The 144179-nt window shown below is 41.6% G+C and overlaps 1 protein-coding gene across 5 annotated transcripts; it reads left to right on the forward strand.

Moving 5' to 3' along the window:
- The first annotated feature begins 11349 nt into the window (after positions 1-11349).
- On the forward strand, positions 11350-72718 carry Sptlc1 (serine palmitoyltransferase long chain base subunit 1). Of its 5 annotated transcripts, XM_040271527.2 has the most exons (16): positions 11406-11505; positions 12192-12401; positions 12992-13099; positions 13961-14055; positions 29674-29767; positions 30731-30803; positions 37403-37535; positions 43853-43982; positions 47316-47405; positions 53864-53971; positions 55392-55487; positions 55779-55875; positions 57324-57378; positions 65981-66098; positions 69278-69351; positions 71358-72718. In XM_040271527.2, exons 2-16 carry the CDS (start codon positions 12381-12383, stop codon positions 71449-71451), a joined length of 1386 nt encoding a protein of 461 aa, XP_040127461.2. In that variant the 5' UTR covers positions 11406-11505; positions 12192-12380; the 3' UTR covers positions 71452-72718. The 5 variants fall into 5 exon arrangements, 4 of the variants coding, with proteins under 4 accessions (XP_005340482.1, XP_077886803.1, XP_077886802.1 ...); XM_005340425.5 differs by lacking the exon at positions 12192-12401 and having other exon boundaries at positions 11350-11505; XM_078030677.1 differs by lacking the exon at positions 12192-12401 and having other exon boundaries at positions 11350-11505; positions 71390-72718.
- The last annotated feature ends 71461 nt before the right edge of the window (positions 72719-144179 follow it).

Below are 144179 nucleotides of genomic sequence, written 5' to 3' on the forward strand. Positions count from 1 at the left end.
TGAACAACCAACGAGGAGGAAAGACTTATTTTGGCTCCTGGTTTCAGAAGTTTCAGCCATGGTCAGTTGGTCTCACTGCCATGGACCTGTGGTGAGGCAGAACGTCGTGGTGGGCAGAATCTGGGAGAGAAGAGTTGTTCTGCTCATGGTGGCCAGGAAGCAAAAGAGACGGGGGAGGGAGGGCCAGGGACAAGGTGTCCCCTTCGAGGACACACCCCCAGTAACCTACTTCCTCCAACGAGGTTCCCCTGCTGAAGTTGCCCTCAGTTCCTTAGCACCAGCAGCCGGGAGCCAAGCCTTCCACCTGGGAAGTCTGGGGGGTTCTGGATCCAAACCAGAACACACAGCAGGTCCATCGTGTTAGACATAAATGACTGGAGATGATCTAATGCGTGGGGAGGATTGCATAGCTTAAATGCAAAGACTACTCAGTTTTATATACAGATTCGAGCCTCTATGGGGGACCTGGAACTCATGTCCCCGTGAGACCAAGGGACAATGTATGACTGTCTCCTCAAAGGAACAGTGAAGTTGTTCAGAATTCCCAATCAACTCTCATCAACTTGTGGCCCGTCCACTGCACTGGTCAAGGTCACCAGCGGCAGCTGTGTTGGACAAGCCACAGTCACCTTGGGCCTGTCGGCAGCATCCACCCAGACAGGCGCTCTGACATTGGAAGCACTCTGGTTTTCCTCCGACCTCCCTGAGGTTCCAGTTTGGTCCCTTTGGCCGGCCTTGCCCTGGGTCTTGGGCCTCTAGCTCCCTCCCTCCCTCCCTCCTTCCTTCCTTCCTTCCTTCCTTCCTTCCCTCCCTCCCTCCCTCCGTCCCTCCCTCCCTCCCTCCCTTCCTCCCTCCCTCCCTCCCTCCCTCCCCTCCCTCCCTCCCTCCCCTCCCTCCCTCCCTCCCTCCCTCCCCTCTCCCTCCCTCCCTCCCTCCCTCCCTCCTTCCTTCCTTCCTTCCTCCCGCCCTCCCTCCCTCCCTCCCTTCCCTCCCTCCCTCCCTCCCTCTCCCTCTCCCTCCCTCCCTCCCTCCCTCCCTCCCTCCTTCCTTCCTTCCTTCCTCCCTCCCTCCCTCCCTTCCTCCCTCCCTCCCTCCCTCCCTCCCTCCCTCCTCCCTCCCTCCCTCCCTCCCTCCCTCCCCTCTCCCTCCCTCCCTCCCTCCCTCCCTCCCTCCTTCCTTCCTTCCTTCCTCCCTCCCTCCCTCCCTTCCTCCCTCCCTCCGTCCCTCCTCCCTCCCTCCTCCCTCCCTCCCCTCCCTCCCTCCCTCCCTCCCTAGGTGATGTCAGGAACCTGTTCACCCAGCTGGTCCTCAACATCTCCCCTGGCAGTCTGTGTGTGGCAAGTTAACCTTCAACACTCAGCACCTGCTGCGTCCCCCAGGCCTCCTCCTCCTGCTACCTTCTTCCTCGGGTCATTGGCAGAACTGTTCTTCGAGTTCTCAGGACACCACCTCGACTCCTCTGTCTTCCTCTTCATACGGTTCAGAGAATTCATCAGAAAATCAACGCAAGGGCTTCAGGGTGCCACCAGTTCTCCATCGTCCCCTCTGCCTGGGCCCTGACTCAAAACTCTCAGGTACTCACACGGCATGAGTGGGTGCGTCAGGGTCTGCGGGCCATGAAGACAGCCCTCTGTCTCATTTCTCCTCCTCCCTCCTCTCTTGGCTGGCTCTCGGGCACCCACCCACAGGAGCCTGAAAAGAGGCAGAGGGTCACCTGGGCAGCTCACACTCCCCACTGCGTTAAGCAAGACGGCCAGCGCAGTCCACTCAGTTCAGGGCTGCTTTCCCTCCAGACGGGCCACCATCTGCAAGGCACTTCAGGAAGATCCCTCCGCTCTGTGTCCTTCAGGTGGAACACCAGCAAAGGCCTCCTGTTGACGTCAGGTGGCCACATCATTCCTGTATCCCCTGTGGCTTCTGCCATGGCCTTTACTAAAATCTCTCTGCCACCAGTTCTCTCTAGTGCCCACCAATGGATGAACGGATTAAAGGAAATAGAGCACATATGCCAACTGGAATATTATTCAGCCCCAAAGAAGAACAAAATCCTACCATTTGCGGCAACATGAGCGAACCTGGAAAACATCAGGTTAAGTGAAATCAGCCAGATGCATTAAGACAAGTACTGCATGATCTCCTGGGTATGTGCAATTTATAATAACTGATCTCATGGATGTTGAGAGTAAAATAATGGTTACCATAGGCTGGAGTTGAGGGGAGAAGGGATCTGGGAGGGGTGGGATAATGGGTACAAAGTTAGAGTTAGGAGGAATAAGTTCTCTATACCATAGAGGTGTGATTACTTAACACCAACATATGGTATATTTCATAATAACTAGAAGAGAGGATTTTGAAACTTCTCACCACAAAGAAAGGACAAATGGTAGAGGTGATGGATGTGTTAATTTCCCTGATGTGTTCACTATATAACACTTATGGGAAAGAAAATGTCACATTGCACCATCCCCCAGAAAAGACTACTCTGAGATACCATTAGTAAAAATGCTGTGATTGCTACAGTGTGGAGTCCAGCACTGGCTCTCGCTCCCACCTTATCTCTGTTCCCTCCCTCTGTCCACTCCCACCCAGCACGGCTGAGCCTTCTCACTCTCATTTCCCCAACTTCAGGGGAATGCACCAAGTTCAGGATCTTTGCCTCACTCTTTCTTCTACCTGGTAAAGCCCACAGCAGATGAGAAATTCTTGTAGAAGGCAATATAAAAAGGACAAAGATACTCACGAGGTTTCTGCAGAGCTAAGGCAACCATTGCTGCCCGGTCTTCAAGTAAAGACTCAGCTTCTCAGAAATCCTCCCCTGGTTGGTCCATGCAGAGTACCACACCCCTGCAATCCCACCTCACTGCCTTATATTCTCTGTTCTCTAGCATTTGTCAGGATCTAGGATACCCTATATTTTACTTCTTTGTCTTGCTTCTATCCAGTTCCTCTAGTAGATCCATGGAGAAATATGTTCTGGATGGTTTTGTTCATTTCTTTGTCCTGTAGACGGACTCATTCAGGAAATATCGGTTGGATGATTGAAAAGAGAAGTGGTCTATGAAAGAAGCGGCTCTTATAAATAAGCAACACCAAGACATTCCAATAACAAAAATACTGTTCTCCAATTTAAAAAAAAAACCACTAAATGGTTGAATAACAGATTAAACGTGACTAAAAAGTAAACTATGGACATTCTTGGAGAATCATGAATCATGTTGTCATGAATATTCTTGCAAGGTGTGGCGCAGAACAAAAACAGGGAGATGAGAACTGTGTAAGAGAGACTTGGAAGATCCGAAATCCACTGAGTAACAGCTTCGAGACAGTAACAGAAAGAAGCTGTGAGAGGGAAGATTCCAAGACAGCACTCGGAGTGCTCCAATGGAGCTGAAGGAAGTCACCTAACTACTCACACTGAAAGTACAACTCAGACCTATCACAACAAAAAAGTAAATAACATGATTCAAAACTGAGGAAAGGAGCTGAAGACATGTTTCTTCAGAGAGAATACACAATGGCCCACAATCACATGAAAAGATGCTCGATATCATCAGTCATTAGGGAAATGCAAATAACAACCACAAGATGCCACCTCACACTCCCCAGGATGGCTAGAACTGATGACAGACAATGAAAGATGTTGAGAGAGGTACCTGTGGACACATGTGGGTGCATGCTGCACACATTTACTGCAAAGATTATTCTAGGAATTTACTCAAGAGTTTGTTAACTGTGATAACCGGATAAAGATAAATGTTTAACAAACTCCCAACTATTTATTGAAGCATTTAACTGATTGTTCGAGATGTTTCATGCCATGGGGGTTGAAGGCTTATTGGTGAACAGCATGATTTCAGCGAATGGCCCTAACGTATTCACGGAGGTGAACACACGGACATGTCCAACATGTGTCCACCTCAAATATGCTGGTGGGGATGTAAAATGGTCCAGCAGCTTTGAAAAATAGTTTGGCATTCCTCAGAATGCTAAATATAGAGTCACCATACAACCCAGAAATTCCACACTTAGGTATAAATATCCAAGAGAAATAAAAACAGATGTCCACACAAAAACTTGTACGTGAATGTTCATAACAACATTATTCATAATACTCTGAAAGTGGAAAAACAGCCCAGTGTTTCAATAAATCGCGGCTATAATTACTTCTGGAAGGTGGCCAACAGGTCTAAATATTCAGCTTTCCTTCTTTTGCCGTAAAGGAACTTGACAAAGGGGATGGTGATTGAGAATGTGCTGGATGAGCCAAATGGATTGCTGAACGGTTGTATCCACAAAGTTAAGATGTATTAAAACAAGATGGTCCATCACAGCCCAGGGGGGAGGCGACCTCCATGTCCACCAGGACATAAATGATAAAGAAACGCAGCATAGGCATCTCATGGAATTCAGCCTTAAAAAAAGAAGGAAATCCTGGCATCTGCTGTGACATATTTGAGACTGGAGAACATTCTGGTAAATGAAATAAGCCAATCGCACAAGATAGATAAACGTGATTCCACTTCTATGTGGTGTCTAGAATGACCAAACTCCTAAAGTCATAAAGTAGGAAGGTGGTTGCCAGAGACTGAAGGAGGCAGAAAAGGGGATGTGTTCGATGGTTCGAGAGTTTAGTTTTGCAAGATCAAAACATTCTAGAGATCTGTGGCATGATAAATGAGTCTACAGTTAATATTTCTGAACTTTTCACTCAAAAAATGATTAAGATGCTGAATATGATCTCATGCATTTTTTAACCATTGTGGTAAAAAAATATATATAACCATAAGCCAGTATGTTGAAAACTACTATCTTAGTTTGCTCAAGAAAATATCATATACTGGGCTGGGGTTGTGGCTCAGTGACAGAGCGCTTGCCTCGCACATGTGAGGCACGGGGTTCAATCCTCAGCACCACATAAGAATAAATAAGCCAGGGGCTGGGGTTGTGGCCCAGTGGTTGAGCACTTGCCTTGCATGCATGAGGCACTGGGTTCTATCCTCAGCACCACATAACCAACCAATCAAACCAGCAAACAAATAAAATAAAGATATTGTGTCCATCTACAACTAAGAAATGTTTTTTTAAAAAAATAATTAAATAAATAAATAAGCAAAATAATGATTTTTTTAAAATACCATGTACTGGTAGCTTATAAACAATAAAAATATATTTCTCATAGTTCTGGAGACCGGGCAGTCCAACATCAAAGCACCAGCAGATCTGGTGCCTGGTGAGAGTCCACCTCCAGCTGCACAGCACCTTCTCCCTGTGTCACTGCGTGGTGGACGAGGTGTGGGAGAGCACTGGGACTTCTTTAATCCGTTCCTAAGGGCTCCATTCTCGGGATCTCATGATCCGCCAAGGAGTCTGCCTGCTAATTACACCTGCCAGTCCATTCTATGCTGATACAGCCGAATACCACGAAGTGGGTAGTTTATGAAAGAAAGGAAGGAAGGAAGAAATGAACGAATGAATTTATTTCTCATAGTTCTGAAGGATGGGAAGTCCAGTAACCAGGTGCTAGGAAAGGTGACGGCTCTCTTAGAGCATCTTCACCTGGTGAGAGAGTGCACAGGAGAGAGCTGGCCCCTCCCAGGATAACTAGCCCACTCCCAGCTAATCCATCCCTGAGGCGAAGCCCTCATGGCCTCATTGTCTCTCAGTACTATCACAATAGCCATTAAACCTCAGCACGAGCTTTGGAGGGGATGCTCAAACCAGAGTGCCATCCCATTCAGACCAAAGCAGATCATGTTTTTAACACATGGATTTTGAAGGACACAAACATTTAATCCATGGCACCTTTTATCCCACAAAGGAAGCGTATCTAGGATGTGGAAGAAAATTCCAAAGTGAAAAGTAAAACACAAATAATCCAATTGGAAAGTGGGAAAAAAGCCACACATAGACAACTTACCAAAGGGGATACATGGATATGTATCATGTTTATTTGGTGACAAATAAGCATATGGAAAGGCGTTAGCATTCCTAACCCCCCAAAAAATTAAGATAAGAATTCCAATGAGATAAAATTACACACCTATCAGAATAGTCAAAGTGAAAAAAAAGAAAAACCTTGATAAATCCTGGTGAGGATGCAGAGAAACTAGGGTGAGGATGCAGAGAAACTAGATCACTTCTGTTGCTGGTGTGGATAAAAAATGGTACAGCCACTCCGGAAAACAGTTCGGTCATTTTTTAGTAAAACTGCCACAAGACCATGGACAAGAATCTCAAATAAATGAAAATTCATGGCCACACAAAAATCTGTACACAAATGTTCATTGCAGCTTTATTCATAATAGCTTAAAAATGGAAATACACAAGTGTCCCTCGATAAGTGAATAGCTGAATAAACTGTGGTATATCCATGCTACAGAACACCACTCTGTCAGTAAAAAGGCACAAACTACTGACACATGCAACCTCCTGATGAATCTCCAGGGAGTTCATCTGAACTGAAAAGTCAATCCCCAAATGTATGATTCCATTTTTAATATTCTAGAAACACAACATTATGGAAACGAGTAACATATTAATAGGTGTCTGGGAAAAGACTAGGGAGTGGGAAGGAAGACAAGTGAGTATAACTATTTTAAAAAGCAATATGAGAGGTCACTGAGGGAATAGACCTGTGTCTTGACTATATCTCTATCCTCATTTTGATATTGTCTGTAGTTTTCCAAGATGTTAACAGTGAGGGAAACCGGATACTGATGATATTGATGGCAAAAGGTATATGTGGTATTTCTTTATTCTTTTATTGGTATAGGTAGAAACGAATGGGTTAATGGAATCACACAGCAACTCCAGATATAAACCCTAAGGTTTGTTTTCCCAGAAGCAGACCATGAAATGAGAATTTCTATGAAAGGGATTTATTAGTGAACACTGTCAGAAAACTAATAGAAGAGCGAGGAAGTGGAATCAGGAAAGGAAGCAGATTATAGGGGGCTGAGTGATAGACTCCATGTGTGCATCCTAACTCCTGTGTGGTGATTGATTTTCTATGTAAACTTGATTGGGAAAAGTGATGTCCAGACAGCTGGTAAGATATGAGATGTAAGTGTGTCTGTGAGGATGTTTCCAGAAGAAATTAGTATGTGAATTGACAGACTGAATAAAGCAGATAATCCTCAACAATGTAGGTGGGTGTCTTCTAATCTGTTGAAGGATTTTCAAGTTCTCCATCTTCCTGATGGTAGTCATGGGATTTCTTGGCCTATGTAAGCCAAATGTGAGACAAATCTGGCCATGATTTTTCTATGTCTCAACTATGTACCCTCTATCTATCTATCAATTCCTCCATCCTGCTGATTCTGTTTCTCTGAAGAACCCTGACCAACACACCCTAGAAACTGTGAAAGTAACCTTATTTAGAAAAAAGGTTATAACCCATGTCATTAATGATGTCAAGATGAAATAATTCTGCATTATCAAGGCGAGCCCTAAATCCAATGAGAAATGTCCTTATAAGAGACATAGAAGACACAAAGAAAGAAAAGACCACGTCAAGATTAAGGTGGATGTTGGCATAATGTAGCCAAAATCTCAGGAAAGCGTGGAGCCTCCAATACGTGAAAGGGCCCAGGAAAGTTCTCCCCTAGCGCCTTCACGGGGAGTACGACCTTGCCCACACTGTAAAGGTAGACTTCTGGTCACCAGGGCTATGAGAAAATACATTTTGCTTACTCTAAGCTACCCAATTTGTGATCCTTCGGTACAGCATCTCTAGAAAGCCATCTAAGGAAGCAGCTTTGGAATTGGGTAATGGGTAGAGATTGGGAAGAGTTCTGAAGGGCTGGGGAGAAAATTGGTAGACTTTTGTGAAGACATTGTGAGTACAAGTATGGATTTTAAAGGTGATTCTGGGAGCTGAGCATGTGGTTCAGTGGTACAGCTCATGCCTAGCATGTGCAAGGCCCTGGTTCAACCCTGGGTTCACCCCCCTAAACCATACGCACCAAATAAAAGTGGTGATTCTGGTGAGAACACAGAAGGAAGTGTAGGTGACGGCAGAGAAAGTTTCTTTCATCTTACAGAATGTATATCACATTGTAGGTAAAATGTTAAAAGAAACAGGGAGACTACAGTGTTCATGTTGAAAATTCAGAAGTAAGTGTGGAGCATGTTATGGGAAGAAGATTCTTGAGATACAGTGGCAAAGAATATGTGACCTGTAGCTAAGTGGAAGCAGAACTTTGAAGCAGTGGACTTGATACTTGGCTGAGGAGATTTCTAAGCAAAGTATTGAAGGTATGGCCTGGTTTCTTCTCACTGCAAAGAGACCAGCACTTGATGATCTGGGAATTGCGTGGCCTCGCCAGACTTTAAAGAGTGCTAACAATGGTAAAACTGCTGCTGGACAAGTGTGGTGAGGAGAAACAGCCAAGGTGTCCTTAGTCCATTTTTATTGCTGCTATGTGACAGATGGATCCACTAAACCTTCTTAGAAGAGTCAGAAAAATATATATGATTATCAGGAAAATATGTGTCAGGAACTCTTTCACCTAATAACATGGGTTTTCTGACATACATGGAGAACCTACAAGGTTTGGGGGATGGTTGAATCAGTAGAAACTGTTGGCTTGACCTGAAGGGACAGAGAAGGACAAAGTGAAAGAGGGGGCCGTCAGATCCCTAAAATTCTATAAGCAGGAATGCACTAATAGAGCTACTCAGTTACAAATATTTGCTGCTCTTCAGAAGAAAGGAAGAATGACTCTCGGTGAAGTCATGAGCACAACGGTAAATGCTGGAGGCGGAGGAGCAGAGATCTACTGAACTGCCCTGGGTACACTGGCCAGCTGAACCCTTGGCCCATGTGCTGCTTTAAGACACAGAGGATTGTTCTCAGGCTTTGAACACAAAAGAAATTTGCCTTGCTGTATTTCTAACTTGCTTGGCACCAATAACCTATTCTTTCCATCTTCTCCCTTTTGGAATTGGAATGTCTGTCATAGACCTATCCCATCTTTGTATTTGGGAAACAGATAAATTGTTCTCTAGTTTCACAGGTTAAAAGATGGAGAAAAATTTTGCCCTGTAGGGATCGTACCCAGAAATTCACCTATATCTGATTTAGATTATGGGATCTGGGATTTTTTTAACTGGTTATATAGGTGAGAGTTGAGATTTGGGGGAGGGTTAGGATAATATATATATATATATATATTATCCTAATATATATATATATATATATATATATATATATATATATATATATATATATGGTAGACATGAATTTGGAAGGCCATGGTTGCATGGTGGCCTCCCAAAAGACATGTCTATGTCCTGGTCCTAGGAACCTGCAATAGTGGCTCTGTTGAGAAAAAGGTTTGCAGAGGTAATTAACGTTCTGACTAGAAGAGTCTAATAAAATTCTTCCCCAGAACTTTGGCAGAACGGCAGCCTTGTTAATACCTTGATTTTGGATATCTGGCCTCCAGAAATGTAATAGAATAAAGGCTCGAATAAAGGCTCCCAGTTTATGATCATTTGTTATGGAAATGCTAAGAAAACTAATACAGAGACCAAGAAAGCGCAAAACAATCAAGCAAAGTCCTGGGGTATCTGTTCCAGGTATTTACTGTAGCAAAACAACCCCAAAACAATGGCTGAAGACCACAGCAATGATCACAGATTTGGGTGACTTAGCCAGACAGACTTCTCTCAGGCTCTCTCTTGTAGTTGTGATCAGGTACCTGCTGGCACCAGGACTGGTAAGACCCCGCAGCTAAGGACGGGAACAGCTGGACCCCTTGGTCATATTTCTCCCTCTCTGTGTACCCACATAATCTCCTTACATGGCCGGTGAATTCTGTTTTAGAAATCTTAACAAAAGAGGCCCAGCCACAAGGGATGGGCAGCACAGAGATTCCACCTCTTAACAGCAAGTACGAATGAACTTGAAGACAGTATCATTGTCTCAGAACTTCAGGGAGATGATAACGTTTGCCCTAGATCATGACGTATCACAGAAACCCTCTGTCCTCCTTATTGTCAAGTACTGCCCAAAGAAGATAAGCTCTCAGATACTTTCAGTTCTTCAAGGAAACTTGGGTATGGCGGCCTGAATATAGGCTTTTGAGAAATGCAAGCGAGGCCTGTTCGAATAAAAAGAAAAAAAACCTTGGGGGGCGGGCAGGAATGGATATCCAGGGGATGTGGGCAGAGCATTCACATTATGGGCTGCATGGTGTCAAGTCTGTGTGGAAGTGTAATTCACAGTACTGGTGCTACTTCAATGTATTGGGGAAAGTCGGGATTACACAAGTAAGTGGCACTGGGAAAATCTATTATTACTTAGGGGGGTAACTAAGACCCATACCTCTCATCACACAAAAATATAATTTTCAGAATAAAGAGCTAACTTTAAAAAACATCAAACTGGGACAAGCACAGCTGTGATAATTAAGTCCTTTCCAAGCAAAACCCAGAGGCAATAAGGGAACAAACTGGCACATTAATAAGGATTTAAATGTAGGTGTAACAAAGGACAAGAAGAACAACTAGATAGAAATAAGGCAGGGCTGGGGTTGTAGCTCAAGAGCTCTTGCCTAGCACAGTTTGAGACTGGGTTCAATTCTCCGTACCAAGTAAACAATAAATAAATAGAATAAATGTATTGTGTCCATCTACAACAACAAAAAAAACCCAAAAAAATAGAGCAAAAATAATTTTTATAGGAAACTGAAAAATATAAGATACTAAGGACTTTTGTTCCTTCAAACCCACAAGAAAATGAAAAATAACCAAATAGAAAAATGCACAAAGAATATGAAATATTGGTTTACAGAAGGTCTACCAATTCCATTGAATATACCTTAAGGAAGGCAGTCAGAAACACTCTGCAAGGCACAGAAGGGTAAGTGCACCTGGAACACTGGTATTTAGGGCAGCACTGTGTGCAGTAGGGGAAACGAGAAATATCTGAAAGCTCCGCCTCAAACGTCTCTGCGAATCAATGCCGCAAACCTTGGACCAGGCCTGAAACCGAGTGAGCGCGATCGTGCACGAGTCGAGTGCTTTTGCAGAGGTCTCTGGGGTTTTCAAAAATGAGGGTGCATTCCCGGAAGACCTATGTAGCTGAGGAGTAACGAATTAGGCTGCGATCTCTGTGTGTGCTCAAGGGTGATTCATGACGGCACTCTCTGCAGCAAACGCACCGCGGCACCCACTCCAGGCTCAAACTGGAGCAGGAACCGGTCCGCCGCGCCGCCCGCCCACGCCCGGGCAAGCCCCTCCCCCTCCAGGCCCCGCCCCTCCAGCCCGAGGCCCTTCTCCCTCCGCCCCCGCCCCACCCCTCCCTTTCCGCTCCCGCCGGCCTCCTGCGGCTCAGTGCGCATGCGCCTGGAGGTGCTGGGCACGAAGACGTCACTAGGCCGCGCCGCGCGCTCTTTGACGTCCTGGGGACCCGCCTTCCGGAAGGAAGCTCAGCGGCCGACCATGGCGACCGCCGCCGAGCAGTGGGTCCTGGTGGAGATGGTGCAGGCTCTCTACGAGGTGGGCTCCGAGGGCCCGGGGGAGGGTGGCACGGCGCGTGCGGACTTGCGGTCGGAGGCCCCGGCTGGGCCGACCGGGTCCCGCCCGACTCGGCGTTCCTGGCTGAGAGGACTCGAGCTCCCGGTCCCGGCGGCCGAGCGTGGGCTGCGGGCAGGGACCGCCGGGCCCCGACGGAAGGTTTGATTTGAGCCGCAGTTTTCCGGCTCCTCGGGGCGCGGGAAAGGAGAAGGGGCCGAGGGAAAGGGCGGGCCCGGGAAAACCCGAGGGCGCGGAGGGGTGGCCGGAGTGGGCGCGAGTGCCGCGGGCCAGGCGGTCGGGGCCCGGGAAGGAGGCGCCGGAGAACGCGGCCCGCGCGGAAGAGCCCGGGGACACCGGAGCCTGTCTTCACGGGGACGGGCGGGGGAGACCAGAGGCTGCTGACGGGGGCCGCGGGCCGGTCGGGTGGCCGTCATCCCGTGGTCTGTCTCTGGTAGAGAGTGAGCTTAGGTAGAGGGCGGGCTGCAGGCGACGCGCAGGTCACACGGGACACGAGAGGACCCGTTCCAGAGGGTGTTCCTCCGACGACTGCACGCTCCGCCGCGTCCCTGGGTCACGCAGCACGGGCAGCTGTGGACGTTCCTTGAGGAGGAAAGGAAGGGGCATTTGTGGATTTTGTTAATTCACTAGACTCATCGTTTCTCATTTAGAGTGATTTCCTTGCGGGATGGAGGCTCCACCTGCTGAATCCTAGTCCTTGAGAAAACTAAAAGCATCTTTAGACCTGCCACTGGATGAATGACGTTTAAGGGAGGGTCAGCAGTTTTTAAAACTGTCTTGAAGAGACCAGTTCTTGTGGCCAGTTGCTCTGTCCTTTGTACATATCCCGGGAGGCTTGTATGGTATATCTAAAAGAGAGTGTGAGTGTGTATATGGAGTGTATGTAGCTCTAAAATCATTTGTGCCTTGACTTCAAAGTTTATATGCGAATTTGCCAGCAGTTTTCCAGTCTCCGATTTCTGGTGTATTCATTTTTAAAATTGTATCAAATCATTGCCACTCAGTCTGATGCTTGAAAGTAATTTAGCTTACGATTCTAAATGCCTTTTTTGAAATGATTTTTCCAATAACAACGTGTTGGAGTGCAGAACCCCATAACTAACTGATTGAGGATGTAATTGATATCTGGAATCTTCCACAGGAAAGTCAGCCTGGACTGAAAACATACAGTTAAGCAGAAGAACAGAGAGAGATTGTGGCAACTGGTTTCCACATCACTCTGTTAGCTTCTCTTGGAGTAGATCGATGGAGGTGATAGAAGGGTTATTAAACTGAAATATTTTGTTAGTCATTTCCTACCAGTAAAAATTGAAATTAACATGAAGGATCTGATAGTTTATACTGTTGTAAATATTGGGATTCTGTGTCAGATTTTTAAAATTTCATTTTCATTTCTAAAGAGATTTGAAAAGCTGAAGCTTTCTATTTCACGTTTATGTTTTTATTCTAGGCCCCTGCTTATCATCTTATTTTGGAAGGAATTCTGATACTCTGGATAATCAGACTTCTTTTCTCTAAAACTTACAAATTACAAGAACGATCTGATCTTACAGTCAAGGTAAGAAATTAAACATGTTTTGTTTTGTTATGATTGTAATTGCCACATCTCTCTCAAAAGGAATTGTGGTGCCTCGGCTCTACAGGATATGTTAAAATATCTTCTGAAATGTAAGGAAATTAAGACCAATGAAATGTCACCATAGGCAAAATATTGGGAAAGTTTGGGATAAAGTCAGTATCCAAAGTTATATTCCTGTATTTGCTGGGAGAAAGCAGTAGTCTGAAAAACTATTGTATTTTATAATAGTTTATATAAAGATTATGAGTTCCTTGAAAAAAGCTAAACTATTTCTGAACCCTGGGAAATCCTACCTACCCCCATCTAAAATGGAACCTTGATATGTTGTATATGGTAAGGGAGAAAAAAAAAAATCCTGATCATAGAAATGAAATTTTCTTAAATATCAGTCATCCATAGAACCTTTAGCTTGTGATAAGGAAGGAGTTAAGGACAAAGTACATAAAATTCAGAAATGATTCTGTTTTCATTCTAGCTACAATAGCTATGTAGGTTATCTCTAATAGTGAATTCATTATGAATTTCCATTACAGCCTATAGTTTGGTAGGGGAGAGTTTGTTTGTTTTTTTGATATTGGTGATTGTACCCAGGGGTATTTAACCATTGAGCCACATCCCTAGCCCTTTTCACTGTTTTATTTGAGGCAGAATCTCACTAAGTTACTAAGGGCCTCTCTAAGTTGCTAAGGCTGGTCTTGGACTTACAGTCCTTCTGCCTCAGCCTCCAGAGTCACTAGGATTACAGGTGTGCACCACTGTGCCTGGCTACACCTGTAGCTTAGAGATTGCTGAAGACTGTGTGAAATGACAGTGCTGAGTTGTAACCCTTTTCTCCTGTAGGAAAAGGAAGAATTGATTGAAGAATGGCAACCGGAACCTCTTGTTTCTCCTGTTTCAAAAGACCATCCTGCTCTCAACTATAACATTGTTTCAGGGTAAATTGGTTTTGCTATTTGAAGAACTTGAACTTGGTTTTCTCTGGTTATGTTTGCCAAAGCGTGTACTTTTTCAATAGATTCGTCTCTAGGTACCCATAGTTTTCCTTTGTATCATGAGTAGCATCTTTTTCCTATTCCTTTTCTTTTTTTTTTTAATTATTTTTTGTTCTGATTTGTTATATATGACAGCAGAATCCATTTCAATTTATATTATACATATAGAGCACAAATTTTCATATCTCTGGTTGTATACAAACTGTATTCACACCATTCATGTCTTCATACATGTACTTAGGGTAATGATGTCCATCTCATTCCACCATCTTTTCTACTCCCATGCCCCCCGCCCTTGCTCTATCTAGAATTTGTCTGATCCTCCCATGTTCCCTTGCCTCCAACCCCATTGTGAATCAGCATCTTTATATCAGAGAAAACATTCAGCATTTGGTTTTTGGGGATTAGCTAACCCCACTTAGCATTGTATTCTCTAGTTCTATCCATTTACCTGCAAATGCTGTGATTTTATTTTCTATTAATACTTAGTAGTACTCCATTGTGTGTGTGTGTGTATATATATATATATATATATATATATATATATCACATTTTCTTTATCCATTCATCTACTGAAGGGCATCTAGGTTTCACAGTTTAGCTATTGTAAATTGTGCTGCTATAAACATTGATATGGCTATGTCCCTATAGTATGCTGTTTTTAATATTCAGTGCCATTCTGACTGGAGTGAGATGAAATCTTAAGATAGTTTTGATTTTCTTAATGCATTAGCTAATACTTAATATTCAGAGCTGAAAGAGTGCCTTTGTGTCCTGTACCTCTATTCAAATAAGCATGACTTCTCATAACTAGTCATTCATGTCCATAATTTAAGTTTTTTTTAACGAGGAAAACTGCAATCTACCATCCTACCTCACTCCAGATTTCTACTTTCTAGAAGGAATCACTTTCTATTTAGCTTTTTCCCTTGTATTTACCTCTTTTTCCAAGGAACTTGCTTATGCTGTTATTTCATGTTTTGTTTTTTCTTTCATTCCCATGTTGTTATAGCCTCTAATTGTGAGAGAGAGAGAGAGAATGGCTTTATAAAAACAGATTGCTCCCCAAGCCTGTAGGAGCTCTTTTCCAGCCTTTGTGTGGATGAGAAAAGGGCAACTTTCCTCTAGCAGGTGTGATAGTCGGCTGTGGGCCTTGGCTGTGGTGCGGCTCTCTGGGCGCCCTTAGCAGGACATCTGCTGCTCAGCTAACAGCAGCCACACGCCCCACCTCTCCCTGGCAGAGTTCAGTTATAAGGTGTCCTTCAATTTTTTAATGTCTATAATCGTATGACTACAGTAATATCATTCATTAGGCCAGTGTTATGTGACTGCATTTTCTCTTCCTACACTTCTGTTTTCCCTGGTGTCAGTCATTTTTCTTTGCTCATTTGTTTGGTTCTTTGTATTGTCTCTTCAGTTTCTTCTAGGTGTATAAATCTCCGTTCGGGATTTTCACACACATTAGTTATCTCTTGGGTTTATTTCCTTTTTTTCTTCCCAGAGTACTCTTACTCTGCTCCAGTCCTGATTGGTTGTTAAATGCAGCTGTTGCACACAGTGGCCTGGAATCTCAGGTCACCATTTTCTCAGGACTTACTTTCTTTCTCCTGCATTGTCTATTTGCTCTGTCTTGGTTTTCTCTCTTATATTAGTAGAATATACATAGATTCCTGGGAAAGATCGATGTAGTATGAACTTTATATATTTTTAAGTTGCTTTTTATTTTGACTTTTCACATTGTACTGATTATTTTATCATTTTTTAGTGATTTGTTAAAACACCTCAATTTTTGTGATCCTTAGTATCCATTCTTTTTTAGTATGCAGAATATTATGTAAATTGTTTGCAAAAACTACAAGAAAAAAAATTGAAGGATTTTTTTGTTGTTTATTGGTAAATTGTGTATTGCTTTTCAATTTTTTCAGTAACTATATTCAGTACTGACTTGACACAAAAATAAATAAATATTTTATCTTGATTTTATTCCTTTAAATAACAGCTTTATTTTGAAATAACTATGTAACATAAAATTTTTTATTTTGAAATTTACATAATTAAGTGGTTTGGGAGGATAGTTGGTCTCTTTTATTTGTTGGTTGTTTGTTTTGGTACTGGGAATTGAACCCAGGGGTACTCTGCCATTGAGCTGTATCCTCAGTCCTTCTTATTTTTTTTTTTGCTTTGAGACAGAATCTTTCTAAGTTGCCCATGCTGACCTCAAACTTGTGATCCACCTACCTCAGCCTCCTGGGAGTAGCAGGGATTACCTGGCTCAATTAGGTGGTTTTTGTTTGTTTGTTTGTTTTTTTAACTTCATTCTTATTTATCTATGTGTGGTGATGAGGATGGGATCCAGGGCCTTGCACATGCAAGGCAAGCACTCTACTGCTGAGCCATAACTCCAACCCCTGAATTAGGTGTTTTTTAATATATTAAAAGTTGTATAACCTTTGATTATATAATTAATATATTAAGAGTTATATAACTCTCACCACTTTCTAATTCCAGAACATTTTCATCACTTCCAAAAAAATATCCCAAACCTATTAGCAGTCATGCTCCATTCCTTCTTATTCCTCCCCATATACCCAGTCCTGGCAATCATTAATCCACTTGTATTATTTACCTATTCTGGATATTTCATATAAAATAAATCATACAATATGTAACATTTGGTGTCTTGCTCATTTTACTTGTGATCATCCTATTGTAGCATATATTAGTCATTTTTATGACTAATTACTGTTCCTTCATATGAATATATCACTTTGTATATTCATCAGTATTGTGCTTTTAGTAGTGTGGCATTTTGACAATGTTAATTCCGCCTATCCAAGAACATGAGATATCTTTCCATCTTTTAAGGTCTTCAATTTCTTTAGTGGTTTGTAGCTTTCGTTGTAGAGGTCTTTCACCTCTTTTGTTCGAATAATGAGGCTATTGTGAATAAGATTGTTTATTCCTAATTTCCCTTTCAGTTGATTCATCACTGGTGTATAGGAACGCAACTGATTTATGGGTGTTAATTTTGTATCATGTTGTTTTGCTGAATTTGTTTAGGAGTTGTCAAAAGTTTTCTGGTGGGGTTTTTTTGGGTCTTCTAAATATAGGATCTTCTTGTCAGCAAGTAAGAATAGTTTGAGCTCTTGTTTTCATACTCATATCCCTTTTATTTCATTCTTTTACCTTATTGCTCTGACTAGAGATTTGAAGACTGTTGAATAGAAGTGGTGAAAGAGAACATCCTGGTTTTGTTCCTGTTTTAGAGGGAATGCTTTCCGTTTTCTCTATTTAGAATGATGTTGGCCTTGAGTTTGTCATATATAGTTCTTGCAGTGTTGAGGTATGATCCTTTCATTCCTATTTTTTCTAGTGTTTTAATCATGAATAGAAGCTGTGTTTTCTTAAATACTTTTTCTGCATCTATTGAGATAATTATGTGACTCCTGACTTTGAGTCTGTTGATGTGATGAATTATATTTATTGATTTCTGTATGTTGAACCAACCTTGCATCCAAGAGATAAACCCCACCTGGTCATGGTGCATTATTGTTTTAGTATACTTTTGTATGTGATTTGCAGCTTTTTATTAAGAACTTTTGTGTCTGCATTTATCAGGAATATTGGTCTGAAGTTTTCTTTCCATGATGTGTCTTTGTCTGATTTTGGTATCAAGAGTAATACATCTTCATAGAATGAGTTTGGAAGGATTCCCTCTTTTTATATTTCATGGAGTAATTTGTTGGATTGGTGTTAGTTCTTTTAAAGGTCTGGTAGAACTTGGCTGAGAATATTTTTGGTCCTGGTCCTTTCTTTGTTTGTAGGCTTTTGATGGTGTCTTCAGTTTCATTACTTGAAATTGATCTGTTTATATGTTCTGTGTCCTCCTGATTTAATTTGGGTAGGACATATATCTCTAGGAGTTTATTGATGTCTTCAAGATTTTCTATTTATTGGAATGTAAATTTTCGAAGTAGTTTTGAATTGTTTGTATTTCAGTAGTGTCTGTTGTGATATTTCTTTTTCATCATGAATTTTAGTAATTTGAGTTTTTTCTCTCTTTCTCTTCATTAGCTTGGCTAAGGGTTTATCAATTTTATTTATTTTTTTCAAAGAACGAACTTTTTGTTTCATTGGTTATTTAAATTGTTTTTTTGTTTATTTCTAGTTCATTGATTTCTGCTCTGATTTTAATTATTTCCTGTCTTTCACTGCTTTTGGTGTTGATTTGTTCTTCTTCTAGGGCTTCGGGGTGTAATATTAGATTATTTATTTGATGACTTTCTGTTCTTTTAATAAATAAGCTCAATGCAATGAACTTTCCTCTTAGAACTAATTTTATAGTATCTTAGAGATTTTGATGTTATGTCGCTATTCTTATTTACTTCTAAGAATTTTTTTTATTTAATCCTTGATCTTATCTCCAGGTGTTGAAGTAGCTTCTATTTTTTATTATATTATTGATTTCTAATTTCTTTCTATTATGATCTGATAGAATGCAAGGTATTAAGAGTTTCTTTGTGGCCTAAGATATGGTCTGTTTTAGAGAAGGATATTTGTTGCTGTTGAGAAGAAAGTATATTCAGGCATGATGGATGAAATATTCTGTGTCTTTTAAGTCTAAATGATTAATTGTATTTTTTAGTTCCTCACCTTCTTTATTTAGTTTTTGTATGGAGATTCTATCTGGTGATGAGAGAAGCATGTTAAAATCACCCAGTATTATTCTGTTGTGATCTGTTTGATTCTTGAAATTGAGGAGGGTTTGTTTGATATATGTAGGTGCTCCACTGTTTGGGGCAAAAATATGTACAGTTGTTATGTCTTGATATATAATTCCTTAAACAGTATGAAATGACGTTCTTGGTCCATTCTGATTAACTTCTGTTTAAAGATCACTTTCCTGATAATTAGGATAAAAAGCCTTGCTTATTTACATGATGCATGTGCATAATGTTTATCTTAAATTTGTGGATGTCTTTGCCTATGAGCTGAGTCTCTTTGAGACAGCATGTGGTTAGGTCTTGTTTTTAATTCAGTCTGCCAGTCTATCTTTTGATTGATGAGTTTAGACCATTTACAGTCAACATTATTAAGAAGTGATTTTTACACCTGTCATTTTTGTTTATTATCTGTTTTTTTTTTTTTATTTTGTGGTTCCTCCCTTTGCTGGTTTTCACTTTTATTTTTTCATTTCTTCTACATGAACTGTTGTATTGAATATATTTTGTGCAGGCTTCTAGTTGTGAATTCTTTTGTTTATCATGGAAGGTTTTTATTTCTTTTTTTTTTATTGGTTGTTCACAACATTACAAAGCTCTTGACATATCATATTTCATACATTAGAATCAAGTGGGTTATGAACTCCCATTTTTATTTACCCCAAATACAGATTGCAGAATCACATCGGTTACACATCCACATTTTTACATACTGCCATATTAGTGACTTATGTATTCTGCTACCTTTCCTATCCTCTACTATCCCCCCTCCCCTCCCATTTGGAAGATTTTTATTTCATCGTCAATTTTGAAACAATTTTGCTGGGTATAGTTTTCTTGGTTGACATTCATTTTCTTTTAGAGCTTGGTGTATATTATTCCAAAGCTCCTAACTTTGAAGGTCCTGGTGGAGAAATCAACTAAGATCTGGATTGCTTTTCCTCCAAATTTGTCCTGTCATTTTTCTCAGGACCCTTTACAATTCTATCCTTGTTCTATGCTAGGTATTTTCATAATGTGTGCATTGGTGAGGGTCTATTGTAATTTTGTGTATTTGTAGTTCTGTTAGTCCTGTAAGTATTTGATTTTCCATTTCATTCTTAAGGTTTGGGAAATTTTCTGATATTATTTCAGTGAAAAGATTGTGCATTCCTTTAGTTTGTATCTCTGAGCCTTCATCTATCCTGATAAATCTGAAATTTGGTCTCTTTATGTTTTTCCATAATTTTTGAAAGTTCTGTTCATAGTTTCTTAACATAATTTTCCAGTCAACTTTGTTTTCAAGATTACGTATTTTGTCTTAATTGCCTGAAATTCTTGTCTTCCAAGTGGTCTAGTTTGCTTGTGATGCTTTCTACTGAATTTTTAATTTGGTTTATTGATTCCTGTATTTCAAGAATTTCTGATTGATTTTTTCTTTAGAATTTCTATTTCGTTATTGAAATGATCTTTCACTTCTTGTTTTTTTGCTAATTTCACTCCTTTCATTGTCCTTTACCTGGAGGACCAGTTGGATTGTGTACATTCTAAACTCCTCTCTGACATTTTTTTTTTTTTTTTACTGTGGTGTTGATAGATTCTATTATTGAAGTATCTTGGTTTGTTTGGAGTGATTTGTTCCCTTGCTTTTTCATGTTGTTTATGTGTCTACCCATCTAACAGTATGAGTCTGAGGCTGTAGAGTTTCTACCCTTTGGACTTATAGTGTCCTTGAAGGTTTCCAGTATTTCACCATTTAGAGGGAGACAAATAATAACAACAACCAATGCAAACAATATACAGTATTAAACCAAATAATTCCTGCTAGACATCTACAATGCTAATTGTCACAATTAACAAAAGTGATGTGATCAGTTATTGCAGACAATAGTGATAATAAGTTTGCAAAAGGGTTTACAATTTTGAATGGTAGACAAGGAGAGAACAGAAGTGATGTAGGATGTGATGATTATGAGGGAGAAAGAAAAAAATATAAGTAAAAAACTAAAGAATGAGTGAAAGAGAACAATAGAGATTTGCTGTTAGACAGAGAGAGAAAGAGAATTGAGAGAATCAGGTGAGAGAAATATAAAGTAAAAATTTTTTTAAATTAAAAATAAAAATATTAAAAATAAAACTGAAATATACTGATCAAACATCTTAATACTGATCAGTGAAAAATAACTGGCTTCCAAAATGCTAGAAGTGAGGAGAAAAAAATGAAAATGTATAGGTCTCCATGAGCCATTCAGGTCACAATTGAACAGAAAAGAAAAAAAGAAAAATTTTTAAAAATCTTGATCAAAAGTTAAAGAATTGCTTCCTTTGGAGTACATATATTTCTCACCTTCCCTTCTCAGCAGTGTTAGTGTCTGGAGTGTGATGCCTGCTTCACCCTCAGGGTGGGGTTGCTAGTGTATAAGAGGAAATCCCATAGATAGAATCCTGGAGCGGGAGTTTAGGCTTAGGAAGTCTCTAGGTTCTTGTTGAGTGGTGACTGATATGAAGATTTTAAATCTGTGTACCATTAGGGCCCTGCAGTTGCTGGTCCACACTGGAAGACTAGACCTGGGGAATCTCCCCTGGGTTCTCCTGGTGCAGTGGAGAAGCTAATTCTTAAGTCCACTCCGTCACCTGCAGACTCCACATTTCCTGGTGTCTTCAGTCCCCAAACTCAGTCTCTCACATCCCACCCCTACCTTTTCGAATTCCTGGCCAGGTGCTAGTTTCCACGATCAGTATTCTCCACTGTAAACCCCTCTCCACATTTGATTTTCTTCTGGTCAGTTAGGCACACTCTGAGTTGTGCAGTGGGTTTACCAGGCTTGTATTTCAGGCTAAACTCAGGTTTGCCAGGAATCAGCTTTCCCAGCTGCTAAGCTCCGCAACTTCAAAATGATTCCTTTCCTATCTTCCACAGGTTGCTGGGAGAGAGGTGGTTTCTTTACTGTACAGTGATGTTGTCCAGCAGCCTTTTGGTTTAGTCAGGCAGTGTATTTGATCTCTGATCTCTCCATACTCAGACACACCTCAGGCATCCTAAAAACGTGGCTTCCTTTATTCCCTTTTCTTTCCATGTTGCTTATGGAGGTGTCTCCAGCTGTTGCAGCTGTGGTAGCACTGGGGATTTCTTCCTTATTTTATTATATCCAACCTCCTGGATCCCCAGTCTACTTTCCCCAGTGTCCAGAATTAAAGCCCAGTGTAGTCTCCCTTTTTAAAATTCTTTGTCGCCCATCTTTCTAAGAAGTTGCCTGTTTTCCTGGTTTCACACCATGGAGCAGCCAGGAAAGTGTCCTAGCAACTCTGTCTCTTCTGCCATCTTGAAAAATGGATTAGCCTCATCATATGTTTTTTTTTTTTTTTTTTTTAAGAGAGAGTGAGAGAGAGGAGAGAGAGAGAGAGAGAGAGAGAATTTTTAATATTTATTTTTCAGTTCTCGGCGGACACAACATCTTTGTTGGTATGTGGTGCTGAGGATCCAACCCGGGCGGCACGCATGCCAGGCGAGCGCGCTATCGCTTGAGCCACGTCCCCAGCCCTCATCATATCTTTTACCTATTTTTTTCTGCTGGATTCCCAGTCTTCTTTTAGGTAGCAGAAGTTATACATGCATTTTAGATTTTAATCATTAGTTTTTGATGTAGTACTCTATTGCATTGATTCTAAGACATTTTGGGTTTTTTCCCCTACTTTGAGATCTCTGAAGTAGGAATGAATTATCAGTTGCTGAGAGTCATTGATGAGTCATTGTTGGCTAGAGACATTGTGGTTGTCATTGCCTATGTACTGATGAACTTGGTCTTGGCTCTCCCTACTGTCAGTGCTACTATAAAGTCACATGCACTGCTGGTCAGTAAGGCAACGGATGGCTGGAGAAATAGCCTGACCACACTGAGCAGATGAAGAGAGGATGCTGTGACTAAAACATGGCTTGAATATCAGTTTGTCAGACTACCTGTTGCCTTTGGATAGTGACAACTTACTTTATAGAAACATCTGATTTGATTGGGGGAAAGATGAAACTGTGAGATTGTTCCAGAAGGAAATTTTTAGCATCAAAACTTGAGAATGAAAGACAATAACAATAATAGGTAGTCTAGGGGTGCTTTAAAAATGCTAAAATACACCTGACAGCACAAGGAGGATATTGCGTGAATACCCAGCATACTGATGATTCCGCAGAAGAGAAAGACAACTGGATAAAGAGGTTTAGGTATATTTTGATGTATCTATTATATTTTCCTTTCCATAAGTATAAAAGCAGTATGACAAAGATCTGTGTCTAAGAATGACTAATAAACCTTTTTGTTAAATATAAACTAAATAGGTCTACATGACAAAAATACATTCTTTCATTTTAATCGACATTGTTTTCTTCCATAGTGATAGATAAAATATAATTGATGACCTCTTAGATTCAGTGTAATATAATAAATCTCTGTCACCTGTTACTTTGGTATCACGAAAACAAATTCCTTAATTTTGACTTGGTCAAATGCATCCAGTGTGGCATTGTTTTGTTGTTTGGAGGCTTTTATGTACTTAAAGAAGTCAATTCCAAAGTCACAAGGTATTTTTAAAAAGCTAACAGGATCTTTTTAAAAATATTTTTCACGTTCTTGTACTGGTAGTTTAACTTTGCCCACATAGAGAAATTTATGTGTAACCTAGTAATTTGTGGGGCACCTGCTCTCATTTTCAGGTATTTTTATGTATACAATTTCCTGCATTCCATGTTCTTACCTCTCTTTGCCTATCTGCACCAGTGCCAAATCTAGCACTACCAGGGTCTGAAATATTTACTGCTTCTTTGTGTAAAGTACTTTCTTCCCCTTTTCTTTTTGGGCATTACTGGGTATTCTACCCAGGGCATTGTACATGCTAGATAAGTACTCTACCACTGAGCTACACTCTCGGCTGTTTTTAAATTTTATTTTGAGACAGAATTTCAGTAAGGATCTTATGTTTTATTATAAGACAGCATCCTTCCTGGCCTCAAACTTGAAATCCTCCTGCCTCTAGTGGGATTACTGATATGTGCCACCTTCTTCCTTCTGAGTTTAGTTTACTTATCTTATCCTTCCATGTAATTTTGAAGTTTGTAGAGATAATAGTTTTTGCCTCATAATACAGTGTGGCCTTTATTAATATGATGAGCAATTAAAAAAATCAAGCATTCTTGTTTTGTTCCTGTTGTTGCAGAATATTTCTCCATTAATTTCCACTTAATATTTATAGATTTGGGGTATATATTATCTTCTCAGTTTGAGAACATACTTTTCTGATCTTAGTTTTCTAAGAATTTTAATTTTTAAATAAATATTGGATTTTATCAAATATCATTTCTGTCTCTATTAAGAGCATTCATAATTTTCTTTATTTCATTATATATCATGTATTTTTTTCAAATTGAATGATGCTTCCTGATATTTAACTTTCTTCTACATCTTTTAGATTCATACTGTTCTTTTTCTGATGCAGTTGAACTCACAAAATACACATTTTTAACGTTTTCTAGTACTAATTCACAGTCAGTTTTCCAAAACCTTTAGAGTGGAGAATTCAGAATTATTTAGGTTTTGAAATATAATGAAGTACTTTTTCCTTATTAGAGAACCACTTTTTCATGAAGCCTGGGGCAGCATCCCATGTGAATATTTGCACTCAGTGGAATAAGTAAAAGCAATAAATAGTTCATCATCAGTTTAGGGCAGGTATTAGTGCCAAATGAATTTGTGGCAAACTTTAAAAACTCCTGTATCTGTGTTGAGGGCTGTAAATTCCCTTACAAATACTATTAACCTATACTTTTAAAATATGTGTTATTCAAATCTAAGTATTTTCTAATTTTCATTCTGATATTTTCCTTTAACCAAAGCATAAGTGTTTTCCCTGAACTTTGTTCTTCTCAATGATTTATAATTTATTGACTATGATCATAACATGTTGTGGATGATATCCTTTCTGAATGAGACTAGTGCTCTTGTTGAGATTCACTTTTGTCTTTATTGAGAGTTTGTGCAAATGTTAAAGTTATATTGTGTGTTACATATGTAGATCTTTATCTTGTGGGTTTGAAAGTATGTTGCTAGGTGTCTTAGGGCTCCGTATTTTTTAGTGGTTTTGAATGTTCCTTTTGTCATCTTGTAGCAGCTTTCCTCATTTTTCTAATAATACTTTTTATCTTAAAGTCTATCTGATAGCACTGTAGCTATACCAGCTTAGTTTTAACAAGTAATTAATAATTTAGTTAAGTAATTAATAATTATCATTCTCTCTTCTGTTTTCAACTTTACCCTTGTTTATTTTGTACATAATTGGGTTTTAAAAGCCCAATCAGTATCTTCGTCTTTTTTTCAACAATTTAGTTATAGATGGACACAATAACTTTATTTTGTTAATTTTTATGTGGTGCCAAGAATCAAACCCACTGCCTTACTTGTGCTAGGCAAGTGCTCTACCACTGAGATACAACCCCAGTCCAGTATCTTCATCTGAGGGGTTTGAGTACATTTATTGTGACTACTAAGTTATTTGTATAATAAATACTAATACTGCTGAAAGATGAGATAATTCATAATTTTTCTAGTAAAATTTAAGGTATTTTGGCCACTTTGATATGTAAAATTAAATGGATATATAAGAAATAGCCAAAAATAATCTATCTAATTTAATCATACATATATTAAATCTCTTCGTACAAATAGTATTATTTGAAAATATTGCAGTTCCCCTTACTTCATGCAGTAATCTTATTCTGATTCTTTACAGACACCTTGGATACCATATTTATCATTTTAATCACTTCAAAAATTAATTTTCAAGATGTCATTTTCACATCTTCATTAATACTTGAGATCCATAATTTCTTAAATCTGTGTATTTTGCAGTATTTTACCCAAGTCTCAAATATTTATTCACTGTCACTCCTATACTTGACCCCTGTGGTAAAGTTTTTTGTTGTCTTTTTGTTTTAAAGGTTTATTTACTTGGTTGTGTAATACTTTCATTATGAAGTCTTATTCCAAGGAATATATAATTTGGGTGGGAATTTATGCTATATTTATGTCAAATTATTTTACCTCTATCTAAGAGAGAGGCAGAGAGAAGGAAAGAGGGAGGTAGAAAGAAGAAATTTGTTTCTTTTGACTACCTAAAAGTAGAATTGATAGAGATCATTTCTGGCAGTAGTTAGAATTCAGTTCTGCTCCTTATAATAGGAAATACAAACTTTCCTGGTTTGAATAAAATAGTTGTTAATTTCCCTTTGCCTACAGATGAAGGGAGGGGACAGCTGCACAAATGTTCAGGGACCCAGGTTCCCATTCTGCTATTGTATTCTTGAGGTGTTGTGTGACTTCTATTGATAAGTCACCTAAGACAGAATGGTAAGCAGATCAAATTAGGTTATGTACATGTGCAAATACAATGCATTGACTCCCTCTGGCATATACAATTATAAGTCACCAATGAAATTTTTAAAAAATAAAAGTAGTTTTGGACTAGAAACAAGTTAGAGAACAGCCAATCTTGTTATTCTGGTTTAATTTAAAATCCTAAAAAAAAAAAAAAAAAACAGAAAAGAAAAGAGGTCCTTTCTGCTTTGTCAGGTTGGTTAAAGCAGCACTGGCCACACCTAGTTGCGGGAACAACTGGAAAATGCCTCTGCTGTTCCAGGTGGCAGGGTAGAAATAAGAGAATACATGTTAGATTGGCAGCTCTTGATCTCTGCTGCTCGTGTTGCCCAAATAGCTGATGTAATTGCAGGAGTGCTGGGTAATGTGAGAGACTGAGGGCTCACCTATGTGGCTCTCTGTTACTGCCAGGATAAAAATTGGAGCAGATGACTTGTAGATTCTACTTTGAGCATCATCTTTCTTAAATACCATGCTTTTACTGGTTTCATTTCTTTTTCCCCCTTGCATTCTGTTTTCCTGATCTCATTTTCTCAACTCACTTTTCTTCATTTCTTTCTTAACCCTCATATTTAACATAAGCATTTTCTGTCTAACTTTTAATCAGAATTTCTCATCTTACTGAACAGGACTGGGACTTTCTCCACTCTCTACCTCCGTTATTCCCAATTCTCACCCACTTCAGTTCCCCTAGTTTACACCCTCCTGGATTATTATTTTTGTGAAATACCACTTCTTACCTTTACCTGTTACCAGTTTCTTTGCTACTCTGTGAGTATTTATTGCTTTATCTATCCAACTTCTTTGGACTTAAAATGTTTTTTTCCTAAAATATATTCTCTGTGAGATCCTTCAGTAGGGGTTTGTAGAAGATAATCTCATCTCTTACTGAAAAATGTTTTCATTTTACCTTTTTGAGTAACAGAGAAATAAGTTCTAGATGGGTATTTTCCCTACAGCCCTTGGAAAATTTCACCATCACGTTCTTGTCACTATTTTGGTGAGGCTAATGTCAGTCTAATTGGTGCCCATCTTTTGTTTTTCCTAGTGGCTTTTACAATTGTTCTCTTTATTGGTAGAATTCTGCTGTTTGACTACATGTGTCTTTCTATAATTTATTCTTACCCTGTTAAGGTTTTTCCTTTTCAGTCTGATTCCAGTCCTAAATGAATTCTGAGAACTTTTTAGCTGTTATCTATTTGAAATGTTATCTCTTCCCTTTTTCTTTTCTTCTCCATTGTTTTATTTGGAACATCTGCCTAATGTTCTTTTTTTTTTTTTTTTAGTTGCCAGTGGACTTTATTGATTTATTTATATGAAAAACAAACCCAGTTCCTCTCGCATGTGAGGCAAGCGCTGTACCACTGAGCCACAACCCAGCCTTGTTTCTAATGTTCTTTTAATCTTTTCTTGGTATCCTTCATGTCCAGTATGTGCAGATTCCTATTTTTTCATTTCTTTATATTTCTCAGCTCTTTCATTTTCCATAGTGTCTGGGTATTTAATCTGTTTCTTAGATTTCTAATTTTATTGACACTTAATTTTTATTTCTGGAAGTTACATATGGTTATTTTACACATCTATCTGCCTGTCCTTTTGTTCACAGTGCCTCAATCTTTCCTTGTGTTTATGCTTTTGATCCTTAACGCCTTCTTGTTCTGACACTTCAAGTTCTCAGGTGCTCGCTCTCTGTACTCTTTTGTCTGCTGACTCTTGCTCATGGGAGGGTTGTGATTGTGATTGGGAAATGTTTTCTCTTCCTTCCTTTTAAGTCCTCTGAAACCTTGACTGTGAAGGTATCTTTGGTCTGACTTGCTTCTGCAAGGTACCGTGTAGGGTTTTAGCTCCAAGATTCCTGTATCTAGTACCTTGTTTGACTTATTCCAGCCAGCCTGCATGGAGGACAGGTAGGAGACTTTAGTTTGCACTGGATGCTGATTTCCTTTCCTTTCGTTCTCTAAGCGCTAGACCAGAATACCAGCCCTACATCATGTCATGCTGCCCCCTGGCAGCTTAGGGCTATATAGTCTGGAGCTGTGGATGTACTTACTCTTGATATTTTATATTCTTTTTGTGTTACAGTGTTTATGGAATGGCTTAAATTCTCAGAGCCAACAACCTCTAGTAAAGGTTTGTCTACTCAGGTGTTTTTGTTTGTCTCTTTGTGATGGCCAGCACCCCCACAATCAGGGAAGAGTTGGAGACACTCAGAGAAGGCCCTGATAAGTAGGAAAGTAAATAACACTGGATTTGAAAGAAGCCCTCAAAGGCCATGGAACAATGGAGATGTTTAAGAGTATCTTTTATGGAGCATGCACTTCTGTAATCACAGTTACCCTAAGAGAGAGATTCTCCCCCTAATTTAAAGGTGATGACCCTGATCATAGAGTCCAGGTGACATCCTAAGCATCCAGTGCTGTCAGCAGTCATAATGCAGATGGTGTCTGTCTACAGTCCATTTTATTTTCACTGAGTCTTCTTGCCTTTGTATGGGTCAGTTTGCTTTTGTGAATTTACTTCAGACTGACTTTTCCTTCTCTGGTTTTCCAGTATTTTGTGTTATTTTTCTCATGAAATTACCAATTCTATTTGAGACTATCCACAAGAGCCACATTTCTCAGTCTTTTCTAGCTTCAGTGCATTTTATAGAGTGACCCAGTTCACAGGCTAATACAGAAACAAAACTGAAATCAGAGTTTGCTGGCATGCACGGTCCTTTCCCTCACCCTGTGCAATGGCTGTGTCTCCTTTGTTCCATTATATTCTTGTTGTTCCCTTTAGTCAAAATAGGCTGGTTGTAATGAACATGGTCTCACAGTCCTTGAATAAATGGTTCATGACCTGTAGTTTGACCCCATATTTTTTGAAGCAAGGCTTATACTTCAGTGTATTCAGGAGAGGGCTTACCAGGGGGTCCTCAAGTACCCATTCTCCCATCTTAGCCATGCTCGGATCAGTTTCCTAATTTGGGGGGAGATGGTAGGATAAGGATGGGGAATCCCTATTATTTTTTTCAGGACTTCTTATAGATAATGTTTATTTTTAAACATTAATCATAGCTTACTTTGCCTATTCTTGCTTTTGATCTTGATCATTTTATGTTTCCTGCCTATCTGTATAATTCCAGAAATTTCTGAGATAGTGTATTTAGCTACTTCTTTCTTAAGCAAAGTTTAAAACAAAGCAAAGATTTGCCATTTGTCCATCTCAGAATTCTAGCTCATTTTGTTTTTTTTATTTAAGTAGTACATGGTAAGTTACTCAGAATAGAATTTATGGAAAGGTGTCTAGTTTTTACTTTCCTTTTACTCCTTAAAAATAAAAGAGAAGATTGGTATGCAAGTAGGGCAGAATGGCTACGCTACTCTGTTGTGCCTACCACTAGGGTAATATGTGACATGAATGTGTATTGAAGCATATCACTTTTTGTCTCTTTTTCCTAGCCCTCCAAGCCACAACATTGTGGTGAATGGGAAAGAATGTGTGAACTTTGCGTCCTTTAATTTTCTTGGATTGCTGGATAATCCTAGGGTTAAGGTGAGTAGCACATAATGCTGAAGTGTGCAGAGCTGTGGGTGCCTTAGAACATGCCATATCAGGCTCCTGTTCCCAAATGCCCCAAGACACATATAACATTACTGACTTAAGAAACAGAACGTAAAATAAAAGGTAAGTGTGGACTATCAGAAGGGATGTGTAAGCATTTTCCATTACGCTTTGCCTGACAGACCCATAACCTGGACTTAGACAAAGGGAAGCAAGAATGTCTAATAGTGCCAGGTGCACGGCACATGTCTGTAATCACAGCGGCTTGGAGGCTGAGGCAGGAGGATCACAAGTTCAAAGTCAGCCTCAACAGTAGTGAGGCTCTGAGCAACTCAAGTGAGACCCTGTCTCTAAATAAAATATAAAATAAGGTTGGGTATGTGCCTCGGTGGTTGAGTGCCCCTTTGTTCAATCAGCAGTACCAAAAAAAAAAAAAGAATGTCTCATAGAGCTTAGTGTGGGTGACAGAGAAGTACCAAGTAAACCAGACTTGAATTAGTCAGAAAGGTGCTAGGGATTTATTCCCAATATTAGGATTGTGAAGTAGCAAACATTTTTCAGGAAAGATTTAGATCCACAATGTAAAAAATATAAAGGCATTTGGTTAACCAGGTTTTGAGAGTCAAGCTAATATAACTGTTCCATGTTTTAAGTCATACACCTGAGTCTTCACACCTGTAGTTTTCTTACATCCTATTAGAGTTGTCTTAGTCCTGGGCTGGGGTTGTGGCTAGTGGTAGAGCACTTGCCTAGCATGTATGAGGCACTGGTTTCAATTCTCAACGTCGCATATAAATAAAAAAAAAAATAAAAAGAATTATCTTAGTTCTAAGAAAGGAAGAGAAGTAGAGGAAGGATAAGGAACTGTGTGGGTTAAAGAATAAAAAGCATGAAAATGTTGATTTTTATACTTTTAGATAAATTATTAAAATATAAATTTTTTCTAAAATATAGGCAGCAGCTTTAGCATCTCTTAAGAAGTATGGAGTGGGAACCTGTGGCCCCAGAGGATTTTATGGCACTTTTGGTAAGTTGTTGTGGTACTCTTGCTTTTAACACTTCTACTTTTAAGATTGATTTCAGAGCTCATTGGAATATATGATCAGTTTGGGTGTTAAGCTGACATGCGCAATATCTTACCTAACTTTCATTTTGTGGTTTGGAAGCATTGTTGGGAAGTGCACTGATCTGGAATTGAAAGTAACCTGTGGAAAAGAGCTGTGGGTGCCTTAGAACAGGCCATATCGGGTTCCTGTTCCCAAATGCCCCAAGACACAGCAATGTGGAGAATACTGTTTGCATTGTGCGTGCCAGCTGTTAGGAGAAGACCCATTTGCAGGTGGTGCTGTTCTCATAGTTGTCCAAGAACCCAGGTCTTCCCCATCTCTTTGCTCTAGTGTCTGAGGATATTGGCCTGGACTTTGTGGTGGACACAAGTCACAGAATGGGGGAATAGAAGTGCAGGGTAGCTCTGAAGGAGAGATGGCCTTGCACATCATTTCTACCCACTGTCCTCTGGTGACCACTAACTCCAGGCCATACCTAGCCACAAAGGGGGCTGGGAAAGAGCCCGAACTGGAAAAGAGCCCTAGCTGGGCACCATGTTCCAGGAAGAAAGGCAACAACAGATTTGCTGGTGGAGTTACAAGTTTTTTTCTTTCTGGAATGAAAGTTCTTTGACTTCTTTGTGTGATTATGACCCAAGGCAGGCTAACTAAATATTTGGATAAGTGTATAACAAATGTCATGAGCTCCCTAACTCAGTCTTTAAGAAAGATCTTGGCATTTTATGGCTGTTTTTATTAAGTGTATGTTGGTCTTCTGAAAATGTCGTTAAATAACTGTTCAAATGACTGTATTGCTGAAAATAGCATTCTGGCTTACCCAGTATCCAAGTATGGGGTAAGTAGATCAAGGGAGACATCGTCTGTCTCCTACTCTTATTTGCATTTCTGGATCTTTCTGTTTATTTTTAGTTTTAACAGTTAACTTGATTTTATGTAAGGGAACATCTTTCTTTATTCTTTGTTTGGTGGTTACATTATTTATTTCGGAAACAGAGTAATGTCCAAGAATCCTGCATCTTAATGGATCTTGAAAATCTTGCTTTTATCATCCCTCCCAACTACTCAGAAGAAGAGAAATCCCAGAGAAGTTAAGCATCTTCCTCTCAGTCACACAGCTCATTAATTCAATCCTAAAATTAGACCCAGTGTCCTGACTCCCAGTCTTAATGGCAACATCAAAGGACTGAGTTTAGATCAGAGCCTCCCACTTTCTTCTAGACTTAAGACAAACACGTGTTGTTTGCTTGGTTTTTATTGGTAGGGAATTATTTCCTTAACAAAGTACTAGAAAACTAGAAAAGGCAATTTTTTATGAGGTTGTTGGTTGTCATCTGATTAATGAGGCTTTCTTTCTCTGACTATTTGCTGGGATAAAGAAATTGCTTTCTTAAAAGCCTCTCTTTATAGTGGATTTTATTTGCATGTGTAGCCTTGACCTCTTCTTAGAAGATAATCTGGGAAGACAAATTTATTGCCAAATCAAATTGTGAAGGGAAAAAAAGTTTAAAATCTTCAAAACCAGTTTCCCAAAGCTATCAAATAAATTGTTAAAATAGCCTAGTTAACTTTCCATTTGGATCACTTGCGTAAGAGTATGCTGGGGGCTTTTAAACATCAAGTCCTTAGATTAATAGCTGTTAAATTAATTTTCTTGACCGAGTAATTCAGTACAGGATGTAAACATCAAAACAGAAGACAGAAATAGACAAGAGAAGCCTTTTAACCTCTGCCCTGTGCTCCCTATCACCATTCCATCCCTTCGAAAAAACAAGCTTTCATTACTAGTTTTTTAATTTTGCCAAATTTTGTTTTTCAGAATATGTTTTGCAGAATATGAAAAAGTCTTTTATACATATGTGTTTCCCCCATTTTTGGAAAATTTGTTGTACACAGTATTTATTGTTCTCTTCCTTGATATTGAGATTAATATATTTTTGCTTGTTTTGTTTTTTTGTGGTGCTAGAAATGGAACTAAGGACCTTGCACAGGCTATACAAACACTCTACCACTGGAATCCAGTCCCCAAATTAATGGGTTTTAAATTTAAATTGGATTTGATCTTTCAGGTATCTGAATGAGCCACCCCAGGCAACTGTGAATACAGTTGCTTATTGAGTCCTCTGTAAGCTATTTGATTGGTCACTGATTCATCCTAATTCTAAAATTATAGTTGAAGGTTCGAACAGACTTTGGGATCTGGACCAAAGTTGCAAGTTAATTTGCAGTGGGACAGTTTATAATGAGACAGGTGGAAGTAATCTATCGTGTTTTCTGAGTGTGTTGTCCTTCAGACAACTTATTTCTTTTCTTCTTAATAGTTGCACAGTTCTCTTGTTATCTTTTTTTCCTTTCTATATATAAAATGCCCATATTTGTACTTTTTTGTTTCCAGCATGACTTTTTCTGTTTTTCCTTATTCTGGAAGTAATCATTTAAATATTTCTAGTTTTATTAATGCACCTTAAATTTTTAACATTTAGCAATATCACAAACTATTTCTGGTCATCTCAGTCTAAATTTTAAATCTCTGAAATGCACTGTATAGTTTAATTTTTCTAAATATTTAGGGCACATTTGCTCTTTGCACTGAGCACAGAAGCAGTTATGAGGACCCCTTTCCCTCTTGTAGTCTTATGTGTATCCCTAAAGAGTTAAGTTCAAGGCTTAGGAACTCTTTTTCCCAGGGCCCCCAAAAGATAGCTTTTAACTGTCTTCTTTATGTTCTTCTCTAGAGTTATCATATTCAGGCATCTGTTTTTCAAATCCATTCCTTCTTTTAGTTCTCTCTCTCTCTCTCTCTCTCTCTCTCTCTCTCTCTCTCTTCCAATTTTTCAGATCGTGAACACAAATCATTTGTGGTACAAGTAAATTTCCTTAATATTCCCTTTTTACTATTTTTAGAGTAGCATATAAGCCAGATGGTTAATACAAAAAAAAAGGAAATATAGCAATGATTGAGTTAAAAATTTATGTCATTTTTTAGGTTAAATCTTCTCCTGCCTCCCAGGTGCATGGCAGGTAGAGCTAAACAAGTTCTCACAGTGGTGACCAGAATGTCTCCTCACCGACTTCTGAGGAAGTTAGGGAGCCTTCTCTTCCTCCAGGGCTATCTGATCTCTGTGCACCCACGAGGGTGTCTTCTGAAGAACACTTTTTTTCTTTGTTTTGCTTTTAATATACTTAAACCTGTGATTTTACCTGTGATTTTTCTCCCTGGTACCCTGGGATCTGTTTTACATATGTAATTCCTGCATGGCTCTTTGGCTTCACCAAATGGAAAGACAGTTGTGTGGTAAGGGTTTCTTGGTGAGAGATGATGGCATTTAATTCTGTTTGGAGCCATTAGTAAACAGTTGTTCATTTGGGTGTTTTTTGAAAACGTCTTCTTTCTTTGTGTTAGTCTACGGAACTTTCATTTCATATTTTAGTGGGAAGAACATTAGACATAAAATTCCTAGGTGTGCCACTTTTCTCCTGCCAGTCCTAGGGTGTGGTTGGCTCAGGTGGGAATATCTCTTCTTGCATAGCTTTTAAAAGTTTGGTAGGATTCTCATGTGAAAACATTTTGAAAAACATCCTGCACTAGAGTTATGTTCTAATGAATACATAAGTCTTATTATTTTTACTTTTAGAAAAACTTGTGTATCTAGGACTTTTTCAAAAGAGTAGTATAAATGCAAAAATATGAAGCTCTTAGAGAAAAACATAGTAGGTGAAATGTTTCTAAAATGTGACAAAGTTTACTATTTTTTGGTCTTTTCTCAAGAAAACAGTGCAGAAGGCTATCACATGATTTCATTTTAAGTAAGAAGCTAAACAAGTAGTTCTTAGAAGAAGAGACTGTAATTATTAGAAATTCAGATAATTAAGATAGCAAACTGTAACTGGGTTTTCCCTTTTAAAAGAAAACCTTTTCTTCTCCAGGTACCGGTTTAATTGAGCAAAGTCTTACATAGCATCCTGCTTGTTCCATTCCAGGCACTGTTCTTTATTGGCATTAACCCATGTGAATCTAACATCCCCTTTGAGGAAAGGCTAGCTATTCTCCCATATGGCTGAGGCACTGAGAGGCACAGCGCAGTTTTAGGTTTTCCCAGATGCATACCAGGTGACAGGGACCCCAAGGCCTGTCTGTAATCTGAACTTCATGGTGGCCTTGGCTGCCAGAGCCTCTGATCTGGGAGCTAGACATGAAGATAAGCAAGTGTGAGAAAATGGGCCCAGTGCTCTGAGTCTTGTAGAGACTCTCTGGAGCACCTTCTGCAGTGGTGTCCGCTGCTGTGACTTTGAGAATGCAGTGCTTGAGTTTTGTTCCATCCAGAGCTGCAGTATCAATTGCTGAAATGCATTTGTTCACAGAAGACATGAACATCAGAAGTCAAAGAACAGCTCCCTGACGGTTCTCCTCCTTGCTGTCTCCCCTCCCTTGGGTTGAGAGTTCCTTCATTGCACAAAGTAGCATCAAGAGAAACTAGTTCTGCAGTCACCCTGTCACAGAACCTGCTCTGCAAGGCCAGTATCTGCCAAACCCAGGATCTTTAGATAAAAGGAAAGCCCAGTCTTTCTGAAACTTTTGTACTTAGGTGTTGATTTATAGTTTGAAGGTTTTTCTTGCTACCTTACAGCACCTGTATATAAACAGTTAGGAGTGCAGGTAATGATGGGGTAGTCCTAACATGCCAGTTTTCATCCACTCACTCGCTCACTCTGAAGCCCTGAAACAAAACGATGTTCAGTTTTACAGACTCATCTCTCATCAGTCAGGAGTCATTTAGAGCTAAGAAGTCTATAGAATGATTTAAAATCCCTTTTATAGTTAGCAAAAACAAGGTGTCTGTGTCCATAGTATGATTTTCTTTTTTGAAATTGGGATGTCAAATGAAAACAGTCCACCATGTCCTGGGCAGCCCATCTGCTGACTACTTGGGGAGGTTTGTGGTAGATTGTCCCAATCAGAGGCACTATAATTGAAGGAGGCCTCTTCCTTGGGGCCTGCTTGGTGGCAAAGTGAGAAGTGGCTGGGAGATAACACTAGGATGTGAGGGATGACCTCCCTGAGACTAACCCTTACTCAGCTGCTTGGACTCTTCAGTCCTCAACTACTCTTTGCTCTCCAGCCAGGTTTTGCCTGAAACCTTTCACTAATAACATCTCTCTTAGAAGGTGCTTGATCAGGTGCCTTGGACTTGGTGTAATGTCACAATATCCCCTACTTGGCTCAACTGGGATCTAGTCCACTAAACTTAGTGTTATTGTAAAATCCCACGTTTGTTTAATGTTGACATAAGGAAAAGTATCCAGTCTGAAGATAACTCTATTGGTAATGGAAATTGAATATTTCATGTGTTTCTTTCATGACTATAGATTCCATTTGTATAAGTTGAAATGAAATGAAGAGAAGCATGCTTTATGTTTAATCATGACTTGACTGGAGTGTAACATCCTTTTAAAAAGTCTATAACTAGAGTGGGCCCTGCCAGCTATCCGCACTCTCTTCCACTTGGAAACGTCCCTCACGTGGAAATGTCTTGGCCCCTGCTGTTGCCCCTAGTTCAGACTTCCCCTTAGGGAACATACCACAGCTTCCTCTTCCACCATCCTTTTGTCTCTGCGATCTCTTATCACCCGCTCCTTTCTCCCTCAGAGCTGGCAGGACCCAGCTTCTTCCTTCCTGTGTCAGAAGTGCTTCTTGCACAGAGCAAATGGGAAAACTGTGATCTAGTCCTCCAGATGTGGGTCCTGCTGCAGTTAAAAGAGCAAAAGGAATGTTTAAAAATTCATTTCTCTCCTTGATAATGTCTCATTGTAAAACTACTTTGAAGTTCTAAGGATCAAAGGCAGTTGGTAGACTGTTCACTCTAAGCATTACTGTCCTTCATCCCAGGACATGAAGCCTCATGGCACAGCTGTAAGGAACCCTGATTTAAGAGGGAAATAAAAACAGGTCAGTTTAATAATTATAAATTATCTAATTATTACATCAGCATTCTTCATAAGCTACTTCTGTGGAGGTATCCTGTTTCTTTTGGTATTATAAACTTGAATTTCCCCGTATACTCTTAAGAAATTCAGACAGAAGCCCAATCCTACAAAGAGGTGGCAGATGCCACAAAGAATACTAACACAGATTGTGAAAAACATCGTCACTGAATTGCTAATACATGTTACCATCTCCTGCAGAGTTTACAGGTCCTTTCTCTAAAATGCAAAAAGACGGTATATTAACATGGCCTCAGCGTTTTTGCTCCAGGAAGTTAAAGTAGATAGTCAGTGGATCTGGAATTCCTACAGTAGAGTGAAATAAAAGCAAAATTGCCTCTGTCACACATTTATAGATAGGAAGGTAGTTGATGTTAATTTCGTGTTTTTCAGAAGTGCTTCCTAGCCTAGAATTATTTTAATATATCTTTTATGGTTTATTATTTAAAAATAGATTTTATCCATAAGGTGAAAGTGTTAATAATTAAGCTATTATGTTCCTTTCTTTATTTTTTAGTGTAAAGGAAGAATCAATCATTATAAGACAGTTTTAACTTATTCAACTTTTTTGTTGAAATAGATGTTCATTTGGATTTGGAAGAGCGCCTGGCAAAATTTATGAAGACTGAAGAAGCCATTATATATTCATATGGTTTTTCCACCATAGCCAGTGCAATTCCTGCTTACTCTAAGAGAGGAGACATTGTATTTGTGTAAGTCAGCTTTACTTGTACTTCCAGTCAGAATTTGAAATGTTAACTGTCTCAGAGAATTCTTCCATTGGAAGTTTTCTACATACTGTAATAGGAAGTTTTCTTTTTATTTGTAAAGAAATATACAAAGGGTATGAGAAATTTACTCAAGGATGCTTGAAGGTTTTAGTTGTCATCTGCTGTTGAGATTTTATTTATTTACATTTAGATGAGGCATACCACCTGCCCTCTCTGTTCAGTTCTGTGGCCTTGTGGTACCCTCCTGAGTCCATGTCACGGTCTCACACTGCTCATTCTGCCTGGCAGTCACTTCTCATCACCCATCCATCCCAAACTCAGATCTCTGCTAATCTTGCTTTAGAGTTTATTTAAGGACATAGGAGCCATAAATTGAAAATGTCCTTACTGCCCACAGCAGATCCTGGATGCATGATACTGCTGTCACTAGAAATGCAAAGGCTGGCAAGGAGAAGATGTGAACTACCTTTTCAGGCTTTTTTTTTTCCTTTTAACCATTTCCCCTCAGATATTTGAGCTGTAGCCTCCTCATTAGCCTTACACACTGGTTTCCTCTCCCCTCGAGTTCTTTGTACATGCAGTCCCCATGCCTGGAATACTGTTTCCTCCTCTTGTCATCAATTTATTTCCTGCTCATTATATTCATAATATCTGCTCTGCTGGGAAGCCTTGCTCAACTTCTCAGAGCAGGTCAAAACCCCTGCCAGAAAGAATTTGATATCCTTATGAATCAGTGCACTGACATTCCCACTGCCTGTCCTTCGTTCCCCTCAAGCATGAAGAGACATTCTCTCTCCACTCTTCTTTTCTAGTTCTTATAACAGTTAATAATTTTATATCTTTGATTATTTTCTTCTGTTTCTTGCTGAAAGCCCATTGCTTAGGATCACATTTATCATTTAATAGTATTCATTTAAATATTAGTTCAGTAAATCAATGAACAAAAAAAAGAGGGGTCCGAGTACTTGAATGCTGGAGCCTGGCCTGCCTGGACCCTGCACTGTCTGTTAACTGCTGCTTGTGCAGTGGCAGAACCTTCCACTGCACCCGCTACAGAGCTGAGGCTCCCTATGTGACCCAATCCTCACCAGAACCCTTCAGTAATCTGGAGCACTGAGGAAGGCTTAGTTGGGCATTTTAATTAAAATTAAATACTGTGAAAGACTCACCACTAACTTGAAAGCCATTGATTTAAACAGTGTGTCTTTGTTTTCCATAAAAGCAGAGTTAGAGATAACTGCAATGTCATCATCTATTTACCACTTATTCAAGGACCCACTATTAATTCGCTTTTGAGTTTAAGTCCAGAAGAAGTGAACTTGTAGCTGCCTTTATCAGATTCAATAAATACTATGTTTTGAGTTTTAGCTGGTGGGAAACCTAAGCTACATATCCTTCCATGCACTATACCTAGTGTCTTTTTTGCTTCCAGGGAATCATTAGACAGTTTATTTTCTTCTACATGATCTATTTTTGACTAATTCATAAAAATATAAATTGTCCATATTGATTGGGTAGTGTGATATCTCAGTACGTGTATACATTATGTACTGTATAAATCAGTTTTAACTTCTATCCCCTCAAGCTCTTATGGTTTCTTTATGGTAAAGACTTAATGTGCTTTCTTCTAGCTATTGTTTTGAAATATACTGTGCATAATTACTGTCTATAATCACACCAGAACTTCTTGCTCCTATCTAACTGTAACTTAGTATCCATTGACCAAACTTTCCCCTTCTCTCCCTCCCTGCTGTTCTTTCTGTCATCTTATAGTTGCCATTCTACTCTGAATTTCCCTTTCCCGATGTTTTTAGATTCCACATAAGAGTGAAATCATATAGTATTTGTCTTTCTCTGTGTGGTTCATTTAATGTAGTTATTTCCATCCAGATTGCCACAAATGACAGGATTTCATTTTTTATGGCTGAATAGTACTTCATTTTCTATGTGACACATTTCTTTTCTTTCTTTTTCTTTCCTTTTATAGTACTAAGAGTCAAACCCATACTAGGCAAGTACTTTGCTACTGAACTGCACACAAGCCCTTTTTAATTTTTATTTTCAGATAGTTGCCCAGACTTATCTTATACTTTCGATCTTCCTGCCTCGGCCTACCAAGAAGGTAGAATCACAAGCATGTGACACCATACCCAACTGTACCACATTTTAAAAATCCATTTATCAGCTGATGGATATTTAGGTTGTTTCTATCTCTTAGCTATTGTAAATTATGCTGCAGTAGACATGGGAGTGCAGGTGTCTCTTCAACAGACTGATTTCATTTCCCTTGGTTAAATAACCAGGAGTGGGATTTGCTGGATCAGGTATGTTTTTAGTTATTGGAGGGGGGTGGCGGTAGCGGGGGTGGGAATTGAACTCAGGGCACTCAGCCACTGAGCCACATCCCCAGCCTTATTTTGTATTTTATTGAGAGGGTCTTGCTGAGATGCTTAGCACCTTGTGGTTGCTGAAGCTGGATTTGAACTCAGGATCCTTCAGCCTCCTGAGCTGCTGGGATTACAGGCATGTACTGCTATGCCCAGCTGCTTTTAGGTTTTTGAGGAAACACATGTATTTTCTCCCATTCTGTAGGTTGTCTCTTTACTTTTCTTGTTTTCCTTTGCTGTATAGAAGCTTCTAGTTTGATGTGATCCTGTTTGACTATTGTGTATGTTTTCTGTGCTTTTGAGGCCTTATCTAAAAACTTGTTTAACCATTCAGATATCCTAAAGCATATTCCCTGTTTTGTTCTAATAGTTTCACAGTTTCTGGTCTTTAAATCCTTAATCCATTATAAGTTGGTTTTTGTAACTGGTGAGAGATGGAGTTTCACTTTATTCTTCTGCATGTGGATATCCACTTTTTCCTAGCAACATTCATTGAAAAGACTATTCTTTCTCTGACGTGAGTTTGTCCAAAATCATTTGACCCTAGAAACAGGTTTACTTATAGCCTCACCGTTGTGTTCCACTGGTCTAATATATCTGCTTATACACCAGATACAATGCTGTTTTAGTTACTGTAGGTTTGTAGTACATTTTGAAGTTAAATAGTATGGTTCTTCCTGCTTTGTTCTTTTGCTCAAGATGGCTTTGTCCATTTGGGGATTTTTGTGGTTCCATATAAATATTTTTTTCTTGTCTTTGAAGAATGTCTTTGTTTTTTAGGGATTGCAATGAATCTGTAGGTGATTTTAGATTGCATATCTATCTTAATAATACTGATTTTTTTTTCAGTCCTTGAAAATAGGATGTCTTTCTACTTTGTGGTATCCTCTTTAATTTCATTCACCACTGTTTTATAGTTTTCCTTGTAAAGATCTTTCACCTCTTTGGTTGTTTTGTCTGTGGTTTTTGAGACTTATCCTTTTTTTAGCTAAGGGTTTGTCTGTCTTTTCAAAAAGCCACCTGTGTGTTTAATTGATTGATTGATTGATTGATTGTGTGTGTGTGTGTGTGTGTGTGTGTGTGTGTTCTTCACATGTGTGTTTTTCCTAGTTTCTTGAGCCATAAGGACCTGTGCATTCTAAAGGACATACCAAGACTTCAGTGTGTCTTCATTTGCACAAGTCTATATCACCAATCAGCACGTCCTTCTCTACCTGGTGCTTAGGCAAATCTGGAGTGCCATCTGTGAGCACTGGCCCAGCAGTAGCTGTACTACCCAAGATTGAGGAAAGGGTGGTAAAGACAGTTGTTCAGATACCAAGGCTGACACTTGAACTGGATCACACCAAAGTCGTAGCTTCAGGGACATATACAGTCCGGAGCATGGGGAATGTGCCTCAGGCCCACTTCAGTACTGGCAGTGCTGCAGGCCAGCACTTTGGCCTATCCCACTGGCACATGGGTCTCCACCTGAGGCAGAGGTGTGTCGCAGTCACTCATCTTCAAGCTCTGGCCTGTGAATGAGGTCTTTGGTTTCTACCCAGCATGGAGTCTTAACATGGCAGGCCTGGCACTCCTACTTCAAAACATTCCTATGCCAGCTTTCATGCCCTGCTCCTCAAGGGGCAGAGTCTTGCTCTAAGCCTGCCACCCCAGCTTGGAGGAGGGGTGGCAGAGGCAGTCTCTGTGCAGCCTGGCTAATGAGGTCCCTAGGTTCAGTTCTGGGTTTCATCATGGTGGGCCTGGTATCTGTGTTTCCAGTCTAAGGCCTAAACTTAATTCCCTGTCTCTCCCCCACGCAGGAAGTTCCTCTCTGCTTGGAGTTAGGAAGGGGTGATTCTCTAGTAACTCCTTCCTTCCTGCTTTCTTCAGTGTCTTTTCATTTTGTTACACTAAAAGTAAGCCCTGTAGTCTCTCGCCTTACCTGGCTTCCATAGTAGTTGGTGATAATAGTTTAGTTTATGAATAACTGGTAAATTCAGAATCTGGGGAGACAATTGCTGGCAGATCTTACTCAGAGGATCTTGCCATGTTGCTCGGCCTCCAGTTATGCATGATTTTAAATATAATACATTTTCCTGAAATTCAGTTGAATGCAGGGATGCTAAAGGTAAAAATGATGTTTGATAAATTGGTCTTGACAAATCCATCAGGCATAGTGCTTCATTTCCTTTCAGTGAATGGTGATGATATTTCACACACAGAAAATTTCAGCACAAAGTTTATTCACGAACTTAAGTCTGTTCCTTCAATCTGTTGTCTGTGTTAACTTATTTATTTCATATTCCTGTTTTTAGATTAACTAAAATATTGAGGTCATTGCAGATTTATAAGCACTGAAAAGAAATCAAACTGAGATTTGTGCACTCTACCAAGTCTGTTTTCTCTGGCTGCTTTCAGATATTTTTCTTGATCATTTGTTTTCAGGAATTGGACTATGGTGTGTTTGGGCATCTATTTATTTGGGTTTACTGTTCCAGGCTTTGCTCAGCTTCTTTAGTCTATAGATTTAAGCCATTTGTCCAATTTGGGAAGTTTTGAGCCATTATTTCTTTGAGAACCTTTTTATTAGTCCCACCCTTTTTCCCTTTTCCCTCTACAACTCCAGTGACACAAATATTCCATCATTTATTATACTCCCACAGATCCCTGAGTCTCTGCTCATTTCTTCCTAGCCTGTTTTCTTTCTGTTGTGCACCGTGAATCATTTCTATTGGTACATCTTTCCATTCGCTGATTCTTTCCTATCCGTTCAATAAAGTCTTGTTTTGTTTTTCAGTACTAATATCTTCTCAGGATTCTTCTTTATGACTTCTCTTTCTTTACTGAGGCTTCCTATTATTTACTTTTTGCAGGCATGTTAATGCTCATTGAAACATTTTTGTGTTGGATATTCTGAGATAATTGTCAGATGATCTTGTTTTCTCTTTCACCTCAGTATTGACATTTGTTTTCCTTCATTTTGTGTAAGTTCTTCTGATTCTTGGTATAAGTAATATTTAATTGGAACCTGAGCATGTCCTATTATGTACTATAGTGTATACTCTTTCAGTTGGCTTTCTCTGACACTATTCTAACAAGAGAAGGAGTGGGAGACTGCCTCCTTGTTACTGCTGGTAGGGTGTCCCATCCCAAGTTCCTACTTGGCCTCCATTAGCATCTGAGGTGGAAGTTTCTTCATTGCTGCTGGGTGATGAAGACAGTACTGATTTTTCCCTAAATGACGTCTGGCACCACCAAGCAAAAACCAGGAGGGTACCCCATACTGGGATGGAATTTTATGCCAACACCCCAGTGGGGAGGACAGGGTCCTCTTGTCACCAGCTAGCAGTGAAAGTCCCAGCTCACTTCTTGGCCTTTTCGGATGGCCCCCTGGAGGGGTGGGATACTTTGTTATAGCCCCTCAAGGGTCAAGTCGAGGTTCCCTCCTCAGTCTCTGCTGGTTTAAGTGAGTTTGGAGCTATAGTTTTTTCCTATAACGTTTGGTCGTAGTTAAGTGGTTATTGTTCAGAACCCTTCTGTCCAGCTGGGCTACCACTGTTGCTTCCCATGAGAAAATATAGCAGAATAACAGTCACATCAGAGATGACACTGATGGTGAGTTGCACCAATATGTTGTGTATTTCTTAGAAAGAGCAAGCATGTGAGTCATTTGATATGTGCATCCTGATCTCAGAGAGGTTAGAATTTGGCAAGTATGCGCTGCTTAGAATAGATTAAATGTGATAATTGTGTGACAAGGACTTGCAGAGTGAAGAGCAAACAGTGACATATGAATGCTCAAACATGTTTTATTTGCTCTGTTCCAGTTAACAATTGGAGATTGGTTAACTCACAAAAGCAAGCATTCCTTTCCTGAGAATGTCGACAAGGCCCTTTAACCCCAATTTGGTGAACCTCTCTCCCTTGCAGAGATAGTGCTGCCTGTTTTGCTATTCAGAAAGGATTACAAGCATCACGTAGTGACATTAAGTTATTTAAGCATAATGATGTAGCTGACCTGGAGCGACTACTAAAAGAACAAGAGATCGAAGATCAAAAGGTATGATTCTTTTGAAGAAAATTATACAGTTCTTTTGTACTTTCTAACCAGCTAAATTATATATGAAATGGTAATTTGTCATTGAAAACTTGCCTGCGGATCACATTTGGATATTAAGTAAGCATGTTCCTGTTTATTAAATATATTTCGTGTTGGAGAGCCAAGACTGATTGTAATTGCCTTGTCAATGCCATAATTATATACAGCAAAATTAAGGGGGTTGAGGGACAGTTTGCACTTAGTGAGTGGGGGAGATACACACTCTCAACTCTGTATAGTACCACCAAAACTCATTAGGGCATGTATCTAGTGGATTCAAAATAGGCTTATTATATCAGAATAAATCACGTACCAATTACATGGAGGAAAGAATGCCAGCAGATTTTAATTTATTTATGAACCAAGTAAGACCCTTTCTCCCCACCCCATCCTTACCCTGAAGCACTGAGCAGCTGCTGCCTGTGGGAAAGGACTGCCCTGTAGTTGGACTGCCTACAACCTGCAGCCCTGTTTTCAGTCCTTTGTCCCAGGAACATGAATAGCCCCTGGTGGTGGTGGTTTGTATTTGCCCCCTTGGTTTCTAATTAGAGAATAGCACAGAGGAAGTACGTTCAAAGCATCACTATTAGGATTATAATTTATTTTTCCCATGATGCCAAGAATGGAAAGAGTAGTTCTGGTCTGTGGCTCTGTAGCAGGACATAGTGATAGGTGGACTGTTCTGGGAGCCTGAATGTTGTTTCCTTTATCTCAACTATTTAAAAAGGACTTTGCAGATGTGACTTGACTCATTCATAACTAGAATAACAGATGAAAATGCACATCACATTCCTCAATTTTGTGTTAATTTCCATTTTCCCAAATATTTGCTTTATTTATTTAGGATTCTGTCATCTTTGTTTAGGATCAGTTTAAAAAAATCTACAGGGAAGCTGGGCCCAATAGCGCACACCTATAATCCCAGACACTCAGGAGGCAGAGGCTGAAGAATCATAAGTTCAAGGCCAGCCTCAGTAGTTTAGTGAGATTCTGTCTCAAAAAATAGACTTTTTTTTTTAAAGGGCAGTGGGTGTAACTCAGTGGTAAAGTGTCTCTTGCTTGGTTCAGTCTCCAGTACTGCAAAACAAACAAAAAAGCTACAGAGAAATTTCCAAAATTTCTAAACTTGAAGCCATTTCATTGAATTTCTTTCTATAGATTGTAAAAAAGATCTCTATTATTCTTATTTAGTAATAACATGCTGGCCACCAGATTGAAAAATACTGCCTTGGAAAGTATGACCAAGAATTCAGTGTATTGTAGATTATTTTGTTTAGCTAATATTGTACAGATTTGGAAGATGTCATATTCATATTCCATGTGTTTTATAAGATTTCTAATCCATGGAAGTTTTTATGAATAATAAAAAATAAAATTTCATAGAAGCATTACTTACACATACTGTGCAAGTGAAAAATAACCCTTACTGCAGTATGATTAAGGAAATAGCCTAAAGGATTTAGTTTTTCAAATTATGGCACATTTTTTTAAGCAGTGCCCACATAGGTGTACTGAAACAAAGGATGCTTCTATAACAGTGGGAAGAGTTTAAATTGGCACCTACCTCCTAGAAGGTAAGTGGGCAAATATATTCCACTTAGATATCCCCTTAGATTCCCCTTTGACCCGTATGTGTGGTGTCACATTTAGAAAATAATCAGAAATGGTGTTAAAGGTTGGTGGGGTTTTTTTTTTCTCCAAACAAAAAGCAAAATGAGGGAAACTACTTAAATCCAACATTAGAATAGTTACATTATTTGTGTTATTCCCACAAAGTAGAATATCTCCATTAAAATCATATTTTAAATAATACTAAATAATCTAGAAATGGTCATAACATATTTTTAAAATCAGTTTCTGAAATTATTGCAATATAATTCTAACTTTGAACAAAGTAGTAGACATATACAAAGAGACAAAAATTATCATTGAGTGATGTAAATAGCTAATTTTTAAATTCTTTTTTTTTCTTTTTTATATATTTTTTCATTTCTTATGACTCTTACATGAATATTTTAAAATCCTAAGAAAATACTTGGGCTGGAGGTATGGCTCAGTATAATAAAACTTACCTATTGTGTACAAGACTCTGTGTTTAATTCCTAGTCCAGCCAAAAAAAAAGGTAAAATAGAACTTTTTTTTTTTTTTAAGGCAGAATGCCTGCCACCATGGTGAAATAAAGGTGACCTCTTTTCATCATTGACTCCTGATAGATCCATATTGCTATCTGAGAAGCAGTCTGTTTTGAGTTGACTGAGTGACAAGATTGAACAACCTTAGTGATGTATAATTTCCTGGACCTCAACTGCCTAAACTGCCCCCTTAAAGCATTGCTGATTCTTGAGTTTCTAACTGTCCAATGAGCAAATGTCTAGAGGCAAGAAACCTTTTGAGTGGGAAGTGAGTTCTAACTCTTATCTGTGGCCACCAGTATTTTTTCATTCAGACACACCTGAAGCATCTACAGATGTGAAGAATTTATAGTGACCTGCTGTGAGCAGGGTGTTGGGAGATCCATATTATTTGAATAGGCTCTCCATCACCACCCAACCTTCAACATCATTGGACCAAGGTCATAATTGAGTTTTACTTGACCCAGTGACAGGTCAGTGGGAGAGTGAGGAAGGACAAGGGTTTTGCTATACTTTGGTATGTGAGGGAGATCAGAGTTTGTGATTTTTTTTTATAACTTTTGATTGTGTAAAAATTGCCATGCACACAAAAGGAAACAGTTGCATTGCTCTTGGGAGCTGCAGTTTCTCCCATTCCTTTTCCCAACATTGTTACCAGCATCCTGCCATTCTTGTACCATCTGTACCTCCCCCTGCTTGATGATGATGCTGTTCATCATCATCATCTTCATTATGGTTTTTTTTCTTTTAGGCAAAAATTAAAGACATGGAAATGCACAAATCCTAGCCATATGATTTGATCAGTAGTTTTTACCCATGTAGCCCAGGAATCAGTGCTTCATCATGATATAAAACATTCTCAAATTTCTCCAGAGTTTCCTTGGGTCCCATCCCAGTCTCTTTGGAGTTGGAGGGTTTCCTTTGTGCTTTAACACAGTTCAAGTGCTGTAAGTGTGCGTGAGGTCCCCTAGTCAGTGCTGTGAATGAAAAACATGTCTGAGAAAGAGAAAAAAAAACAGGATCTCAAACATTGAGCTTTAAATTCATTTAGACCATTTTTCTTTTATGAATAAATCTTGTGAGGTGAACTTTGTAGGGAGTATGTAACAGATTTTTTATTTGGAATTACTGAAATTTAAGATATCTGGTTCTTTTTTTAAGAATCCTCGCAAGGCTCGTGTAACTCGACGTTTCATTGTAGTAGAAGGATTGTATATGAATACTGGAACTGTTTGTCCTCTTCCAGAATTGGTAAGCAACGTGTTTATTCATTTTTTAGTATTTATTTATTTATTCATTTATTCATTATTTAGTATTATTTTAGTATTGGATAGTTTGGCAGATGTGCCTTTTGCTTATGACCACATTCAGTGTGTGACATCTACAGTGCTTTGCACAGTAGGTATCAAAAGATATTTTGATCATTCAAGGGAGGCAGATTACTTAAATGCTAACATTGGGCTTTAAAAAGTAATCAAAACTTTTTATAAAGCAACTTTATTGCTGGTTGCAGCATTGCACACCTGTAATCCCAGCTATTCATGTGACTGAGGCAGGAGAATCACAAGTTCCAGGCCAGCCTAGGAAACTTAGGCCCAGTCACAAAATAAAATTTTAAAAGGGCTGGGGATATAACCTAGTGGTATAGAGCACTTGTCTAGCATACACAAGGCACCAGGTTCAATCCATAACACCACAGCAACAATTTTTTTTAAAAGTTCTTTTTTTAAACATTTGCACAATTGATGTGTGTGAAATGCACCAACTCTTGGTATACAGTTTGATAATTTTAATAGATTTATATACCTCATCATCACCACCACCACAGCCAAGGTATAGAACATTTCCATCATTCCAGAAAGTTCTCTCATGCTTCTTTGTAGTCAGTATCTGTTTCTAGTCCCATGCAACCATTGGTATGCTTTTCATTTCTTTAAATTAGTTTGATCTTTATTGAATTTCATGCAAATTAAATAATATGTATGTTATAAAACTCAGCTTTATAACCTTGAAAGCAGTGTACTGTTTTTAGAAACCATGATCATTGAGATTTTCCATATCAAAGTAAAATTCACATAACATAAAACTGGCATTTTAAAGTATACAGGTCAGGCTAGGAATGCGGCTCAGTGGTAGAGCTCTTGCCCGACATGCATTAGGCCCTGGGTTTGACCCCTCCCCCAACACCACCAAAAAAAAAATTAAGTCTGCAGGTTAATGGCATTTAGTATACTCACCATGTTGTACAACCATCAACTCCATCATGTTTCAAAACAATCCATACCTATTAAGCAGTCTATATTCTTCTCTCCCTAACTCCTAGCAACCACCAATCTGCTTTCTGTCTCTATGGATTTACCTAGTCAGAATTCTTTCTATAAATGGCATTATACAACATGAGACCTTTTAAATATGGCTGACTTCATTCACTACTATGTTTTCAAAGTTCACATACATTTTACTGCTGTGTGTCATATACTTGATTCCTTTTTAATGCTAATCTTTCATTGTGTGAATATATACCACATTGTATCTGTTCATCTTTTAATGACTGTGGGTTTTTTCCTATCTTTTGTCTATTATGAGTAGGGCTGCCATAAGCAGGATCTTAGGATAAACTGTCTGATTTCCTGAGGAACTGTCGCACTGTTTTCCACAATGACTGCACCATTTTACATTCCCATCAGCAGTGTTGATTCTCCACATTTTTACCACCACTTATTTTCTAGGTTGATTTGTTTCTTTTCTTAGCCATCGTAGTATGAAATAGTACCTCATGTGGTTTTGATTTGCATTTTCCAAAAGACTAATGTGTTGAGCCTGTTGTCAGGTACTTATGGGCCATTTTTGTTTTTCTTTGGAGAAATATCTGTTCAAATGCTTTGCCCATTTTTTGTTTGGGTTGTCTTTTTGTTATTAAATTATAAGAGCTCTTTTTTATGTTCTGGGTACTAGCCCTTATCATATATATTATTTACAAATATCTTCTCCCATTATATGAAGTTTTGCTTTACTTTTTGATATTGTCTTTTGATGCACAAAATTTTTAATTTTGATGTGGTACAAGTTAGCTGTTTTGTGTCATATCTAAAAATCTTTTGTCTAATCAAAAGCCATAAAGGTATACTCCTTTTTTTCCTTTGAAGAATTTATAGTTTTCACTCATAGTTTTAGGCCTGTGGTTTATTTTGAGTTAATTTTTTATATGCTATGCTGTAGTGATCCAACTTTATTCCTTTGCATATGGTTATCTAGTTATTTGCATTGTTCGTTGAAGACTAGTTGTTTCCCATGAAATGGTTTTGGCATTATTGTGAAAAATCAATTCATCAAAGATACATAAGTTTATTTCTAGACTGTCAATTTTATTACATTCATCTATATGTCCATTCTTATACCAGTACCACACTGTCTCAACTTTTGTAGCTTTAAAATAAGTTTTGAAAGATTGTTTTAGCTATTTGGGGCCTCTTGAAAGTCCATTTGAATTTTAGGATAAGTTTTTCCATTTCTGTAAAATGATGCCATGGGGTTTTGATAGGATTGCATGAATATTGTAGATTACTTTGGAACATGTTGCCATCTTAAGGATATTAGGTCTTTGATCTGTGAGATATATTTTCATTTATTTAGCTCTTTTATAATTTCTTTGATTACTATTTTGCAGTTTTCAGTGAGTAAGCCTCGCTCCTCTTTCATTAAATTTACCACTGAGTGTTTGATTCTTTTTGATTCTATTATAAATGTGATTTTTTTTTGGATTATTTACTGCATGCTTGTGGAATTACAACTGATTGTACATATTAATGGAGTAGAGTAACATATTTCTATACATGTATGCATTGTATCATGTTTTTGTTTTGTGGATCTAATTCAGTATGTAATATGTCATGTATGGAGAGAGAGAGTTTTATTTCTTCCTTCAATTTGGATTCCCCTGCCCTTTTTTCCCCTTGCTGATTCTGGCTAGAATTTCCACCATGATATTGACTGGTTGTGTTGAAAGTGGACACCCTTGTTTCGTTCCTAATCTGGGAGGAGAAGCTTTCACTATTTCTCTATTTAGAATGATGTGAACTATTTTTCATAAGTACCTTTTATCAAGTTGAGGAAGTTCCTTCCTATTCCTAATTTGTTGAGTGTGTTTATCATGAGAAGTTGTTGGATTTTGTCAAATGCATTTTCTGCATTAACTTGTCACGTGTTTTTTTTTCTTTATTCTGTTAATGTGGTGTTTTACTTCATTTGAATTCAAAATAAAGGCTTTTCATATTATTTATATATTATTATTACTATGTAAGTTTTCATTACTTCTTCTGAGAATATAGCTCACTTCTGTGTTGTAGAGCACAAGAAATGTATTTTTCTTCTCCCTATTTCTTGAGAGTATCAAAGACTGATAGGATGATGTGGGGGAGGTGATGGGCCAAAAGGTATTAAAGTATGTTACATGGGTATGATCATAAGGCATTGCTGATAAACAAATATACAGTGAAACAAAAATATGAGAACAGACCAAGTATGTGTAAGTATTGATCATGTAAAGATTACATGATGCAACTAATGTTTGATCCTGAGTTTCCTGAGTAAGTTTAGCTGATTTCTCTTTCTGTGCTAGCACTGTGATATTATTAAATGTTTTCTAAAATAATATGATTTTTAGAAACTATAAAATATCTCATTCATATTAAAGAATGGGAAAGAGCAGTGTTGAGAAGATATAATTCTCCCCAAATTAGTTTATTCATTGTTGATGGACATCCAGCCCCTTCAACTCCCCCTCCCGTGTTTAACATTGGTTAGCAAGAATAGCCAGTAAAATGTCAACAGTGAAAAACAAATTATCAAAAACTTGTCATATGGGGCACCAAAACAGCTTATATATTTTATGTATTATTTCTGTAGCTTCAGCAGAAAAATTAATTTAATCTAATTAAACTTATAATTAGAAGTGTGATTCTGACCCAAGAACAGATACATAAGTCAGAGGAAGACTTTAGAACTACTGTTCACGTCATGTACATAAAAATGTACTAGCTGATTGCTATATTTAATCCAGTCATGAAACTGATTATATTCAAATTTTATGGGTAAATTAATTATACATTAGAGAAAAAAGTATCTGTAGACAAACATGCATATATCAGCTTCTAATGGATTATTAGATTGTGTTCTTTTAAACCAGTGAAATAATTAGAAAAGGTACAGATTAATACCCACCTAAGCCTGAAAATAAAGAGAAAAACATTTTGACTAATGTACCATATTAATGAAAACAAGATTCAAAATTAAAGCCACCGAGGGAGGAATATCTACATATCCCCAGGAGTTTGTATGTACAGTCAGACCAGTGTATAACAGATGGATTACATGCCTGTACATATAAATATTTTAACATTTACTTTTTTAAAATTTTGATAGATTACATGCCTGTACATATAACTTTTAACATTTACTTTTTAAAAATTTTGTATTGTGCTGTCTTTTTTATTGAGTTAAATTGGATCATTTTAGAGATCTAAAGTACACTCAATTCTCATTCACCATAGTTATGTTCTACCAAGTATTGCTACAAACGCTGACATGGGAATGCTAAGCTATGCTACTGAGGCAAATAAGGATTAAGATTAGGTTTCTACAGCATGGTACTGGTAACAAAACAGGCGGGTGGACCAATGGTACAGAATAGAGGACACAGAAACCAATCCACAAAACTACAACTATCTTATATTTGATAAAGGGGCTAAAAGCATGCAATGGAGGAAGGATAGCATCTTCAACAAATGGTGCTGGGAAAACTGGAAATCCATTTGCATCAAAATGAATCTGAACCCCTATCTCTCGCCATGCACAAAAGTTAACTCAAAATGGATTAAGGAGCTTGATATTAAATCAGAGACACGGCATCTGATAGAAGAAAAAGTTGGTTATGATCTACATACTGTGGGATCGGGCCCCAAATTCCTCAATAGGACACCCATAGCGCAAGAGTTAACAACTAGAATCAACAAATGGGACTTACTCAAACTAAAAAGTTTTTTCTCAGCAAAAGAAACAATAAGAGAGATAAACAGGGAGCCTACATCCTGGGAACAAATCTTTAATCCACACACTTCAGATAGAGCCCTAATAACCAGAATATACAAAGAACTCAAAAAATTAGACAATAAGATAACAAATAACCCAATCAATAAATGGGCCAAGGACCTGAACAGACAGTTCTCAGAGGAGGACATACAATCAATCAATAAGTACATGAAAAAATGCTCACCATCGCTAGCAGTTAGAGAAATGCAAATCAAAACTACCCTAAGATACCACCTCACTCCAGTAAGATTGGCAGCCATTAGGAAGTCAAACAACAATAAGTGCTGGAGAGGATGCGGGGAAAAGGGCACTCTTGTTCATTGCTGGTGGGACTGCAAATTGGTACAGCCAATTTGGAAAGCAGTATGGAGATTTCTTGGAAAGCTGGGAATGGAACCACCATTTGACCCAGCTATTCCCCTTCTCGGTCTATTCGCTAAAGACATAATAAGAGCATGTTACAGAGACACTGCTACAACGATGTTCATAGCAGCACAATTCACTATAGCAAGATTATGGAATCAGCCTAGATGCCCTTCAATAGATGAATGGATAAAAAAAATGTGGCATTTATACACAATGGAGTATTACTCTGCATTAAGGAACGACAAAATCATAGAATTTGGAGGGAAATGGATGGCATTAGAGCAGATTATGCTAAGTGAAGCTAGTCAATCGTTAAAAAACAAATACCAAATGACCCCTTTGATATAAGGGGAGTAAACAAGGACAGGGTAAGGACGAAGAGCTTGAGAAGAAGATTTACATTAAACAGGGATGAGAAAAGGGGAGGGGAGGGGAGGGGAGATAGTAGAGAATAGGACAGACAGCAGAATACATCAGACACTAGAAAGGCAATATGTCAATCAATGGAAGGGTAGCTGATGTGAAACAGCAATCTGTATACGGGGTAAAGTTGGGAGTTCATAACCCGCTTGAATCAAACTGTGAAAGATGATGTATTAAGAACTGTGTAATGTTTTGAACGACCAACAATAAAAAAAAAAAAAAAAAAGATTAGGTTTCTGTGAGCCTCTAGTCACAACATTTTTGTCACACTTAAAACACCTTGTTTTAAGTGCGTTTCTGTGTAAAGCCACCATGTTTAATATTGTTTACTCATTCTTCCTGAACCTATAGCCAACAGCCCCTAAAATTCATGCCTGAAAGAAGCTTCTCTGACACAGGTTTTCTCAGGGTACTTCATAGTCTTCTTGCACTTCAACCCTATAACTGGGAGCCATTTTAAATATCAGAATCACCAAGAGAATCACCAAAACAAGAAAAGTGTGGCAATAAGTAATGTCCATGAAAAGGGTACTTGTTAAAAGTATCTGAGCTGAAACAATGACTTATTCAACTTTAGCTAAGAACACAAGTGTCAGATAACTTGAATTCTTCACCACAACACTACACATGCCCGTCTTCTGACACTGTATATGTAAAGAGAGTTGTTGGTTTGGAGATTCCAAGTAAATTTTAACAGGTGAATTTGCAAATATAGGATTCACAAATGAGTCAACTGTGCTTACATTTTCAGGTTTAATTTTTTTTTCATTGAAATATACTCTATTGGCTGCTAATCATTAGTATTTTAAAGTTGGATTTTATTTAACACCTAGGTTAAATTAAAATATAAATACAAAGCAAGAATCTTTTTGGAAGAAAGTCTTTCATTTGGAGTCCTTGGGGAGCATGGCCGAGGAGTCACTGAGCACTATGGAATCAGTGTAAGTTCTCCATTTGGGGGAAATTCCCCTCCTATAGGAAACATATGGCTCTATTGTGCTGGGTTTTCATAGATATAAGACAGTGCTTCTCATCCCTGTAGAGGGATGAAACTATGGTCTCTGTCTTCTCACTGAGCCCACAGTGGGTTTGGTCATTCTGGCCAGGGGACCCCATCTTCCTTCTGGAAGTGGGAGTGTGTGATCTTGACTTTTCATGTCTCTTTCTAGAATCAGTTAAAGTTTGCAATGCATTTACTAAAATCATTAAAAATTGCCTTAGAAGTCCTTTTAAAAGTTTATGATAGTAGTAAAAGGATTTGTTTGGATTTGTTGCAAAGAAGTGAGGAGGGCAGGTAATATGGGGCCATAGACAAAACCGTTTTGGTCTTGAGTTAGTAATGATTATATCTGGGTGATGGGCATTCTTCATTCTATTCTATTTTTGTATATGCTTGAAACTTTTCATAATAAAAGGTTAACAATCTTTTTTTTTAAGAGCAAGATTACAGAAGTTTAGCAGGAATATAGATCTTTGTTGCATCTGTGAATCACTTAAAAACACACCAGATGTGAACTAACTATCAAATTCATTATCACAGTCCTCAAGATGTAATTACTGAAGATGCCATGTGCATACCTATAATTCCAGCTGCTCAGGGGACTGAGGCAAGGGTCTCCAGTTCAAGACCACCTTCAACAACCTAACAAAAGACCTTAACTCAAGGACCAGGAATGCAACTCAGCAGTAGAGTACCTCTGGGTTCAATTCCAAGTACCACATAAAATAAATTTTTAAAAAAGGAAGAACTTAATTGAACTCCTGCTATGTACCCAAAATGGAACTTGATGCTAGGGGATGGAGCAAAAGAAGAGAGAGAAAAAGTACAAGATCAGAAGATGTAGGAACTTAGAGGCCCACAGGGTAGCTAGTTAGGTTTATCACTGCCCAGTTGGTCTGCTTTGGTCAGAAATTCTATTGCCATGATATTTGGAGTTTTGGAGTAATTTCTCAAAAAAAAAGGTAGATTTAGTTTTTTCTGGGGTAAAAGCCAGTTAGCCCACTGTTTTAGCAGTGGAAAAAGCTTATTTTATAAATTATTTTTTTAACATTAAACAGCTTCAGATTTCATCTTTTAATTTACTTTTCCGCTTTGAGCTAAGTGTGAATGCATGATGAAATAGCAGAAAAGTGTAAAATGAGACACTTCAGAGAAGACCATAAAACTGTGATTCTTATAGCAATAGATTTAATAAATTTTTTTGTATCTTTTTTTACTCTTTTATTTTCATGTAGGTAGCTTGTTTGAGTCCATATATTTACAGACATAATTAACACTGAAGTTTTATCTCTAGAATTGATGTCCATCCGGTCGTCTCCCCCCATGGAGGAATAACTATCACTTTCTCCTGATTTTCTCAGATTGATGATATTGATCTTATCAGTGCCAACATGGAGAATTCACTTGCTTCCATTGGAGGTTTCTGCTGTGGCAGGTCGTTTGTAATTGACCATCAGGTAAGCCTTTCTTAAAAACAAGCAAAATCTGACACTGGTTGCTTCATTGTCACCTCAGAATAATACAGAATTTTACTCTGAATTTATCAGTTTTTATTTAAAAGCCAATTTTTTAAGACTCTCTCAATACCTTTAGGAATTATCTCCCTTTTAACAAGTCTTTGTATGAATTACTTGTGGCTGAATCTTACCCCTTCACCACATGTGGAGACACTGTTCAGTAGATAGTGTCAAGATCCAAATATTTACCCAAAGAAGTATGTGTGATGCTTCTGACTTATTTCTTCTTAGCGACTCTCCGGTCAGGGATACTGCTTTTCGGCTTCATTACCTCCTTTGTTGGCTGCTGCTGCCATTGAAGCCCTCAACATCATGGAAGAGAATCCAGGTACAATCTTTTAAACTCAGGTTATTTTAACTATGTTACTGGCTTGCTTTTTTGGAGGAATTAGCTAAAGGAAATTATTTACCAAAATAAAATGTAGGCTCCGAATTACATTTCAGGTTGAACATCGCTAGTCTGAAAATCTGAAATCCAGAATTCAATATTTTTTGAGGATAGCCATGCACATTTCAGGTTTTCAAATTAGGGAATCTCAATTAGTAAGTTTTATGTAAATATTACAAAATTCAAAAAACTCTTGAAATCTGAAATGTTCCAAGCACTTTGAAGGAGGGTTCTCATCTGTATCTGGCAATCATAGGAAGAGTGACAGTGAAGAGGCTGTCCCTGCCTCAGAGGCGTGGACCAGAGCTTCTGTCCTGGGCTTGGACATGGAGCCAAGCATGGCTGCTGCTGCAGCTAGAGAAGCGGCCCAGAGGAGGGGGGCACATTAGTGCTGGCCTAGACGTTGTCATTCATGTAAATTCTCCAGGCACTGTTTGGTTTATAGTTTTTTAAGAAATTAACCAGAATGTGCTGCTCTTTGGCATTTCTGAATTTATAGCTATTTTAGTTTTTTCTTTCAGCCTTTGAATCACCAGCGAGTACTGAGGCCAAGCCTGGTTTACCAATAGCTTACTTAGCAGAACAAAAGTCAACAGGGAATTTAAAACGTGCTCTTTTTACCAAAACTAAAACAAAAGGAGAAGCAGGCCTGATACCTGGCATGCCTGAATCTTCAGTGTTGACATTAATTCAGAGAAGCAGACGATATGAGTCAAATTTGTGCATACATCCAGAAGCTTACTTATGAGGTGGTCTGACTCCTCTGCTTCCTGGTCAGATACTTTTGTTTTTGAATTTTCCTTAAATTAAAAAAAAAAAAAATTAATGATATAGTTGACTTTTTTTTAACCAAATAATTTAGAATAAAGAAATAAGTTTTATTTTTTGCCATGTTATCCGTAGAATCTTGGAATAACAAGAGTAGTTGTTTTACTCAGAAATCATCATTCCAGATTTTGCTGAAAGTGGAGTGTCCGAGTGAGAAGAGGCCAGGTAATAGGTGCCAAAGACAAAGTTCAGGCTTTCAGAGGAGTGCTAATACTGGCTCAGTGCTACTAATTAAAAAGACCTGCAGCATTTTAAACTGATGCACTTGAACTGGGCCTTTAAAAATATTTTAAAGTTGGGCTAGGGATGTGGCTCAAGCGGTAGCGCGCTCGCCTGGCATGCGTGCGGCCAGGGTTTGATCCTCAGCACCACATACAAAGATGTTGTGTCCGCCAAAAAAACTAAAAATAAATATTAAAAAAATATCTCTCTCTCTCTCTGTCTCTCACCTCTCTCTTTAAATATATATATATACACATATATATATATATTTAAATATATATATATATATTTTTTTTTAGGTTATACTACCAAATGTTTTTTTTTTTTTTCTCATTTAGGTATTTTTGCAGTGCTGAAGAAAAAGTGCCAGCAAATTCATAAAGCTTTACAAGGGTAAGTGATATAATTTTCAACCAACATAATTATCTGTACCATACTTAAACAACAAATGAAAAGTTTAAAATTTGACCACATTGCAGCCGAGAAACCAAAAACAGCTCACTCAACTGTTTATTATAGGTATAAAACTGGGGCAACTTTTCTGCCTTTGTTTTTATAAACAACATATTATAGCAATACAGAAGATAAAAATAACAGTCCAGCATCTTCCCACAAGAAATCACCAAGGAAAACACTGTAGTATTGCTCTTAATCTGCACAGATAAAGAGTGTTAAGTGTTATGTCACTGAATGGCACCTAGTTCCTCCTGCCCATGTTACTTTTTAGTAAACTAAGTTATATTTTAAATTAAGACATGAAAAAGAAATGAAATTGCAGTGAGTGTTACATGTGTTTCTTTTTATAAAAAGTAAAAATTGCAGAGGAACAGTTCTTTAATAAGATTTCTCTTGAAAAAAATTAAGGTTGGTGACATCTTCACGCTGATTTCTGGTCTCATAGGAAATGATCTCACACTGCCTGAGGGTTTCCTTGTTGCCTCCTATGGCATAGTGCCTCTTCAGTTGTGGAAGTCTTTCTCTGTTGCACCATATGGAAACCAGGGACTGCTGAAAGAAAAGGGGAGTAGGTAAAGGAGTAGATTGCAGCTGTTCCAGATAAAGTAGGGCAGAGACAATTAGAATTCTGGGTGTGTCTGTGATAGTAGCAGAAGTTAGTCTTGCATGATTCATGCTGGAGGGATATTACTTGTTGATTCCAGTTGCATTGATTCCTGAAATATTAATATGCCAGCACACTGCAGGATGCTGGGAGCCCTGTACATTCATCATGCACACCTCAGATGTCCTTCCCTGTGTTCCTTTCCAGAGTCCAGGCCTCCATCTCCCCCAGCTCTGTCCTGCCTTTTATTCTCTCTGAAATTCCTTTTTGTGGGCAACCTAACCACACTGCTGTCACTTAGTCTTCCCCATTTTCCAGCCCCTGCTCTATTATATACAAGTCATTGCAGGCCCTTTATCTTAAGGACTGAGCACCACTGGTTGTCCACTCTGCCTTATCACCAGTCCCTCCCCTCTGCTGAGTTATTTCAGTAACATTCAAGTCCTCTCGATTTTCTTATCCTTAAACTCCCCATACTCATGTCCCCACATTTCCCTCTAGCATATCTACCCCATTTCTTGGTTTCTCTTTGTAGCTAATCTTCTCAAGATTTGTGTGTACTTTCTCTACATTCTCATTTCTCACTTCTACTACAAACCTACTGCTGAGACCTGGCTTTTACTCTTAACCAGTCTTGTGGAGGTCCGGTCCCCACTGGCCGTTACTGTGATACAAAACCCACCAGGCTTATCTTATGTCGCCATGGTTTTCACACAGGTGACCACTCTTTCTTTCCTTCTTGAGGTTCTGCTACACCACATTTGTGGGTTTCCTTCTACAGCTTTGAATTGTATTATCTTTGTCTCCTTTAAAGGCTTTCTTCAAAACCCTGCTCTTTAGGACTTCGTTGCTGGCCCTCTTTTCTTTCATTACCGTCTTAGGGTTTTTGCCTTCTTCCTTACCTGAAGTTTTAAATTGTTTCATGACCCCCGTGTGTGGACAAATCACAATTTTGTTTCTCTCTGCCTGCCACACTTTGGGACTCCAGGTCTTACATCTACTCACCTACTCAGTAGCAACACTTGGAGACTCTCCCAAGTTCCTCATACTAAACACATGCTGAAAGAGAGGTAGAAGGGACAACAGATGAAACAGAAGTCTGAGGCCAGTGTGACAAGAGGGGAGAAGTAGGGGAAGCCATGGAAGGTGAGGGCCAGGTGATGACCTTGTTGGCCATGGCTCAGGCACAACGGCAGTGCATGAAAGAGTGGTACGGCACAACTCGACTTAAGTCATGACATAAGTACTCGTGTGTAGTGTGAAATAATATATTGTACTGTAATAAGAACAGAAGCAAGGAGACTAGTTAAGAGATTGATGCAGGCAGAAGGTGGTGTTGAGTTTCACCTCCATAGTAGCAGTTAAAAGTGTTTGAGTTCTGGATATATTTGAAGAGGAATCCACTCTGTCTGCCAGAAGTTCAAATGCAGGGTGAGTGAGAAAGAAGATTCGAGGTTGATCTTAAGGTTTTTGGACTGAGCAACAAAATGGAGTAGCTGATAAGTGAATGCATAGAACTGGAAGAAATATTTGGTGGGGAAATTCAGTGTTGAATGTACTAAGCTTAGCAAGCTCATCACACTTCCAGTAGAGAATGGCATTTGGATACACAAGTTTGAGAATGAGTCCTGAGCTTGAAGCCATTAGCATGAGATATTGTTTAAGACATTTCAGTGTGAAGAAGTCAAAAAAACAGCCAAGGAGATCGAGTCAGGAAAAGGCAGCGCAGAAGAGGCCAACTGAAGAAGGTGGTATTGTAGGTCAGCATGCAGCGTGCTGCTTCTGACAGTCCTGGCAGGTCCCCAAACGTTGATGAATCTTTGATTTCATAATATGGAGTTTACTGTGAGCACTTCAGGAGGGGTGGGATGCCTGGTAGCAGGAGGCTCCTCAGAAACTGGGAAGAACGGGATTGAACACAAAGTAGATGACAGTTTTTATCAGTTTTCTATAAAAAGCAACAGAAACTGGACAGTGGCCACAGGAAGAAACTGGAGTCAAGAGAAGATAAGTAAGGACAGCTTCAGAAACATCCAGATGACACATCCTTTCTTCTAGTGATTTATAGGGCAGCCACCATCATAGACATTTCCCATTTGTACATAGGTCTGCTTTTGATCCGTCTCTTCCATTTATTGGTTTATTTGCTCAATTCTGTTTTTGTTACTATATTTGCTTTTATTACTATCTTAGTTTTGGAATACAGTTTTCTCCAAAATTATTACTAGCATTTTGATTGGAATTGTATTAATTTTTTTCAGTACTGTGGAGGGAATTGTCACCCATGAACATCATCTATTCATTTAAATCTTCCTTTGTGTTCTTTAGTGGAATTTAACTATTTTCCTCCAGAAAGGCCCTTGTATCTTTATGAGACCTTTAAAGAAAATATCTAGGGGGCTGGGGTTGTGGCTCAGTGGTGGAGCACTCAAATAGCATGTGTGAGGCCCTGGGTTCGATCCTCAGCACCACATAAAATTAAGTAAATAAAATAAAGGTACTGTGTCCAATTATAACTAAAAAAAAGTATTAAAAAAAAAGAAAATGTCTAGACTATCTGTAGATTTTGTTGCTATTGTGAATGGGGTTGTGCTTTATATTTGCTACTTGGCTATTGCTGATATGTAAGAATATGATTTTTTAAATTGATATTAAGTCCTGTAGTTTGTTTCATTGTGTTGTAATGATGAACATAGAAGTCCTGTTATCTGCAATAATGGTTTTCTGTCTTTCCCAATTCTTATACATCTTCTTTTATTGGATTGGTCTGGTCTGTGATACTGTATTGAGCAGTGCAGAAAGAGCAGGCATCCTCCTCTTATTCCCCGTGTAGAAGCTTTGTCACTCTTGCTCAACAAGAGCTTCATGGAGCCACAGAGAAGAAAAGGCTCCGTGGTTTGTTTCTTTAGAGTCGCGTAGCCCCCATCCTTAAAAGATATCTAGGCCTGGGACTTCTTGTTGTTTGGGATAGTCTGTGATTCTCTCCTGTGTCTCTGTTATTTCCCCTTTTTATTTTGTGTTTCCCTCTTGTCCATGTTCAGAATGATCTTTCCACAATCTTCCCTATAGCAAGTTATTTTGGGGCTCTCTATATTTTTATTGTAGTTATTTTTTTTCATTAATTTCTTTTGTTTTATCACTCTTGTTTCATTACATTGTCTTTTGTTTTTTTTTTTTAATTTCTCCACTTGACTCACTCTTGTCATCTCTGAGATAGAGTTGGGGAGAATTCAGCAGCCTGTGCTGGTTTGCCTTTGTTTCAGAAACTTATAGGTTCCTCATCCCTTGTGAAAGACAGTGATTGGCATCTAGCTTTCTCCCTAGCTTGTGAGCATGCCAAGAGGCTGTAACTGCTTTGTTGATTGCCCTGAGCTCAAACCTAGCCCAGGGCATGGGATTTACCTATTTGGATAAAATGAAACATTTGCCAAACTTGTTTTTTAAAGCCTGTATATTAGGCTCTTAAAAATTCTCGGTTTTGGGGTTTGAGCAACACTCTGTCCATTTGGGTTCCCCCATCCCCTTTTTATTGGCACATTATAATTATACATAACAATGGGATTTGTTGTAATATGTTCATGCATGCACACAAAACAACAGTATAAGTAGATCAGTTTCGTTCCCCAGTACCTCCCCTCCCTCCCCCATCCCCTTCTTCTATTCTATTGGCCTCCCTTCTATTTTTTTTAATTTGTTCTAATTAGTTATACATAACAGTAGAATACATTTTGACACGTTGTATACAAATTGAACGCAGCTTTTCATTCCTCTGGCAGATGGTGCAGAATCACTCCAGTAGTGTAATCATATAGGTAATAGTGTCTGTCTAATTCTACTGTCCTTCACAGCCCCACAGTCCACCCGGTGCCCTCACTCCCCTCTGCACAATCCACAGTTCCTTCATTCTTCTCTCTCTCCCCCCACTGTGAATCAGCATCCACTTATCAGAGAAAATATTTGGCCTTTGGTTTTTTTGGGATCGGCTTATTTTACTTAGCATGATGTTCTCTGGTTCCATGCATTTACCTATAAATGCTATAATTTCATTCTTCTTTAAGACTGAGTAATATTTCATTGTGTATATATATATACCACATTTTCTTTATCCATTCATCTGTTGAAGGGCATCTGGGTTGGTTCCTAATTTAGCTAATGTGAATTGAGCTGCTATAAACATTGATGTGGCTGTGTCACTGTTATGTGCTGATTTTTAAGTCCTTTAGGTATAAAATGAGGAGTGGGATAGCTGGGTCAATTCTAAGTTTTCTGAGGAATCTCCATACTGCTTTCCAGAGTGGTTATACCAATTTGCAGTCCCACCAGCAATGTATAAGTGTGCCTTTTCCCCCCACCTCCTCACCAGCACTTGCCATTCTGACTAGAGTAAGATGAAATCTTTAAGTGGTTTTGATTTGCATTTCTCTAATTGCTAGAAATAATTAACATTTTTCCATTTGTTTGTTTATCAGTTGTATTTCTTCTTTTGTGAAGTATCTGTGCAGTTCCTTAGCCCATTTATTGAATGGGTTATTTGGGGGTTTTGGTGATAAGTTTTTGAGTTCTTTATATATCCTAGAGATGAGTGCTCTATCTGAGGTGCATGTGGTAAAGTTTTTTTTTTCCCCATTCTAAGACTCTCTCTACGTGTTACTGATTGTTTCCTGTGCTGAGAAGAAGCTTTTTAGTTTGAATCCATTGTGTTTATTGGTTCTTAATTTTACTTCTTATACTTTAGGAATCTTGTTAAAGAATCGGGTCCTAATCCAACATGATGAATTGGACCTATATTTTCTTCTATTAGGCATAAGGTGTCTGTTCTAGGGCCTATGTCTTTGATCCACTTTGAGTTGATTTTTGTGCAGGGTAAGAGAGAGAGGTTTAATTTCATTTTGCTACCTATGGGTTTCCAGTTTTCCCAGCACCATTTGTTGAAGAAGCTACCTTTTCTCCAATCTAGGTTTTTGGCGCCTTTGTCTAGTATTTATATGTGTTTGTCTCTGTGTCTTCTATTTTGTCCCATTGGTCTACATGTCTATTTTGGTGCCAAAACAATGCCAATTTTTTTACTATTGCTCTGGAATATAGTTTGGCTTCTGGTATTGTGATGCCTCCTGCTTCACTCTTCTTGCTAAGGATTGCTTTGTCTATTCTGGGTCTCTTATTTTTCCAAATGAATTTCATGATTGCTTTTGTGTATTTGATTTTAGTTAAACTCACTTGATTTTTCTCTTCTAGTGACAGAGATAGGCCATGCTATTTCATTTCTTCTCCCACCAGTCTCTGCCCTACGCACCACAGAAGCTGAGCACATTTGGTCAAAGTACAAACTAGATTTGGGCTTCAGGTGCCTTGTATATGTTGAGCAAAGGCCAGGCTATTTGATTTATGTGAAATATTTTAAAAAGTAATTTTTAAAGTTCTCCTCTGAGAAAACATGATCAAGAAAATTGAGACTTTTAAAAATTCACATGGGAAGTAGATTGAAAGCACTTTGCTTAATTTCTATATTAGTATAAGAACTAATCTTGAAGATTTCCCCACACTTCAGATCCCTAGATTCTAAAATTCCATGAATCAGACCTGCAGCCTGTTTTAAAGAGAGGTTCTGGTATGATGTATTACATTTAAGGAAAGGAGACAAATTAGTAATGTTCAAGGGTAGTCAGATGAAATCAGCGTCCAGCATCTCACATGATTCCTACCACCTGTTAGCTGTACTATAGCTAACTACAATAAAATACCTGAGACGAGTTAGAAAGGGAAGAGGTTTATTATGGCCCACAATTTTAGAATTCCAGCCAGTGATCAATAGCCCCATTCTTTGGGCCTTTGGAGAAGCGGTTTGCGTGGCAGAACAAGCCACTCACCTCATGAGCCAAGAAACAAGAGGAAGAGGAAGAGACTTGGATCCCCTCCAGTGGTGGGGAAGTCCTTCTCTCTGGGCCCCAGGCCATTAACACGGTGCTCCCCCCTGTCTTTGGGGGAGACTTTATCCATACAATAGCAGTAGTCCCAAACCAAGAAAATTCAAGTGTACCACTGAATGCTTATTAAGATCTTTTCAAAGAGAAAAAAATAAATCTAAGCAAAACAAACTAAATTAAAGCAATCTCAAATATTTGGCCAAATTTCAGATAGACATATGTCACCAAAACTCAAACAATGTTTTTTATTATAGGATAAAATGGACTTTTAAGGGCTGGGGTTGTGGCTTAGTGGTAGAGGGCTCGCCTAGTGCAGGTGAGGCTTTGGGGTTTGATCCTCAGCACCACATAAAAATAATTAAAACTAAAGGCATTGGGTCCACCTACAACTAAAAAAACATTTTTAAAAAATGGACTTTAGATGCAGCACTAAGAAATGACAAAATCATAGAATTTGCAGGGAAATGGATGGCATTAGAGCAGATTATGCTAAGTGAAGCTAGCCAAGCCCTAAAAAACAAATGTCAAATGTCTTCTTTGATATAAAGGGAGCCACTAAGAATAGAACAGGAAGGAAGAGCATGAGGAAAAGACTAACAGTAAACTAAGACAAATGGGGGGAGAGAAAGGAAGAGAGAAGGGAAAACATATGGAAATGGTAGGAGACCTTCAGTGATACACAAAATTATAAGAGGTTATGAGGGGCAAGGGGGTGGGGGGGAAAAGGGGAGAGAATTGAACAACAGCAGAGGAGGTAGAGAGGGAAGATGGGAGGGGAGGGGAGGGGAAGGGGGATAGTAGGGGATAGGAAAGGTAGCAGAATACAACAGTCACTAATATGCCATTATGTAAAAATGTGAGTATGTAACAGAAGTGAGTCTGTATTATGTATTTGGGGAGTTCAAAACCCAATTGAGTCGAATGTATGAAAGATGATATGTCTTGAGCTCTGTAATGTTTTGAACAATCAATAAAAAATAAAAATTAAAAAAAAAATGGACTTTAGGCGAACCTGACTAAATCATATGGCATGGAGTTCTCCTGGTGATCAAGGGCAGATTGAAAGCTACCCTTGAAAGCCATAATCACTTTAAAATGTAGAATTTTAATCCCAAAAAAAGTTGTCTCTACTGTTAATACCAAGAAAGAAGAAAATCTTAATCCAAGTAAATTTTTTAAACAAATCATGCATATAAGAAGGAAATTTTTAGGGCCTGGGGATGTGGCTCAAGTGGTAACGCGCTCACCTGGCATGCACAGGGCGCTGGGTTCGATCCTGAACACCACATAAAATAAAGATGTTGTGTCCACCGAAAACTGAAAAATAAATATTAAAAAATTCTCTCTCTCTCTCTCTCTTAAAAAAAAAGGAAATTTTTAATCTTACTGCAGTCAAAATATGTTTATTAATGTCAGGAATCATTCCTATAATTTATAATAGAGAAGATACATGCCTCTCTATTATAAATAAGCAAGGAAGCATCATATTATAAGTTGTAATAAGTAAGAAGTAGTCAAACAGGATAAATAGAAAATGGTAGAAGGGACCCTTCCCTGAAGTGAGTGCTGAGGAAACAGACCCTCCCTAGAGACAACACGGCAGTGGGCCCAGCCATGCGCAGGGCTGTAGTGGGAGTAGAGAGCAGAGCAGAGCAGGTAGGTGATGATGGACCACGCCCAGGGAACCTGGGAGGAGGTGTCTGGCAGGGAGGGAGCACATGAGCCTCCCACTGGGAGGCTAGAAACAGGACAGACAGGAGGCCACTGCATCCTCCTGGGGTCAGGGAGCTTTTCTCACAGTCCCGCACTCACAGAACCGGCTTTGTGAGCATTTTCCTACCCTGGGAAGCACTGCCCAAAGCACAGGTTCACACCACACAGTGCTTCCATCAGAATCATAAATTCTGTTCTGTTCATTCGGCCTTGACAATGGACTTTTAAAATTATTTATGTATGAGAAAGCTTTGAGCCTAGAAGGGATTAATGGGGGTATGTGTGTTTCCTTCTTCAGCATTTATGGATTAAAAGTGGTGGGGGAGTCCTTCTCTCCAGCATTTCACCTACAACTGGAAGAGAGCACTGGGTCTCGAGAGAAAGATGTGAAACTACTTCAGGAAATCGTAAATCAGGTCAGTATTCACTTACTCAAGTGAACCTCCCCGCCTCTTCCCCCCTCACTTCTAGCAGTTTTTTATGTCATTTTTCAGAAAGATCTCCTTGCCCCAAGAAACAGGGTATAGCAGAAGCTGCTGGTCACCCACTCAGCATGTGGATAGTCCCCAGCTGAGTCATAGTGTCCCTCTAGGGACAGGCCACAGGCCCTCACTCCCATTGGGTCAATTCAGCTTCCACTGAAGTTGGGCATTCAGGCCACATTTTATTTAAATACACTCAACTGAATAATTAGCTTTGCAGAAAGCTCTCACAGGCTGGCAGACATTCTGGTTGGGAGGCATTATATGCAATTCCCAAACGTTCTGGGACAGCTACTGACATAGGGCAAACACCCTACCCCCAACACACACACACACACACACCCCTCTGCACCTCACCTTTCTGGAGGCTGGAAGACAGCCCATCATCGTCACCCTGAAATCATAATTCTCCCCTAATCAGAAAGGAAGAAGGAAGTCCTCTGTAATCTTTCTAATTTGGGAGATGCATTTAAATTTATCTCCTGAAAATCATTTTTTTCTGATTACGACTTAGACATTGAGAGTAAGCAACCACTTAGGAAAGCTGCAGTACTGCCTCTCCTGAGCCCTCCTCCTCACTGTCCTCTGAGCTATCCTCCTCCTCTGTAAGACCCATCCCTTGGTCCTGCAGCACCGTGAGCATGTGCCCCTGGGGCAACACTGGCTATCAGTTTTACCTTTAAGAATGAAAATGGGCTTCACTCCACTTCTTGGCCCTGTGGACGATTCTTTTCAGAGGCTCCTGCCCTAAGATGGTACCACCAGGCATCTTGTGGTGCTAATGATGGTTGCCTTCTGACCTGGGTGTTTTCCAGGCCAGCCCCCCATACCAGTCCTCTGTCCATGTGGCGTCTCAGGCAGGTGTTTTTTAGTCACAGTGACTGGTCAGTATGCAGCCCAGGTGTGAAGGCCACCTCTGGCTGCACAGAGTACCTCAGCTGCCTCCGTCCTGTAAAGTTTGAACTGTGTCCATGGAGGACTGCATGCAGCATATAGCCTTTTAGGATCAGTTGACAAAACCCAGAATCTGAGACTCCTAATTAAGGAGTGTGAAGGATTGGGCTGGAGTGACTGATGGTTGGGGAAATGTCACTGTGTTCCCTCGGGCACTGTTAAATATGTACAGATGCAAAAGTAAGTTTGTGATTAGAGTTCTTAGACAAAAGCAAGTCCAGAACAAATTTATGAATTCACGACAAACGGCATGGTAAGCCTGGACAGTTGAAATGAATTACATCCCCTTCAAGTGTCACGTCAGTCGGGGTTTTCAGCAGAGCCACCCTCAGTGGTGTCTGAGGCTGATGACGATGGAGCAGCCCCTTGTAAGCTGCATGTGACTGTGCTGAATCCTATGGGAGGACTCTTTTTTCTACTTCTTTCCGTCTCCTCTTGGACTAGCTCAGGACAGTGGTCTACACACATTTGTGGCAGGGGGATGCTGGCAGTTAGATGCCAGTGTATCTGCTTCATACTAAATCCTCTCTGTTCTTTTTTTTTTTTTTTTTAATTTATGTTTTAGTTTTTTTTTTTTTCAGGTGGACACAATATCTTTTATTTCTATGTGGTGCTGAGAATCGAACCCAGTGCCTCACGCATGCTAGGCAAGCGCGCTACCACTTGAGCCACATTTCCAGCCCCTCTGTTCTTTTTTTCATTAGATAGCAATAGTTAAACTGCTTTCTTCCCGAGAGAGACCAGGGACTCACGTACCTGAAATGACCAAACTATGCTTCCATAGACTATCCTCATAACAAAACGAGAAGGTGAAATTCTCTGGAAGCTCACAGACCCCAGACTTCTCTCTGTGGACTCCTGTTGGATGCTGGGTCTCTTAGGACACCATCTTGGGAGCAGAGTGAGGAGAGAACATCCTGGGACAGGGAACAAAGTACCATCTGGAAACTTCATTTATACTAAGAAAATAGAAAGTGCTTATAGCTTCTTCACATAATCACAATCCCCATCTTAAAAATCCTCACAATCTTTGCCCCACCCCCCTTTTCTTTTCATATTTGAAGAGAGAAAAGAACTGTGATACAGTGACTCTCGTTACAGTTTGTAGAACCGAGAAGAACTCTTGCCAAGTTTATGTTGAGTTGCTCACCAGGACTCTGTTTTCACACACTGAGCTGTGCTTTATATTGCCTTTTACCCGGCCAGGACCAGAGTCAGGCCAGATGTTTTCAAGGGGCCTTCATGCTTCCGAGTATACTTCCTGGCTCTGGAATCGGTGAGAGGCTGATTTTCCCACCCAGTCCTTGAGGCTCACAACATGATCCCTCTTTGGACTGATACAGCCAGGCATTGTTCTTTCCTTTATGTCACCTTCTTGCTCTGTTGATTTTATTTTTATGTGATTTTATATATATTTATATTTGTTTACACATGTAATTCACATAGTTCAGTGGTTTTTAATATATTCACAAGGTTCTACAACCATTCCTATCTTTAATCCTGAGATGTTTTCATCACCTATAATCTTGTTTCCAGTTTTTTATGTTTGCTTTATTTTAGTGGAGATTGTTTTAATTTAAAAGAAAAAAATGTTGACAGGTAACTAATACACAGGAAAGATGTACAAGAAACTCAACACCAGACTTTCTGGTGGCACCTTGCCCAAATGGAACACATACAAATTATCGTTCCTGCTCACAGATGAATTGAAGCAATTTCTCTCTGATTTGGCCCTGCTAATGTTGTTCTTAAGTCCAGCTCTGGGTTGGCCCAGAAGGCTTTGCTCATACTACTTCCCTGTGTTTTAGCTCGGCTTTATCTGAAATGTCAGGCACCGTGGCTGAATAAATTCAAACCAAGTAAAAATAAAGTAAAATGCAGTCTCTTTGTAGCGCAGCCATTTCTCTGGATACTTAGGAGTCACATGGGCTCGTGGCGACTGTCCCAGACACCGCAGCATGAACATACCCGTCATTGCAGAAAATTCTGTGGAGTGAGCGCTGCTCAAGATCATATTGTGGTATTTTAGTTTTGTCTGTTAGCAGTTATAACTGGAAGAGAAAATTAAAACTACTGTAGAGGTTTTCAGTGTACCTTCCTGTTTTAATTACCAGTGTCTGAAGTCCAGGCTGCCAATGTGTTCCTTTTTCTTCCTTCAGTGCATGAACAGAAGTATTGCATTAACTCAGGCCCGCTACTTGGAGAAAGAAGAAAAGTGCCTCCCTCCTCCAAGGTTGGTTGATATTAAAATATGACCTCACTTTTCTTTCCTATTTAAACTCCATATGAAATATATGTTTTGAAAATTTTTGGAAGAGTATCACAGGATATGGAAGAATATCTGTCTATAAATACAATATGACACCAGTTTTTTCCTTAAACAAGAAGGTTTTGAATTTTAACTGAAAAGCACCTCAGGACTGAGTATCCTCTCAGTTAATTCAAATAAATGCCTGGGATCCCAGAAATGAACTGGGGCAAACAGGTTGTGATCAGCTGCCAGCTACCACGTTCCAAGGGCAGCAGTTTCTGTAGCAGCAGTTTCTGCCATGAGGAGCATCCTATAGGGATGTCCTGCTGCCCGTGCTGGCCAGAGTGCTGAGTGCTTCATCAGCAAACGCTGAAGCAAAGGCGGAAGCATACAATCAGTTGAAGATGAGAAAGGAGACTGAATACTCTGGTCAGAGGAGGTGGACACCCAAACCATGGCCCTCTTCAGGAGATTACAGAAGAAAGCATTGTCATTCTGCCCTGGGATGATGTTAAGGCTTCTAAAAGCAGGTGACCCTTCTAAGCCAGGAGAACTGAGCACAGACTGTCCCCAGCTTCTAGTGGTTTGGCTGAACATTTGCAACTTCACACAGCGTGAAGGTGTATCCGCAGTTCTGTTTCAGTATGATATTCAGTAAATTGTGTGAGCTCAATATTTTATACTTTTTTTAAAAAATGGACTTTGTGGGTTGAATTTTCCAACTGTTGGCTAACAGAAGTATTCAAAGCACCTTTAAAGTTGGCTAAGCTCAGTGAGGAGGTTCAGCAGGTTCGGTGTATTGCTGTGTTGTCAGAGTACAGTGGGTTTATCAGGATGTGATCCCATTAGAGTCAAGGAGCGTTTGTGTGAGTTCCTCAAGCAGCTGCTGGGCATTGTGTCCTGGCTGCAGATAAGGAGGCATGATTACTCCAGGTTCAGTGTGGCCTGGAGACCTTTCAAGTATATCTTCAGGCCCGGAGGATAGCTGCGGAAGGGCCAGAGGTGTACGGGAGAAAACCTGAGAATTGGAATGTTCTGTACATGCGGAGCCACGCTGGGACTTGTGGGCATCATTTAGGCAGCAACTGAAAAGAAGTGCCATTAAGCTCCGATCTTGTTAACGTTGTGCCCATCCAAGTTTGGAGTCTACTTGCTCATTAGTGAGAACACCAACATGGGGGACTAGAGTCATGCTTGTTTTGTGCCCTAGAGTCATGCTTGTTTTGTGCCCTTGATGCTCCATACACAAACAGCACAGCTCAATAAGTGGATGAAGCAAGTGTTTTCAAAGGAAAGTGGAGGGTACAAAGGTGATCTGCTAGTCTTGTCCCATGAAGTTCATATTTCCAGTGGTTTTTTTTTGTTTGTTTGGTTGGGTTTTTTTTGTATGGTTCTGGGGAATGGACCCAAGGCCTTGCACATGCTAGGCAAGCAAGCATTCTACCACTCAGTTATAAGCCCTGAGGTCATATTTCTTTAATTTCCTGAGAACTTGAAAATTTCTGCCTTGCCTCCAAGTATTATAAAGTGTCCACATTGTTTTGGATTATAAATACAAACAAACAGCGCTAAAATTGATGTGAGAAGTGTTGAATTCCTGCTTTGTGCCTGAGTTGTCGTCGTCCTGCCACCAGCATGGAGTAGTAGATCATGGGGAGGACAGTTTTTCAGCCTCCATAGCAGGCTTCACAGCACGGTCACTCTGCCCAGGAACACACCATGGTATAGGCTGGGAGGTAAAACTTTGCCAGTCGCCAGATAGTAAATTCGTTAGGCTTGCAGGCCATAGAGTGCCCTCACAGTCTCACCTCTGCTGTAGTAGTGGGAAAGCATCCAGAGACAGTATGTGAATTGTAAGCAAGTGAAGTTCCAGCAAAACTTGGTGGACCAAAAAGGTAGCAGCTGGATTTGGCGCTCTGGCCTCAGGTGGCTGGCCCGCGGTGTAGACTTTGACTCAGTGATTTCTAATATCCTTTATTATTTCTCAGCATCAGGGTGGTGGTTACAGTCGAACAAACAGAGGAGGAACTGGAGAGAGCTGCATCCACCATCAAGGAGGTAGCCCAGGCTGTCCTGCTCTAGGGGGCGTCCGGCACCCAGTGGCTCGCAGACAGAACTGAGACCTCTTGGTGGCCAGGGGGGACCTGAAGAGAACTCGAGGATATCTGACAGGATATGGGCCAATCGTGTGACCACGAGAAGAATGAATGCTTGTGATTTTTAAAGAGAAAACACATCTAAAGCCCAGGAACTGGTTTTCTAAGAGAAAGACTAATGATGATGTGTAACTAGTATTTAAATTGTGCTATTTAGTGCTGTTTAAATGTTTTATTATACTAATATTTTATATTCTTCACTGTTGTTGTCGTCGTCATATGAAACCAGAGTTTCTATTTCTCGTCTCCCTTCTGTCCTAAAGATTCTGTAAGCACTCCTAAAATATGTCATTGAAAAATGACTTGGCAACTTAGTTAAAGCTGAGAGGAATACTTCGTATGGGAACTTACTACTGAAGAGTTAATTCAACCATATCTTTTCTAGTCTTCATGTAAAGCTAAGTGGTGGCTGATATGCGAAGGAACACTTTTGGGATTATCATAAATTTCATTATAATATATTTGAATCCTAGAGTTTTATATATACTAGATATTGATGTTATACCATTTCTAATTTGAGTATCCCTAACCAGAGAATAATCATTCTGCTTCATAAGTGAGCAATAATTTAAATAAAACACTATTTTATTTTAATATAATTTACCTTTTAGTTTATTATGTGTTGATTCTAATCTTTAGGAAGAAGGTTGTTTTGTTGATCCCCAAATTCAGATCATATTCTTGATATTTTAAACTATCTCAAGTGTTTTTTATGATACAGTGGGTTTGCCTAGGGACATAAAATGACAGGCTTTTTCTAAGGTAAGAAAAGTGAGAACTTTTTCTTTTCATCTTAGGAATTTCAGATCTCTAAGAAAAATGTGAAAGCAGTAAAAATGAAATGGTAAGCTCTACTTTAGCTGCTTTCTCTTTAGCAAATGGAGTTAAATGGTATAAAGGTTTCTGATATGTGCTACGGGGCAGCACATAGGCATTACACCATTATTCCTTCTTTTATTAAAAAATAAAGGAATAAAATTGTAAAAGATGATGTCATTTTTATAAGCTATGTTCATGTTAACAGATAATCTTCAACATCTTTTTAAATGACATATTTTTTAATGTTCAGTTTCTGTTTTGCTTGAGGTATTTCGTACATATGTGCCTTGTAATTGCTGCTGCTTTAAAAGAAACAGTTCTGTCCAGGGGATGAATCTTGTTTTTTTAATGAAATAAATGCACATTCCTCCTAATAGTCTACTTGCATATATAATGTATTCAAAAGAATAGTCTCAGTTTTACCTTTTTGCAAATTTAAAGCAGAGTTCTTTTTGCCTGTGGTTTTTTGTTTTGTTTCAGACAATAATAATTTCTTATTCCCTTTCTTTAATACCCAACCAAAGAGTATATAGTATCTCAAATTTCCTAGTTTCTTGCAGACTTAAAGCATTGGCAACTAAGGACCACAAAAAATACCAGTGACATTATAACACTTTCTAAGTCAAAACAGCATCTAGGTGTTTCATATACTTACTAAATATGCATGGTAAAAGTTTCTGGGAAAGATGGTGGAACAATACACTTTAATCAGCTTCAGTCTTTGAAATGCACTAACCTGCAGAAACACAGAGAACTAACAGAGAACCAAAGATAGTGTTTTTATAGTAAACTGTAGAGTGACCACAATTCATTAATATTACCACAACAAATGTATAACTGATCGAAACAGTAAAATTTGTATCAACCTGAGGCAAAATGAAAATTTTGTATCAAACTGAAGCAAGTTACAAATTTCTTTGTAAAAGAAACAAAGAGGCTTGGTTGAACAGCACGGAAACCATTGGAAACCTGTTTCCACCCAATATAGTTGCCCACTAGGGAGGAGGAAACAGCACAACTGCTCCCTTCTCATCAGCTACGACTAGATTCTGACTCGGGAGAAATAGGGTTTTGAGGAAATTTGGGACAAAAAATAGCAAGCAATATTTCATCAAGTTCAGAACTCAACTAATTGTACCAAGTGTGTTTATTTTATGTTCCACTAAAAAGAAACCACTTTATGTAACATGCCACCAGTTGTGAGATATATTCAAAAATCAGATAAGATAGATATAGCTCAGTAGTAGAGCACTTGCCTAATGCAAAGCTCTGTATTCCGTCAATCTGGATGCCACCAAAAGAAAAAAGCCATCTCCATTGTCACCAGGTATTGGATTTAGCAGACAGTTTCAAAACAGCTATTGTAGATAAGTTAAACAACTACAGGAAGCCATATTAATAAATTTGAAGAAAAGCATGACAGTAAAATCTCAGCAAAAAAGAGATGAGTCAAATGGAAAATCAGGGGTTAAAAAGTAAAATAACTACTAAGAAAAACAAAATGGTAAGACATCAGGAAACTTGAAGATAGGTCGTTAGTAAATAACCCATCTAAAGAAGTTGGAAGAAACATGAATAGAGCATCTGAGGCCTGTCAGCCAGTTCCAGGCATGGGAATGGCAGACGAGAAGAAATGACAGAGAAAGGGTTAGGCAATATTTTTGAAGAAATAATAACCAAAATCTTCCCAATTTTGAGTTTTTCTTTGTCTTTTGTCACTGGGGATTGAACCCAGGGGTGCTTAACCTCTGAGCAACATCCCCAGCCCTTTCATTTTTGAGACAGAAGATTGCTGAGGCTGGCCTCAAACTCGCAATTCTCTGCCTCAGCCTCCTGAGTCACTGTGATAACAGGTGTACGCGTGTAATCCCAGTGACTCAGGAGGCTGAGACAGAGGATTGCAAGTTTTGAGTCTTTTAAATCAACCTGTACTTTTTGAATCTTTTAAACCAACTAATTTTGAGTCTTTTAAATCAAGTTTCTTTTTTTTAATTGCTTATTCAAAACATTACAAAGCTCTTGACATATCATATTTCATACATTTGATTCAAGTGGGTTATGAACTCCCATTTTTACCCTGTATACAGATTGCAGAATCACATCGGTTACACATCCACGTTTTTACATAAGTTTGAGTCTTTTAAACCAACTAAATTTGAGTCTTTTAAATCAACTAAATTTGAGTCTTTTAAATCAACTTATACTTTTAAAAACTCAGCCAACAAACTAGAGTAAATGCAAAAAAAGATTTACACCTAGACATATCATAGTCAAAATGTTGAAAGTTAAAGATGGAAAATCTTGAACCAGCAAGAGGAAAATGACTCATCACATATAAATGAACAACATAAGATATTAATAGGGCAGTCACAACAGTAGACTGTCATAAAAATTACGTGACTATAACTTCTCTCAAAAATATCTTCACTCTATTGTGAAGCTGATGTGCAGTGATAAATACTTCCATGATGAGATGAAGTCAGGTGAAGGTAGAGTTGCTACTACGTAAGAGCTGCCTGAATACAAGCACTGTGAAACTTGGTTACTGAGACAGCAACTAAGGGCAGCTAGAACACAATGCTGATGGATTGGACAAGGGGATGATTTACATCCCAAAGGGACAGCAGGATGGTGTGAGATTTCATCACACTACTCAGAACACACAATTTAAAACTTACAAATTGTTCCAACATTTTTTGGAATTTTCCAAATTTCTAATTTTCTAACTGGTTGTGAGTTAATGTGTATTAATGAATTAATGCAGGTGTGAGTGTATGATGAAAGAAATACATGTGTTGCTTTAAAATGGACACACTGTGAGTTTGGGAGGTGATTTCATCATTATGCAAACATCATAAAGTGTACTACACAGTCCAAAATGGCTGTGATGTCACTAGGCGACATCATCTTGTGGGCCCACTGTCATATGAGTGGTCTGTTGTTGACCAAAATGTCATGCCTCACGTGACTACATTCATAACATGCCAGTTTTCATTAACTGGGTAACCATTCCACATCCCTGAAAGGAAGCCTTGTTCAGTTTATAGTCTTGTCACTCGAACAGGATCATTTTAGAACTGAAAAGTCTATGGAATGATTTAAAAACCCATTTGGAGTTTGCAAAAGTACTTTCTGTCCCTATTGTGTTTGTAAGGGGAAACTACTACCCTGAAGGAATTTCTTCAGCCTGGAAGGAATTGACATCATCTGTAGGAAGAACAAAAATGGTAAATATGGAAGTAAATTTTTTTTCTGTAGTGCTAGGAATTGAAGCCAAGGACTTGTGCATGTTAGATAAGTACTTTGCCACTGAACCAGAGTAAACTTATTTTTAAAACTATATGTTCTACATTTTGCATTTTTACTCTTAAAAGATATAAGAGTGTACAGAGCAATGATTATAGCTGTTGGGGAGGGGTTATAACATACATGGCAATAGCACAAAACTTAAATATCATAAACTTTTGTTTATATTATGAGAACTAAGTTACTCTAATATATATTACCATAAATTTAAATGTAAATTGTAATCCCTAGAGCGAACAGTAACTCAAAAAGGCATAACAAAAAATTTAACAAAGGAAATAGGTGAGAAAAATGTTAGCTTTTATTAGTGAATCTTTTGATAATATATATATATAAATCAAGACATCACATTGTACACTATAAAATAACAAGATTTTTGTGTCAAAAGAATAGCAAAAATAAGATGAATTAAAATAGTAATTTTTTTTTAAAGTGTTTAACACAAATGAAAACAATCAAGAGGGAACAGAAGTACAAAAATGATAGAAAACAGGAAATTTCAGCCTGTGTTGTCAGGTTTCCTCACTTTGACAAACACCTGAGGAAAACACCTTTGAGGAGAAAAGATCTATTTTGGCTCATAGTTTGGAGGTTATAGTTAATTCGTGGTCAGCATGCTCCAAGGCAGAAACATCATGGCAGAAGGGCCTGGTGGAGGAAAATTGATGAGCTCATGGCAGCCCAGAATCAGAGAGCAAGAAAGGGGCCCGGGAGCTAGGGTTGTAGAGTTGATACAGTGATACAGCACTTGCCGGCATGTGTGAGGCACCGGGTTTGATTCTTAGCACCACATAAAAATAAATAAACAAAGGTCTATCAACTAAAAAAATATTTTAAAAAATAGAGGCCAGGGGCAGGGTATAATACCCAAGTCACACCCTCAGTGACCTTCCTCCAACCATACACACCCAGCTGCCTGGTTTCTGCCACCACCCAGTAGTCCAAGTTAGTACTCTATCAAATTGGTTAACTCACAGATGAGGAGAAAAGATCTGTTTTGGCCGTAACCTTTACATATACATAAATAAGTAAATAAATAAATTTAGACCCCTCATAATCAAATCAGTTCCCAAAAGTTCCGCCTCTGCATATTTCTGTGTTGGGGACCAAGTCTTTAACACATGACTCTTCTGGAACACTAGCATAATTATATTGAAAATTCCATGAAGGCTGAAATTGACAAACTAAATAAAAGAAGAAAGGCCCAACTATGATCTATAAGAGACATACTTTAGACTCAAACATAAATCAGAAAAAAATGGAAAAATGATATGTTATGCAAATAGTAGCCATAGAAAGCTGAAGAATCATATATTGATATTAGAAAAGTCATGTTGAGAAACATTGCTACAGTGGGCTGGGGGGTGGCTCAGTAGTGGAGCACTGGCCTAGCATGTATGAGGCACTGGGTTCGATTCTCAGCACCTCATATAAATAAATAAAGGTCCATCAACAATTAATAAAAAAAACGTATTAATGAACCATTACTACATTATACTCCATGTATGTATAATACATCAAAATACACTTTACTGTCATATATATCTAAAAAGAACAAAATTTAGAAATTAAAAAAAGAAACATTTCTACAAACACAAGCCTGTACATACTTCTATAAATAGACTCCTCAAATATCTAAATATCTAAAATAAAACTGACATAATTGAAAATAGACAGGTTAACAATAATATCTGGAGATTTGAATAGCTCATTAATAAATAGACCAACCAGAAAAAAAATTACTAAGGATATGGAAGACCTGAATCCCATCAACCAACTTGAATACATTTACCCAGAGATTCCAGAATACATAGTCTTTTCAAGTGCACATGAAACAGTCTCCAAGATATTACACCTGCTGGGCTATAAAACAAGTCTCAATAAAATTTAAAAGGTTAAAAATCATAAAAAGTATGTTCTCTGGCCATGACACAGTGACATCAGAGATCTACAGTAGAAAGAAAACTGGAAGCCACCCAAATATCTGGTAATTAGCCAGCATACTTCCAAATAACCCATGGATCAAAGAAGGTACCCAAGGGAAGATTTTTAATATTATGAACTAAATGAAATACGATATAGCAAAATTTACATGAGACAGCTAAAGCAATAGTTAAGAGGAAATTTATACAGGCTGTCAATTCCTTTGTCGGAGAAGAAGAAGGGTCCTAATCAATAACCTAAGCTTCCACTTTAAGAAACCAGAAAAAAGGAAAACAAACCTAAAGCAAGCAGCAGGAAGGAAAAAAGCTAGAGAGGAAATCAGAAAAATAGAGAAAATTCATGAAACCAAAGTCTGTCTGTAAAAAATATCAACAAAATTGCCCAATCCTTAGCTAAATGGCCAAAACCAGAGAAGACACCAATTACCCAAATCGAGACCTGAGGAAGCAACATCACTACCAATCTTACAGATTATAAGAATATTATATATGTCTGTGTGTATTCATACCAACAAATAAGACAAATGACATGAACCTATTTCAAAAGAAATTGTCAACGCAATATGATTTTCTAGAATAGAAAATCTTTGTAGACCTATAACAAGAATTAGTAATTTAAAAATCTTCCCACAACAAAAGCATGAGTCCAGACAGCTTCACTACTGAATTCTATCAAATGCTTAAAGAAATAATACCAATAGCTCATGAACTTCTTTCAGAAAAAGAGGGGGACATCTTCCACCTCCATCATAGTGAGAACCTGACTCAACACTTTCCCCTCCCTGAACTCATGGCTGGGAACCAACCGATCCACAGCGACGTTCATTTTCCTGCATACCCTAGAGGAATCTTTCCTCTTCCACATTTTTTACTGGTGGGTTGTAGATGTTCAGAATTGATGGGATTTGTGTTACATATTCACATAGGCACATGATGTAACAGTGTAACTTGGCCAATCACTTCCCCCTCCCTCCCTCCCCTGGTCTCTTTCTAGGGGAACCTTTTGTTCCTTCCTGTCCTGCTGTTTATTTCCACAGATCCTGGGAAGTCGCAGAGACAGATGAGCTTACTGCACAGTGGAGAGGGAGACCAAGAGCCCAGGTCAGGCGGGACCTAGACCTGGACGCCAGCCTCTCCTCCCACCATGTGTCCGAGCCTGGACAGTTGCTTCTGTTCTCTGTGCCTCGGTTTCCTTATCTGAAAAATGATAATAAAAGTGCCCAAGACCGCAGGATTGTTATAAGGATCCGGTGAGGTGATACAGGAAGTATTTAAAATTGCACCTTCCAGGTAGTAAGTGCTGAATTAATGTTACCTATTAATAATGATCACACCGCAGTGTCACCCGGTGGTTTTGAGTTAGAACAGGCCCGAGCGCCTTACGTGCCTCTCTCCAGCAGCTGAAATGCTGGTCACTTCTACCCTTTTAAGTTTTGGTTCTATTGTTCCAGCAAAAAATGAAACTTTAGCTCTGGTGCCGACTACCTGTGCTCTCTGGTGGCAGCTGAGCTGTGCACTTTGTCCCCTGTTCCCAAATGGTGCGGGTGTGGCCCTGACTGGCTCTGGACCACCCCTGCTTCATTTGCCTCTAACTTATAGCACACCTGCGAGGTCCTGCGAGGTCCCTTAGTTGTCATTCCTAGAGATGAGGAGTCATGGTTTTCTCTTCAGCAAATATTTTATCTGTTACCCTGCCACAGGTAGACATATTTTTCCTTTCTGTTGCTGAGTTTGTGGGGTTTGTTGTCTCTCTCCATACGACTGTTGCGAGTTTTACCTTGACAAATGTACCAGTGTGTTCCATTTTGCCCTGGAAATCTTTCCTTGCTTAGATGATTGTCCCTCCCCTAGAACTATGACAGCACCATCCTCTCCCCCCTCCATAATTTCACTTGTTCCTCGAGTATTCACAGCTGCTTGATGGGTGATCTGTCTCTGGGTCCATGCCAAAACTTTCCAAGTACACTGCTATAGATTTCTGATACGTTTTTGCATCTGATAGGACGAATTTTCCATCTTTCCCAAAATATTCTCAGTTGTTCTTTTCTTCCTCTTCTTCTTTCTTCTTTTTTTAAACTGGGGATTGAACCCAGGGGCACTTTACCACTTAGCTACATCCTCAGTCCTTTTTTAATTTTTTTGTTTTGTTTTGTTTTGAGGCAGGGACTCACTAAGTTGCTGAGGCTGCCCTTGAACTTGTGATCCTCCTGCCTCAGTCTCCCATGCTGCTGGGATTACAGATGTGCATCCCATGCTCCAACCAGCTGTGCTGGAGTAAACCTCTTTTAAACCCACTTAGCAACAAAATCCTCAGAAAGGAACAATATAATACTCATCCTTGTCCCCCCCCCCCCGCCCCCCCCCCCCCCCCCGCCAGCACCGGTCCCAAACACACTTGATAACCATTTATTCAACACATAGACAAAAGCAAGAAGCTCTTGGTACAGGCTCGGACTTGGCTGTGCCTCGTAACAGCTGTATGATCGTGAGCAAGGGCTTCACTTCTGCGACAGCTGGCTTTCTCGTTGGGAACACACCCACAGTCACGCCAGCCCGCCTAGCTGCGGTTCACTCCAGCACCAGATGATGCAGTCCGTGCGCTGGGGCAGCAGCAGAGATTGGGGGAAATGTGCCAGAGTGAAGCCCATGCCTAATGGGGTGAAGAGGAGCACCTGGAAATAGGAACAAAAGGCAGCAGAGAAACTAGAGCGTCCTCCCCCAGCTCTGCCTACATCCCAACCACCCACAGGAGGCGAGAGACCTCCTGTTCACAGGACACCTGGAAGTTTCTAGAAGCAGCCCTGGAGCCCTGGGGAAAGTACAACTTCCCCTGCCTACCCCCCCCCAAAAAAAAAACAAACAAAACCTTAATAGGTAAACCTCTGCTTAGACCATCTGACATCACCAAAGAGGGTGCCCAGCCCCAACCCAGAACAGGCTCCCCGCACCCCCGGGTCCTCCTGGTGCCTCTGGCTACCAGAACTTGGCCAGAAGACAGTGTTTCTAGAAGGCTCACCATGTGCCAGACTCTGCTCTGGGCACTTATGCGTTAGCTCACTCCATCTTCAAGAAAACCTCGGGAAGCAGGTGTTATTAACGTCATATTGTTTTGGCTGAGGACTTGGAGCACAGAGAGCTAAGGTGACTCACCCAAGGTCACATAGCAAGTGAGAGATGGAATCTGAATAGAGCCCAGGCCAGTTTGCTCCAGTGTCTGTGCCAGATTACACTGTTCTTATGCAAGATCCCGTATCCATGATGATCTGTTGGTTGAGCATGCGCACGCACACACACACACACACACACCCACCCCACAGTGGGTCCTCCATGTCCAGGGGTTTTGTGGATTTGTACTGAACATTTTACATGGACTGGGCTTTTATTGGTGGTGGGTTCATTATTCCCTGAACAATACAACTGTTTAAAAAAGTTTTTGACAGACCCTTACATCCTATGAGGTGTTGCAGGTGATCTCGACAGGAGTTAAAGTACTCAGGAGGATGAGAGTAGTTATATGTAAATTCTGCACCAGTTTACATAAGGAATTTGAGCATCTGCAGATTTTGGTATCCACACGGGGGTCCTGGAACTGATCCCCTCCAGATACTGAGGGACACCTGGACAGGCAAGAATCCTGAGAATGTTACATGTCTGTCTGTGTTAGTTAGGTCTGTGGGACTTTGAGCTAATGTCAGTGGTTCTTGTTTCTACATGTTGTAATGCTGAGAAATGTTAGCTTCTTCGTAATTGTCTGGCTTTGTGTGAAAAATTCAACAATATACTTCATTTTTAGAAAAGAAATCCATATTAGAAAAAGGAAAACATAAAGTACTTGAGAAATAAAAATTCATGGCTTATCTATTTTACTCTCAGCCCCAATTTTTTTCTGTTTAATTTTATATTCTTGAAATCTACCAAAAACATTGTGCAGAGTAAAATTGAGGCATATTTAATTATTATAAAAGATTTTCATTATTTTTTTATTTGCCAGATAAAAACATATCTACTTGAATCCTTCTATTTTGTGAATAATATATTGGCACCATTTTTGGATTGTTTAAATTTTTCAATTATTAAGCAACCTAAGTGAAATTGTTATTATCTAGGTGAGATATTCTCTTTTGAAAGATATAGATAAGGTTAGTTGACATTAACACTTTTTTCTTTAACAGTGACAGCAGAATAATATGTGCATGTGATTAAAAAAAATGAAACCCTGTTGAAGACTTTCCACTCCCTGTTACCACCTTGCTATTGTTGGATGTGAGGGGTCCTCCAAAAGCTCATGTGAGAGACAATCCAAGAGGAGAAATGGTTGGGTTATGAGAGCCTTAACCCAATCAGTGACTTGATACCCTGATGGGACTGAGTGGTCACTGAAGTGGGTAGGGTACTGGAGGAGGTGGGCACTGGGGACGTGGTTTGGAGGTACATATAGTTTAGCTGATGAGTGGAGTCTCTCTCTTTGCTCCCGGATCATCATGTGAACCACCTCCCTCTGTCACTCTCTCCCGCCATGATGTTCAGCCTCACCTCTGTGGACTGAGACCTCTGAAACCAGGAGCCCTAAAATAAATTTTTCCTCCTTAAAATTGTCCTTGTCAGGCCTTTTGGTCACAGCAGGAAAATAGCTGTCTAAACACACTTTCATTCACGTTCTCAAGACACAGCCCCTTAAACCCTGTTCCTTATTCTTCCGGAGAACCAAACATGGGCCTATATTATGCCCCTATTTTCTTTTATTAAAAAAAAATATGCTGTTTAGCTTTGTTTAGCCATTCGGAAATGTGTGCATATATCAAATCTCACTGCACACCATTAAGTATACACATTTTTTATTTGTGAATTAAAACATAAATAATTGGTTATGCCCAGTGGTACATGCCTGTAATCCCAATACTCGAGAGGCTGAGACAGGAGGATTGAAAGTTTGAGGCCAGTCTGATGCCCCTATTTTCTGATTTTCAACCTTGAGTAGTAATTAGGATCTTCTGCTTTGTGACTCTTTTGTACATATCCTTTCCCTGTTTTTAAATTCTAATTACTGCCCTTTATTTGTTCATTCTTATAGGAGTTCCTGTTCATGCAAATGTACTGTCAAATATCTATCACCTATTTATCATCTGTGCCATTGAACAAAATCCTGAATTTTGAGGTAATGACAGCCATCCATTATTTTCATCTCAGTTTGTGCTTTTATAGTTGTAGGGACTTCCCAGCCCCCTTAGTTCTTCATTAACGCCTCCTCTTTTGATTTCACTCTTAGCTCCTTAATCAGTCTAGAATCTGCCCCTGTAGGTGGTATTAGGAAGTTACCCAATTTTACTTTTATTCTTCTTCAGATAGGGAGATTGTTTCCCCAGATCATTCACTGCGTGATCTCTTGTTTACCCATTAATTGACTTTTATACTTTTTTATTCCGTCTCATACAAACAGGGGAGAGTCACTCAGGGATCAGGTTCCCGTAATCCATTCATCTGTTCTTGTGCCAAACGAACTAAGTCTTTATTAACTCTTGGCTTTTTAGGTTGACTTAATATCTGGCAGACGACACCCACACTTTTGATTTCTCTTAAGATTTGCTAGATATTGACAGATTTCTATTTCTTCATGTATATATTTGAATAAATAGAGTGCAGCTCCTCAAAAACATCCAACAGAGGAAGGAAATAATTAAGGTTGGAGCTGAAGTCAAGGAAATAGAGAATGGAAAACAACACAAAGGATCAATGAAGTGAAGGTTTGGTTCTTTTTGTTTGGTTCTTTGAAAATATAAACAAATTTGAAAAACGTTTAGCCAAATTAACCAAAAGAAAAAGAAGATCAAAATTAATAAAATTAGAGATTAAAAAGGAGAAATCACCACAGAATCACTGAAATCCAGAGAACTATTAGGGACTCTTTTGAAAACCTGTACTCCACTATATTAAACATCTAGAAGAAACATACATTTCTTGACACATGTGACAAAATTGAGCCAAGAGAATACAGAAAATCTAACAGACCAATAACCAGCAATGAGATAGAAACAGAAATACAAAGTCTTCCAACAAGGGAAAGTCCAGGACCCAACGGAGTTTCAGCTGATTGTACTAGATCAGTAAAGAAGAATGAATGCCAGCACTCCTCAAATTATTCCATAAGACAGAAGGGAATGGAGTACTCCCAGATTCATTCTATGAAGGTAGAATCGCACTCACAACAAGACTAGATAAGGACATGTCAAGGTAAGAAACTACAGACAAACATCCCTGATGAATTTAGATGCAAAAGTCCTCAATAAACTATTTCAAATCATATTCAAAAGTACCTCAAGATTAAGTTGGAGTCATTCCAAGGACATGAGGATGGTTCAGCATCTGCAGATCAATAAGTGTAATTCACCACCAAATAATTAAGAACAAAAAATCACATAGTCATCTCAATAGATGCAGAGAAAGTCTTTGACAAAAATCATCAACAATTTATGATAAAAACACAGAAGAAAGTAGGGATAGAAGACCTTACCTCAATAATATAAAGGATATCTATGACAAACCCAAAGATAAATTCATAGTGAACAGTGAAAAACTCTAAAACCAGGAACAAAATAAGGACATCCACTCTCACTATTCCTTTTAAATATAATTCTTGATTGTACATGTATGAAGACACAAATTGTATACTTTGCATACAACCAGAGAAATATGAAAAAATGTGCTCTATATGTGTAATATAAATTGTAATGCATTCCACTGTCATATATAAATTTTTAAAAATTAATAAACTAAAATAAATAAATATAATTATTGAAACACTAGCCAGAGTAATCAGGCAAGAAAAGGAAATAAAAAGGAAAGAAGGTCAAATTATTGCTGTTTCTACATGATATGATCCTATACTTAGAAGATCCACAAGCTCCATCACAAGACTTCTAGAATGTATAAAGTCACCAAAATAGAAGGATGAAAAAATCAACATACGAAATCCAATAGCTTTCCTATACACCAAGAATGAATTGGCTGAAAAAGAAATCAGGAAAACAATTCCAGTCGAAAAACAAATACCTAGGAATAAATCTAACCAACGAGATGAAAGACCTCTACAATGAAAATGAAAAAGCCCTGAAGAAAAGAATTGAGGAAGACTCTAGAAGATGGCAAGACTTCTCATGTTGCATGCATATACAGAATTAATATTATTAAAATGTCCACCAAAAGTCATATACAGATTCAATCCAATCCCATCGAAAAACCAAAGTCATTCTTCACAGAACTAGAAAAAAAAATAGTCCTAAAATTCATTTGGAAGAATAAAAGATCCAGAATTGTTAAAGCAATTCTAAGTCATAAAAACAATGCTAGGGACATCACAATATTGGATCTCAAATCATTCTGCAGAGCAATAGTAACAAAAGCTGCATGGCATTGGCATAAAAACAGACACATAGGCTAATGGATCAGAATAGAATCAAGTTCACATAAATGCAGTCTTCTGATCCTTGAGAAAAGATCCCAAAACATATTAGAGAAAAAAATAGCCTCTTTAACAAATAATGCTGGGGAGGCTGGATATCAATATGTAGAAAAATTAAACTAGATCCTTATCTCTCAACCTGAAATGGTTCAAAGACCAAGGACAAAGACGAGAAATGAAACTTTCCAACAGCTAGAAGAAAAAATAGGGTCAACACTCCAACATACAGGCACAGACAATGATTTTCTTAATAGAACTCCTAAAGCTCAGGAAATTATGCCAAGAGTTCATAAATGAGATGGCATCAAATTAAAAAGTTTCAGGGCTGAGGATGTGGCCAAAGCGGTAGCGCGCTCGCCTGGCATGCGTGCGGCCCGGGTTCAATCCTCAGCACCACATACAAAGATGTTGTGTCCGCTGATAACTAAAAAATAAATATTAAAAAAAAAATTCTCTCTCTCTCTCCCTCTCTCTCTCTCTCTCTCAAAAAAAAAAAAGTTTCTGCATAGGAAAGGAATCAAGCATGTGAAGAGATAACCTACAGAATGGGAGAAAATCTTTGCTAGCTACTCTTCTGTCACAATATGTAAAAAACTCAAAATACTTAATACCCAAAAGCAAATAACCCCATTAATAAATGAACACATGAATGAAATAGATACTTCTCAAAAGAAGAAACACAAATTACCAAAAAATATATGAAAAAAAATGTTCCATATCTTTAGTAATTAGGGAAATGCAAATCAAAACTATATGGAGATTTCATCTCACTCCAGTTGAAATGGCAGCCATCAAGAATACAAATAACAACAGAAGTTGAAGATATGGGGGGAAAGGAACACTTTTGCACTGTTGCTGGAATCGTAAATTAGTACAACTACCTATGGGAATCAGTATGGAGGTTCCTCAAAAGGCTGAGAACAGAACCACCATATGACCCAGCTATATCACTCCTTGGTATTTATCCTAAAGAATCAAAGTCATCGTACTGTAGAGATATATGCATACCCATGTTTCTAGGAACACAATTCACTAAATATAAATATATAAATATATAAAACCAGCCTTATCAATAAATGAATGGATAAAGTCAATGTGCCATTTATGTGCCTTGGAGTTTTATTCAGTCTTAAAGAAGAATGAAAAATCATGTCATTTCTAATGAATGGATAGAACTGGAGGACATCATGCTAAGTTAAATAACCCAGTCAGAAAGTAAAGGGTTGCATGTTTTCTTTCATATGTAGAAGCTATTGAAAAACAAAAAGAGAAAAAAAATGTGTGTAGAGTGGGATCTCATAAAAATAGAGGGAGACAGTAGAGTAGGAGGACTGGGGAGGGGAGGGTAGGAGAAGGGACTGTAGAATGAAACTGACCAAATGATACTGCTGATATTGTGTGCATACATATGTGACAACAAATCTCACTGTATATAATTATAACGCGCCTGTAAAACAGAAGAAAATGGTCCAGCTGAAATTTTGACTATGATTGTATGTCATTCATAGATTAATTTCTGTAATAAGTGGTTTTATCTGAACAGTGGGGTTCTTTGGGTTTATTCAGATAGTCTATCTGCTGTTATTAGAATTTTAAAGTTTTTCTTTTTTTTTTTAAAGAGAGAGAGAGAGAGAGAGAGAATTTTAATATTTATTTTTTAGTTCTCGGCGGACACAACATCTTTGTTTGTATGTGGTGCTGAGGATCGAACCCGGGCCGCATGCACGCCAGGTGAGCGCGCTACCGCTTGAGCCACATCCCCAGCCCTAAAGTTTTTCCAAAGAGAAAAAATTGTACTCTTGATAACTCCTAGGTATTTTATATTTTTGGTTATTGTGATTTGTATCTTATTTTTACATTTGTATCTTATTTTTATATTTACTAGTCAATCATTGCTGGTTTACAGAAGGGCCACAGAGTTTTTTTAAGTTGATCTGGAAATTTGATGAACCCTTACATGTGTTCAAATAGTTTGTTGGTCTTTTTGGTTTTTCTTGGTAGATGTTCATTACACCTCTTATTTCTTTTTCTTTCGTCACAGCATTGTTTCGAATCCCCAGAACAATGTTAAAAGGTGGCAGTGGTCATGGATGTGTTTAATTTGTAATTAATCAGAGAGAAAATTCATCTAAAGTGTCTCCATTAACTTTCTCTAATTAAGGTACTGTAGAACTTGTAGACTATAACCCTTACCAAAGGAATAAAGCCAGATCCTGGAAACCAAATGCTAGACAAAAAATAGACATGCAAAGGGTGCAGCCAGTCAGTACGTTTCATGACATTAATTGAGTTTTGAACCAGCCTGGCACCTCTGGAAGAAACCCCACTGGGTCCTAATAGGCCATTCTTTCATACGTTATTGAATTCACTTTCCTGATATTTGCTGAGGATTTTTGCGTGTAAATTCATGAGAGATATTTGTCTATAGTTTTCTTTTCAGGTACTGTCTTTTCTGCTCTTGATATCAAGGTGATAGTGACCTCATTTAATGAGTTAGGAAGTATTCTCTTCTCTTTAGTGACTTTGTAAAATCAGTGTTAATTCTTCTTTGAATGTTTGCGGAAATTTTCTATTTGAAAACATCTGGAGCCCCGAGGGTTCCTTTTAAAGGAATTTTAAATTACAAATTCTATTATTCAGTGATTATAGAACTATTTATTATATTATTCATCTCCTCTGGTATTTTGTTAGTTTTGAGGAATAGACCAATTTTTTCTTAAGTTGTCATGGTCACCAGCATAGAGTTGTCTATTATTTTAACGGCTGCAGGAATTGTGTCTTCTTTCTTTTTATTATTTATTAATGTTACTAAAGTCTTATTGATTTTATTAGTTTTTTTGACAAAGGAGATTTCTATTTCATTAATGTTGTCTCTCATTTTCATGTTTTCGATTTCATTGATTTCTGCTCCGTTTTTTTTTATTATTATTATTATTATTTTGGGTTGCTTTGTTTTGTTTCACTTTTCTTCTTTTTCCAGTCTCTGGAGCTAGGAATTTTGCTTAATGATTGATGTATTTTTGCTTTTCTAATGCAAGCATTTAGTGCTATAAATTTCCTTCTCAATCCTACCTTAGCTGAAACCCACAGATTTTCATAGGTTGTGTTTTTAATTTAAAATCAGGTCAATTTTATTTTCATTTTTAATTTTCTTTGGTTTGTCCTCTTGGATCTCTGGATACTTAGATTGTTTTCGGTTTGTCTCCTTTTTTTCTCCTTTTTCTGATTACCTCTCCCTTGTTTTTGGTGGGCCACTTGAACATTTGTAAGAATTAGATTTTTCTTATAGTGTTTCTTGGCTTACTACTTACTGTCATTGTGTTAGTGGTCGCTCTAGGTATTGCCACGTATGCATGTGGCTTACACAGCCTGTTGGTGCCAGGTATTTACCTCTTTGAGTCAAGTATGGAAAACTTACCTCCACATGAATCCCGTTACACCCCGCTACTTTAAAAAGAGAGTTGTCTGTTCCCCTCTAGATTGCATTGAGCATCACATCAAATAGTGTCATGATGTTATTTCAAACACAAAGTAAAGTTAAAGAAACTCAGGGGGAGAAGGAGACTCTGTTGTGCTTACCCCGGGATTCACCCATTCCATCACTCTGTCTTCTGAAGGTTAAGTCATTTGTCTGTCACCGGTTTCCGTATTCGCCTGCTGGGGCTGTTGTAACAAAGTTCCACAGGCTGAAAAGCACTTCTGAACTACAGAAGTGTAGTCTCCACCGTCCAGAGACTGGGAGGGCGAGATCCAGGGGTCTGCAGGGCGGTTGCTTTCTCTTGAGGCCTCCCGCTGGCTTGCAGATGGCCTTTCCTCTGGGTGCCCCTCCGGGGTCTCTTACTGTTTAGGACCCAGTTCTGTCCAATCAGAGCTCCTCCTATGACCTCATTTAACCTTAACTACCTCTTTGAAGGCTCTGTCTCCAAACTCAGTCACACCAGGGGTGAGAGCATCGACCTATGGATTGGAGGGGGACACAGCTCAGTCCACAACATTCTCCTTGTTTGGGCCCTTCCTTTGGCTGTCTTTAAGGTACATCTACGAACAACAAACTCTTGATTTTGCCCCTTTCGTTTCCTAGAAGCACCATCCAGCTCAGGGAAGCACCTGCCACTCCCCAGGCAGCACCAGCAGAGGCTGCGTGAGAACCCCAGGGATGCCCAAGGCAGGATTCCACACCAGGGCAGGATTGCAAGGGCTCTGCAAACTGTCATTGCAACTAGACCCACAAAATCTATACTGAACCAGAATCTATACTGAACTTAAAAAGGGTGACAGTCTGGTAGCATAGAAGATTTAAGTGGCACCAGGAGTCTCCTAACATAATAATTAAAATGTCCAGGATACAATAAAAATGTACTTGTCAGACTAAGAACCATGAAAACCACACATTTAAAGAGAAAAAAAAAATCTGCTGATGCCAATATTGAAATGAACAAGATGGTGAAGTTATTTGACAAGCGTTTACCAACAGTTGCGGTAAGAATGCTTCAACAAGCAAGTGCACAGCTTCTTGAAACAAATGAGAAAATAGAAAATCTCAGCAAAGAAATAGAAGTTATAAAAAAAGAACTGTAAACCATACAACTGAAATACACAATTGAAATTAAAAAAAAAACAGTGAATAGGCAATAATAGGGTGGAGATGACAGGAAATAGATCCTGTGAATTTGATGACTGATTGATAGAATTTATTCAATCTGAAAAACAGAGAATAATATGTCAGAAAAAGATGGACAGAGTGTCAGGGATCGGTGCATCAGATACCCACCTAAATATCTAAAATGCTGACTTTCATTCATCAGAGTTCCAGAAGGAAGAGAGAGAGGGTAGGACTTGGGCTGAAAAGTATAATAATGCCCAACGACTTTCCCATTTTCCCAGAGACAACCCCCAGATATGATAAACTCAAAGAAATCCACACAAATACACATCCTAATCAAACTTCTGAAGAAGTAAAGACAAAAAGAAAAGAAAATCTTAACAGCCCAAGATAAATGATGCATTTCCTATAAGGAAGATGGATCTGAATGACAGCAGGTTTCTTCTCTGAAACATCAAAGGCGGCAATTAGTAACATAACATTTTTTAAATGATAAAAAAGAAAAAAAGGAACTGTCAGACTCGAGTCCTATATCTGAAAAAAAATATTATTCAAAAAGGAAGGGAAAATAAGACATTCTGAGACGAGGGGAAATCAAGGGTTTGTTGTTCGTAGAAGTGCCTTAAAGACTGCCAAAGGAAGGGCCCAACAAGGAAAGTGTTGTGGTCTGAGCTGTGTCCCCCTCAAGTTCACGGGTCGCCGCTCTGACCCCTGGTGTGACTGTTTGGAGACAGAGCCTTTAAAGAGGTAGCTAAGGTTAAACGAGGTCCCAGGGTGGAGAGCTAATGCAACACCACTGGTTCCTAAAGAGTGAAGGACATAGTGGAGCTCATACGGAGGAAAGACCGTGTGAGGACAGAGAGCGGAAAGAAGGCCGTCTGCAAGCCAGCGAGCGCCTCGGGAGGGACCACCCGAGACCCCTTGATCTTGGCCTCCCGTCTCTGGAACGGTGGAGACGGCACTTCTGACTTCAGCCTGCGGTGTTTGTCACAGCAGCCTAGATCTCCTCGTGCAGCTGGACGCAAAGCAAGGTGACGTCAGTTTGCTGAGGTTTCCCCCACAGACCCTCAGCTCACCCCCAGCCATCCAGGTGTGGAGCAGGGTTGGCTCAACCCAACCAGGTTTTGAAGGCAAATCGGGCACCTTCTTTTGCCCACTTTTGAAGCAAAGCGCCCTGTTTGGTCTCTTTGGGCCTCCCCTTTCCCTGTTCTGTGTCCAGGCTCTTCCTGGCTGTTTGTCTGTTCTTGTTGGAGGACTCTGGCCCAGTCTGGGGTCCCCTAGGAAATAAAAGGAAAACTCAGAGATGTCCCACATGGTCACCCCTGAGGTCCTGAGGTCTCTGACCGTCTATCTTCTGCTTTCCACCACTCAGAACCCTCTCGTCCTTGTTTTGAATTATGTCCAGGGTATTGATTTAGCTGTTTTTAGAGGTCAGGGAGAGAGGAAAGATGTGTCCGCACTTTCTGGTTCCATAAGCAGAAGTGCCATTTAAAATTTTGGAAATGGAAACAGGAATGAAGCCGTTAAATCCGTGAAGGCAGAGTCGCAGCTGGGTCTCGGTACAAAGTAGGCTCTATCATCATTGGTTCAATGAATGAATGGATGGAGTTCATAATTCAACACCAGTCCTCTTGAAGTCTGGTAAATCTATAAGGCTGAGTCCCATTTCTCTAAATTCGTGGACAAATATCTCTCAGGATTGAACTGGTGACCTGAAAGCGGGAGGTTACTATCTTCCAAGAATGGATGACACTGCTGTGAACTATGTCCACCCCTCCATCCACCCATCCCTCCATCCTCCCATCCCTCCATCCTCCCATCCACCCATCCACCCATCCGTCTGCCCATTTATCTCTTGTCTGAACGGGTGCCTGGACCTATCCAATCACTTTAAGGATGATTCTTCTTTTCTATTCTCCACAATGAAGAGCACTTGCTACTCAGTATCCAGACCCACTTTGCAAAAGGGAGTAGGGCTGGGAAATACCCCCAGGCAGGAATTTTCCTTTAAGGAAGAGGCCAGTGTTTAACATAGAGAAGGTATAAAACCGTTGCAATCTCACTCCCAATGGGGCTGGATTAACATGATGGAACTTCAGTGATTTTTCAAAGACTTAAATGTCAAGGTTTCCATGAAATTTCCTTGAGTGCACCCTCCCTTTTCTCTGTAAATATTATGATGGCTCCCAGACGTGGCTTTTTAAATGAAAACATCTTAATGAAGCAGTAAATAACTCTCTGGTGAGAGACCAACTGCACGGGAGTGGGTTTCACAAAGGATCACACCCACTAGGTTTTGTTTTCTTTAGCCTGAATTGTACTCCCCGGTGGATACCCCACTTTTTGTGTGCAAGACATGAAATGCATAAGGAATTCATTAAGAAATCAGGCTTTGGTGGGACAGCTTTGATTTGACACTTTTGAAATATGATCCAGGTCATAGCGGTGAATGGTGCAGACCTCTCTTTGGGCAGCAGCATCTGGACTTGATTATTTTAAATCAGGTTGTGGGGTGCTGGCATCCCCCACCCCATGAAACTGCTACTGCAGGCAGACCTGTGTCTTGAGATGATTTGGCAAATGAATGTGGGTTTGAAATATTTAGAAATGAATTTTGTATTGATTCTTGGTTGTTTCCCGACCTCATTTGTACACACTTTCAGGATGTCTGTCACCCTTTGTGTTTTATCTATCATGATGGTCGTCTAGCCTCAGATAAATTAAACCTCCAGCATTTTAGCAGTGTGTAATTTCTCCTCCCAAACCATAAATGACACTAAACAGACTATTCGATGAATATTTGTTAAATGAATGAAAAATTATTCCAAAAACAACCCAAAACCTGCCACGAAAGATATACACAGGTGGCACGGGGGGCTACCTGCATGTTTTGTATGGAGGGGCTGCCCTCCCCTTCATTGGACTCTTCCAGTGGTCAAGAGTTAAGACAGAACTTTCCTTTTTATCCCACTCCTAACTGGAGTCAAGCAAGAGGGTGAAAAATCAGGTTCCACCCCAGTTTTCAACAGCTAATATGGACTGTTTTCTGACTTCAGGAATGTTTATTTTTCAGGATCACGGTCTGGTTAGAAAAAATAGATTCACAGCTAAGGAGTTTACATTCGGCCTGAACCCTTTCTTTTATGTTGTTTCAGAAATAATGTCACACGGTCATGTCCCAAGTCATTTCATAGAAATGAAATTCCAAGTGCATTTATGTTTCAAAGATGGATGGAGTAGTTTGATGTGTTTTCACGCTTGTAAAGGGACTTTGTGCGACATATTTTGGGAAGATTCTGCGCTAAGCAGGAATTTGTTGCCAGCTGCGCAGGTCTGGAGTGCAGATTCCCCTTTGTGCACACACATCAGGGTACCCCGATTGAATCACCCCTCACTCTTGTCCCCAAAACTTATCTTAAAATTACTCAAGGGTGTAGAATATTTGTATCTGCAATACTACGTCTCAAAGCCCTCTGTTAGACTGCATCCCACTTAAACCCCCAAAACCCACTTAGATGTAAGAAACGAGAGACTTAAAAAACTAGTTCATTTGCCTCACGTTGCACAGACAGGATATAACCCAGATGCACCTCTGGATTCCTTTTTGCTCCATTTCCTGTACTTTTCTCTCAACCACACAGCAATCCAAAATGGGCAAAAAATAGCACTGGAAGATAAAATCCTGGAAAAACAACAATTTTCAGAAATCTCTTGCCTTCTAATCGATGCTATGGCACTAAGTGCTGACCGATTTGAACGGGCACCAATCAGAAAGGAGGTCGCCCGGCACACTGGAGCTCAGTCTGACCGAGGGAGTGTGCACCAGGACACACCTGGTTGGATCTCTTCTTCCTGGGGACGGAGCTCAGGGCACTTAACCACTGAGCCACATCCCCAGCCCCTTTTATATTTTGTCTAGACAGGGCCCTGCTAAATTCTGAGGCTGGCTTTGAACTGTCGATCCTCGGGTCTCAGCTTCCCAAACCGCTGGGGTTCCAGGTGTGTGCCACCGTGCTAGCTTCTAATTGGATCTCTACTGCTTGAGCTCCCTCAGAAACAGAGCCTGAGACAAGGATGGTAGGCCAAGTACATGCGTGGGAGCTGACTCCAGGAAGCTCCTATGGTCAGGGGAGGAGGGGGAGTCAGAAAGACACTGAAGTCATTCCAGGGAGCATGATTAATGACACACTCCTTGCTGTGGGCCACCGCAGTCCAACCTTGTTGAGACCTTCGGGTCCATTGCTGGGTGCATAGGAGGCGGGTTAGCTCCCATGGCTCCTGCCCCCCACGGCAGAGGACTGCTCCGGGCACATCATCTCCAGGCTCTGTTCACTCACCTTGAACATGTGCCTCTGCCCCAAGGCCCCTGCAGTTTGGAGTCGTAGATGTGGAAAGACAAGCCATGCAGGAGTGCAGGCACCAAGCGTCTGCTACAGCATGGGTCACAAAATTCGCAGAGAAGTCAGCATTGTCCTGTCTCCAAAGTGATACTGTTCACATGAAGCAGAGAATTGAACCAAGGAATGTGGAGGGCCTCCAAGTTCTGGGCTGCATTGCCTCTCCCTGTTTTCTGCACAGTAAATGTGCAGCTCAAGTGCGGGGCTAGATGCGGACACCAGGTTGTCGCCCCCATGGAGCATTAGAAGGGGCTTACCCATGCCAACTCAGAGGCCCTGACAGCTGCAGGCTGCCTGTGGCTCTCTGGGACAAGAAAGTCTTCCCAGGGGCAGACAGGATGCTGCTGCATGTCTGAATGGCACACTCGCCTTTCTTCTGAGATTCTGGCAAACCGGTTCTCACTGGCAGGGCCACCCCTTCAGAGGAGCCCTCTTTGGAGAAGAGACCTCCGGGTGCTACTATGTGGGGTGAAAAGTTGGCCCCTTGCTAAGGGCACTGGTTGGGAGCCACCAGTTGCCCATGCCCTGCGCCATGCAGAACCAGCTTCTTAGTGCTTCACAACTTGGATTTGGAGCTCTGCGCCTCGGCCCCTCCCAAGGGGGGAACCAGGGCTGGGCCCGTCACCATCCGGGGGTCATTTGGGTGGTGGTTGGACTGGCTGTTGTATGGCATGGTCCTGACCAAAGAAACTCAAGGAGATGTCTGCTCTCCTGGTGATTCAAGTTGTGGTGTCTGAGCTGTGCGGCCACCCAGTTCACAAGGAGTGACGTCACCGACTCACTGAGGAGGGAGGAGAGATCAGGGGGTGCGGAGGCCTTGGTGAGCATGAGAAGGTGCCAGTTCAGTCTTAGGAACGCTTGCTTCCAGGTCTCTCATTCAGGAAATAATCAGTGTTCTCAAGCAATTCTTAGATAGATATTCTGTTCCCAAATGGATCAGAACATGCCACCTCAATATGTGCAACTTGACAAAGACTGTTCAAGTTATGGTAAGTGAACAGCAACAGACTCAGGAAAAAAAAACACTTACCATCTCCTATCTGCTGGAAAATAAGGCATACATTTTTTGAAGGTGTTCACCACTTCTGTATCAGGAAAGGAAGAGCAACTTTACTGCTGAGCACTGAATCAGTTTGCATGAACAAAACCTTCCTGAACAATCCTTACCATCCATCAGTTCTCACCATATTTTTGCCTTCCCACAATATTCTGCTTCTAGAAGTACAAACCCTTTTCCTTCGTCAAGTCTCCAATTTATCACCCGTTGTTAAAATGGTATATAAGCCTGTAAGGCCTAACTTCCTCTTCGGTTCTTCACTTCTACACCCGAAGACTTGAAAAAATTAACATGAAATAAAATTTGCATGGCTTTCTTCCTGTTGGATCTGTCTTTTGTCAGTTTAATTCATATATCCCAACCATAAAGTCTAAGAAAGTAGAGGAAAAGTTTTTTTCCTCCTCTATAATCCTTGTTGCCAAAAGCATCTTATTTACTACGTACACAAAGAATCAGAAATAAGCCTAGCATAATACATCTCTGCAGAAGTATGGAAAGTTAGAAGGAATCTGAAGAAAGCTCAGAATGACTTCCAATCACCAGCAGAGGATGAGTCCCCATTTCCCTCCGTCCTTACCCACATTCTGATTGGATACGTGAAGACAGTCATTGCTTTAATTGGCATTTCCTGATACCAATGAGACTGAGCACTTCATCACACATGCATTAGCCTCTGTGCTCTTCTGAGCAGTATTCATGCACTCGAGATTTTGAATTCCTGGTCTCTTGCTTTGTTTTGTGGTGGGGGGCGGATCAAACCAGGCCTCTCCTGTGATAGGCAAGAGCTCTACCTCTGAGCTACACATCCTTCTCTCTTTTCTTCTGATATGGGACTTTTTTTTTTTGTATTCTGATACTAATATTTTGTTCTCTGTGTTGCAAATAACTCTTCTCCTTGTTGTGATTTGGACAGTTGAGGGTCTGTGTTCTGGCTGTGTTCTCTTTAAGATTAAACCCACCACTGTGATCTTAATGCAAAGTACGCCACCTTTGTCCCCTCTGTGGCTAACCGAGTGATATCCCAACTCATGGAATAATTCAGAGCATGAAATAAAGCCTCTTATTTATCCATTAGCATCTGGGACATGGTGGTTTATTTGTATTTTTATTTATGGATTCTTGGAGCAAGAAGGAATCTAAGAAGTCATTGAGTCTATTGATCATTGAATGAATGGTATCTAGACCATGCTTACCATGTACCAGGGGCTGAATTGAGAGTTTTAAACACGTGAGCTCATCCAGTCCTCACGACGTGCTGAGTCATACATAGAACTATTATTCCATTTTACAGGTGAGAAAACTGAGAAAGAGAGTCTGGGGCACTTGCCCAATATCCTGGAATGTGCGAGCAAGATAAAGCTACAATTTTTGCTGTTTAATCTACTGGTTAAACCAATATTCCGTTTAAAAGGAAAAGAAAGAAGGGAGGGAAAAAACGTTGTTGAGACTGTGGTTAACCTGTCTTGCAAGACATCCTTTGAAGAGGGGTGATCACCATTCTCCATTATTTTCAGGGTATTCCAAGGGGGGCTGATTGCAAGGAGGTTCCCAGTTCCAAGGTCCCTTCTGTGGCCTCCCCTGGGGGGAGACCAGTCACACAGAGGTATCAGCTGCGGTTCTGCCAACCCCGCGATGCCCCGGCAGTGTGACCTGATGGCATCCCCTCTTAGGGTTCTCTGGAAAAGCAGAATCAAGGGGATGTTGTCATCCAGGGAGGATCAGCTGATGTGAGAAGGAAAAAGGCATTTATTTGGCGTCTTGGGATTACAGTTTGGGGTACAAGTCTAATTGATGTCCAAGGGCAGGAGAGTAACCGAACACCATAGGTTCTCCTCTTGATGGGTGCAAAATCAAAGAATAAGCAGGAGATGAAGGAATGGAGAAAGATTTATCTCTGGAAGCAGGTCGAGAGAGGCCTGGGGTGGTTTACAAAAATCCTGTCCTGGGGAGACAGAGGAACAGAGGCTCAGGGATCTTATGTGGGGAGCCTGTGCCTATGCATACGGGAAAGCGCTTTAGGGGCTGACACATGCCTGAGCATCTCTGTTTAAGGCCATGGTTCAAGAAGGAAAGAGGCCGCATTCAAGGGTCGTGATGACGGCAGAGGCGAACCCTTCTGGCCATGCTCAGTACCATGGCTCACTTGGCTAAGTTCGCTCTAGGTTACATAACGAATGAGTCAGAGTGGCTTGGTGACCTTGGCTGGTATAGTTCTTTCAAAGAGTCTTCGTTGAAACACAAAGAAAAGGCACGTCTGAAAATGTGGTGAGTCACAAGTCTACCCCACCCACAGGGGCCTGCCCTGCTGAGCAGCTCACAAGAGCAGAAGGGGGTCCCGCTTTAAAGAAAGAACAGCGCATCTTTCCTCTGCCTTTTGTTCTGTTGGTCCCTCAGTTGATTGGATGGTGCCTGCCAATCAGATCTTTCTCATTCAGTCCACGGACTCAAATGTCAGTCTCTTCTAGAAGCACACTATGGCTCCCTGTGAGGATGGCCTTAGGCCTGAGCCTAAGCAGCTCCATTTAAAACTCCAGTTTGAACCTGCAGTCTCACCAGGCCACCCACAGAGCCCTCCAGTGTGGCCCCAGGCACAGACGAGTCACTTCTCCTCACCCTGGTAAACTCAGTGTGAGTCCTCTGGCAGGTTGTCCTCCCCCTGATAAGGGTGGGACCACCAGACCAGATGCCTTAACATCACTGAGATACCCCGTGGCAGCTGATAGGGATTGAAGGGGGGTCAAAAGCCCCAAAATTTGGTATAAATAGTGGAGCAAATGAACAGACATTCAACCAGGCGACACTGACGCCCTCACTCTGGGAGCCTGAGGAGGACCTGGTCAGGCGTCCCAGCTCCTGTCCTCTGCCTGCTCCTCTGCTGTTCCCGTGGCTCTCAAACTCTGCAGCAGCCTTTGACTCTGGTGAGAAAAGCACTTCTCCCTAGGACCGCCTCCTCTGCCAGCCTCAGCGCCAGCCCAGGAGAAGCCTGCCTGGGTTCCCGACCTGCTCTCCACGGTCTGAGTGAGTGTGCATCTGCTGGACTCAGAGCCTAAGGCTGGAGACTAGATCTGGCACTTGAACTGAGCATGCAGAGGAATGTCTGTTGTGAGCTGTCGTGATCAGGTGTGTTTGCAGTGCTTAGGTTAATCTAGAATTGTCTGCTGTGCATTGATTATGTCTATTGCAGTGCCTAGCATCAAGGATTGTCATTTTCTTGATTAGGAACCTATAGAGTGAAATTGAATTGAGTGATTTGAGTGAATAAAGCATTAACAAAGGCAGAAGAGTGTGGACATTCTTTATTTCTTCCCCTCGATTACGTAAGTTGCACCTATTGCCATGGAGACACATACCCAGAAATATGCTTCACTAGCCATTTAGGTTTCTCTCAACCTGGTCAAGCAGACACTTATCATCATCCTTCACACTTCCCAAAGGGTAGCAAGAAACATTTTTGAAGACTGTAAGGAAGGTCCGTCCATCCAATATCAGATCCTCAAAGGGGTTTGTCATTCCAGGCAAGGTTAGTTTACCAAACAGCCTGTCTAAGTCTTAAACTCTCTTTTGTTTAGTTGTCAGTGGACACTTACTTCATTTATTCATATGCAATGCTGAGAATTGAACCCAGGGCCTCACGCATGCTGGGCAAGCGCTCTACCACTGAGCCACAACCCCAGCGCTGAGGTGTGACATTTTATTTTCACTTTTGCTGCACTGAAGGAGTTCCTTAAGTGGGTTTTGCAGTCAGGAGTTGGGGAGGGTCTCTACAACCCATCCCTCATCCTCCACCATCCCACCAATCACCTTCCAGGATGGAGACCTTCGCTCCCGTTAACAAGTAACTAGGGCTGGGGTTGGGGCTCAGCAGTAGAGTGTTCGCCTAGCGCGTGCAAGGGCCTGGGTTCAATCCTCAGCACCATGTAAAAATGAATAAAGGTGTTGTGTCCAATTACAACTTAAAAACAACAACGATAACAAGTAACCAGCTTGGTGATTTTAACTAAAATGGGTGGCATTCTCTACAAATAAGTGCTCTGTTCATCAGTGAACCCTGCTGAATCACCGGTTTATGAGGGCCTAAAATTTGGGCCTTGCTGGCAATCTTCTCATCAGCACCTGCACACACACCCCACCCCCCCACCCACCGCCTGCACCCCCGAGGGAGCTTTGCCCAAACCTTCCTGAGGTCTGAAGAATTCCCCAAAACAGTTGACAACCATTCAGTTCACTTCATCTCACCCAGAATTAAGGCCCAGGGGCTTCATTCCAAATGTTTTCTTAAATAACAATGCTTTTCAGATGTACTCCTATAGGAAGAGTTTTCTGCATTAATCTGACTTAGGTTAAAACTCCATTCAAGGTTTTAACAAAGCTCGGTGAACAAATGCTATTTTAACACAGCTCTAATAGTCCTACACAGTTACACGTAGGTGAGGAAATGTGACTTATTTAATTTAACCCCGTACTGGAGGGAGTTTGTTTAAGCAATCGGGTTTCTCAAAGCCAAAACATAAGTTAATTAACATTCTTCACTGTAGTGGGGAAATTTTAACAGATCGCATGTTCCTAAGTCGTACTATTTTCAAAAGGAAAACTATGGATAAAATTCGTATATTTTACAAGCTAACAAAGTAATTTACCTAACGCCTTTCTAATGTATAAACAAAGTTTGATGCCCAAGGGAAAAGCACTTTGCGTTTTAACAAGAAGAATGGAGAAGAAGTATCATATCTCTTCAGGAAGATGAGATTTTTCACTCCAATTTGAGTAACAAAATATTTAACATAAGATTTTATTGTAATAAAAGAAATAGATGTTTCTGGTATTAGAACTTCAAGAATTCAGGAAAATTTCACATACCCAAATCTCCCCTAATCCCACCTCTCAGAGGTACCAATATGCTATTTTTTGGTACTGGGGACTGAACCCAGGGGTGCTGAACCACTGAGCCATGTCCCCAAATATGTCCCCAAAATATTTTATTTTGAGACAGGGTCTTGCTAAGTTGTTTAGGCCCTTGATAAGTTGCTAAGACTGGCACTGAACTTACAATCCTCCTGCCTTATCCTCCCCAGAAGGTGGGATTACAGGCGTGTGCCACGAGGCTGGAGATCAACATGTTATTATCACAACTTGCAAAAAATAACTTAGTGTCAGAGATCAGCAGGTATGGAGGGAAAATTAAGGAAATGTTTGAAAAGGGCACATTTAACACTTAAAATTCATAATAATAAACATATGCTATTATATCTTGAAAAATTGTGTAGAATAGGAATTATTTCCATTTCATAAATAAGGAATAGTTTCTGAATGAATTTCTGCTGGCCTCTTCATGAATGATCTTATTTAAATTATATCCCATAAAGAGTGCTAAGAATAATAACAACAATGATCAACATTTAATGAGTCCCTACAATGTGTCAAAGAACTTGATTTAACTCCAAAACCAGCCAAAAATTCCAATGAGAAGAACAGTGGAATAAATACGATCAAACTATCCTATGTAAATATATGAATATACCACTGTGAATTTTTACCTTTATGTATACCCATAATGCACAAATTTTAAAAAACTATAAATAAACAATAGAAGGATCACTGGGGTAGGAAGGAGTAGAGGGAAAGGGGATGGGGGTTCTGGGGAATGAATTGGAGTAAAATATATCCCACGCTGGCACAATGATGTCAAAATGAACCCTAATATGTGTGGCTGAAACAAACTAATTTTTTTTTAAAAAAAAACTCCCATGAACAACAAATTTTTTATGACTTACAAGCCCAATTATTAAATTGAGACAAATTAGTAGGATATTACATTAAGATCCCAGAAAAACACTGCAGTGACTTTTCCATGGAACAGTGACACAGACTCTGAATGGAGCCAGCATCTGAGCGGAGGTCTGATTGGCACCCAGTCGCCGGCACCAGCAGAAGCATCAGTCTCAGTGGATGCCAACCCGGGCAACAGAACAAATAACGAGAGCAGTGAGGTAGCACCCTGAGAATAGAATGAAGAGGCACGCGTTCATACTGGGCTAAGCAAAAACTGGAATACGTGCATAAACAAATGGGGGAGCAGGGGTGACTCTCTCTAATAAATCAATTCCCATTAACAAAGGTAGGAGAAATGAGGGCGGAGAAATCTCTCCGGGCAATTACCACAGTAAAAACGGCTATCAGCAAAACCCACTGGTGGATACTAAAATTGGTGAGGAAAAGTTTGAGGAGACACAGGACATTTTCATTGACTTAAAGTAGCTTCCCTTCTTGATAGTGATGTCGCTCTGTGGGGAAACTCGGCAGACACAACCACCAAGCTGTCAAGCTTAACATCTCCAAGAATAAGATGTACTGGTTGCTCTCCTGGGGCACGCATAGTGCCCAGGGGGACACACCCCAGTGTGTGTAATGCGACCTGCCTGTTTGGTTAGTAGCTCTGCATCAATGCTAATTTCCTGGGTTTGATCCTATTGCTGTGGTTTTGAAAGGTATTAACACCGGAGAGGCTGGGTGAAGGTGCACATCTTGGTCCCACTTGAACCACATTTTTATACATCTAAATTATTTCAACATAAAAAATATCAAAGGGGAGCTGAGGGTGTAGCTCAGTGGTACAGCACAGGCTTAGCACGTGTGAGGTCCTGGGTTCCAGCCCCAGCAAACAAAAAAAAAAAAAATTTTTTTTTTTAAATAAAGGAGAGAAACAATGGCCCCATGGATGATGGATCCTTCCCACTTGAGCTCCCACCCAAAGTCCCACAGGTAGTTGCTCTCCAACTGCTACGTCTGGTCTGTAATCTGGCTGCTTCCAAGAGGGAAACCATAGCAGCCCCTGGGAGAATGGAGGTGGAGATTGATTTATTCCATTCTGTGCAAAATGGGAAGATGTTGGTAATTCCTAACAAGAGAGCAGCTCTTGTTCACCAAGTGCTGGTATATGGAACAAAAGTATGACTTAAATTAAGGGATCTTCAAAGAGATGAGAGCGGGCGGACGGAAATGCGTTTGAAGGAGTTCAGGAAATGCCACCCCAAATGTGCGGCTTTGAACTTCAATCTGAGGGTACTTGGGGAGCAGCAAATGCAAGGGGGGGCTTTCTCTGGGCTCCCCTGATCTGCCGACAGAGGACCCTTTCACGGGGACTCCACTATCATGGGTTCCCTGCCCCAGAAATCTCATCAACCCGGGAGGCAGAGAGTAGGCTGAACACCACACTCACACTGTCTCCTGTTCTTCTGAGGGCACTTTTATATCTCCCCAAATCATCTCCCCTCCCCTACGTGGCCCACTTCCCACCAAGAAGGCATCTGATCTTCTAACTCTCACTGGGAATTGGATTATGCACTCTGCCTTCATGCGATGCACATTATAAATCTGCAACCCTTTTCTCCTGCTAATCTGTCTACTGTCCATCTACAGATTCAATGATCAAACCATCAAAGGGTAAAGGGAAAGTTCTCCCTCCTGTGCAGTTCCACCACTTACAGTTTAAGGCATCCCAAGCCTCCGGAGCTTGTGTTTATATCGGGCAGGATCAGCACAGGACACCTCTTCTTTTCCTGAGTTTGGAAATTGACAAATGAGACAGATTGCAATCAAATGTCAATTTCATTTGTGTTACGGCTAATTTTCTACTTTCTAATGTTTTTATTCCCTTTCTCATTCCCCCGCCCCACCCCCAAGATCCTCTCAAGATCCTCTGAAGCAGGTCTGAGCAAGCTCAGACCCCAGGAATGGCAGGAGAACTCGAAGAGGACGTCTTGGAGAGCCCAGCACTTCAGCGTCCCTCCGCTTCTCCTCCCCAAACCCATCAGAATGATTTTCTCTTCCCTTACGTAGGCTGGAACCAGGGAACAGAAATCCACCATCGGAAGTGAAGGATGGCAGGACAATCCTCCCCAGGAGAGCAGAGCTCTCCTCCAGGAAGGACTGAAGTTAATCAGCAGAGACAACCCTGCACAGCCCAGAGAAGATACCAGAAGGATCTTCAAAGTAACTTTGCCAACTAACCAGCCTTACCTTCCACTTGGCCCATATATGTACCTTTCCACAGTTTGCAGCCCCTCGAAACTGTCCTTTTTGATAGTCTTGTCACTTATCTACAAATTTGTTGATCTTTATTAAAATGCTAAAAAAGGGGACTGGGGTTGTGGCTCAGCGGTGGGGTGCTCACCTAGCACGTGCAAGCACTAGGCTCGATCCTCAGTACCACATAAAATAAACAAGTAAAATAAAGGTATTGTGTCCAACAACAACTTAAAAAATATTTTTTAAAAAATGCTAAAAACAGCTCAAGTTCAACCACCCCTTTGAGATTCTCTTTGCTGAGTTCTCCCAGTGCTTGTGCGATGCACGCGTTAGTTAATACACATTTTTTTCTCTTGTTAATCTGGTTTTTTTTAGTCTGATTCACAGGACCCCAAACAATGGATCTAGGAATGATAAAGGAAAACGAAAACATTTCTTCTTTACATGGGCTGAGTTCAGAATGCTAAGAAAGGACATAAAATTCTTAGCACATAAAAAAGAAGTCTAGCAAGAGTACATGAATAGAGACCACCAGGCTGGGAGCTGGGTGTGGTTGTGAATGAGGAGTCAATGTTTGACGGGAACAGAGTTTTGGTTTTGCAAGATTAAAAGAATTCTGCGCCTAGGCATGGTGGTGCACGCCTGTCATCCCAGCAGATCGAGAGGCTGAGGCAGGAGGATCTCGAGTTCAATGCCTGCTTCAGCAAAAGGCTGAGTTGTTAAGCAACTCAGTGAGACCATGTCTGTATATAAAAAAAAAAAAAATACAAAAGAGTGCTGGGGATGTGACCCAGTGACCGAGTCCCCCTGAGTTCAATCCCCAGTCCCCACCCCCGAAAACAAAAAGAGTTCTGTGGGCGGAAGGGAGTGGCAGCCACAATGTGAACGTGCTTCATGCCCCCGACCTGCATTCCTAAAAACGGTCAAGATGATAAACCTCTAATGAGGCGTATTTTATCCTAGTTAATTTTTTAAATTAAAAAATGAAAGGAATCCAGGTGCAGTGGCATAGGCCTATAATCCCAGTCCTTGGGAGGCTGAGGCAGGGGGATTGCAAGTTTAGAGCCAGGCCCTAAGCAACTCAGTGAGACTCTGCCTCTACATAAAGTTTAAAAAGGCTGGGGATGTGGCTCAGCGGTTAAGCGCCCCTGGGTTCAATCCCTGGTACAAAAAAGAAAGAAAGAAAGAAAGAAAGAAAGATAAAAAAGAAAAGAAGTACATGAATTACTGGTGTGTGCTTAAAGCCGTGATGGCCTCATTATATCAGTATATCCAGAAACCAGCTCAGATGGCATCGCTGGGTCTAGATTCATGTCCACTCTGCTGAGAAGAAAAGTCCAGAAACGTCTTGATGTTGTTCCTTCCCCAAAGCTTACTGTATAGGGGTGACCAGAAAATACAAAAGTCCGTATCAGCGTCAGGAGTGAGTCAATGAGAAGACAGTCTAGGTTTGCCAACAACAAGCAAGGAAAAGAGCTAATTCAAGAACCTTCACACACACACACACACACACACACACACACACACACACAAAGAATTAAAGCTGATGGAGACAGAAGATGGAGGGGAGATAGTGCACGACACTGTTTTGCTCTGAGGCAGAGGCAGGGCTGGGCAGGGATCTCAGCAGCCGCCTGGGAAAGGCTCTTCCCTGCAGGTGGCCTGGTCTTCTGCCCAGAGCCCGGCTTTCCTCCTTAGATATGAAGTGGCTGAGACCCTTCCAGATGGAACCTGAACCCGTGACCCCTGCTCATAAAGACATCCGTGACACCCACCACACCATCTGGGGCTCATAAAACCGCATTCTGTCTTTTCTTGGCTCTCAGGCTGTTCAAAAGCTGCAGGGCAATATTTGGGGCTGCTCTGGTTGAGTCGTGGACTCTAATTCAGAACACATTTCCACACGGAGAGGCAGAACAAAGCACAATACACGAAAGTTCAATTTACATTCTCAGTCAGTGAAACAAAATGGAAATAAAAAACAGTTGTGGCAGAGTCATTTATAACTACACTGCAGCTCCAAGAGTGCCTTTCCTGTAATGTCATGGAAGAAAAGACATTTTTAAAGCCACCAGCAAAAAGTTTAAGTGACCAAAAAAGGAGAGGTGAAGGATTTCTTTCTTTTCTTTTTTTGTTTAATTTGTTTTGAATGAAAGTGCTGTGACATGGTGTGACCCTCCCTCCCCCACTCTCCCCCAACTTGGCAGATGCCAGGTTCTTGCAATCTCTCCTGATGGAGGATCCTTTCCTTCTGTTAATGGCTTGTTTTGATGCTGCCTGTCAATGGGAAGCAGGCGCAGTCCTGGGAAACCCCCACACACTGAATCCAGAGTTTTCCTTCCCAGTTTGGCAAGACCTTGTAGACGGCAGCAGAACTTGTATGCCACCATAGTGCCAGGACTCTCAGGTACAAATCTGCCATAGTAAGATGTGTCTGGCTGGTTCAGAAAAAAAAAAAAAATCAAATGCTAGCAGCTGGGGGTCCTTCCAGCCACTATGTGACTCTGCAGTTAAGGAACAGTGCCCAGAGCTCGTGCTATGTTTATGGGATTTGAGATGTCTAAGGTCCTAGTGATACATAAAGGGGCTCCGTGAGTCAAGTTTCCAACCGCATCCACACCGTTCATCAGCAGGAGCAGTGCCCAGAAGACATGTGACTTCAAGTCTTGCACATTTTCTGCAAAGCCAAAAAAAAAAGGAGATTCTTCTAGGAACACACAACTCCATACCAGCTAAGGCAGGAGATCCGGGTCTGTAGCTCCCTGGGGTGCCAACTGCCTTATTCATCCTGTGCATTTCCTTGTGCTGTTTCTTCTCTTTTAACTGGTGCACTGAACATGTCTCAGGAACAATTCTGAATCCCCAGGCTAGCGATCGCTTCTTTTGTAGGATCTTTCCTACATGAAATTGATTTACAGGCTCATTTCTAGTATCATATTATAAACTTTATGGAGACATGGGACATTTCTATTCAATTTTGTTACCTGGGTTTTTGGTCCAGTGCCTGGTGTGTAGTTCTGTAATCAACAACTTGTTAGATGTTTATAGAAGGAATTTAATATTTTATATTAAAGTCAATTATTTTGTCCTCCTCCTCCTCCTCCTTCTTCTTCTTTTTTTTTTTTTTTTTTTGTACTGACAATTGAACCCAAGAGCACTTACCTGCTAGGTCACACCCCCAGCCCTGTAAGATTTTTAATTTTGAGACAGGATCTTGCTAAGTTATAGAGTCTGGCCTCCAACTTGTGATCCTCCTGCCTCAGCCTCTGAAGTTGTTGGCATTACAGACATGTATCTCCACACCCAGGAAAGTCAACTTTTTAAATCAAATTTTTTTTTCAATTTTCTGTTTTACTGTCATTTTCATTGAGATCCCCGCAGAAGTAGTCTGCTTTTATAAATATCTACATTTAGGTATTGTAGGAAATGGATGGAGGTAAGTTCTGTTAACTTCTTTAGAACCCAATTCGTAGCCCCTGCGAGGAATAACAAGTCTGGGGGTTCATTTTCAAAACCTAGTATCCAACCTGAGTCGGATCCAGTTGTAGTCTTCCCCTTCGCCGGCCCTAATTCTACTGGCCAGTGGCAGAGACTGTACCCCAGCAGCCCCGACCGGGGTGAAGGGCGGCGCCCCGGGTGGGGCAGGGAGACGCCCCGGTGGCGCAGTAGCCGACCTGGTCTCCCGCCTCCCTCCCGCCCTAAGGGAAGCTTTGCTCTAACTTTCCAGCAGGTGAGCTTTCCCGCAGCACCTCCGACCTCTGACCCCCGACCCCTGGCCGGCTCCTGGGGGGAGGCAGAGAGCCCCTCGGGCAGATGACCCCGTCCTGACCGCAGAGGCGTCCGGGGAAGTCCCTGGAAAGAGAGCTGAGCTGCCCTGTTCCGAGTCTTCTTCTAGCGACGGCTGCTGGGGTCACTGGCACCGCCCGGGCCGAGGGTGAGTCTGAGGTCCACGGCGCCGAGGCGGAGGGGGGGGCGAGGGGCCGGGGGCGAGGGGCGGGGGGCGAGGGGCCGGGGGTGGAGGGGCAGGGGTCGAGGGGCGGGGTGGGGGTCGAGGGGCGGGGAGGGGCCGGGGGGCGGAGGGGCGGGGTGGGGGGGGCGGAGGGGCCGGGGGCCGAGGGGCAGGGGGCGGAGGGGCCGGGGGCGGAGGGGCCGGGGGGGTCGAGGGGCAGGGGTCGAGGGGGGGGCCGGGGGCGGAGGGGCAGGGGCGGAGGGCCCGGGCCGAGGGGTCCTGGCCCTGAAGGCACGGGAGCCGCGGACCTGCGGACACCAGGCCCCTGGACTTATGGCCAAGGCAGCCTCCCTGGGGGTCACTGTGGTCCCCGGGAAGCCAGGGCCCCTGGACACTCTCCGCTCATCCAGAAACGATGGACAGAGGCTCCGAGGGCACAGCCGCCAGCACGAGGGGGAGGACGGATCGGGAGCAGGAAAGGTCATTTTAGGACTTCCAGCCCCTGGACGGCAGTGTCCTGTTCCCAGGTCTTGTCCTGTGCTCTGTTGTGTCTCCCCAGCAGACGACGTTAATACCGTGGGAACCACTGTAACGTGGCCCTCCACCCCTGACCGCTGTATGTTTCCAAAACACGAGGCACAGCCCTTGCTCAGTGACCACAGTGCAGTGGCCCCAGGATCTCCCTGCAGGTGACCCCGACACAAAAGGAGCCTGCTCCCGTGACTTTACATCGTCTCTAGGTCACTGGAGATCCGGGAGGCGGTGGAAATGTACAGTTATCGTGTTCTGCTGTCCGGAGAATGATGACAAGAGGCTGTGTGTCCTCCGTGCAGAGCGGCCATCTGCGTACACAGAGGAGATGCCACGGGCACGTGCTCACCCGGGTGCCGGGGAGATGAGGACCTGTGAAGTGGCGGAAGGCCACAGCTCATGGCTGCATTTCTGAGGGCTCCCTGCAGTATCTGATGCATGATAAATTTTAGTTTTGCTTTTTAGAACTTCCAGAATGGGTTAGGTTTTTTTCCTCCCCCACGTATTTTTTTCCACCCAAGAATAGTTGCATCCTTAGACATGGAAACTCTGAATGCCCTATTTCCCCTGTGTAACCATGACACCATCATCCTACCTAATATATTTACTGTTTCCCAAATATGGTTTAATGCCCAGTCCATATTTAGTTCCCCAGTTGTTCACTCCAAATATCTTCTTTTTACAAACCAAGATCCTAGGCACACATGGTGGTGCACACCTGTCATCCCAGCAGCTCGGGAAGCTGAGGCAGGAGGATCCCAAGTTCAAAGCAGCCTCAGCAACTTAGCGAGACCCTGTCTCAAAATAAAACATAAAAAGGGTTGGGGATGGGCTCAGTGGTTAAGTTCCCTGGGTTCAGTCCCCAGTACACACACACACCCCGTATAATCAGGATTCCAATCATTTTGTGTGGTGAGTGGGTTTTCACGCCATATGTGGCATGTGCCTCCCTCAAACCTGTTTTGATGGGAAAGAATAATAATGGTAAAAACAGGATCCAATCATTGCATTACGCCTTCAGAGAGGTTAAAGACCTTCAGGAGGTTAAAGATGTCCCCATCCGATCCCCCCTTATTTCCTTAGGATATGTGCTTGTTGAAGAGATGCTGAGTTGTCACGAAGAGTGCCTGGCTTTAAGGGTCTTTGTGTGATTGTCTCCTTCGGGGTGATTTCACACCCATGCCACACCCAGGGCTAAGTTAGTAAGTCAGTAACTTCCATCTCTCTAGCAGGTTCTCTCACTTAATGGCTTTGGACAAAAATCCTTTGGTGATGCCAAGGACCAAACCCAGGACCTTGTGCAAACTAAGCACACACTATCACTGAGCTGTCGCCCCAGCCCTCCTGTGGCTTCGAAGAAGCAAGGAATGGAGCTGTGACCAGGCCCTGAGTGTGTCCACCACCTAAGAGCAAGTAAGATAGACAGCTTTCAGTACCTCAAACTTCGAGGATCCAAAACCCACCGAGAACCACATGCGAGGGCCTGGAATGGAGAGACCCCAGCCTGGCTGGCACCTTGGCTGCAGCCTCGTGACAGAGCCTGGACCAGATACGCAGCCAGGCTGCACCTGTTTCTCAGCCCATTGGTGTAAGCCAGTAAGTCTTAGAATCGTTTTTTACACAGCAATAGGTAACTAATCCATCCCTCACATCCCAATTCCACATTTTAAACAAAATTGATCTCTAAGGGCCAGGCTAAATGCATCTGTAGGCTTAGTAACCCAAAGCTCCGAGCCTGATTGTTGCACAGTCTGTGTCAGGACCATTAGTATACGCTCTCCAACTAGACCATACCCTCTCCGCATGCAGGAACCACATTTAAATGTTGTAAACCCTGTATCCTGAAACCTATTGCACATATGGGAGGTACCCACTTGGTATTAACAATTGTAATTATTATATTCAAAAACCCATCATAGTATATAGTAATAGCAGTAGTATGCAGTCACAATTCTGGTATTCTGGTTTGCTCAATGATAAGAGGTATAATATATATATTTTATATATAAATATATATATATATATATGTATATATATGGTTAAATATGTCTATAATCGGGAGAGATATTCAGCCCCACAAAGAAAACATTGTTATTTAGTATTTTCTTATTCTTTTTTATTTCCTAGGAAAATAGTACAAAAGGAGTGAGTTAGTAACGACAATGCTTTCCAGATGTTCCCAGATAAGACAATAAAACAAGAGCCTTTTCTTGTTTTTTCCTGAGAAAATTCTGATAACAACTTCATCCCTGAGCAAATTAACTCATATATATGCCATAATATGTCATGTCATATGATACCATTATGCCATTTTTATGTTCAATCAATAATTCAAACTTTCAAGTGAAATCTTCAGTGCTAACAATCAAGAGTATACATAATATGTGTGTGCGCGCGCGCACACACACACACACACACACACACACACACTACTCATATTTTTTTCTGTTTTCCCCTAGGTTGATATGATAAGTAGAAGGATTGAAGAAATGGACATACTTGTAGATGTACTTGAGGGTCCTGTTTTAGAGTTTTCTGGAGTAACGTCTATTTAAACCCCCTCCCCTCCACACACAGGAATTTATTTAAGGTATTGACTCTGGCAGTCATGGAGGATCGTCTGTTGTCTATGATGGAAGCCCTGGAAGGCCAGGAGGTAGTTCAAAGGCCTAGAACTGGGGAACCCATGGTCTAGATTCCCGTTCCAGTCTGGACCCTCAGAACCAGGAGCACAGAGAGGAGGACAGCAATGTCCCAGCTCAGGCCCCAAATGAAATCAACCTCCCTCCATGAATATTTTTTCCTATTCTGGCCCTGAATGAATTGGACGATGCCCACCCACGTGGGAAGGCGGATCCACTTTACGTAGTCCACCAGTTCAAGTATGAGTCTCTTTTGAAAACGTCTGAGCAGATGCTCCCAGAAATCATGTCTGACCAGCTAGCTGGCCACCATGTGGCTCAGACAGTGGACACATAAAATCAACTGTCCCAGGTCCCACTTCAAGATGGCGTCCTGAAATACAGTCTGTCTTCCCCTACAACATTCCATTGAGAGAAAGCCCACTTATTTACTTATTTGTGTCAGTGTCTTATAGTCATACCTAATGCTGGAGTTCATTTGGCACAATTACGTGAGCATGGAATATAATCTGCGTTGGTTTACTCCCCAGTACTTCCCTTTTCCCTTCCCTCCTCCCTTCCCGTGTTTCCTCTCCTCTACGGGTCTTCTTTCTACTTACTGATAGTTTTTTTTTTAATTAGTGCTTTATAGGTATACGTGAAGACAGTTCACCTATGTACACAGGAGAGCTTGGTCAGTTTCCCTTCTCTGAGCCTCCCTCTTCCCATTCCTCCTCTACTCCCTTTCTCTACTCCCCTGGTCTCTCTGATTTTCCTGGGATTCTCACGCCTTCTTTTTGCCTTATTTTGGTCTAGCATATGAGAGGAACCATTCGACCCTGAACTTTCTGAGTCTGGCTTAGCATGATGGTCTCCACTTCCAGCCAGTGCCATATTTCATTCTTCCTTTTGGCGGAGTAAAACTCCATTGTGTATACAGGCCACATCTTCTCTACCCATTCATCTTTGGTGGGCATGTGGGCTGGTTCCATCACTTGGCTATTGTGAATTGTGCTGCCATAAACATTGATGGGCCTGTGTCACTGTAGTAGGCTGATTTTAATTCTTTTGGAAAATAAATTACTGAGAAGTGGGATAACAAGGCCGTATGGAAGTTTCATTTCTAGTTTTTGAGGAATCTCTATACTGCTTTCCAGAGTGGCTGAACTAATTTGCAGTCCCACCAACAATGTATGAGTGTGCATACATTCCCCCCACACACATCCTCACCAGCATTTATTTTTATTATTTGTATTCTTGATAACTTCCAATCTGACGAGAGTGAAATGAATTCTCAGTGTAAGTTTGACTTGCATTTCCCTGATTGCTAGAGATGTTGAACATTTTTTCATATATTTGTATTTCTTCATTTGAGAAGTGTCTGTTTAGTTCCTTTGCCCGTTTAATTAATTGGGTTATTTTGATTTTTTTTTCTCTTTCTTGTGAAAGACCCCAGCCCAACAACGTCAGGCCTAGTTGCAAAACCACCGAGGCATGTCACAAACCTAGGCAGGCACCAGAGGTGTTTTTCAGATCATTAGTTAGGTGTAACTGGTTGGGAAAGGACAAAGGACCAGGTCCCAAGGCATGCCTGAATGAGCAGGGACAGGAGGACCAGAGTGCAAATATGTAGCTTTTATGTGGTTCTTTTTCAGTAACATACAGTGAAAAACAACTTTGCCCTTTAGGTAGCCTATATGCTGGGTTTAAAATTAACCTATTGTTTAAACTGCCCCTTTACCCTATAAAAATCTCTGTATCCCCAAGCCCGGTGTGCCAGCTCACCAAAGCTCCGACTGAGGTTCTGCTGGGCACCCGCAGGCGCCTGTGTCTCAATAAACCCCTCTTGCTTTTGCAGCCAGTGTTTCGTGTGATTCTCCTTGGACAGGGAAACGGGGGTCTTTCACTTGGTGTTAAGTTTTTTTTTTTTTTTTTTAGTTCTTTATTTATTCTGGATATTAATCCCCTATAAAAGAGCAGAAATTTCTTTTAAATTAACATTTAAATGAACATGTAATTGAAAGCATTTTTAAATTAACAAGTCCATTTTAAATTAAGAAGCCCATTGACTTGCTAAAAAACAGCAAATGGCCTTATCAAAGAATCAACAATTTGCCTAATCTCAAACAAGAAGGTGGCAGGGGCCACCTTTCTAAAGGCTAAACTGAAGAGCACTCCTAATTGTATGCATGTTTTTTTCTTGGAGAGACAAGGGAGAGAATGAGGTAATTTTGAACTGACAGAAAAAAAAAGAGAGAAAAGGTAACTCACCTCGTTCTATTAGGAGAAAAGTAGAGTTGACCTTCTGTGTCCATGGATTCAGCCAACGGCACACGGAGAATATTTGGGAAAGGGCCAGGCTTGTGGCTCAGGGGTAGAGTGCTTGCCTAACAGGTGTGAGGCACTGGGTTTAACCCCTGGCACCACATGAAAAAAAAATAAACAAATGAAACAAAGATATCGTGTCCACCTGCAACTAAAAACATGTGTTTTTTTCTTAAAAAAAGGAAAAAATTGGGAAAAAGAATAGTGTTTATACTGAACATGTATGAACTTTCCCCTTGTCTTTATTCCCTAAAGAATACATCAGAACAGCTCGTTGCGTAGCATTTACACTGTGTTCTATGTAACCTAGAGGTGATCTGAAGTGTACAGGAGGATGTGCGTGTATCATTTATATCAGCGACTTGAGCACCCATGGACTCTGGTTTTCTGGGGAGTCCTGGAAATGATCCCCTTCAGCTGCCTCTGATACCTAGGGACAACTCGGTGTGCACTTGGGGCACCCGATGCCCACTGAATGAAGCTCTCCATCACCGACCATGGGGTCCCTGTCCTGCTGACCCCTGTTGTTACCCAGTCGTACCTTCAGGAAAGAGGACTGACTTTGGGAAATCTGCTGAGAAACACACAGGAAGTCTCCCGAGGCTTGTGTCTTTAGAACACACTGGAAATTCATGAAAAGAGAAAGATCAGGAGGAACGCACCCAGAGACTTGGAAGGAAGCAGAGATGACAGAGGGAGACCAGCCAGGGCCAGGCTCTCCTATCAGCCGCTCCACCAACACCCCATCTGTGGCTCTGGCGATGCCCGAGAGCCAGGAACCTCAGGTCCCAGACATTCTTCCCTGAATAGTTCTGGAATCGTGTCGGCTTACAAGTTTCCAATGATTCTCAAGAATTGAGGCAACTTTCTGGGAATCTGGGTTTTCAGTGGATTGATACTTCACCCCCCTACCCACCTTTATTCCCCACTTTTCCTTAGCTCTGTGAGCACCTAATCCTGCATATTAGAGCCCTTCACATGAACAATGGAAACTTGAAAAAAAATTTAAATATATAAGAACCCTGACCAATATAAATAATAATGATCCTTAGATTAAAGTCATACTGTTTCAACATAACTAGGAGCTCCTGATGGGGAAAAAAAAAAGTGAAGTCAGAGCAATTTTGCTAGAAATCTCTGAGGCTGTATAATTTGTATGTAAATTATGCAAATGTGTGAAATTGAGGATTTCACTGGAAAGTTTGAGTTATCGACTGAACAATGACTGAAGATGGTGGTCAGTAATGCAAAAGCTAGGAAATTAGGAGGCTGAGACAGGAGGATGGCAAGTTCAAAGCTCTTCACTTAGGAGTCCTTTTAACCAGGGAAATTGCCTGCAAAGGCACAAAAATTCAAAACCTACCTGTTCACAGTCTGCAAGCTGAAACAAGGAGGTACAGTGTCGCCTTGCTCTACCTCAGCGAGACACGTGCATGTCAGGGGTCTCAGACTTTTTGCAACTGTGTTGAGTGTCCACAAAAGCACCATGAACTATTGATTTTGGGGTTTCAAGTAAATATTAGTGAACAGGTGGACTTGCAAAATCAGAATCCACAAATAATGAGAATCGAGTGTCTATGATTTTAACTGAGAAAAAAAAACTTTAGATGACATCACGAGAAACAAAGATTTTACTTAAGAAAGAAAAGCAAATTGGGGGATCTGGGGAGGACATATTTTGGTTTTTATCATCTATATTCTATAGGGTTTTCATGAACCCTTATTACTTTTGTGATACTCAAAACAGTCTAAAGTTTTTTAAGGTAATTGGGAACTTGGATTAGTGGTTAAAATGCTTAGAAGGTAGCCTGGTAATGTATTTTATTATTAATTTTTTAAATTTATACATGACAATGGAATGCATTACAATTCATATTAACACATATAAACACAATTTTTCATATCTCTGGTTGTATACATAGTATATTCACACCAGTTCATACCTTCATGATGTCCATCATATTCCACCATCCTTGCTAACCTCATGCCTCCTCCCTTCTCCTCCCACCCCTCTGCCCTTCCTAGAGTTTGTCTATTCCTCTCATGCTCCCCCTCTCTACCCCACTATGAATCAGCCTCCTTCATCAGAGAAAATATTCAGCATTTGTTTTTTGGGGATTGATTAACTTCACTTAGCATTATCTTCTCTAACTCCATCTATTTACCTGCAAATGCCATAATTTTATTCTCTTTTATTGTAATAGTCCATTGTGTATAAATGCCACACTTTTTTATCCATTCTTCTACTGAAGGACATCTAGGTTGGCTCCACAGTTAAGCTATTGTGAGTTGTGCTGCTGTAAACATTGATGTGGCTGTGTCCCTGTAGTAAGCTGTTTTAAGTCCTTTGGGTATAGACCAAGGAGAGGATGGCTGGGTCAAATGGTGGTTCCATTCCCAATTTTCCAAGGAATCTATGGAGATAGATTTCTTGCTTTCCAAATTGGCTGCACCTATTTGCAGTCCCACCAGCAATGTACGAGTGTGCCTTTTTCCCCACATCCTCGCCAACACTTATTGTTATTTTTACCTCTCACAAATCAGATAGAGCACTAATCTCTAGGGTATATAAAGAACTCAAAAAGCTAAATACCAAAAAAAACCAAATAACCCAGTCAACAAATGAACCAAGGACCGGAACAGACACTTTTCAGAAGAGAACATACAATCAATCAGCAAATATATGAGAAAATGTTCATCATCCCTAGCAATCAGAGAAATGCAAATCAAAACCACTCCAAGATTCCATCTCACTCCAGCCAGAGTGGCAGCCATCGGGAAGACGAACAAGGATTTTCATTTTCTACCTGAAGCCTTTCCTTTGGGGGAGTCAGGTTTTCTGTAGCGAGCCTTTTGTTTCTCGCTTCACGTACACTCGTTTTATTCATGTGTAAAGAGGAAACCTTCTGAGCATTGCTTCTATTTTTCAGCGCTCTCATGATTTCTGCTTTGCTCACCCACGTAGGGGAGAGGAAAATTCCTTCTAGCTACTTGGGTTTTGCCGCTGGCCTGAGAATTAAACTGACATAGGTTAAAGGAGAGAAGCACGCACACTCCTCATCTTTCCATCCCCGTGGGCATCTTTGACAGAACACAGAGACCCAAAGAAGCCGTTAGACGCCAAACCTTAACACCCTTGTCCCCAAGAGCTGGGCTCAGGGCAGCCAACTGTGAGGCAGTGACGAAGAACCAAACGTGGGAAACTCATGTGAGACGAGAAGGATTTTCTTAAGCTTTTTGTACATTCAGCATCAACCGCCAGTGTCCTCTGAGAAGGCTCGTCTCTTCCCGCAACGGCGGGGGAACCTTTCTCGTGAGAAACTTTATGACTTGGTTTCAGGTAGAAAGGAGGAGGCAGAACCCATCCAGCCTCTGCTCTGAGGTTCCTTCAGTTCAAAGAAACCCCTATACCAAAGCCACACGTTTTGGGGTGGCATTTTCTGGACCTTTTACCTAACATCCCCACATCATGGTGATGGAGGAACTTCCCTTCATCGTGGGTTTTTGCGACACATGCCCACATGCAACGGTCACTCGACTTGCTTTGTGAACCAGCAGTGAGTTTTCTGTAAAAGTAAGGTGGCTTAGTCTGCCTTCTGTCACTGGGCAAAACACCTGAGAGGATCAACTTAAAAGGAGAAGAAACAGTTGAACTGGATCACAATTCTGATCCACGGTTGGTTGGCTGTGTTGCTTCATTTATCTATTTATCTATTTGGTGGTGCTGAGGATTGAACCCAGGGCCTTAAACATGCAAGGCAAGCACTCTACCAACTGAGCTATATCCCCGGTCTTGCTTTAGTGCTTGTTGACCTGGGACAAAGCAGTACCTCCTGGCAGGAGCCCATGGTGGAACAAAACTGTTTACTTTATGGTGATCAGGAAGCAATAGAGAGAGAGAGGGGAAGGGATTGGATCCTACAGTGTCCACTTCAAGGGCACAACCCCAATGACTAAACTTCCTCCCACTCTGCCTTCTCTCCTAAAGGTTCTACCACCTCCCAATAGCCCACAGGCTGGGAAGCAAACCTTCAGTGCATGGAACTGTGGGGAGCTTTCCAGATCCAAACCAGAATGATATCCATTAGAATACCCTCAGCTACAAGAAGCAGGCCTCATAGCTCAACTAGTTAAATGATGATGATACCTGGCATGGGGAGTCAGTGAGGCTCCGGGTCTGGCTGATCCTGGCTCAGCTGTCGCCATGGACTGGGGACCTTTCTCTCCTTTTGCTTTGTCAGTGTGGCATTCTGGCAAGCAAGGTAACAGGTTTAGGAAAAGGCTTCACATCCAGGCATGACAGCAACCAAAGGATGTTCCAGAATGCCCCTCTCCCCAGCAGACTTTCCTTCACAAGTTAAGACTCAAAGTGGGCCAGGCTAGTCTGACTGCAGTGTAGGGGAGGAGATCAGGAAAACAAAAACCAAACCAGTTTAATGGTAGGAAGGTGGACCGTGAGAGGCGTGGAGGGCAGGGGACCAGCTGTGTTCAGCCTCACCTCCGTGCACTCATGCTAGGACTGGTGTCTGCCATGTGGGAGGTTTCCCTAACTCCTCTCTGCCTCCCTCGTGAGCTACACCTGTTCATATAGGTCTGTAATCCTGAGGCAGCTGATTGGCTGACAAAATCCATCTCCATTCGGTACTTTCAAGCTCAAAGAGGCCATTGTGCTGCCGCTAGATTCTGGGTGAACTGACCCAAGGCTCGCATCCTGAACACACCTGTGGGATGTGATAAGATTGGGCGCCATAGTTCTCTTTTCCAATCTGATTATGGTGTGGAAATATACATAGCACACAAACTTTCCCTTTAGCCACTGTGAAAGAAAAATTGGAGGCAGAGTACACTATTAAAGAGTTTATTTGAATAAGAAGCAACCCCTGAATTGGGAACTGGAGAAGACCAGACCAAAAGAGAATCAGTGTCACCACGGCAAAATGTCAGAAGGAAAATCACAAGAAAATCAACCACATCCCCCCCTTCCCTGCAACAATGTGCACAGCTGGAGTCCCCACGTCCTTTTGGCAAGTTGCTAGGTCTCTCTAAGTTTCCAAGGCCACTCCAGGTGTGTGTTTGTGAACATGATGTGAATTCTTGTTGATGGCAGGAGGACCCTTCTTCCACCTCCCTCTTTGCAGGGACCATCTGCCGGGTCTGAGCTGGAAAGGAGGGTGCACGTGGTGTTTTAAAGATGGCACAGAATCTCTGCCGTTTCTCCTTTAGGTGTGGTATCCTCTTCCTTCACCCCAGATCTGAGCAGGTCTCTGGTGGCCTTTACCAAGACAGAGTGAGAGGTGGGAGGTCCTTGAAGACCAGCGGCTGTGGGCTTGCTCCCTGGAGCAGCACGTGGGGGTGTGACATCCTAAAACCCACGCCGTGTGAAGACACCTCGGAGAGAGGCAGCTCCTGTCAAGGGCCAACGCCCATCCAGACGTGAGGGAAGAGGCCGTCTGGGAGGGAAAGGCTTGGCCCCAGCCTCCCTGTTGACATTGTGCAGCTCAGAAATAAACTTCCCACTTGAGCTCTGCCCTCAGATTCCTGACCCACAAAACTGAGCAAATCAAAAACCTCCTTAAAATGAATTATTAAGTCAAATGGATGCTCTGAGCCATGAACCTGTGGGGTATTTTGTCACATAGCTGTGGGTCATTGGAAGGAAGTAACGGATCCTCAGGGAAGATGAGGGTGTGGTATGTCATAGTCACGACACCCTGACACCGGCAGGTACGGGATCAGAACGCCAGTGACGTTCTGTGGCCAAGCTCACACTCCTGGGGCAAACGCTCCTTGGTCTAGTGGTGTTATCCTTTTTATATTTATAGAATTTGATGAACAAAATCATTATTATATATTCAGAGTAGACTGCATGTGGTTCATTAGGGTGTTTATAATTTTTCCTGTAATGTGTCTTATTTTAGCCTTTAGGGACTGTTCAGCTCTACCTTTAGCAGGACTTCCACTGCCACTTTGGTCCCTGTGAGGAGACAGTGGGCTAGTTTCACCTGGTCATAGCCACCCTGCCTGATGTCCCTCAGGGCCTCATCGTGGTCCATGAAGGTGGTCTCACAGCAGAAACTGGGACCCTGCAGCCGTACACTGCTGTGACAACTCTCAATATACATCCTAAGCAGGAATACCAACCAAGGACGCTAGCTAAGAATACAATAAAATAAAAAGAACAAACCCAGACAAAAAACCAAGACCAACCAACCAACAAACAAGCCCAAATCAGTAAAATAAAACAAGAAAAAATAGAATCAAAAGTCCACATTGTTGCATGCATAAGGCCCTGGGTTCAACTCCCAGCACAACCACAACAAAGGCCACAGTGGGGCCTGGAGCTGATGCTCAGTGGTAGGGTGCTCACCCAGCATGCGTGAGGACCTGGGTCGGATCCTCAGCACAACGTAAAAATAAAGTTATTGTGTTCATCTACACCTAAAATAAGAAAGAAAAACAGACTACAACCACCAAACGCACCGACTCTCTGGTGGTCCCACAGGTGGCCACCAAGAGCTTCCTGCACTTGTGGACAAAGCCCAGGTGCGGCCACCCTCTCCTAGACCCACGGTTTGAAATTCCCTCACAACAGCTCTTTGTGACGTCAGATCAAGAAATGTCCCAGTCACCTTGGGCTTCACCCCGAGAGGTCATCTCATCTTTTGGCCTTTAGAACCTTTTCAACTTTTATAATAAGAATAAGAAAGGATTCCAGAAACTTGTGGCTTCAGTGGGTTATGGAGTTATATTCACTTATATGAATATATGAATATAATATGGTTCTATTCACTTGTTTGGAAATTAAAAATTGTAAGATGTTTCAAAAAGAATTGACAGAGTTACAGAGTGATGTTACTATACACTTTTTTTCATGGGAAAAATAAAATCCATAATGCAACACATAGCTTTGTGTTTTAGAATTCATAAGTGCTTACACATATGGTACTTTACTAAGTATCACTCTACGTGCTGTTCAGATAATAATTTATTTAATATCACTTCATTAAAAAGCCATCGATTTACCATAGGGCAGTGAGAATCACTATCCATGGCAAGTCAGGAAATGTTCAAGTTCAGCGTATAATCAATTTTGAGGATGGCACTCATTTTGTTACATTATTTCACTACATGGGTTAGATGAGAACTTACCGGAGAATGATTTAGTTTCCATCCCATGTGAATACTAAATTTCTTTTTATCCTTAAGAAGAAAAACACTTTGTGTTTTATTATTTCAACAAGTTATCAATCTTATTCTTCAACCAACCCCCATAAATTTTAGTTGTTACCCTTCATATTATTTTTATGATGTGGCATCCGACCCCCAAATGAATACTGACAGGAGTGGGGTTGGAATTCGTGGCATAATACATCACTCGTATAATCTACACCCCCTAAGAGATGTGTAAATCATGCATTCTTGGGCAGCAGGACAGGAAGAGTTACCACGTGAGCCAGCAAAGGAACTCTGAGCACATCTGTGGAATTTCGGAGCCCTGGCTCAAGAGTGAAAGACCACTTGAGATGGTCACCCCGTGGCTGGGAATACAGCCTCCAAGGAAGGTGGTGGTACATCACTTCAAGAGGCCAGATAGGTCTCCATTTCTGAGGCTGCCATGCTATCAGGGAGGATGCTGCTCTCTCTGCATGGACCTTATGGTTCTTCAGACCATTGGATTCCTCCTGGGGGGCGGGGGGGTTGACTATTGAATTAACACTCAATAAAAATAAGTAGACTGCGGCTCTGCAGACAGTGGTGCATGCTCAGGAGAAAATACAGCAGCAAAGAGGATAAGATTGGTTAGGTTTGGGATTAAGGTGGTGAGGAAAGGATCCACTAAGGAGGTGACATTGAACAGGACCTGGAGGCGGGGAAGCAGCATGCCACATGGCCTGTCAGTGGGGGACAGTGTTCATCCTGTGGGAAGACCAAAACAGCCCGTATGGACAGGCTGAGTGACTGGGGGACAGGGAGTCTCATGGGGTGCAGGGTACAGGAGAGCATACATAGTTGGCTAGCCAATGAGAGGGAGTTGGCTTTTCCTATAGATGGGAACAATTATAGGGAAGATTAGTGGGAGAGGAGGAAAAGTTGTAAATTGGGTTTCAAATGCATCTTCCCAGCTGATGTGTGAGATTAAATTTAGCACAGCAAAGACAGAAGCAGTTAGGAGGCTATTCATCTAAGAGATAAAATTGGATGCTTTAGGGTTATAGTCAGAAGGTAGAGCCAACACATTTGCTACAGGATTCGAAGTGCTAAGTGAGAGAAGTCAAGTCAAGGATGACTCAAGGTCTCTGCCCCCATTGATATCTATCCTGAAATGAGAGAGATTGTCTGTAGCCTACGCACATTTAGATATTTCAGAATTTCACATGCCTCTCAAACACAAGTGGAAATGATGGGTATGTCATTGCTCACAGGATATGGGAGTTCAGGGCAGGGCTCCAGGGTGAAGACTTCTGTTTGGTAGTATCAGCATATAGTTGGCGTGAGATGGCGTATGATCGCCAGGGAATGAGCCATTCCAACATTTAGAAGTTATGTTGGGTAGAGAAAATCAAAAAGGAGATGGAAAAAGAATGACCAACGTGGTCAAAAGAAAACCAGGGGAACAAAACGCATAAGAAGCCAACCTTGGAAGTGCTTCAAGGCTGAGGATTCATTCCTGCTAATGGATCAAATAAGATGAGGACTTACAGTTAATATTTTTTTTTCTTTTTTAAATTTATTTATATTTATTCTTTTAATTTACCTAAAATACCAGGATATTGTGACCTTCTCACAAAGGTAAGGGACTTGGCCTGCTCTGATTTAATCCCCAACACTTCATTCCTGATGCCTTCTCAAAAACACTCTCTTCACTCCATTTGGGATTAAGAAAAAGGAAAAGTCACTGAAGACCTTGTCAGGAGTAGCTTTTGCAGAGAGGTGGAGATGACATCCTGCCAGAAACGAGTTCAAGGTCAGTGGGAATTGCGAAGTAATGGCCTCTGAAAACTCTCTGCCTCATGAAAGTCATGGAAAAACTAACAAAATTTCCAGAATCAACTTTCTAAGAAAACTGGAGATCAACCAACAGCTTGTCTCCATCTAGAGAGCTTTTATGCAAACAGACCCGCCAAGTGTCAGTAGGAATAGCAAATCACAGGGGGCTTTAATCTGCCCGTTCCTATTCCTGCTTCCCAGCTTCCCAGAGGCTTGGAGGAGTGGCCGGCTGGAAGTCAGCAGGAAGGGCAGAATGGAGGCGGAGCCTCTTCAAAGTCCCATTCCCAGGGAACGGTACTGATCCGACCGTCTGGTGGCTCCCTGGAGGACATCACTGGAAATGCTGGTGGTGGATGGTTTTGTTTTGTTTTTTATTGTTTTCAGAGCAAGAACAGTTTTCTTCCAGAGGCCTTTGTTGAAAACACAAAACAAAACAAAACAATCAATCAAACACAAACAATAACAATCAATAGAAAATGTCCCCGAGGAAGGCAGACTTTGGACCTACCAGACCAAACACTTTAAATCAGCGACTTCAAGTAGGTACAGAGAGCTAGGGCAGCTTCTACGTTTAAAGAAATAAGAGACAATGTAAGAATAATATCTTAATAGAAAATACAAATTAAGCCACGTCAGGTGTCCAAGAGACGTAGGCTCCCAAGAGCGCATCGAGAGGCAGAATGGGCAGCTCCGATGCTGTTGTCTCTAACTCGGATCAGAAAGGTGCAGCAGGAGCTGTGGGGATGGAAGATCAAACAGGATATTTTTAATATGGAAGAAATAGCAGCATGTTTGATTGATATAGAAATTAATCCAGTGTAGCAGAAAAATTGTCACTGCAGGAGATAGCCGGGGGGAATGTTGGTGGTCCCCAGGGATATGCTTTGGAAACTTCTGCCTTGGTCAAGTGCAGTCACCTTCAGAGGAAGCAGAAAGACGATTCAGCAAGAGCTGCACTCGGGTTGTTGTTGTTGTTTTTCCTCCATGAAATAAGGGTAAAAGTTTCAGTTAAAAGCAAAAAGGCAGAATCCATGGTGGGGATCTGTGGAGACAGCAGAGGCAGGCCAGCAAACTGAGGAGGGGAAAACTGGGGCTGGGCAGCAGAGTCAGGTGATTTCCAGCCTATTTTAATCTAATGGTACCTGCCTGGGGAGCAGGTCAACCGTGGATTGGACCAGGATCTCTTCCCATGCAGTCATTGGGAAAACCCTCCTTCCACTGCGTCTGGAGGTGGCCCTTGCTTTGCTGCTTCCACTATAGTCAGTGTCCTTGGATCCCCTTCCCTAAGTCACCTCTGTCCCACCCTCCTACTGTCAAGTCACCTCAAGTCACCTCAAGTCACCTCCCTTTTGTCCTTGAAGATCTTCACCCCTGGCTTACTGTCACTTGCTCTAACATGACTCCTATTTCACTTCTCCATGATTTTGACAAACATGCAGAAAATCCCGGAAGATCTTTGTGCCTCGTTGACCTCTTGTGCAGTGATCTTGTCCTGCACCCAACCTGAGCGGCCCCCTTCCATGGAACACCAGCTTCTTCACAGGTGCCTGACAATATAAAAACAAGAGGAGGGTATAAAATCAGTATGTCAGAAATGTTCAAAAGTACAGAAAAAGAAATGATTCTCCAAAACAAAAGCATGACACTTATGAACTGCCCCCCCCAAAAAAAACCCAGATACAAAAAAATCCGGGATCTTGGAACTGATCAATACGACCATAAAAATAGCAGCTTATACACATTTAATAATAAGGTTTACAGAGTTGAAAAAATCAAGACTTTGCAGGTAGAGTGGAGAAAATCCTTTAGAAGGCGGAACTCAGAAGACACATCTGAAAATAGGGACAACATGAAAGGTAAGTTGGGAGGAATGGAGACAGATGTGCACAGAGGTCTCTGCGTTCTGGGAATAGAGATAATGGGTGAGATCCAAAGGTGCTGTCTAGGAAACCTCCAGAAACTAAGATAAGAATCTTCAGACTGAAAAGATCTTCCAAGTCTCCAAGAGAATGAATGAAGGTAAATTCATATTAAGAAATATTAGAGCAAAGCTGTAGGTTAAAGAGAAAAATCCTAAAGACCACCAGAGAGAAAAGACCAATCAGCTGTGAAAGGTTGACCATCATATTTACAGCCAATTTTTCAAAAATGCCACTGAACAACCGGATCGCGTATTTATGGTGTTAGAGCACATGACTGAGGACTTCAAATCCCATACCTAGCTAAGCTATGCTTCTGAAATGAGGGGCTGGTTCTAAGAGGATGTTTCAATACATATGAAGGAGGTTCTTTTTGTTAGATTGTTAGCTCTTCACAGAAAGTCCTACCAAGGTCGTATTTTAGGAGGAAGAAAAGAAATGAGAAGCAACCATGAAAGAAATAAAACATGTCTGTAAGTCTCAAGAATTTTTCTTATGAAGTAATTATTTTTTAACAACCTCGTTAAAGAAATGGCATTGGCCTTGAACAGACACTTTGCCAAATAGAAGAGGAGGTTAGAAGATGAACACATGCAGAGATACATGTCGTTGACAGAGGCATGCAAACTCGAGCCACAGGAAGAAATAACTGCACGTGGATTAGGATGGCTCCAATAAAAAGACCTGGCGGGAATGAGGAGCAACTGCTTCTGTCCCACGCTGCTGGTGGAGATGTGCAGTGGTTACAGCTGCTCTGGGAAACAGTTTGGCCATTTCTCATAAGTTAAAATATAATATAATTTAAATATAATATATGACATACTTGTCAAACAACCGAGCAATTCCACTTCTAGGTATTTACCCAGATGAACCGAAGACTCATGTCCTTACAAAAACCTCCACATAGATACTTATAGCACCCTGTGCATGGTCTCCAAACGTGGAAACACCAAATTGTCTTTCAACAGGTGAATGAATAACTGGAGAGACCGGAATACTATTCAGCCATAAAAGGGAGAAACAATAACCAGAATGAATTTCAAAGGCATTATGCTGAGTGAAGGGAATCAGTCTCCAAGACTACATGCTGGACGATTCTACCTAGTGACATTCTCAACAGGGTGGACTACGGTGATGGGACTGGTCAACGGTCGTCAGGGATGGAGGGCAGGTGGTTCTCTGACAATCAAAGAACAGCGCAAGGGGCTTGGTTGAGGTTATACCGTTCATTGTTCTGAATCCTGATTAGGATGGGAATGACTGCAATCTACACATGAATTAAACTTCCTAGAACTATACCTCAAAATGATCAATTTCATTATATAATAATTTTTTAAAAAAAATTTAAAGAACATCTTAATAAGTACTGGTTATAAAATAAATAAAAAGAAAAAAATATTTATTTCATGAAAGCTAGAAATAAAATACCAGCCAATGCCATGTGAGATAGAATAGTTTGGAGGAAAGTTAGAATACAATAAATTCTTAATCTTATTCAGAAGAACAGACTACTTACCCAGTGTGTCTCAGACTTAAGTTTAACTATGTATATTTGTTAAGAATATCCAATGAAATAGAAATATGATGTATGTCTTTCAAACAAAATAGTAAGTAAAACTTTAGCTCAACAAAAGTCAAAAAAGGAAAATATAGAATTAAAGAGCAAAATCCTACCAACAAAGAAAAGCGTAAGCCTAGATGGATTCTCAGCTGAGTTTTACCAGACACTTATAGAAGGACTAACAATCCTCCTCAAATTATTCCAAGAAATGGAAAAGGAGGGAACCCTTCTACACTCATTCTTTGAGGCTAGTATCACCCTGATACCAAAACCAGACAGAGACACGTCAAGAAAAGAAAACTCCAGACCAATATCCCTCATGAACATAGATGTAAAAATTCTTAATAAAACATTGGCAAATTGCATATGAAAACACATTAAAATAACAGTGCACCACGATCAAGCGGGGTCCATTCCAAGGATACAAGTTTGGTTCAACATAACGGAAATCAATAAAGGTAATTCATCACATAAATAGATTTAAAGACAAGAATGGCTGATTACCTCAATAGATGCAGAAAAAGCATTTGGCAAAATACAGCATCCCATTCATGCTCAAAACACTAGAAAAACTAGGGACAGAACGGACTTACCCAAACACTGTAAAAGCTCTGTATGAGAAACCCAAGATGGACATCATTGTAAACAGAGGAAAGCTGTAAGTAGTCCATCTAGAAACTGGACACAGATGCCCTCTTTCACCACTTCGATTCAACATAGTTCTGAAAACTCTAGCCAGAGAAATGAGACAGAAGAAAGAAATTTAAAAGATACTAATAGGAAAAGAAGAGGTAAAACTATCTTTCTTTGTAGATGACATGATTCTATACTTAGAAGTCCCCAAACCTCCACAAGAAAACTGCTAGAACTCATAAATAAATTCAGCGAAATAGCAGGATATGAATTAACACCCAGAAATCAATTGTGTTCCTCTACTCCAATGAAAAATCAGTTGAAAGAGAAATTAGGAAAAATCATCCCATTCACAATAGCCTCAAAAAAAAAAAAAAATCCAACAAACAAACTGGGAATCAATCTAACAAAAGAAGTAAAGGACCTCAACAATGAAAATCACAGAACACAAAATAAAGACATCGAGGGAGACCACAGAAGAGGAAAGTCCTTCTATTCTTGGCTAGGCAGAATTACGATTTTCAAAATCGGCCATACTACCAAAAGCACTATACAGACTTAATGCAATTCCCATAAAAATTCCAATGATATTCTTCATAGACAGAAAAAAGCAGTCACGAAATTCATCTGGAAAAACAAGAGGCCCAGAATAGCCAAAGCAATCCTTAACGAGGGAAGCAAAGCAGGAGGCATCACAAGACCAGACCTCAAATTAAACTACAGAGCTATAGTAACAAAAATGGCCTAGTATCAGCACCAAAACAGACACGAAGACCAAAGGAACAGAATACAAGACACAAAGACAAGCCCATGTAAATGCAGTTATCTCACACTAGACAAAGGCACCATAAACATACGCTGGATGAAAAATAGCCTCTTCAACCAATGGTGCTGGGAAAACTGGAAATTCATACTTAGCAAAAATGAAATTAAACTTCCATCTCTCAACCTGCACAAAACTCACTCAAAGGGGAGCAAAGACCTAGAAATCAGACTAGAAACCTCGCACGTCCTAGAAGGAAAAGAAGGCCCAACTCTCCTCCATGTCAGCTTAGGAACCAACTTCCTCGACGAGACTCCCAAAGCACAAGAAGTGAAATCAGTGATCTCAAACTAAAAAGCTTCTTTGCAGCAAAGGAAACAATCAAGAACATGCGAGAGGACCTACAAACGGGAGAAAATCTTTGCCACCTGCATCTCAGATAAAGCATTCACCTCCAGGATCTATAAAGAACTCAAAAAACTTAAACACCAAAAAGTCAAATAACCAATCAATAAATGGGCAAAGGAACAAAACAGACATTTCTCAGAAAAGGTTAACAAATGTATAAAAAAAATGTTCACCATCTCTAGCAAGTAGAGAAATGAAATGAAAACTACACTGTGATTCCACCTCACTCCAGTCAGAATGGCGATTATCAAAAATAGAAGCAACAATAAATGTTGGCGAGGGTGTGGGGGAGAGGTGTGCTCACACACTGCTGGTGGGACTGCAAACTGGTGTAACCACTCTGGAAAGCAGCATGGAAATTCCTCAGAAAACCTGGAATGGGACCACCATTTGACCCAGCTGTCTCACTCTCCAGTTCATATCCAAAGGATTTAAAATCAGCAGGGCTGGGGCTGGGGCTCAGCAGTAGCACACGTGCCTGGCATGTGTTAGGCACTGGATTCAATTCTCAGCACCTCGTATGAATAGATAAGATAAAGGTCTATCAACAACTAAAAAAATATTTAATAAAGAAAAAAAATCAACATAGTACAGAGATGCAGCCACAGTGATGTTTATAGCAGCTCAATTCACCTAGGAACCAACCTAGGTGCCCTTCAACAAATGAGTAGATAAAGAAAATGTGGTATATATACACACAATGGAGTATTGCTCAGCCATAAAGAAGAATGGCTTAATGGTGTTTGCAAATAAATGGATGGATCCAAAAACTCTCATGCTAAGTGAAATAAGCCAGTCCATAAAGCCAAAGGTCCATGTTTTTACTGATATGAGGAAGCTAGACTACAATAATGGGAGAGAGGGGAAGAATATATATTCAGAAGATTAGACAATGGGGAATGAAGTCACTATAACTGTTTACCCCACATCATGCTAAAACAAAGCAGAGCCTAAGTAGATCAAATTATCACAGACTTATACGTACTTAACAACACTGTTGAGAAATACAGAAAGCAGCCAGGTGCAGTGGTGCATGCCTGGAATCCCAGTGGCTTGGGAGGCTGAGGCAGGAGGATCGTGAGTTCAAAGCCAGCCTCAGAAACTTAGTGAGGGCCTGAGCAACTTGGCAAGACCTTATCTCAAAAGAAAAAATAAAATGTTCTGGGGATGTGGCTCAGTGGTTAGGCACTCCTGGGTTCAATCCTTGGTACAAAAAAAAAAAAAAAAAAAAAAAACAAGCAAGCGAGCAAAACCTGACATAATTATGGGAACAAATTTACAAAATCACAATCACGGAGTTCTTCAACAAGTTTTCTTCAGGCACTGATTAATCAAACAGGCAAAAAAATAAGACAAAGAAGATTTAAATTGGTGCTTCTCAAAGTTTGGTCTGCATTTAAGTGTGCTACAAGATGAAGAACTTGTGCTCGAGTGTGTCACCTTGCACGCTATGCTCACTGTTCAGCTAGTGATTTTACTAAGCAAGACTTCCTGGGTGAAGGAAGCCGTGCACTGACGTGCATTCCATCTTGTCGTGCACCTGATGGAGTGTCCACAGACGGCCTGCTTTGAGTGATACTGATCCTTCTGTAGAGATTTCTGGTGACCAGCTGTTTGACATAATAGTGCTTTAAATCGTACCTTTTTCTTTCCCACTGAACACCATCTCCAGCCCTTTTTATTTTGAGACAGGGTCTTGCTAAGTTGCCCAGGCCGGTCTCAGATTTTGATCCTCTTGGCTCAGCCTTCTGAGTCTCTGGGATTACAGGCATCTGCCCCTGCATTAGGCTAAATCATATCCAACAGATCATTTTTTTCCTAAGAGTTTACATTTCAAGTACTCAACTAATCTTGACAAACAAACAAACAAAATCAAGGTTATGTGAATAGAAGTCGCATTCGAACTCAGTAAAGGACATCACGGTTAAGCACTGTGCCACTGTGTCCCTGCACAGTAGGTCAGCTCTGACCTGCACAGTAGGTCAGCTCTAAGGCACAACGGGGGTGAATTCCACTATACATTCCCACTCACAGTGATTAGGAATACCGGTTTCCCTTAAAATGTTTGCCATTACAAAAATAGGACTTTATTTCATTTTGCATTTCTCTGATTACTGATCAAATTAAGTATTTGCTTTTCATATGCGTCCTGGTCAGTTGTCTTGACTTTCCTGTTAACTGTCTGTGGTGGAAGAGACAAGCAGATGGGTTTGTCTGATGAATTATCCCTGCTTCTTACTCGGGCTGTTCAATGTCTCAACCTCCCAGAAGAGTAAAACGTTGGCTTTAGCAGACAATTTCCTACAACTGACACGGCGGTTCTCATGTCCACAACAACCCCTCATTGTGCACACAGGCGGGTTTCACCTATACATCCCTTAAAAAAGAAATCTCAAAAATAAAAATGGAGGGGCTTTGGCTGTGGCTCAGTGGCAGAGTGCTTGCCTAGTGTGGGTGAGGCACTGGGTTCCATCCTTAGCACCACCCACAAAAATAAGCAGATAATAGAAAGGATGCTTTCCATCTACAACTACATTTTTTTTTTTAAATGGAGAGAGCAGGGCATAGTGGAGCATGCTTGTAATCCCAGTGGCTCAGGAGGCTGAGGCAGGAGGATGGCAAGTTCCAGACCAGCCTCAGCCACTTAACAAGGCCCTATCTCCAAATTTAAAAATTAAAAGGCCTGGAGATATGGCTCATCAGTTAAGCACCCCTGGGTTCAATCCTCGGTACCGAAAAAATAAAATAAAAAATAAAAAGAAAATGGAGAGAAGCTGCATGCATGCTCATGGGGTGATGAGAAAGGCAGCATCGTGTGGTCATCGTGGTACACACTGCCCTTGTAAACCGTGGCGGGAACCGTGACCTACGTCTTTGTCTGAACTTACCCCAGCTCCTCACACTCAAGCACGGCCTAAGCCTCACAGAGGACCACCACGGCTTATTAATGGCACAGCGGCAGAAAGCCCTTGTGGGCAGAAGGACCCGAGACCTTATGGGAGACCTTATGGGGCGTGTCTTGACCCAGTACAGTAGGATTTGTTAAGCACGAAGGCTTCCGATCCCTCTGCAGAGCTACCCACGACCGCTCCACTCACCAAAGGTTGAGGACCCAATTGTTTTCCTGGGTGTTCTAGATTTTCCTTAATGAGGTCACTGGGGTGGATCCAGCTCAAGAATGGCCTAGATCAACCCCAGGGAGTAAGCACATTCCTATCTACAAGAGGATCACTGGGTCATCAGTCGCACCCTCCTGGGAATGAGAGACACAGAGAGTAGTGTGTGTGTGTGTGTGTGTGTGTGTGTGTGTGTGTGTGTGTGTGTGTGTAGTCTAGTTGAGATTAATTGATGTTCCACAATTTTGTGTGGTTTGCTTTATGATCATTAGAATTTGAGAGGGCTGTCTCTGATCTATGCTCACGACTATTTAATATTAGTTTTCTTGGACCACCACAACCAAGAACACAAAACCAAGTGGCTTAAACAGTGGAAATTATCGTCTCACAGTCCTGAGGCCAGAAGTCTGCGATCAAGGTGTGGGCGAGACTTCTTCCTCTGAAGGCCCCAGGGAGGGATTTGTTCCTAGTATTAGAACTTCAACATCTTTTTGGAAAACACAGTTCCATCCCTAACATACATCAAAACCAGCAGGGTGAATGTAAGACTGCTCACCATAGGTCTCGGCTTCCAGCAGCTTCAACGAGTGGAACCATAGTTTTCAAGGTATTTCAGAGATTATCTTATTCAAGAGAGCGGTTGTATGTCTAAGCACTGTCCAGTGAAACAGGTGATTTTTTAATTGTGTTAGTCAGTTTTCCATTACTATAACAAATAACTGAGGCAATCAACTTGTGAAGAGAAAAGGTTTTATCTTGGCTCTCAGTTTTGGAGTCCATCATCCGTTGGCCCCATTATTTTGGGCCTATGACAAGGAGTGTGTGTTGGAGTGAAAACACTTGTGAGCCAGGGACCAGTGGAAGAGAAAAGGTCAAGTTCCCACAATTCCTTTTGGGGGACCATACCCAGTGACCTGAGGACCTCCCACGAGACCCCACCTCTCACCACTTCCCAACAGCACCACATGTCTCGGGTTTTAATTCCAAGGCCTTTGAGGGAAATTCCCTGTTGAAACTACAGCACTGATGCACAGGGGATAAAGAGTCTGCATTCCTTTTGCTTTGTGTTGTTTCTATTTTGTGGTACTGGACTTTGAACCCAGTACTTGGCACATGCTAGGTAAGTGATTATTACCGAGCTACATCCCCAGTTACCACCCCACCCCCTTTAAAAAAATTCCGTCTCATTAAGTTGCTGAGGTTGGCCCTGAACTTGTTATCCTCCTGCCTCAGCCTGCTGAAGTACCACCATCCCAGACTACATCACTTTTAAGACTAAGAAATAAATCATCTTAAAAAGGGATTTTGAAAGATATCATAGACATGAAACATCATTGAACGAAAATCTTAGTGACATCAGTGTTTTAACATAATAATCGTGAAGTAGTAACAATGGTGATAAAATACATCTTGGTTTATGGATTTTTTAAAAGAATGAATTATTACTATTTTTAATTCCGGCATCAGGAGAAGCGTTCTGACTATCTGTGTGTGGTACAATGGGAAATATATACTTGGTCTTTGTCACCAGTCCTTGGCACAGAGCTCCTAACACTCTGGGAATTTCCTGTGATGCGCATCAGTCATCATTCATAACAAGCTGTTAGACCTGTTCTGAATTGATGCCCATGGGAGGGCTGGTGCTGTGGCTCTGGATGGCTTCAGGTTAGGGGCTGGTCAGCAGAGAGATGAAGCCTTGATGGAGAGTCGGGGCCTTCCACCCCACCCCTGACAATGGTGCGCAATCAGTCAACCCAGTGAAGACTCCACGCGATGCTCTGGATGACAGGGTTCAGAGAGCTTCCGCTCTGGTGCACAGGGCCAGGTTCTGGGGGATGGACGTGCCTGGAGAGGGCATGGACGCTCCGTTCCCCTTAACCCCGTACCTTACCCCAGGCGTCTGTTCCACTGGGGGATCCCTGAGTGGCCTCCTTTCTCCTTCTGGTAAAGCAGTAGCAGTAAGGGACAGTGTGTTCCAGAGTTCTGCAGGGTGTCTTAGAGGAGGGGCTTGTGGGAACCTTTGCACGTGCAGCAAGTCAGACAGAAATCCCAGGCAAGCACCCAGGAGTCAGTACGCGCAGCTGGCGTCTGAAGTCAGTGCCGTCCTGAGGTCCGGGCCCGGACACCCGTGAAGTCTGAGGCTGACTCTGGGCGGTTAGAGTCACCATGGAATTCAGATGTTGGAGGCCGACCTGGTTTTCCGTCAGATAGCTGGCGTTAGCTGAGACATCACATATCTGGTGACAAGGGAGGAAAAGAAACTGTGAGACATTGATTTGCCGAGCTGACTCAAGAGATAAGACTAGAGCTTTGACTGGTATGAGTCTCCCCAGGACCACCACCTGCCAGGTGGGAGCCTCCTTCATACCAGTCATGAACTACAAAGGGAAAAACGATTTCCTGCCCGCTTCCTCCTGCAGCCCCCACTTCCTGACAGAGATGAGGAGTTCAGGACGTTTCTTTATCACGATGACTACCACACTCAAGCTTGGCGGACTTCTAACTTTTGTAGTTCTCCGTGGGAATTGGAATCCTTGGCTTATTGTTTCTGAATCTGAGATTTTGGAGACAGGAAAGATTAAATAGCTGTACAGAGAAATAAATGGTTTGAGAGAAAATATACTCTACAGAAACAGTGTGGTTTGGGATGGATGTGTCATGTCAGGATGAGCTTATGAGCAGGTGATGTAGTCTATAAGCAGGAAATGTGGAAACTGCCAGTGTTACTTTACCAAGACTGGTACAGCAACCTTGCCTCCTCCCTCCCTCTGTGAGCACATCTCCAGTCCCGTTGGAGGACATCCACAGAACTTGACATCATCAAAGCTGAGCAGGGAGGGGTCCAGGAGAGGGTGCTGCAGAAAGGCCAAAGGGGAGATTGAAAATGGACTTTGGGTTGAGTGACCTTGGACTATGCCAAGCTGTCTGTGTCAGTTCCGGGGGTCAGACAGGTAAGGAGCACAGAGTGGGGAAATGGAGACTTCTATCCTGGTGAGTTTGGCTATTTATCTTCTTGAATGAAAAGACAAGTCAGCAGCTGGACAAGTGCATTTCTATGTCTTAGTCTGAAATAAGATTGGCATCTGGAACTCATAAAAGAACTCTTAAAAATGAGAACTTCTCAAAAAAGTTTTTCTCAAAGATGAGAAGATATCATCCAATTAAAAAATTAACCAAAAATTTGAAGATGTATTCCACAAAAGAAGGCAGACAATAGTCAATGAGTATAAAAAACGAACGTTGCTACAGTATAATGTAAAATACTCAACACGAGGAAATCACCGTTTAAGCCACACAGTCTCCAACCTGGTCTCCAAGATGTTCCTCAGGTGTTTCTCAGGTATCTCTGGCTGGAAGCCTTGACTCGGACCCTCCACTCCACCTGGAATGTTCTTCCCTGGTGCCTCAGGCCTGGTGGTAGCCTGCCAGGAGTGCCTGGCGTCGCCTTTTGCTTTTTCTAGTACCAAGTGTGCACCGTTTCTCTCCCTCTTGCTTTCGGCCTATCCCAAGGATCCATGTGGCAGCTCCCACAGAGGTGATGTGGGATTCCAGTGATTCCTACCTCCTGGTGTGCGTGTTCCTGTCCAGATCTCTTCTGTGACCAAGAGGGCCCAGCCACATGACAAGATGATGCCATGTGTTTCCAAGGCTGGGTTACCAGACACCCTGCCCCTTCGGTGTGGCTCTCCTTAGGGGTCAGGGAGCTGCCACGTAGTGACCATATTCATATGGAGAGGCTGAAGGCCCTACACTCCCAGCACTCGTCTGTCTGCCCAGCATGAGGCACCTAGATGGCCTTGTGAGGATCCTCCAGTCCCTGAAGGCCTCCAGTGACATCTGCCTGCCACCTCCTGGGGTACTCTGAAACATCCCACGTAGCTCAGCCTCTCCGAGTTCTTGGCCTGCTGGATCATGTGAAATGATAAGCCAAGTTCACTGTTTGAGGCTGCTGTATTCTGCAGCCTTTGCTTATGAAGCAACCCATAACTGACATAGGTGGGAAGGAGTGTGGGCCTGCAGTTTGGCCTTGGTCACTGAGAAGGCTTGTGCTTTCTGATTTTACTTACTGTGTTTCTCTTTCAGTTCTGAACCAAGAGGGAGAGGGGAAGAAGGAGTGAGAGACAGGGAACGCAGGCTGGAGTTATTGACCAGAAAACCACGGGAAATGGCCAAAGGGGCCAGGATCTCCTCCTCCGAGGTACACAGTCCCACAGAAGAGTCCTGCTGAGAGACTGAGGTTTTCGGAGCAGGGCTCAGAGGACCCTTCTTTGCAGCCTCTGTCTGGAGGGGTTTGGAACTAAGTGCTTCAAGACCGACTCTTAAAACTTGCTTATTCTAAAAGCATCTGTCAGGGCCCCCAAGGAAAGGTAAAAGGAGGAAAAACCCAAAGATAAACACCTGGTAGACCTCAAACAACACCCTGCAGAGCAGCCCCCAGTTGAGAGGCACCAGGGTGGGCAGAGGATGCCCGCCGAGGAAGGAGCCTGCGGCCCAGGAAGTCTGATGGACTTTACCACCCAGCCGAGAGTGGGCATTTTCTCCCGTCCTCCCTCTGGATTTCCAGGGGGGCCCTGGCCAGCTGCAATCAGACCCCCTCATCTGTACTAGTAATGAGAACTGCGTGAGATGTGCCTCCAGACAAATTGGGCAGAGAGAGCTTGAGGCCTAAACAATTTGAACAGGGTGGGGCCTGGGCTGGTGCCGCCATGTTGTCAGCAGACCACAGCTAGAGAACTTTTATTTTCTGCCATGTCTGAATCTGTGGGGGGCAATTCCCGGCAGGCTAGCTCACCAGCCTCCTGTGGGTCTGGCCCAGAGGCCAGGTCTCTCCCTAATTCACACCAATTAACAGAGAATAACGCTCCAGCAAAAACACTAAACAAACTGCTTGGTAATCAGTTAAAAGATAAAAACAAACAACAGAATGGCAGGATAATCCAAATCTTTCCTCCAAGAGAGGGGGGGGGGGGAAGGAAATTCCTCAGTTACAAACAAGAGGATCAGGCCTTCCAAATCCAGACCTTTGCATGTGCTAAGCAAAACCGAGAATAAGCAAGAAAATATGCTATTTGAATTGCGTTCAAAACGTCTTTTACAAGTGAAGCAAATTAATTCTGCATGTTCTGGGGTTCTGCAAAGAACAAATAGCGTTCGACCTTTAATGGGTAAAATGACACAATTTGCTTTTAACAGTAAACCAAAAGCTGCGGTGGCTTCAGATGGCATCGCGCTCCCGCGGGCTCTCTCCACGCAGCTCCACTCCCAGAAGCGCCTGAGCATGCTGGAGGGACATCTTTGTCCCCACGGGCCTGGCCAGGAGCCCGCGGTGACGCCGTCAGTTTCTTTGCCTGAACATCCCCTTGGCCAAGCCCTCGCTTCTCTGCCTCCCGGGTCTTGAGTTTCTGGGGCCCGCGGCTCCATGATTTGCCCAGTAGAGAGAGAGGTTGGGTGAAGTGTCGCTGGGAGTCTGTGATTTGTGACCTTCGTTTCCGGGTTTTCCGACCCCCGAAGGTGGGTGGCGACGGCTCTGGACGCCAGTGCACCGTGGGCAGCTCCCGCGAGGTCCGACTGGACGCCCCAAGGCGCCACCTTTGTGTCCCAGCGGTCCGAGGCGCCAACCCAGAGGCGGGCGCAGAAGGCCGGGGCCGGGACGCGGAGGCGGCCCCCCGCTCCCGCGCGCTCCGCCCGCCGCCCGCGAGTCCCTCCGGCAGGGGGCGCCGGCGCCGGCCTCGCTCTACCCTTCGGGGCGGGCAAGCCCGGGACCCTGCCTCCTGCGCGCCCGCCCGCGGTCCGCCCCCCGCGCTCGTCCCGGCGGCCGGCGGGACGCCCCAGCCCGCGCCCCGGAGCCTCCCCAGCAGCCCGCGCCGCGCGGCAGCCAGAGGAGGAGGAGGGCGACGAGGTCCTCGAGGAGGAGCAGCTTGCGGAGCGCCAGGAGCCCGAGGTGCACACGCGCTGCCTAAAGGGTGGTGGCGCCCGGCCCCGCGCCCCGGCCCGAAGCCTGAAGGCCGAGCGCGGCCGGCGGAGGGCGACCCGGCGCCTACGGCCAGCGGCATGGCCCGGGGCTCGGCGCGGCCGCGGCGGGCGGCGCTGTGCGTCCCGGCCGTCTGGGCAGCGGCCGCGCTCCTGCTCTCCGTACCCGGGACCTCAGGTAAGACCCCGCGCGTCCGCTCGCGGCTCGCCCCGTCCTCCTGGCTGTGGCCCCCGCCGCCGCGCTGGCGCCCGTCCTCCGGAGCGAGGGGCGCCGGGCAGGGCTCTCTCTCCGCCCCGCGCCCGGCGCCAGGCTGGGCCCCGCGCCCCGGCCCGCGCCCCCGGCCGCCTGGAGCTGGTTCCAATAAGGCGCGCTCGGGGGACGCTAAGTGTTTCCAGAGGCCGGGGGTGGGCGGCGGCGGGTGGGGACCGAGCGAATGTGCGACTGAGCACGAGGGCGTGCCCGGGCCCCGGACCGGCGTCCGCAGAAGTGCTCCCTGGAACTCCGGACCCGACTCGGCCCTGCTTCCCCGAAGTTACCCTGGCAGGGCACAGGGACCCCAGAACCCACGTCTGTCCCGCGGCTCGTGGCCGGCGAGTGCTCGGGGTGGACCCAGCGCGGGGAAGCCGCTTGGGCGCAACTCCGGGTCCCGACCCCGGCGCGCTCCAGCCGCGGGACCGCAGGACGTGGCTTCCCTTTCCTTGGCCCTTAAGTCTTCCCCTCCCTCACCGTCTGGGGGAGGCGAAGGGCGTTTCTTGGGATCAGGGTTGGGGGACCCGCCGCCTACCCGGACCCCAGGACCCGAGAGGAGGCGAGAGGCTGGAGGGGCGGGCCGGGGCTCGACCCCCGGTGGCATTTCCTTTTGGGCCAACTCTGACCCTTGGGTGCTTATTAGTACGGGTTCGACTGCGTGGGCCCAGAAGTCGGTGCTGGGGGACCTGCGCGGGGTGCCCCTAGGAGGTGGCGTGGGTCCTCGCGGTGCCGACCCCCGGGGGCTGATTTGGGGGATGGTGGGCGGGGCCTAGGCCGCGGAGGACTGGAGGCTGCGAAGGTTTGCTTGGAGTCCCAGAAACGTGTGAGACACCCACAGGGGTTTCGCTGTCCGCTTTCCTCCCGCATCCCTGCGGGCAGGTGAGGATCAGGGGGCAGCTGCAGGCCGCGGGGCGCTCAGCTCTTCGCGCGTCCTGCTGCGAACCGCGCGCTCCAGGTGTCCGGCCCTGCGCTCTGGCTGGCCCAGTGGACACGCGGCCGCATGCTGAGCCCCCTTTCCTGGGGGCGCTGGGGTTTAGCAGATGCTGATTACGTCAACGTTCCTGATGACTTGATCTGGAAGGAGGTTTACATTTGTATCGCTGTCCATTGGAGCCGTCCACAGTGCACGATGAAGTCAGTGAGCCACTTTCCATGTGAGTGCCCTTCGCTAACGACCTCCGTCGAGATTGCTGCATCCAGCTTCCAGAACCTCCCCTGCAGGAATCCTGCTCCTCTTTACCATCAAGGGATCCTTTTGCTGGGGGTGGGAAGGGGTGGGGCTTTGAACGAGCTGCTCCGAGTGCGGTGGCGCACCCTTTGCCGAGGGCCACGCGGTGGTTGATGGCCCTGCAAAACTCGGCCTTGCTCTCCGTGTGGCTTGGGGGAGGTTTTGCTGTAGAGTGGGATTGAGTGGGTGGTGAGGAAGGACGGTGCGTCCACGGCTTACATCAAGACTGTAACAAGGATAGGACAGTCGCTTGCATTTCGGGAGTAAACACCCCATATTCCAGTCGATGGTGAGGACTAATGAACAAAGCCATCCCAGGGACATTTTCTTTAATTTCGGAACCCTTTTTCTAGTGACATAATACTACTCGAGAGGGGGAAAAAGTAGGATATAATTCTTTTCTTTAAAGTCCCAAGAATATGATAATTTCATGTGTAAAATGTGAGTACAAAGTTATTTGATTACAGGAAATCTTAGGTGTTCAGTATCTGATTTGAGCATGTTCTGTCCACGAAGTGATTTACTATTCAGAAACATCAAAAGATTCTCAAATGATATCTGAGTTCTTACTCTACATTTTTATAGGAAGGCTGTTTCCTAAGAAGACAAAATACTTGACGTGGTACCGTATTTTCTTCCTTTAGAGTCCTCTTCCTTTCATGGGGCAGAGTAATGCTTACTTCTGGCTCAGATCCCTAGAGTGATGGTCATAATAAATGATGACAGTGACCCGTCTGGAAGAAAATAAATGAAAACGTATTGTCTAAGAAGACTTTGAGGAAAGAGAAGTTTTTCTGTATATAGTAAGCAACATGTTTTTCTTATGATGTCCCCGGCAAAGGTCTACACATTTGAAATTTTTCAGTTTCTAATAATGTGATCAGTTTGAGTCCTGGTGTCCATTTGAGAAGAATGTTACCTGAGAATCCCAACACCAAGATCTAGGGTGGACACTGTAATTAAGGGGCTGCACTTTGTCGTTAGAAGGACGACAAGAATTCTTTTTAATATTTTTTAATGTTTCATGTGCAAAAAAGCCACCTGGGTTTTAAGATGCTCGTTTTCCGTGGGTACTGTTGGGTGACAGCGGTCTGCAGATTTATGAGGCAGTGTGCATTGACATTTCTGTTTTTATTGTCAAGCCTTGTTCCTATTGTTTATTCACGGTGCAGCTGTAATTGGTGTTTGCCTGTTCCTCTCTCACTTGTTGCCCCCAAACGTTCAGCCCCGTCTTAACCTCAGGAACTTTTGAAGCCCAGGAGAGCCTGAATTTTACTGGGCTCTTTGCTTTGGAATCTTTCTTTCTGAAGGCAGTGGAATTAGGTATGCAAGAGTGAGGAACAACTTCTCTGACAGGTAGGGAAGATTAATCCTGCTTTAGTAAGATTTCAGCCAGAGAACTGGTACTCCTTTAAAATGCGTTCCACGGAGAGGGAGAGGCCAGGACGGGAAGAGTTATCATTATCATGGAAATGAGAACTGGCTGTGAAGTGCTGGGGTGATGGCAGGACCTGGCTAGTCTGACCCAGTGCTGTGAAATTTGTGGACTCCTGGTTAGTCTTTTTTCCTTGGAGGGTTCTAATTATGTAATTCCAGGTTGTAGATCAGGGACAAGAAAATGCACTACTGTGGTCCCTGCCCAAGGTTTATCACCATCCTCTTAAGATGAGGTAGGCCTTCTGGTGTGTGTTTGGCCCATCCCCTGGAAACTTGGAGAGGGAACTCTAGTGGGTATGTCTCTGCCTCCCCTGTGGCAGAAAGGCTAGATTGCTCACCTTTGTATTCACTTTGCTATTTCCCACCAGGGCTGGCTCTTCCTTGTACTCGTCCATTGGTGGTAACTCTGTTCCTGGTAGAGAAAGTTGTCGTTAGGATCTGTCCTTCTTCCGGAACCCTGTGGTGACCTCCGAGTGGACGCCTGGAACACCACTCACAGGCGAGGTTTCCAAGCGGAGGAACCCTGGGGCTTTGGTTTGCGGAGAAGGCCTTGTCAGTGAGGTCTGCATTTTGACTGATTGTCCCTCAGTAGCACGGCCAGTCGCAGTTTTGTGAAAGGACTTTTGGGCCAAAAGGACGAGTTAGGAAAACATGGCTTTGGGCTCTTTGGTTTTCCATTGTTCCACTACACCACCGAAAGAAACCCGAGAGTTAGATCAGTGAGTAGAAGGGGCTTCTACTTTTGGAGAAGAAATCCAAGGAGCCAGAGGAGCTGCAGCCCATTAATTATGGCTGCAACCAGCAGGGGTTTTGTGCCCGCCTCCTTTTTCTAGCATGTATTTATTTGGTTTTATGGAGGAGCTTGCCAAGTTGGAAACAAGGGCGGGACAGCTCTGCTTGCATGTGCAGTTATCGTAAAAACTGTCTGGGATGTAATCTGTTTAAAATCATATTAACAAGAGTGGCCGAAGAGTGATTGAACAATGTTGGGAATTTTCATTAAAGCTTTTCCCAAGCAGGGAATTGTGTTGGTGTGGTTTGCACCATTTATGGGATTTCTTGGGGGGGGGGATGTTTTCTTTTAAGTTCTAACTCTGAAAGAACAACAACAACAAAAATCAAAAGGCAAAAGGAAGGAAATAATTACGGAAAAATTTAACTTAATTCGACTAAGTAGCTTGTCCTTTAGAAGGACTTAGGTTCCAGTGGGAAGTGGGTGTGTGTGTCTTTAATTGGGTTGGAATGAGCTTCAGTAAGCATGCTGTCACTTCTGATATGCTATCAGGGGAGAATGTGGCTGCTGCTGGAGTCCTCCATGAGTGGGGGAGGGTCGGTCCCCCCCCCCCCAAATCCCCAGTGATCCCAGCCTAATGGTTTCCACACCCCCCTGGAGGGATGGTTAGCACAATGTGCAGTTAAATTACAGAAACATTTTGGCCTGAAATCATTGCAGACTTTCATTGTGGAATATGGTAGCTGCTAGGCACATGTAGCTATTTAAAATTAATTGAAATTAAAAGAAATAATGCATTCAATTCCTTTACCTTACCGGCCTCATTTTCATTTTAAGTAGCCACAAAAAAAAAAAAAAAAATCTCTGGGACTTCCATGGGCATTGCATTGAATTTGTGGGTCACTTTGAGGAATATTAACATCTTTATGGTGTTATATGTTCCAGTTTGAAAGCACAGAATGTCTTTCCACTTATTTATATCTTCTTTGCTTCCATGATTAAATCCATTCCTGAGTGTTATATTCTTTTCTGCTGCAATTGTAATTGAGGTATTTTCTTAATTTCTTTTTTTTTGGATTGTTCATTTATAGAAATGCAAACACTGCTTTCTGTGTGTTGGTTTTTCTGTCCTGTAAGTTGGCTCAGTTTGTTTATTAGCTCAAAATGCATTTTTGTGGATCTTATTCTATATGTGAGATCATGTTATCTGTCAACAGACGACTTGACTTCTTTTTCCCCAATCTGGATGCTTGGTATTGTTCTTTTCCCTTGCCCAGTTGCTTAGTCTAGAACTTTTTGTGTGGAATAGAAGTGTTGAAAATGGGCACCTTTTTTTTTTTTTTTTTTGTTCCCGATCTTTGATAAGTTTTCAGTCATTCACCATTGAGTGTGATGTTAGTGTTGGCCTTTTTCTATGTGGTCTTTATTATGCCCAGTTAGTCTCCTCCTATGCTTACTTATTCCCCTATCTTCTTTGTGTTTTTTACTTTTGAAACATGTTGATGTCTTATGGGTTCAAAAAGAAATTAAGTCACTACAGATGGCAGGGAAACTAAAACTGGGTGCTAGCAAATGCATAAACATTACAGTTTTAGAAAGGAACAGAGGACCACATTTGATGGGGTGAGGTGAAGGAAGGAAGAAACTGAGATCAAGTAAGCCTTAGACTTGTGGCCGGGTAGCCTCAGTTTACAGACCAGCTGCTATCTGAAAGCAAATCTTGCAATTATCTGAGTAGTTCGGATTTTTATAGTAGTGTCTGTCAATATAGCAGTTTTGAAAGTGTCATGTATGAATCACAGGATTTGGTGATGAGAATTGTGATGATAGTGTTGGGACCAGGGTTCTCATTGGAGAAGACACAAATATGGAATGAGGGATGGCAAGAAAGGATATGGAGGGATTGGCTTGGAATTGGAGGGATCGGTGTAACTCATATGATTTCATATATTCGCATATGTGTGTACATATGTATATAGATATAAATGCTATAATCACAAACCCATAATATGTAAAACTTTTAATTCTATACGTAACAGCTATTTCCCGCGCCTCCATAACATTGAGCCCTTCTGGTTTGCAGACCTTTGTTCCTAACCACTGCTACATGTTAAAGGAGCTAGTGTGTCGTGGAGAGATGACTGCTTATGTGAGTGCCACAGGAAAAGTGCAAGTTGAGCTTGGAAGAAAGCGAGTGAGTGATCCTAAGTGATGAGGCATGTCAGGTGTACACAGGGCTGACTTGAAGGAACTCCAGTGGCCCTATGTGGGACCATGAGATCATTGCAGTAAAAATAAGCATGGATTGTTTATGGAACAAAAAAGGAATCCACGATTCAAAGTTGATATTAAGTAAGTAAATATGCATATGAGTTTCTTAAGACTTTCTTAATAAAGTACCCCAAACTGGGTGACTTAATAGACATGTATTCTATAAGTTCTGGCGACTGGAAGTCCAAAATCCTTGTGTTAGGAGGGTCTGGTCTCTAAGAAGACTCCAGGGGGGAGAATTCTGTTTTGCTTCTTCTAGTTCCTGATGGTTCCTGGTGTCTTTGGCTTGGGACCACATCTGTCTGATCTCTGCTTCTGCCTTCACGTGGCCTTCTTCCCTGTGTGTAGATGACACCGGTCATTAACTTAGGGTTCACCCTGATTCCAAGGTGATTTCATCGTGAGTTCCTTAACTCGTTAGTTCTACAAAGACTATTTCCAAACAAAGTCACATCGGAGGTTCTGAGTGGCCGTGCGTTCTGCAGGGACCCTCATTAACTCACTACAAAATATAAATAAATGGGGGAGTTGGGAGGCTAGGGCACTTCCATAGAGCAAAATGTCCCACTCATAAAGGTAGACAAGTTGGAAAAATTGAATTTTGCAATAATAATTGTTTGGAGGATCATGACTAAATACGTTCTGAAGAGAGCAGACAGCCCTTTAGTTGGGTGATCCAAGTTAACATCAGGAGTTCAGGCAGATAGACACTGATCCAGCTGGGGACCAGAGTCCAGATGGGATCATGAGCAGAATTGGCAAGGCCAAGAGGAAGGGCATTTTTGGCAACCACTGGCCTGCAGTACAAATTGTCAGTTTGTGTTGTGAAAGGCAAAACAGCTCAAGATGGGTCCAGCTGAAGGGCGAGGCAGCCAAACGCAGCTGTGCCGGGGAGAGAGAACGTGCTGTTGTGGGAGTTATTGGAACCGCTGATGAAACCGGAAGGTGGGTGGAAGGTATTAAAAAGTGTCGCTCACGTTGGCTTTCCTGAATTTCTTAGTAAGTAAGGGAGTGTCCTTGCTCTTAAGAATTACACACCAAAATGTAGCGGGATCCAGGGATTTGAGGTCTGCATCCTGTTCTCAATGCAGAAGCTGAAAGGTGTGCCTGATATTCTGAAGCTTGATATTCTACAGCCCTTGGGGCAAGATGCAAAAACCTGAGTGAGGAGTTTCAGTCGGATTCTTGCAACTTCTCCATCAACTTGAAATCAATTAAATGAATTAAAAGTGGCAAGTGATACCAATGTATGGCTGTTGACAGGTGTAAAGACTCAGATGGTTAAGATTTTATCAGGGACTCGGGGAGGGGCAGGATCCAGGTGCTCTGAGGCCAGATAGCCTTTCATTGAAGGGACGGAAACGTCTCAGTCTTGTGGTCTGGATGGCCAGAACTTTAACTTTTCTTTCCCCCTCACCATTTTTATTACAGAAAGCTCCCATGTATTTTAAATCAGAGTATTACAGTGAGTTTGCCGTGATCTGAATGTTGTGTCCCTCCGGTAATCACATGGGGAGCTGCCGCCCAGTGTGATGGAGGCAGGAGGTGGTACCTTTGGGAGGTCCTAAGGGCTCCACCCTTTCGATCCTGCTCTTAGAAACAGGTTGAAGGGAGCAGCTGAGGCCTTTTGCCCTTCTGCCTTCCTTCATGTGAGGAACCAGAGTCCCCCTCTGGGTGCCATTTGGAAGCGGAGAAGCAGCTCTTACCAGACACCGAATCTACCAGCACCTTGACCGTGGACTTCCCATCCCCCAGAACTGTGAGAGGTACATTCCTCTTGTTCAGAAGTTACCTGGTCTGTGATATTTGTCACCGCAGCAGGAATGGACTAAAACAGAACACCCGTGTATTTTTTGCCTGGCTTCAGTCAATAGTGACTGTTGTTTGTTTTCATGTCCCCTGGCCAGCTGCGTGGGTCTCAGGCAGCGTCCGTCCCCCCCCCAAATGTGTCAGAATTAAGTTTGGAAATAACTTTTTTTCCCAAATAATCCCTGCGCTGTGGTTACAGGCAGCAGCATCAGCCCCAGTCTTTCTGGTGTGATATTCAAGTCCTCCTCGGTTTTCCAGCATCTCGAAAGGGCCCTGGCTCCGGATTCACTCACAGGGCATCCGTGTACCTTGGCTTTCCCAGTCTTGGTTCCTTCTCCCTGCCCCTATTCAAACTGCTCTTTAGCCACACCCCGGGATTCCCCTGGGCTTTGAATTCCAGAAAGTGCTTTTTTTTTTTCTTTCTTTCTGCATTTGTGTGGACCCCTGGGTCCTGGGCACAAGCTTGGGGTGGTCTTGGAGGCTTAGAGTGTCTCTGGCCACCCCCCCCAGACCCCCCAGGTCTTATTGCACACAGG

Source organism: Ictidomys tridecemlineatus, chromosome 13 (genome assembly GCF_052094955.1).
Source record: "Ictidomys tridecemlineatus isolate mIctTri1 chromosome 13, mIctTri1.hap1, whole genome shotgun sequence".
Lineage (NCBI taxonomy): Eukaryota > Metazoa > Chordata > Mammalia > Rodentia > Sciuridae > Ictidomys > Ictidomys tridecemlineatus.

What these genes read in the sequence shown, in the direction of transcription:
- Sptlc1 (XM_078030677.1), top strand. Translation starts at nt 11,449, where the DNA reads ATGGCGACCGCCGCCGAGCAGTGGGTCCTGGTGGAGATGGTGCAGGCT. An exon ending in TGGTGCAGGCTCTCTACGAG is followed by an intron (nt 11,506 to 12,991) that starts GTGGGCTCCGAG and finishes TTTTTATTCTAG; the next exon opens with GCCCCTGCTTATCATCTTAT. An exon ending in CGTTTGTAATTGACCATCAG is followed by an intron (nt 55,488 to 55,778) that starts GTAAGCCTTTCT and finishes ATTTCTTCTTAG; the next exon opens with CGACTCTCCGGTCAGGGATA.